Source organism: Rissa tridactyla, chromosome 3 (genome assembly GCF_028500815.1).
Source record: "Rissa tridactyla isolate bRisTri1 chromosome 3, bRisTri1.patW.cur.20221130, whole genome shotgun sequence".
Classification (NCBI taxonomy): Eukaryota; Metazoa; Chordata; class Aves; order Charadriiformes; family Laridae; genus Rissa; species Rissa tridactyla.
Window position 1 is genome coordinate 47,486,134 of NC_071468.1, and position 118,797 is coordinate 47,604,930.

Here is a 118,797-nt window from a genome sequence, read left to right on the forward strand (position 1 = left end):
AGATTTAGATTAGACATTAGGAAGACATTTTTCACTGTGAGGGTGGTGAGGCACTGGAACAGGTTGCCCAGAGAAGTTGTGGCTGCCTCATCCCTGGAAGTGTTCAAGGCCAGGCTGGATGGGGCTTTGAGCAGCCTGGTCTAGTGGGAGGTGTCCCTGCCCATGGCAGGGGGGTTGGAACTAGATGGTCTTTTAGGTCCCTTCCAACCGAAACCATTCCATGATTCTATGATTCTATAATTGAACACCGTGCATTTATAACGAGGCAGCGAGACTCTTCACCTTACACTGCCACACAAGCTGCTGGCGGTAGGTGTCTTCTCTGCTCTTGCGAACTCCCTCTCTGTCCTTTTTGCAATGGAATAAGCACCTGTGGAGATAAGATCCCTTTTGTCTCCGTTACCCTTCAAACCACAGGATGTGTGCTTGGAGCAATGCCCATTAGCAGAAGCAATGCTGGAATACTGGAATCAGAAAGTTCCCACATGGGGAAACAGCAGTGGTTAAACAAGAAAACTGAAGAAGAAGTGATCTTGGTGGACAGTTACTGAAGGAAAAAAAAAGAGAAAAAATACAGGGAAAACTAATTGGAAAGGGTTAATGTGCAAGGGCAATATAAAATATAAAAGGGTGCAAGAAAGGAATGGGAAAACAACCAAAAAAAGGAAAAACAAACAGAAGGAGAAGGCATAAGCAGTAAAACAAGAGAGGTAAGAGCGGTAAAAAGATGAATCAAATCTCTCGCCTTACTGAGGGGTTGTACTGCAACCTGCCTTATCTTTTTTTTTAATGTAAATTTATAAATAAACTTCATTAGCTTTTTTCCTGTCGGGGGGATATAAAAGATGCTAATAAGTTCTTACGGAGGGTAAATAGTTTAAGGGGATGATACTAGTGATACTGAAGTACTAAAATAAAGATCAAAGCCAGGACTGCGAGGATAGGGTTTCTAGGTTATCCATATACCATACAGCTCTCACAGATTAAAGACTCATTTGAACATAAAAAGAGGAAAAATCATAGGGATCATCTCCGTTATAAAAATGGCTTGATTACAAAACCTAGTAAAGGCCCGATTCTATCAGGCTCAGACCGAACAGTGCTTTATGAACGGCTCCATTAAAATCAGTGGGATTGATTTGGTGTGATCTGTTCCTTGGCAAGAATAAGGGTGTCCAAAATCAGTGGGGGGGGTTTATAGGGATTGCTTGAGCTCAGTGGCATTTTTCAATGCTTAGATCAGTTTCTGTTATGGCTTCTGGAGCAGTAAGGATGACAGCGGTGTTTTGACTCCATCATCAGTAGCACACTTACAGTTATATACATAAATATTTGTCATAAGGAGGAAAATCTGTGCTCTGCAACCTAAACCCACCAGAGCATTGAGTATCGTTACCGTAGATGCTAGTTCCATCAGCAGTCTCTGCTGCCATGGGGGATGAAGGTTTCTGCATTCAAACTCTGCAATTCCTTGGAAACAAGAGGTGTTCTGGGATCAGTAGGATAGGTAAAAGGGTGAAACAGCCCATGCAGCTCTCCCTTCTCTCAAAGCCATAGCTTCTAAAAGTACAAACTTTTAAAGTAGGTGGAATGAAGTACAAGTCACACCACAGTACACAGAAGACCAGATCACTTTTTTATCTCCATTTCAAATGTCGTCTGTTATGGAAATATGCTCTGAGGCCAGATCAGGTTTGTGGAGAGGAGAAGAAAAGTTCAGTTTGAAAGAGAGTGGTTGTACTTCTGAGGTGGTTTCTTTCTTGCCATTTCCCTCTGGAGTCGAGCACAAATAATCCTAGGATTTCACATAAACTCTAGAGTAATGGTCAAAATGGAAACATGAAATTCACTGTATTAGAACTGTGGAAGTTGTAAGCCCCAGCTAAAAAGCAACTATAAAGGGGAGCTGGTCAGGTTTGATGTTCAAACCTTTTCATTTCTACCACTTCTTGTCTGGTATGTCCAGTTTGGCTTAGATGTCTCAGACCCAATACTACCATTACACACATTATGAACACCGTGACCTTACACAAAGCACAGGTCAAGAAAGCAAGCAGAAGTCCAGGAAAAAAGGCTATTGTGCCTTCCTAATTACCTTTAGAATTATGGTTTCCAATGTAGACTTGAAATTTGGTCCTTGGATTCACCTATAGATCTACAAGAAATCCTTAGCATACATCCACTCCTGCTGCTGACAGATGGTAGAGCAGAGAACAGAGACTATGAAGATAACTGCATTTCACCCACAGCTTTTTCTTGCGATATAGTAGCATAAGGTAGCTGTGAAATCAGTGGTGTTTCAGAACATTCCCTGCACTGCTGAGGTCTCTGGCTGGAGGTACCCCAAACACACAGTCGGTCTATAAACTCCCAAACTCAGCACAGAGGTCACGTGAAAGAAAAAAGACACCTAGCCAGAAGACAGGCAGGTTTACGTGGGTCAGAGCTGTTTCTTTTATGTGTCAGAGGACAAACCTGCCCCATTCCTAGAACATAGGAAGTTCCGTTCAAATACACGGAAAAACTTCTTTACGGTGAGGGTGACAGAGCACTGGAACAGGCTGCCCAAGGAGGTTGTGGAGTCCCCTTCTCTGGAGATTTTCAAGACCCGCCTGGATGCAGCCCTGAGGGATGTGCTTTAGGCAACCCTGCTCTAGCAGGGGAGTTGGACTAGATGATCTCTAGAGGTCCCTTCCAACTCTGAAGATTCTGTGATTCCGTGATTCCGTGATTCCACCTTGAACTGGGGAACTCCAAAGCTTTAAACCCCTGGGGGCTTTCTTCCCCCTCAGCTTGACATGAGAATGGCTAGGCAAGACACAAGAAGGAAAACGGCAGAGAAAAGCCTGAAAAAAATGGAACCTTTAATATATTCCTGCTCTCTGTCCCCACTCCTCCTTTTCTACTCATCAACAGTTTTAATAACCTGTAAAAAGCAATAGCTGAAACTAGAAAATCCTTTCCTACACAGTGTCACAAAATGCTCACCGTGTCCTAAGAAACATTATGATGAGAGGGGATGCATTTACTATGTTCTCTCTTTTCTTTTTTTCACTTGACACCAGTTAGTTCTGCATTTTTTACATAGCTGCTCTGAAACAACCAGCTCGCATTTTAAAACAAACAAAAAATTAGAATGTGCTTATGAAACTGAAGTTAATGCAGAAGTGTCTTTTAAGCAAGACAGATGAATAATAGTAGAGGAAAAAAAAAAAGCAGTGAAATCACTCTTATGTATAATCTCTTCGTTATGAAAATAAAACACTGCTACATCCACGCTAAGCATGTGCAGCGTAAACAAAACAGATGGGGGATTTCCCACTGCTGGTTTCTTTCTTCTAAGGATGGTTATTTTCAGTTCATAAACTCTTAGCTGTCATCCCTGATTTATCTTCGCAGCGAATTTCTGTTGGGGTTACAGGGTAGGAGCTCGGGCGATGCGGCACGTCCCCCTGCTCGCTACACTCTTCCCTCCCAGCCACAGCATTCGTAGCTGGGGTTCGCGCTTCTCTCTTAACCCCTTTCTCATTCTTCCCTCTGACAGCGCCTGACATTTTGTGCACCTCGGTTGTGCCCCAGCACGGCGAGATCTGCACGAAGGAGAAGGACACTCTTAGTTTGTTGGCAAGCGTCCTCCTCTCTCCTTTCTTTGGGGAGGGGAGCAAGGGCTACCAGGGATAACGAAACCCCGCCTGCCTTCAGTCCGCTACCCAAACAATGGCTTTATTTAAACATATAAAGACATCGCCGTGTAGAGATCCTTTAAAAAAAAATGTTCTCGCCGTCCCCAGCCGTGGAGAGAGCGACCACTTATTTGCTGGAAAGTGCTCCTCCCGCCCCTTCCTACTCCTGCCCTCCCTCCTCCCCCCGCCTCCCTTCCCCATATATTATTACTCTTATGCCACCAACCTTAAAACGAGCCCCACCGCGCTCCGTGCCCGCGCCACGGCCGGCGGGAGGGAGCCTTTCCCCCGCACCGGGGCAGCCGCCCGCCGCCGACCGGATCCTCCGACACCGCCGCCGGCCCCGGCCCGGCCCTGCCGCCCGGAGCTGTCCTTCCCCGGCTGGGTGCTGAACCGGGTGCCGGTGCCCGCCGGGCCTCGCCCCGCCGCCCGGAGGGGAGGTAGGCGGCGAAGGGGGCCGGGGGGGATGGGGACAGCCGGCGGCCGCCCCGCGCCGCCCGCCTGAGCCCCGCACACAAAAGCCGAGCCGCGGCCATGGAAGAGGAGCTGAAGTGCCCGGTGTGCGGCTCGCTCTTCCGGGAGCCCATCATCCTGCCCTGCTCGCACAATGTCTGCCTGCCCTGCGCCCGCACCATCGCCGTGCAGACCCCGGAGACCGAGCAGCACCTGCCGCCCCTGCTCCACCCGCGGGGCCCCGCACCGACTGCCGCCGCCGCGCCGGGGCCGGGAGCGGCCGCGGGCTCTTCCGCCTGCCTGGACTCGGAGTGCGCGGCGGGCGGCGGCGGCGGCGGCGGGGACCATGCGGACAAGCTGAGCCTGCACAGCGAGACCGACAGCGGCTACGGCTCCTACACCCCCAGCCTCAAGTCCCCCAACGGCGTGCGGGTGCTGCCGCTGGTGCCGGCACCCCCGGGAGCGGCGGCGGCGGCGGCTCCGCGGGGCGCCGGCCCCGCCAGCTCCTCCCTCACCTGCCCGCAGTGCCACCGGAGCGCCTCCCTGGACCAGCGCGGCCTCCGCGGCTTCCAGCGCAACCGGCTGCTGGAGGCCATCGTCCAGCGCTACCAGCAGGGCCGCGCCGCCGCCGCCGCCGCCGCCAAGTGCCAGCTCTGCGACCGCAACCCGCCCGAGCCGGCCGCCGTGCTGTGCGAGCAGTGCGAGGTGCTATACTGCGCCGCTTGCCAGCTCCGCTGCCACCCGGCCCGCGGGCCCTTCGCCAAGCACCGCCTGGCCCCGCCGCCCGGACAGCCGGGCGCCCCCGGCGGCGGCGGCGGCGACGGCGGCGGCGGCAGCGGCAGCGGCGGCGGCGGGAAGGGGGCGGGCGGCGGCCGCAAGCTGCCGACCTGCGCCGAGCACGACCTGGAGAACTACAGCATGTACTGCGTGAGCTGCCGCAGCCCCGTCTGCTACCAGTGCCTGGAGGAAGGCAAGCACGGCAAGCACGACGTGAAGGCGCTGGGCGCCATGTGGAAGCAGCACAAGGTGAGTCCCCTCGGCCGGCTGGGAAGTGCTCGGCACTGGGACTTGTTGGTCCCAGTGCCCTGGCATCGAGTTGGAGTTTGCAGCACATGAGGCTGCTTCATATCCATCATCCACCCAGACTTCTTTTTCTTTTGGGATGGTGTCCTCTTAGGTCTCCTGTCCTTGCTGACTGCTCAGTGACCCCGCAGCCTCTGCACAGGGTTGGAGAACCCACGGACTCCCTCGCATATTGGCCTCTCCTTAGCCAGCAAATCTCAGAATCAGCCAGGCCCTGAGGCAGACACCTGGGATTAGCAAATCCGTCTCACTAACTTGCTTGCCTTCCACAGGGTCATTGGCTATCCCATCCTCTCACAGGTAGCAGCAGCTGCCAGTGAGGAGATGGGATGGTTATTCCTTCCTTTCACCACATCCCTTTCACCCGAGACTCAGTGCAAGCTGACACAACCATTTCTGACCACATGTCAATGAGGGAGAGTGGTGCAGAGTCACCCGAATCTTTTAGATAGGAAAGCATGATAAGGAGGATCATGGGACATCATGTTGTCTCCTGGGCCTCAGAATGGTCTCCCATCCCATTCAGTTCCGAAAGAGGCCAGGAGGAATGGCTGGAGGGACCTTCACGACAAAAAGATGAGTAAAGAATCGTAGGATGGATGGGGTCTGGGGACAAGTACAGTTTTTTCTGATTCACCTGATGTCATGGTCTGATTCATGCTTCCCCATGAGCAATGCTCCTTAGGCCTCCCTGGAACTCTCTGGGGAGACATCAGAGCCAGCCGCTTTGCCACACAGGAGGTTTGCCGAGGTCTAGTAGAGCTGCTGGGTCACTGGGCCACTCTCTCCTTGTTAAAAATAAGACTTCACAACCCTTGAATAAAGAGCAAGACATGATCTTAGAAGCTGAAAGAGTGTGTGAAGTTACCTCTTTCTCGCTAAGACCAGTGGACCTTGGAAAAATGATTAGTTAATACATATGAATGTACAGCGGGGACTTCAATACCTGAGTGTTGAGAGCACTCCTTTGGAACTTCCCGCTGTACTGGAGGGAAAGTACTTTTCCCACAGCTGTGCAAAGAGCACTTGGTCAGCTCTGCTGGCCGCAACATTCCCTTCTTCTCCCTCTCTGCTGCAGTTACCAGTAAAGGAAGCACAGACAGACCCTTTCAGATGCCGCAGGAGAGGACAAAATCAAGACTGGTCTCATCATCCCTCAGCCGTGGAGTGGCTGAGCACAAGCTAGGCTCAAACATTTGGCATGGCAAAAAATTGACTTTTGATTTTAAGATTCAAAAAAGATGCTTTTTGGGGTGATCTGCACAGTTTGTCCATCTGACAAAGATATACTTTTCCAGTACGTGTTTCAGTTTAAATGCTCTGCCAAGGGCTCAGCCATCTCCTCCCTAACACGGCGGGTATTTGTGCAGAGAAGTTCTGTTGGCCCAGAAGGAGCAGATGACAAATTCACAGCTATTGCTGCTTATGCCAATGGCAGAATCCACCTGAAAATAATTATTTCAGTGAGCAGGTACTGAGTTCACTGTTCAAATGTGGCTGATGTTTTGGAGAGTGTGAGAGACCAGCTTGTGCTGTATTATGGTCTACCTTGAGTTAAAACTATTTGATGCCTTTTTGAACAATGTGATAAACTCCGGTGTAATCATAGTCAGTCATTTTCTGACTTTCCTCCTGTCAAATATTGTCAAAAGAATGAACAATACCCTGGTGGTTTGTATTTTTACTGCATTTTTTTCTGGGACTAAGGTATCACAGAATGTGAATTTTCTCTTGATTTACAGACTCAATCAATGTGAAAATTATATAGAAAAAAATATTCAAAATTAACTAATTTGGGGACTCTAAAATTGTGCTCTTGTGAATATTATTTTTCCCAGAACAATGTGCCTGGCAGAAAATAAATATAATGGAACCATACAGCCAGACAGCCTAAATCATCAGCTCCCGTTCATTCGGATAAATTGTTTTGGAATTAGAGACTTCTGCTTAGAAATAGTTCTCAGATACAGCAATTTCTACAAGTTTATTACCTGTAGTTACTTTGTCCAAACCATAAATTACTTACATTGAGTGGAATGCCAAACGTAATTCAAGTTTTATGTGTTCTCTCCAGATGCTCCAGGCATGGCTGGTAAAGGCACTGTCCGTAAGCTTCCTTAGCCCAGTAAATTTGACAGATTGACGGTTGTTCACCGTCAGCTGAGAAGTACCTGCTTATCTCCTTCTGAGGACAGTGGCTGGTATTCTTCACCTAAGAAGGGCTGCCAGAGCCATTTCCCCACCTCTCAGGACACAGTTTCATCCCACAACAGCAAACTTCAAACATTTTTTCTACTGACTGTACAACTGCTTTTCCAGATGCCCTGCCCACCTTCAGCTTCAGGATCCATTTCCATTTCGCTTCTGTATTAGCCTTTTGCTCAAACTGATTTCTTCTTTGTCTGCAGTGATCTATATATAGTGATCTAGTGGCAAATCACAGAGTGTATAACCTTGTCCGTACAGTCCTGCAGACCATGCAATGAAATGTGTATTTAGCCTGCTGGCATGAAAGCTGTGTGAGATTGGTTGGCCCCTGTTAATGGTGCAGGTTCCCCATTACCCTACTGTATGTAACTTCTCCTACAGAGAAATTAAAAATGGTATGAAAACAGGCCTCCAATCACATAAATCTGTGAAAAACCACTGACTTAGCTGGACTTTATTATATCCGTTTGCATGAAAAGTGCACCTGGACCAGCAGTTTAAGGTTATGAAGTGAAACCATGTAAGTCTTCTGCCAAAGTTCCGCCCTTTTATGTTTTCGTAGCAAAACCAGCGACATAGTTGTCAGATTTAAGTTGGCAAGCCTTTTGACCTACCAATACAAGGAATGATTCTGGACACATTTCACGTCTGCCCATCCTAAATGGTTATATACATAAATATATGTATATACATATATATACACCAAAATGCTGAAAAAAAGCCACAGCTGTGAAAGGCAGGCCAGCAGGTGGTTGAAGGCAAGTGTTGGAGTCCAAATGCCTGCTTTTATTCACTGGCCTAAAGAGTTGTGTTCTCAAAAATGGGTGGGCTGCTTCAGAATTCAGTGCCAGGGCAAGCTTATCTAATCAACAGTTAATCTGCTGCTAAAGAGAGATGGAGGGAAAATGTGTTAAACGAGCATGAACTGTTCGGCTGAAAAAGGACATGGGCATTATCTGGTTCATTTTCTAAAATCAAAGGAAGCACCGGTCTTCCATGCCCATCTGTGTTTAATTACTCACCCTTGTTATCTCTCTGTTCCTGTGTTTGATAGAAGTAGAAACTTGGTATCCATCTCCAGCACCCACATTACTGGTTGCAAGACCAGGTATTAAAGATAAGACCAGGTAGAATACTGTTTGTCAGGAGTTATTAATTGTCACAGTCAATGGAGCTTGTAACATTTCAGTTTGGCTTCCAGTAAATATTCCTGCAGCACGAAAGATTGCTCTGAGTGTACACGGCATTTTTTATGGCTTGGTTGGTTTACTGAGGGCTTAGTCATGTAGCTCCATTTGATTTTAATGGGAAGTGGATGACTAAATTCCACTGCTTTGTAAGGTATCTTTTACAAATGGTTGGAAAAACAAGGCTATTATCTCTAAGTGGGTTTCACAAATGGAGATCTGGTCTTCTCCTCAGCTTCACGCTGCAGTCACGTTAATGCAGTCACAGGTTTTAATGAACACAGCAATTTGCTTACGAGCCCTTTGAACAATGAAGCTGAGACTCTGTTGCAGCTCTTTGCGATGGGAGCCGGGCGTGACTGTGCTAATTGCCATCGGTGCATACGCTGATTACAATTTGCCTGAGGTGATACAGTTTTCTATGGCTGTTGTGATGCCCACATATAGCTTTCGGCTCTTCTTATATGGTGAAATGCACTTTGAGATGATTTGAGAGCTAGGGCAGATGTTGGAAAAGTGGAAGTCTTACTTTTGCCGGGACCAGCCATTGGTTTTGATTCGAAAGAAAGGAGCCCTTGCCTCCCTGGCACAATATGGTTGGGACAGTCAATGGCAGAGCATACCACACTTTTGCAACCTATTTCTTTCTTGCTTCCTCCCCAGCCACTTGGTCATACGCCGCTTCCACCTCATCCTGCATCAGTTTGACAAACCAAAGGCTCAGATGTGCGTTGTGGATGGAGCAGAAAGTGCGATCAAAAAGGGTGGGCTTTAAAATCTGGCAACCATGATCAGCCCATGGAGAGCTGATGTGAAGTCCTGATTGTCTGATCTGGCGGAAAATAGGGACCCTTTCAAGGACCTGGCATTTTCTTCTGTGACCTTAAGTAGTGTTCATATTAAACATCATTGCTTTAGATTTTTGTGCAGAGACAGGAGTTTGCATAAGAGAATACTAAATTTTCAACTATTGAGAAACATACACAGTAATGTGCCTTCCCATTACATTTGTTACAAATGACTTGTAGTAAAGCATATTTTATTTTCAAATTTAGCACTAACGTAACGCCTACAACTGGGCTAAAAGGAAAAAGTTAGTGTGAATATGAGGAAAAAAAAACTAGGATGGCTTCTTTCTCTATAACTCAGTCCCAGCTCCCTGTCAGGGTTTGTACCCGCTTCCCGCAGAGCTGTGCGGGGTCAGGCAGTGCCTCTGCCTGCCTCGGAGATGGGCTGGGAAGTGCCCAGAAGGAGCTGCCAGGGTCTGCTTTTTGCTGTCCCGCGTGAATGAGCGAGCGCAAGGGGAGGATGAGTAGGAGACACTCAGGTGGGAGGTAAGCTCAAAACTTTGGTAGCCTGAAGAAGTGAGCTGTGCCCTTTTCAGGAATGGAGTCATTTACTTCCCTCCAGGAGCAAGAGGGAAGCAGAGAATGAGTGGTGATTTACTGAATTTTGATTAGGTCTCCTATTAGAGGCTCATAACCTTTGTACCTTCCTACATACCAAGGCACTGTCTCAAGGCACGCTCTAGTCCTAAGGAAACAAGAGACAGCAACCTTCTGAAAGCCTGATGTTAGCAAAGGTACTTCATCTTCCGTTTCCTGATGTCAGTTGTTGAATCCGTTTGGTGAGGATAATTAACTGGGCATTGGCAATCTGGTAGTTGCCAAGTCCGCCTGAGGGGTAGACCTACGAAGAGAGCGTCTAACCTGCAGGAGATTCATGATGGGACCTATCTGGTCACGCTGCATTATGTCTGCATGGAAAAGTAGTGCTGGATCCAGGCTTGCTATGGGGCGACAAGCAGAGCAATACAGTTTCTGTAATCCCAGACAGGCTTCCAGGGAATGTGCCAGGGCTGCTCTGGTCAGACCATGGCAGTGGTGGGTCTGCCAGGTGTAGAACCACCATTTCCTTCCTGTCCTGGAAGTCCATCAAGAAGCCTCAGCTTTGGTTTAGAGGTCTCAAGTGCCAGCTGAGGAAAGGAGAGGTTAGGTCTTCAGTGTGGACTTACAAAAGACGTATTCCATATGTCTCACCAGTCAAAAGTTAGAGGGAGAGTTTTTTCCAGCTTTTCCAGAAATATTCACCCTTTTGTTGGGCTAGAGCATGGGAAACTGGAGGCCCAAAGGGACGTTACTTTGAAGTCTGAAAATGCAGAGTTGTTTTTGAAGTCCTAGTGTATCTCAGGCTTGGTAGGATCTACCACATTTATAAAGAATTTGGGCTTTGATTAAAAATAAAAGTGCCAGTTTGGAAAGCATTTGGGGATTTTTCAGCATGACAGATGCTACTGTGTAAGTGTAAGACTATTATCTCCTTATATATGTGGGTAGCTGTCTTGTAAAAAGGTATTTTGACTTACCAATAAAGTGGAATGTGCAGACACAATACTTGACTGCCCCCACATTCATATTTCACCTTTATTAAATCTTATTACAATTAAAATCTTAACTACTCTTTTCTAGCACAAACACTATGTGCGCGTAAGAATACATGCGACAGCAAGTAAGCCTTTTAGCACACTATTAATCGTCAAAACTAAGGATTAATAAGAAACACATTTGCATTTTATCTCTAATTTTTCCTTTTCTTTTTTCCTCCTTTTTTTCCCTTGCAGGCACAGCTGTCTCAGGCTTTAAATGGTGTTTCAGATAAAGCAAAGGAAGCTAAAGAATTTTTGGTTCAGCTGAAAAATCTATTGCAGCAGATCCAGGTAACTGTAGAGCATTAGCTGTTTTGATAATACAGTAATCAATAGAACTGTGTGAATAATTTATTTGATGACTTTGTTTCCTGTGCTATTCTTGTCTTTCCTGGAATCGTCTAACCTTTCTTGAATGGATTTGCTAGGCAAAATTATTCATCAAATGATGCCTGCAAGCCCCTCTTAGCCTCTAGATTGTTTGCTGTTTATTGCAAGAAGCTGATATTCAGTACTGGACATCTGAGCTGTGTTGATTAGTATTTGATTGAATCCATCGGTCATGCTTCTGGGCTCCTTCCTGACTACAATTGCTTCAACTGGGCATGTAGGATAAGTTCTTATTTTAACACGTTCAAAATCTACTACTTGTTTTTCATCTTACATTTTCTAAAAATGCGCTCGTTTCTGGAATAGATGCAGTCAACCTGTTTATTAGAGTATTTGTAGGAAGTCAAAAAAAGAAGAAAGCAATGCTGCTAAATCAATGTGGTTTATTGAAGCAGAAGATATTTTCATGCCTGTAATTGCCCAGCTTTAATAGTCAGAAAAGGGCTCATGGTGAGTGCAGTAATTGAGGGCACAAACCCAAAACGTAACAAGACCCGTTTTCAACTAAATTTAGACTCATCGGTGCTGGAGGTCAGATGATCCTCAAGGTCCTTCTCACCCTGCAGAGTGTGGCTGGAAATGTGCTGCCATAGTTTGAGCTGCACAGTGCCCGGGAGGGGACACTTGTTATCGGTGCTTTGCGGCAGTGCATTTTCTGTAGGATATACATCATCTGCTTTACGATACATCCGCTCTGCTGCTTGCTCACCTTCCATCCACAAACAAGTCCTGTTCCTGTTACTAACCGAAAGCCATAGCAGGAGTTCAAAAACCTGTATTGGGTTTAGAATGTAATCACTGAAAATTCCACTTAGCACTCCAGATGATGAATTTGTACCCCAAGTGCTGCCCAGGCTCTCAGGTTGCCACGGGGCAGCATAGCTACCCACCCTCACAGTCTCCTGCGGCCACGTGGGGAAGGGAACAAAACAAGACTGGGAAAGTGGTAAAAAAAAGCACATGTAACTGGAAAAAAACAGTGCAGAGCCACTGACTGGCACCTGTCACATGCCATGTTTTAGACACAGCGTGAGGTTTCTCTCGGCTGACTTTACCTATTTAAAAGTTACGTAACTCGTCCAGCCTAGTCATTTGGGCTTCTTTCATTGTCCAAGGAGAAGGACAGGCACCTCTAGAGAGCAGTTCTTCCTGTAGGTGTGAAAAGCTACTTTAGGATGGAATAACTCATCCAAAACTGTAGTCTATCACCAATCTTTTCTTGAGTCACCTAGCTCCATTAAAAATGTATTTTTCCCTCCTGAAACCTAAAGGTGGCCTATTATGGCTATGCTGTAAAATCCTTTAATGTGTTTCAATAAAATCACTGCCAAATTGCTCTGCATAAGGGAGCTGCAACAATTAGATCAAAAAGACCAAACCATTTCTTCGATGCTGCTCATTGCTTAAAATGCTAGAGGAGAACTCAGAAGAGGAAACTGGATCCAGCAATCACCCTCCAACACTTAGGCATGTCCGGGCACAAAGCTGAACCTGACCCTCACGTGTTGAGCCAGTCTCCAGCATGACTCTGAGTGAGGACACCAAATTTCAGAGAACCAAAACAGCACGACTAATGAGCTGCACATGTATTCCTAAGTAAAACAAGGCCAGGGCGCAGCTCTGAGACCATCACCCACACCCTTTAACCCTTAACGAGCTCCCTGGCATGGTTTTTTCCTCCGTGACAAATTGCAGTCTTCCCAGGTGATGCTCAAGCAGCATTTGATGGTAGCACATACCAGGGAATACTCCTGTAGGCAGATTCAGTACAGCTGTGCTATTTGAGGGGAAAGGGCTCAGATCGATCATGGGCTGATGTGTGCCTTTTGGCATCCAGACCAAAGAAACAGTTCTTGGACTGTTATTTGGGGCGGAATAGATGTAGCCTTTGTGCATAGATTTATAGCCAAAACCATGCATCTCAGAGCAGGTTATTTCTAGTAGAAGTCTTATGATGGCTGCCACACACACATACAGACATTTACCCCTCGGCAAAAATGTCTTTAAAATGTATGTTTACACAAAGGAGGGAGCAATATGTACATTTTATTATCCTGTTTCAATGCACAGCAGACCAGACAGCCATCTGCACTCTTTCTGTCCCCTCTGAGCTTGCCAGAGCTACCAGGAGCTGTGCTTTTATCTTTCCTGGAGCACTCTGCAAATTCATAATCTGCTTTTCTTGCAGATCTCATTTCCCCCCCTCTTTTTTTCCTTCCCTTCTCCTTTCAGGGGTCACTTCTAAATCTCTTGGTCTCTTCTTTTCAGGAACTGCCTGTTCCTCATTGCCCCCGTTGCTTCCTTGCTCCTCCTTGTTGCTGTCATTATCTGATTTTCACATTTTCCCATCTGCTGTAACAATTTCATCCTTTCTCACACTGAAAGAGGCATATCGCCAAACACCCCATGTGATGCGTGAACAGAGAATGAAGCGAGAAACGATGCGGTACAGCCATCGCCTGATCCGGGCTCTGTACACAAACTAGCGCTTCAAGAGTAGCTGGATGGAAATAGGCTTAAAGGGGGAGTCGGGTGTGATATAAGCCGAGGAGGGAGAGATGCAAACAGGAAGAGTCTGAGTCAAACCTGCGAACAGTAACTGAGCTGTCTGGTGTCTCTCCGCCCACCCGTCTTGCTGGCAGGTCTAGGACTGCGGCAGGGGCCTCTCAGGGAAGAGTTACCCTGCGTCCCTCAGCTGGAGAACGGATGCATGGGTCACAGTGGGAGAAGGAAATACAGTGCTGAAAATTTTGCTCTCAAAAGAATGAAGACAAAGCAATGAACAGAAGAGAAAAGCATAGCCAGAAGAGCTAAGAGGTAGTAATGAGTTAGAGGGATGCAATGGCTTGCCACAAAAATTCTTCTCCTTCAGCACATAGAATCATAGAATGGTTTAGGTTGGAAGGGACCTTAAAGATCATCTAGTTCCAACCCCCCCTGCCACGGGCAGGGACACCTCCCACTAGACCAGGCTGCTCAAAGCCCCATCCAGCCTGGCCCTGAACACTTCCAGGGATGGGGCAGCCACAGCTTCTCTGGGCAACCTCTTCCAGTGCCTCACCACCCTCACAGTAAGGAATTTCATCCTAATATCTGATCTAAATCTCCTCTCTTTCATTTTAAAACCATTACCCCTCATCCTATCACTCCACTCCTTCATAAAGTCCCTCCCCATCTTTCCTGTAGGCCCCCTTTAAGTACTGGAAGGCCACGATAAAGTCTCCTTGGAGCCTTCTCTTCTCCAGGCTGAACAACCCCAACTCTCTCAGCCTGTCCTCATTGCATAGGTGCTGCAGCCTTCTGATCATCTTCTCACATTTAATGCTGCTGCTTTTCTTTTTTTTTTTAATTTGGATACTTGGGAGGAAAGCTGCTAGGACAACGGAACATCTCCTGAAAAGAGGAAGTTGAATGCTTTCTCCTTCTTCTAGTCTCATGAGCAGAGAAAGCGAGGGAGAGCCTCCCTTTGAATGGGTGCTACAGCATCAGTTCCACCGCCAGAGAAGGCCATCCCCAGGAGAAGGGGCAGCTCAGGACCTTGTAGAACCATCTACTCAGATTTCTATGACTGCAGTGGGATTCTGTGGTAGCAGGGTTTGTTCCCCATTGATAGGACAGGGGTTCATCATACCCAGGCCCAGTGCAAGGCTCAGTGGGGACAAGTGTCATATACCTCAGATGCTGACCTCTGCCTAGCAGAGACTTCTACCACAATGTGAATAAAAACCTGCCATGTATTTATTTTTTTTTAAACCTAATCAAATACATGCCTCCACTGTAAAGTGCTAGCTATTTTTAAAAACTATTTGAAGCAATGCACAAAATCTCAGGGCTTTGTACCTGATTAATTTCCTTCTAATAAGCCTGGAGACTAGTTTCTGGTCCATAATTCTCTTCTAATTGTCATGGTGTAGAGCCAGTGATTTCAAAGTTGTTACGGTGGGATAATTAAAAGAGGGGGAGCAGAACTATCTTACATATATCTATGCCCTGTGTATATTAGGTTTAGATTTTACTTTATGTTGAACTACATATTTTGTCTGTAAAGCGCCAGTATATCAGGGTTTTAAATAAGACCATTTTGTGGCACAGCATCTTGCTGTTTCGTTTTATAGCACGCAGCTATTACTGGTACAGCTATAATGAAATCAGAAAGGCAACAGAGATGCTGAAGTCTTGAAAGGAAATCTTTTCTGAATGGAAAACCAGGTAAGAATGAACAATAGCTTAAGGTGTAAAATATGCTTTCTTTGATGAGTATGACTCTCGCCTTCTTTTAGGAAAATGGGTTGGATTATGAAGCCTGTCTTGTCGCTCAGTGTGATGCCTTGGTTGATGCGTTAACGCGACAAAAGGCAAAACTGCTCACGAAGGTGACCAAAGAACGTGAGCACAAGCTGAAGGTGAGCACAACCCTCATCAGCTGAGCACGGCTGTCCGTACCTCACGTTACTGTGCATTTTGTTAAGTCCCCAGCCCTTTGCAGCGTGAAAATTCCTAACAACCAAATCCTAAAGTCCTTCAGCAGATTCCAGTTCAGCAGTTTGGTGGAACTGTGCTTATACACTTAAAATTAGGCATATACTTCAGCAGTTCATTGAATCCAGACATCAGTCTTCATTTATCTGACTGTTTTGGGCTGTCTTTGGAGGTGCTTGTCAGTGAAACCTGTGTGGTTTGGATTCTGGGACCTTCCAAATCCAAGAAAGCCCTTCTGCCCAAGTAAAATATTGGGATTTTGTTGTCTCTTCAAACCTTTGAAATTCAGGCAAGCCACACCCAGGAATCCATGTGCTTACTCAAAAAGATATTAAAGAAATGCAGTAAAGGGGTGTGGGAGAAGAAAGCTATAAATGGCTGAAAAAAGTGGCAGTCAAGAAATGTTTAAATAGACACATTTCTTGAAATGTTGAACTGCATATGTGATTTTGAGGTATTATAGTGCCAGTAACATTAATAGTATCTAAGATAGAAGGAGAAATTGAAGTGAAAAATCTAACATGACAAACAATGAATAAAATCTACCTGAGATCAGCAATTTAAAAAGACTCGTGCTTAACAAGAACCAACACTTAGAACATACTACTAACAGCACGGCTAATTCTGTAGTTTATTCCTGTTAGGGTGTTGCACCTCAGGAGTTGTGCTATCGAACACAGTACTGTTAGGCCTAATCTACAGCCATGTGGCAGCAGAATCAAGTCGAAAATCTGGAAAAATGAGATGCTTTTTTTTTTTCTTTCTTAATCCCAGCAATGTCCTCTTAAGCAGAACAGGACCAATGGTGAATTGCAAAGGGAACAGTAGAGTACAATCTGCAAGAAAACACTCCTGCAGTTATCCTCTATAATATCTGCCTTTTAAGTGAAGGATTCTTTAAAAGCTCAAATTTTAGTGAAAGTGTGATTGTAAATGTGAATACTGCAAATGCAGAAATATGTTCTGTGCTGTTTCTGCCATGAGCAAGCCTGATCTTTGAGCAATTAATCTGGTCTGAAAATTGAGATTCCCTGTGTACAACATTTTGCCAAGCTAATTATTGGTATTTACAATACAGAGCAAGCGAGTGTAGCTGATGGAGATATGGCAATGGCCATATGGCAGCTAAATTAAGCATAGCTTTAACACATTCTTCCATTTGTTGTCTCTTCTGAAATAATCGTATACAATAAGATTACATATTCACTGTAAGCTGAGGCAGTCATCAGAAATGTACTGATGCTTGTTTTCCAGGTTGTTTGGGACCAGATAAATCATTGTACCCTGAAGCTTCGCCAGTCAACGGGGCTTATGGAGTACTGCCTAGAAGTTATCAAAGAAAATGATCCCTCTGGGTTTTTACAGGTATTTTTCTCTCCAATGTTCTGGGGGCGGGGAAAGAAAAGACGTTAAAGTTAAATCTAAAAATGGGCAGCTTTGCTAATTAGCCTCTTTCACCTCTGAGGCAGGTTCACCTGAACTCCTGTTAGTACTGTCAAAAAGCTCAGAGAGCCTGATGACTGCATGAACGTCCCAGAGAAGGGATGGCTTTGAACAGCTGCACTCTGGCCAAGGTGTGGAGTTAGTGGTCACACCACTTAGGGAAGACTGCTGATGTCTTTCCTCTTGCCAGCCCTTCCTTCTGAGCTGAAAGAGAGGTGCTATGCAGTTAACGATAACTTTCTCCAGAATATTATTTTATTCTCTCCTGAGGAACCCAGCACAGGGCCTCACAGAGCTCTGTGATCAATTTGGAAAGGTCTATGACTCAGCAGAGTAGTAATTCTCCCCTTTTTGCTTCTCCCCTTTGCTTTACTCTTCCCAAGAGTCCTTTCAACATCTCCCCTGTGAGGAAATCCAGACTTAAGGGCTCGCATGTAGCTTTGCTTCACTGGGGTTGTTGCACCTCATAGGGCTACGAGACCTGTCTTGCAGCTGGAGGATCCAGGTAACCCCTCTTTCCAAAACGTGGCCTAGACAAACATTGCCTTGATTTGCAGGATATTGTTTCTTAAGTCCAAGCAGTGAAAGTGTCTATTGATGAGATAAACTGTAACAGGTTTATTATCCAATTAATTATTTTGCTCAATTAATTCTGTTAATTTGTTAATTATTTTATTTTGCCCTGTTAGTTTTGTTGCCTTATTAATCGCCTAAGAAGAAAGGCACATCAAACAAAATGATCTGCACATGGCTGTCAGCTGAACAGGGCACACAGCACACAGAACTGTATGGGTGTCAGGGGTCTGTCACTAAAAAACAGGATGAGAATTAGCCAACATAAACCTATTAGCACTCCAGATTGATTGTTATTGTCACGTCTGGTCTCAAGCAAGAGTTGGGAGTGTGTGGTGTATATTAATCTCAAGACTACACGGATTTTAGCAGGCTGCCGGTTGAAAACTGCAGGACAAATGAAACCTTTACGTCTTATCTACATGCTAGCTAGATACAAGCTTCGTTTTCATTTCAGCTTACTTTTCCTGTAACCTTTGTGGCTTCATTCTTTGCAGTCACCTTTTAGTAAAATATACTTTCGTTTTTAATTTTTCTCGGTTTATGTAATGATGCTTTCAAGGCAACCAGCAAACTCTGAGGCACCGCATTACTTAGAGCAACTGCTCCTGCAGCCTTGACATTGAAACCCAGCCAAGGGATTCACCATCCCAGTAAGTGACTCCGAGGTTGCAGGAAGGCTATGAGATGCTCCTCCACTTACTGTACAGACTGATTAGGAGCTGTTGAGGCAGGGGCTCAGAGAGGAGTGTCTTCCAGCGACAGTTATGAGGAAAGGTATCTGAACTCCTGCAATATAGAAAAACTCTCTCTGACCCATCCAGAAGAAAATTCTGCTCCCTGTGTCTTACAGGAAGCTCACTGGGAGGGACTCCAGGTATCCAAATGGCAGCTTCACTGAACTCAAGGACAGTTGAGTTCGTTGATTTCCACAGAGCCAGGATTTCACTTCCAGAAGAGTCTGTTGGGATCATCTCAGTCTGACTTTTGGCCTAATTGTCTGTGGGCTGAGCTAGAGCAAAGCTTTAAAAACGAAATTCAGTTTTGACATAATGATAGAAAATCCATCATATTCTTTGAAAATCTGTCTGACAACTTAGCACCCTCACTGTGAGAAATATACATCTTCCTTCTCATTTGATTTTTTTTATTCCTTTCAGCTTTGATCCACTGAATCATCTCTGCTGAATGGAGACACCTTCTAATATTTAAGCCTCTCTTTGTGCAACTGCTTTTTAAACAGGAGAGCAAAACTAGACTGTGCAGATCAGAGAACAGAGCGCAGAAGTGTACGTGGCATTCAGAGGCATGATACGTAACATAATCTGAACAGGATTTATAAATGTGATTTTTATTTTGCTAAGCCCTAAGATGAGCTTTGTTTTGAAAAGGCGACACGAAAGGATGCAGCATAAATGGACCTCACCCCAAACCGACCAGATCCCGTCTCAGCTGTTGTGCTGTCGTATTCCTGCTTCCCTTTTGCTGTATCTCACAGGTGTTTTGTCACTTTTAATGTGTGCATCTGCCATTTAATTGCAAGCCTGATACTCTCTTTCAGATTTCGGATGCTTTAATCAAGCGTGTTCAGGTATCTCAGGAACAGTGGGTCAAAGGAGCCTTGGAGCCAAAAGTGTCTGCTGAGTTTGACTTGACTCTGGATAGCGAACCTTTACTGCAGTCGATTCACCAGCTGGATTTTATTCAGATGAAATGTAGGGGTGAGCTTTTATGTTTTTCTTTTTTCCATTTTTCATGCATGTGTTGAAACAGGGCTGGGAGGGATGGGGGCACGGAGGAAGGAAAGAGGAATGACTTGAAATTGCTGGATAGTTTTAAAAGGTTTTCAGGCAAATTCAGATCACTAGGCATTTCCTAGAAGGATGTGCTGACTTCACATTCAGTGACCTGAACAAGCTCAGACAGACACACCGGGTGCAGTTAAAGATTTGAAAGGATAAATTCTTCAGAGTAGGGCCATCCATCAGCTTTGAAGATTAAAAAGACATTAGCTGCATGAAACTTTATGCCATTTTACAGCCTTCCTAGATTTAACACGGTTATTTCAAAATACCAGTTACCCTTATCTTGTCAGGAACAGCTGAAGTAGTAAATAAACATTCACACACATACGCACGTATATGCTTGAGTAGGGAAAAAAACCCCACCTTTGTCTTATATCTGGACTGTGCTGTGAACAGTGCCCAGATTAACAAAAAATACCATGAGGCAGAGATTCATAAGGGGAAAATACCTCCATGGCTATACCCTTCTTTGGTTCTAAGTATCTGAATGATTCTGAGCAACACACTACAGGGAAAAAAAAAATTAAATTAAAAAATTTTTTAAAAAAATATTTTAAAGCAGAAGCTGATGAACAGTAGATGCCATTGGCAAAAAAAGAAATTAACATCACGTGCTTGTAAAGAGCTTGGTTTGTACAGAGCTGGATGAGAACTGCATCAGAATTAGATAGATCCATAGACCGGCTAGATTTGAAGGCCATTGTGGTCCCTGGGAATGATGCCATTAGCTTCCCTCAGTGGTGATTCAAGCCTTAATTATCCATGTGGGTGACGGGGTAGAGGCTGCCAGAAGTCAATGAATGAGTTAAGGATAATTGTGTCGTGATGCCGGATGTGCTTTTTTCTGACTCCAAGCAAGCATAAAGATTTCTGTTCAGTTTGTCTGTCCTCTCTGGGCCTAATTCTGAACCTGAGAGACCCAAGATGAAGTAATTAGGGTGGATAATTTGGCAGATAAACGTGGAGAAAAAATGGATAAACAGCTAGAGGCCAAAGTCTGCTCACCAAGAATGGTTTGCATCTTGGCATAAACGGGCTGTGTTAAAGTTACTCAAAAAATACCTGTGAACTGCTCCTTTGAAATGTTAGCAGCCAGGAAAATGGGGTCAAGAAAGAGTATCACATATAAAACTTCTCCAAATACTGTCTGCACTTGTCTTTTTAAATCAGTTTATATTTAATGTTGGCCATATTTATTGTTAAATATATTTAAAACTAATCTTCTGCCACTCTCCTTCCCAAACATAAATTTAGTTAAACTATCCACTTAGATTGCTAATTAACCACGGGTCACTTGAGGTGAGAGCAGCTTAGGTATTTGGCTTTTGGACATTTGTCTGGCTTTAAGCTTGAAGACTTAGAGACTTTAATTGAGCCAGATTCGCTGGAGCTTTATGAAAGATAGCACGGTCTGTTGGTGCTCTCATTTACCGTATGATCGCAGTGAAGCTCTGGTGCTGAGCTAGACGTGGTCTGAGGAGCAGAGAAGAGGACAGGACTGCTTCTGCCCAAACCTGCGCAGGGCTTACCAACACCCTTGGGCTTTGCTCCCCAGGTGTGTCTTAACAGTTAGACCTCAGGAAGGGCTATTCCTTGAGCTGTCTTGGCCTTGACCAGGGAGTACCTGCTGCATGTCCCATCAGGTTGGTCAGCACAACTGGCGTGACCATATACGTGCCATGCAAAATAAGGTGGAAACGCCATTTATCCTGGCCACCATTCCTTCATAAGGGACTGCATTATTCCTCCTCACACCTCTGTGTGCCCAAGCAGTACAAACCACTGACCCAAGCTAACGTTCATAGGTATTGAGCACTGTTTGGTATACAGAGGTATATTTATGTTTTTCAGTTTATGACTGCAAATCTATTTGCATTTGAACTGCTCAGTCTGACGCTTTGGCATTTTTTTCTTGAAATTTACCTCCATGACCTCAACCAGCTCTGCATTATCTTCTCGTGCACAGTGGTTTTGCACCTAGAAATACAGGTACCACAGAGTAAGCAACTCAGCATTTCAGCAGTGAGCACCCAGACTTACTGGGAACATCACTTTGCTGACTGTGAGGAGAAGCTGGAGTTGCAGGGCAATGTTTTGCTATTTATTGCCATCAGGACTTGTAAATTTCTGAGCCTTCAATTTCACAGAGAAAAATCTATGTGTGTCTTCACATCTGCTCCTTTTTTTCCAATCCTACCTACCCCAGTGCACCAAGAAGTCATCAATCTTCGCCAAATGTTGGTGTTGGGGGGAGTGTTATTAGGCCAGTATACTGGTTGATCTGACACAAGTAGGGGCATTAAAGACATCAGAGATGATCTGTAAAGGGAGTTTGGGGAAACCTAGGAGAATAAGGCCAGCGTAGCTTTTCCAACGGCAGGTTGTTTTGCTCCAAAAGCTTTGCAATGTAAGGTCTGTACTATTGTTATCAATGCTTAGTGCATGACTGAATTTCTATTTGTTTTTTCAAACTCTGGCCTCATTCAACCTCAGTGAGCTTGCAAGGGTCATTTAGAGTGAAAGCATGCTTGTAAGTAAACATCGATTCACTATGTTAGACAAAGAATGAAAATGAGAACAAATCACATTACATTTGCTTTGATGACTTGTTCATGCACCTTACTGGTGGACTGTCTATAAGCCCATATTTAAAACTAATCTCAATAAAGGTCAGGGGGTGTTTTTTTTCTTTTTACAGAAAGAAAAAGCAATTTGGTAACAAATTAAATGTGCAGAAATGTGGTGGGTGCAGAAGTAATGCTTAAGCAGTCATGTTGACCAAAGGCTCTCACTGATGGCCCTTTGGCAAGAGTCCGACACTCCCGAGGCTAGCTGAACTGCTGCGGCACACGCACAGCTCTAGTAATTGCTGGCATTTTGAGCTTTTCCGGATCACTTTCTTCTGACCATGTTTTCTTCACTTTTTCTGAGTGCCTCAGCACAAAATTCCTGTCCTCTTTGATGACTGGCTGAATGTGTACATCACATTTCCTCAGTTCAAGCTATGGACACAGGCAAATATGTGTTCCAGGTTTGTTTTGTTCAATCAGCTGGAACTGTCATACAATCGTGGTTTGTTGTAAAACAGAGACTAGGTACAGAATAGGAAAAAATACGGCTGCCGTCTACTTTTCTGCACCACCTCTGAATACTCACTCATATGCCCCTTCTCCTTGTCATGAGTGACTCCTTCCCTCTTCTGCAAAGCAATCCATGAAGATTCCCCAGACACACCTCCTGCCACAAATCTCTGCTTCTCCAGCCATGAGCTGCTCCACAGCCCTGATAATGAAAGAGTAACTGTTTCATCATAGGCTTTATCCCTGGTTCCGTCTGCTCTGTCTCACGGACCCAGGTCTTTGCCTGGGGTCGTTCCTTCTCTCTCAATAACACTCTTTGTAGGGCACTTGCTACAGCAGTGACTCAGGCTATTACAGGGCCATAGTGCCCGATTTTGGACAAGGTCAATTTTTTCATGTTTCTGAGGGTCCTGTTCTTTCACTGCATTTAGTTCTTTAAAAACTAATCTGGGAAGGCGGAGGGCATCACTGCACAACTTGCTTGTCAAGAGGACAAATAACAGACAACATCTCAGAGCAGCCCTACTCTGCCCTGAGAGGAGATCAGCTGTACGATGCATTGAGCAATGCGGTTTTGAAACTGCTGAGTTGACATGAGGCTTCAGTATCACATTTTTTAGCTAAGTGTGGCCCACATGAAGCACTTTTAAAATAGCAGGACATCATTCAGACTCATTAATAGGTCTTGCTGTGCCAGGGCAGTATCATTTCTCTCTTTATATTTTTACTCTTTTCTTTCAAAAACTCTCTAGAGGACTTTAAGTTGAACAAGAAGTGGGACAGCACTGTAATTTAACATCTGAGTCTTCTTTTTTTCTGACGGTTAGCCTATATTTTTCTTTTCTTAGTCCTGTCCCATTGCTCTTCACTATGAAGTATATCTCAGTGTCCCGATTATTCAACTTGCTTCGCGCTTTCCTATGACTTTTACAAGTGTTCACCTTTTCTTCTCTCACAGGGAATCTGCGATCAAGCCAAATCTCTGCCCATCCACACCCAGGGGAGGAGGCAGGCGGGCAGGCGCAGCGAGTGTCATCCAGCAAAGCTGCACGGCTGCTTGGTGGGAGCGTCTTACCCCTCCTTCAGCTACTGTAGGTTGTGCAGCTCAGGCCACAGGCTGGCCTAAAGGGAATAGGAGGCTGATAAGGATTGCTCACAGAAACTTAAATGTCCAGTGAGACAGTAAAGAAGCCCAGCACTTCCCCATACTACATGTGACTCTCACACATAGAGCCAAAATTCACACCGCCCCTGGGAAGTAGGAACAACAGCGCTTTACCATATGAAGACATTCTAATCCTAGACAGCATTCCTGTTTCCATAATTAAAAGGGACCTGTAAAACATTTACCCTCCCTCCAAAACTGTGCTCTTTTTTTTTCAGTGTTGTGCATTACGTGAACAGTCCCTGAAATCCTCCCCTCAGTGTTCCTGGCAGATTTTTGCAGAGGGTTGGGGAGGTTAGTGGTTTATTCAGAGGTGAGGGGCTGTTGTGTATTTTGCACTTTATAAACTTCAGGAATTAGGTTTTCATCCAGTTTTGCCAGGGGGAGTCTCAGAAGTGGGGAGGACCCAGCGAGTGCCTCCGGAGGGGGTTAGCTGGTTAGCTAAAGTGGCAGGTGTGGATGGCTGATACAGCCCTATCTTCTCCCAAGCTCATAAATCACTGGAAACACACAGACTAACAAACACAAACCAACCCCCAGACTTAAAATGGTTCATTTAAAAAATCCCATTACCTCTGAATTCCTCGTTGTCAGGTTTTGGACTCTTGTAATGTCACATTTGTGTTACTTCTTCAGACACAGTGTCTCCTAGAGAAAAGTCTGAACTTTCCATGTGAAAAAAAAGCAGGTTTTTATTTATGACATTCTCTGAATCATCCTTAAATATCAAGGAATAGGAACAAGGCTTTTTTTTTTCTCTTTTCACAGAAAAACCTTCAAGAGCTAATTTATAAAGCTCTTTTGTCTCAGACCACAGTCATTATTCTGGGCTACCAACCATCCGCGTTCACTGTGGTGATGGATAGTGCCAGCGGAAAGCCACGGTAGCTTCTGCACTGTTTATCACAAGTGTGATGTTGGCTTTCGTGTCACTTCCAAAGCCAGGGGTGAAGCCTTAGCCCCGTCACACAGTAGCATCCACTTTCCCACAGACTGCTTGGTACACAAAATGCGAACAGCCCTCTTTTATCCAGAGAGGTAAAATTGGACGAAAGGAACAGCTCAAGGGCTTAGCTCTCACGCAGACAGAGGCAGGAAAATAAACTAGAGGCTCAAAGCAGAGTAGATAAAAGAAGAGCAAACTGACATCGTTAAGAGCTAAGTCAATGAATGCTCAGAGCACTCAGCTCCTTGTACGACATGGTTGAGCTCTGCAGAAATGATCCTGATCGGCGAAATTCAGCCTTGGGCAGAAGACCAGGCAAGGTCTATGCATCGCTTACATCCCACTTAACCTGTGCGATTTCAACGGTGCGTAAGGCACATGCCACATCTCTCCAGAAGACCGAATTTTCACTTTATAATTCCATGCAAAGTGAACAGTGAGAGTGAGAGTTTAGTTGTGTTTAGCAGAGAAGGTGTGTTGGAGGCCTTCTTTCCACAGAGACATGGCTGAATGTTTTTATAGAATCATAGAATGGTTTGGGTTGGAAGGGACCTTAAAGATCATCTAGTTCCAACAACCCTGCCATGGGCAGGGACACGAATACTCTCTTTATTTTTATTTTTAAGATGCTGGTCTGGTCAACAGTCTCTTGGTGTGTCTTTTGAGCAAGTCACTAAAAAGGCATGTTGGCAGATAACTTTGCATCTGTAATTTCCAAGAGGAGAGAACCATAAGCAGTCTCCTGTGGTGCAGAAGTTCCTGTGGCTACCTGGACCAAGGGATTTAGATAAAATTTGCAAATGGGACAATTGTCTTCAACAAGTTGGGGGTTTTTTGAGTCTGGCTGCCATAAAGATAACATATCCAAGGTAGTTTTGATGAAAAACTGGAGGTGGGTGGTGTTAGATTAGATTTTAAAAAAATACCCAAACAAATTATTGTGAAGAATCGTTCTCCTGCTGTTGGTGTTCAGGCTCTATCTTGCTGCCATGCTGGGAGGAGTGGCTGCTCTGCTGGTTAATAACACAATTCTTCCTTAATGAGCGGGGCTGCCTGGCAGCAGTGCGTCGCCCGTGTTGCCTCATGATCCGAGACACCTCCCGTCACCGCTGCTCCCTCCCTCCTTTTTGGGAAAAGTGCGGGCAAAGTCCTCTAGTGTGAGAAAAAACTCTTCCAGCCAGTGATCGCGGGGAAGGAAACCAGACGTGAGATCCCCAGATTGTAATTCTTATGAGGCACCAGACGCGTGTCCAGATATATTTCTGTTTACATGTTTCAGCCAAATGATTTGTCTAACTGGGTATTGACATTTTGTTGTATCATTCGTACTGCCTTTTGTTCCGAGGAAGGGAACGGACCCTCTTCCTAACGAATATTGACTCCCCTGCGAGGGGAGGGAGGTGACCGGTCGCCACGCTGCCCGCGGCACAGGCTAATGGGGTAGGGCAGAGTTACACTAATCTGTACCCAGTTCCTGTTACAGTGCCACCCGTGCCATTACTGCAGCTGGAGAAGTGTTGCACCAGAAACAACAGTGTGACATTGGCCTGGAGGATGCCACCTTTGAGCCACAACCCGGTGGAGGGTTATATCTTGGAACTTGATGATGGAGATGGTGGCCAATTCCGAGTGAGAATTTCATTCAGCATTTATTTATGTTTCTTTGTATATGAGTTTCCTCAGGATATGGATTTGTGTCTGTCTGAGGGTGGGGAGAGGGGGTAGGGAAGATACGGGCTGTCAAAACATCCCTGCTTCCGTTATGTGGATGTAGAAAGCCCCAGCTGCAAATCCTGCTCATTAGAAGGACCCCCAGCTTGGGTAGGAAGTTTGATTGAGGTTATTGCTGGGGGTTTGGCAAAGAGGGCCTTGCTGAGGTGGAAGATGGAATTTCAAGTCACTACTACATCTACTGTGTGGTCCCCCTGGAGAGTACCACAGCAGAAAATCCCATACAGGCCCAGAGGAGCTGAAAGTGGTTCATTCCACAAATCAGAGATTTCTTTGAAGCCCCCGCTCTCATCTGTTTGTAGCACCCTGTTTTGGGAGCTGAGATTTCTTGCACCAGAAATACAACACAATTTTTTCTGGTTTTCTGAGTAAAAATGGCATCCTGCGTAAAAATACAGGATTTCTAAATCTTTTCTCTGGGAGTGGGTAGACCGGGCTGATGGAAGCTTTCCGCAGACACTCTGCCATGGGGTTGGTAAGTACAGGCAGGCACCTGAGTGCCGTCCTTCCAGACCTTCAGGGTGATGCCACAACTGCTTGCTCCTGACTGCTGGTGCAGGGTACTTCTAGGCTCCCTTCCCCTTCAAATAAACAAACTACAGAATTAATTCAATCAGCATCCTGCCAGCCACATTCTGGTGGAAGCTGTGGCCTTTCCTCCTCAGGCAGGCTTCATGCTCCTGTTGCTCCAGGACCAGGCTGGCCCCAGTGCATTGCCTAAGGGCTAGTGCCTCAAAAGCATCTGGAGACCATTGTGGAGTACAGCTGCTCTCTTCACAAATGGGAAATTTTGCCAAAAACACGTGATGGCATTTCTTTGGGAGCTGCAAACTGGCTTCCCACTGGAAACCTAAGGGTTTCTCAAGCTGCAAATGGACTGGCACGGGTCCACCTAAGGAGCTGCCTCCTGTGCCAAACTACTACACCCACAGCCAGCAAAGGCACCTGATTTGGATGCCCCTAATTAGAAGAGACAGCAATATTGGCAGGGCATTTTGAAGAGGGCACTGCGTTTCTGGAAGGTCTCATCAGTTCCTCAGTCCAAGTGTCATTTCACATGGGTTTGAAGAGGCTGGTCTGCACTACTGAAAGTGTGAAAAGGTACCTTTGTGGACAGCTGCTGGCAGCTGCTGCCATAGTTCATATTAGTAGGTAAGAGTGTTATTAGTGCATGATGAATGAAGAGTTAGGAACAAGGTGTTATGAATTCCAATGTCTTGGATAAACCTTGTCAAGTGCTATTCACATCTAAATAAGTACTTGTGAATAAACAAGATTTCAGGCTGGTATATAGCCAAGCCCATTTGTATGGGGAGGTTTGTAACTGGCAAAGGTTTTAGAATTGCCAGTGCTGTCATGTCAAGATTTTGGATTGAAAAGGATACAAAACCATCTCAGTCCTTAAAAATCTAGGATGACAACTTCTCAGGGGAACACTTTACTTGCTGTGTTAGAAACACCCTCAATTTTACCCATTGAAAGATAAACTGCAGGCTTTTCAGCAATGCTATTTCAATGAGAGTTTGCTGACCCTTTTCATGACGGATTATATATCTGAAAGCAGTGACACTGACTGCACTTTATCAGTATTCAATGGGTGGATTAAAGGAATGTTTTTTGTCTCCCATCATAGCAGAGAGCATCAATCTGAATAAACACAAGCAGTGAACAGTGGTAAAAATATGAAATGGATTAGAAAATGTGAGAGTTGTTCTATAAATACAACTTTTTGCACAGACAGCCTATGTTATAACATGGAGATAAATTAAGCTACTCTATTAGAACTCTTCTTTCTCTCCATGAAAGATCATCAGCTAACTCAGGACCCAAGAGATTTTGTTATTTGTAGCAGCCACTACGGTTGTCCAAAGTGGACAAACATGTGACCCGCTGTAAGCTTCAGTAATCCCTTTCTTATTCATCACATACTTAATTCACTTTAGGTTCATATCAAGGATCCTTAATGAACAGGACTACTCTTGAGCATATACTTAAGTCTTAACTGAACTGGGGCCTGAGTGGTGTGCTTAGTCACTGCCTTAAGCGCTTTAGGCCCCTTGCTACCATAAACCTATGGATTTCACAGAATCAGAGAAATCAGAGGTGGAAAGGAACCATGGCTTTCAATCCGGTGCTAAGACAGGATTTTTTCCTTTCATGTCATTTTCTGTTGCTTTGTTCAGTTTTCCATCAGACATGAGGTTTCTAGGTTTCTTTCAATTCATCATAGACTCTGTAATCTGACTGATCCTCTTCATTAGTCTGCCTAGATGTTCCTCCTCCTGAAATATTTCTCATTACACAAGTGCTTGCTGTTTAATAAATCTTTGCAGACTTTTATGATGTCTCTGTTGTCTAGTTGACATTTCATCATGTGATGCATGTGATCCTAATCTTTAGGAGATCAGTTTCTTCTGTCTCTGTGTTTGCAGGTTTCAAAATTATATTTTAACACAGGCATGGGACAACCTTTCCAACAGAATAAAACAATGCTTACTTGTTTTTTTTATTCTTCCATGCCCCCCGTTTTTGGTCCTACATAAATATAAGGATGGTCACGGTGGGTCAGACACTAGGACTACTATCCAAAATAGTGTTTTGGGGTAGATGTTTAGGAAAAGAGGATAAAAATTAAGATCTTTCTGTCTTGCCCTTTATTGCTGTACCCTTCCAGCTTCATCTTCACCTTAGTGTCTCCACTGCTAACCATCCTTGATGTCTCCTCTGCTGTGGCTGTCCGTGTTATAACAGCATAACTTCTACATCCTGGGGAGCAATGAGAAGCTGTTCACTTGTGGCTTATATTTAGAAGCCTTAACATGTGATCACAAGGCACAGAGAAACAGTTAAACTGTGTGCCTCTTTCTCTTTTTTTTTTTGAATGTTTAGGAAGTATATGTTGGCAAGGAGACTCTCTGCACCATCGATGGCCTTCATTTCAACAGTACCTATAATGCAAGAGTCAAAGCGTTCAACTCATCGGGAGTTGGTCCTTACAGCAAGACAGTTATTTTACAGACGTCGGATGGTGAGTTGGGTTTTTGCCAGTTTCTAAGTGAAAAGCTGCAGGTCTCAGTGGCAGGACACTTGCATCTCTTTATACCCACTAACACCTTTGGCACTTACTGGCATGGAGATTTTGGATCATCTGAGCAGAGAGACCCGGAATTGGGCACGCACAGGGACTGAGCTCTCCTCCTGGCACTTTTGGGAATTTTCCATTATCAGTAACACTTTAGGTTTCAAATCATGCAATTTTATTTGGCTGTAGAAGTCTGGGGTCTAAGTAAGACTCGTATTTGCTTTAGCATACAGAAGAAGTTATGTAACACATGGGATATTTTTGTGCCACTCTTGTCTCCACTTCTCCATATTTCTTTGGAATTTGACTTTTTCTTCACTACTGCTTCAATTTCACAGCAAGGTTTGTTAATACAGAGATGGGAATTCATGCTTGTTCCTCTGTAATTATACTTGACATCCATATGGGCATTACAAGAAGTTCATCTTCATTAATGATATTGTAATGAATCAAGAAGTGCATGCTATTATCACTTCCACTTTTATGCTGCGTTGCCAAAATAGGCCAGTATAAAATATTTATACTTTAAGAGCTTTTTATGAGGTTCCCCACCCCCCCCTTTTTTTTTTCCCTTTGATAAACTAGTGAAGTCAGTCCTAACCAGCACGGACACAGTGGAACTCCATTTCCATTAAAGGCAATCCCGAACCAATTCACCTATGTGAGCAGTTTCCATGTCATGGAGAAGCCTTTGTCTCCTCAATGACTTTCTTGTTACTGTGTGAGAACAGAAAGTCACTGCCCTTAGCAGCTTACGTTCAGAGGAACAAGCACAGATAATAATATGAGGCACTTCTGAGCTGAAAAACAGCAGGGTACCGGCGCAAAGCAGTCTTGTGTAGCTGCCTACGGTAATGAGGAAAGGCTGACTTTATTACCTGAAAGTGCAGTGGGTCTTTAGGAAGGCAGAGTCTCATTCTCCTAATTGAAGTGAAGCAGACGACACTTGAACGCAGGCCGTTCTGCCATAATCCTGCCTTTCCTTTTCCCCTTCCACAGTGGCGTGGTTCACCTTCGACCCCTCCTCAGCTCACAGAGACATAGTGCTGTCGAACGACAACCAGACTGCCACCTGCAACAGCTACGATGACCGGGTTGTTCTTGGCACAGCAGCCTTCTCCAAGGGCGTGCATTACTGGGAACTGCATGTGGACCGGTATGACAACCATCCGGATCCAGCCTTTGGCATTGCCAGGATTAACGTCGTCAAGGACATGATGCTCGGCAAGGACGACAAGGCGTGGGCCATGTACGTTGACAACAACCGCAGCTGGTTCATGCATTGCAATTCTCACACCAATCGGTAAGCGCCTCCTGCATGCTTTTCTCATTACGGATCATTTTTTTCTGCTTTGCATCAGAGGAAGGGGTCTCAGCAAGCCATCTAGCCCACCTCCCAGCTAGATGTAGTTCTTTTATTCCTTCTTAAAAATCATCAGTGGCAGTGACTGCACCTTTGCAATCTGTATTGGTGTTTGTTATCCTCACCGTTGGCATTTTTTTCTAGCCTAAGTCTCCTCTGCTGTGAGTTAAGCCTGTCGTTGCACGGCCCACCCGTGGCATCAGCAGACAGGAATGCAGTGCCCTGGGATGCAGGATTTCTCTCTCATTGCTGGAGGAGGGCAGGGAGAAAGGTGGTTGATTCTCTTCCTTAGGAGGAGTCTTGGCTGCAGGGTTGCACAATAATGAGGCAAAGCGCTGGTGGTGGCTTGTTCAAAATGCAGGTGTTTATTTCCAGTCCTGAAAGCTGATGAAAGGTAATGCTGTAGGTCACACCTATCGAGATCTGGACACAAGGGGCTGTTTGGCAGCGAGGGCTGAGTGACAGCTTCCATCCGACCGAGCCATTATACTGAAGAGCTTTGAACAGTGTCTCAACAAGTACAACCAATTTACACAAAGGAGGATTTCGGAATGCCCCTGAGCCATCCTTACCAAACCCCTCTTTCTCCCACCACTTAGAGGCTCTGTGTGCTCTAACTAAAGCTACCTCCAGGGTGGAACGACACAGAGACAAGGTGTATCAGCACAGCGCCAGCGTTGTGTTGACGCGACTGCATGGCTTTCAACCCTCATGATAGCTGCCTCTGCCTAATGCTGGCTGTGTTTTCCTCGACATGATTCAGGGGAGCTATGCAAGGTCAGCTTTGCTTGAAGGTCCCTGGGGTACCACCAGAGCAGAACTGCACTGCTCTCTCTCCGTGTCCCATGAGAGGCTCAGGCCCTAGCTGAAGGTCAGCTGAGTGCTATGGGAACTGAGACCTTTGAGAATATCTCAGCTGAAGAGTGTGATTCAGGATCCTAAGTCCCTTGCTTATTTTGGAAAATGGTATATTTGTATTCATACTCTAACTCACAGTGGGGGAATGATGTACAAATAAAGTGACTGACCAAGGATACACAGCACGTCTGTGGCAGGGCGGGAATCGATTTCCATTTAGTTTTCTGACTGTTCCAGCAGGTCTTCCCCACTCACTAGCTCAGCTGTTGTTTCTGTTATACCAAATGATTAAAAGAAAGGCTTGCAGTGATTTTTAAAATGTTCAAATGCTAATATTATCTCCTTAAAGAGATAATTTCATGCCAACATTCATTGTATCTGAAAGTTGGTTGTAATGTCTCCAGTTGAACAGTTATTTATACTCTAAAGCATACTTGTATTTTAAGTAAGTATAGTGCAATTGCTGGGATTTTTTGTTTGAAGCATGGTTTGATTTTGCAGTTCATTACAGACAGGTGGAAGAACCTTGTAGCCGGATCCAAAGCTGTCTGAAGTCAATTGGAACGTTTTCATTGGCTCCCAAGGCCTTTAATGATGTCCTAAGTCAATGTAGAGTAAAATAACATCAGTATAATAAATATATCAAAAAGTTATCTGTTCCTTTAATAGCTCGATTCGATTTAGGGCGGAAGTAATGTTAAGCTGTATTAATGTTAATGCTGTGTGAAACAGCTTATGTTTTCTGGAAAAAAGCTGGCAACCCATTCCGTGTGCTACTGTCCCAGAAACCTATTTTATGGATTGGGTCCTCGGCATGCTCCTCCCGGCAAGCAACAGACGAGCGAAGCAAAACCTTTCTTTCTGGGAAGCACAATGGAAAACACATCGGATTTCCAATCATCCTTCTTCAATAGGAGAACAAAGTGCTTTCTGTTGATGATAGTTTCCCAGTTTTTACTAGATAAAGCACAAAGGCTTTGCAGGCACATCCAAGGCACAGATAGACCCGTGGAACAGCCGTTCGAGTAAAGTATGCTCGTGAAGGGCATGTAGTCTTATGAAATCACATGCGCTTCAATGAAATTAGGTCTAGGCATTATATTTTTAACCATGAGAGTCAAGTAGGTCAGTTTTTTAACTCATTAGCTGTAATAGTCTTGTGGAAACAGTTATTGCTGCCTAGCTGTTTTTCCCCACTGGAGACATGGGCATGATAGCACAGTGTCTCAGTCCAAAGGAAATTTGTTGACAGCTTTTAGCCTCTCAGATGTTATTGTGATGGAGGCTATGTATTAGTAATCATTTCATTCCTTCCTAATCTTCATGAGAAGAAATTAGGGTAATAAATAAATTACTAACTTCAGGGATAAGCTGAGGTGAAGCTTGAAAGACCTGTTCATGGGACCTGTCAGGTTTAGAGTACTTCCCTGTTCTTTTCACTTGCAACATGCAAAATTGGACCTGTCTACGTCCTTAAAAACTAGCATGACTTCTGTAATGCTGGAATAAGAGGCATGAAGAGAAGACTCTCATACTATCAAAAACAGAGGGGACCTTTGACAATAGGTTGAACAAACATTGGTCAAGAAGACACTTTAGGGTAGGGATGTAGCTTTGGGAGATACCTTTCAGCTCATTGTTCCTGGAAATAATCAGTTCACAGGAGAGATGTTACACGCTCATTGCTAAGAGGCATTCATTGCAATAGATCTGTTCCTTGGCAAAGTTTCCAAGAGGAGGAGTACCTGGTGCTATAGGCGATACTCTAGCATCCACATGGTTATGTAAAGAAAGAGACAGAAATCGCACTGAAATATTTTGTACTGAAAGATAGCGGGAAGTCAAAATCTAGAGAATTTGCAGTGTAGACTTAAAGCCCCCTGCAATCAGGAGAGTCTCTTCACTAACCCCAGAGATCTCAAGACCAGGTTTTCATCGCACAAAAATGTTATAATTGTCTGTAAAATACTGTCCTTGACAATAGACATGGTAAAGTTGTTAACTTACTGTAAACCCCATGATTTAAATACTGTTAAGAGAGTTAAACTAATTGTTCAGTTTATCAAAGTGGTCATAAATTGTCAAGCTTTATTTTTCAATAATAGTGAAACTTGCTGCTCTTCTTAATTCCTCAAGCCAATCCATGCAGTCCTATTCTGCACATCGTCCAAGCTGCTGCTGAAAGCATCTTAGAATAACAGCCTCCGCTGCCACAAGCAATGGCATTTTTCATGGTAGCCAAATTCTCCTATCTGTACTCTGATCTTCCGGGCCTCTGCACAGCAATTCCACACTCGGGAATTATGAGTGCACCCAGAAAATTAAAATGTTCAGGACTGTGAGAAAAGAGGTGTGAAGACTGGGATTTACTTGAAATAGTGAGAGAGTGGTGCATATCTTCAAAAATGGATTATCATTTAGTGAATGCTAAGTATACACTGAAAAAGTATTGTAAAAAACAGTTGTATTTTCCTTTTACGTGGCCTGCAGATTATTACAGGCCTTTGGTATAACTGTCATTAAGTAGTTTAGGAAACGCATTACAGTAAAGCAACAGCTCTTTTACAAGCTGCTGCAGAAGCGTAGCAGGAGAAAGGAAAATCAGTTTGAGTCTCTTGAGCTATCTGGCTTTTTTTATTGCAACTAAAGCTTTTATTAGAAAAATTATCCTGTAATACTGTCTAAATGATGTACAGAAGAGTGAGGAAATACCTTGCATAAGTTTGCTCATGAAACTTTGACTCTCCCACCTCTCCTCCTAAAGGAAGTGACCATGACAGTAGCCCAAAAAGCACTGGATTCCTCAAAGTACGGTTCCCAAGGAAATCATGGGATGCTTGGGAAGAGCAGGTGCTCAGACTCAGAAGAAGCCCAACCTCCCTGGCAGCAGCACGCTAAATTGTCCGCTGCTTGCCTTTGCCCTGGCTTCATCCTGCCAGAGCTGGTTGCCCACTGTGGGGAGGTGGTAGCCAAGGAATGGGGCAATTTACCTGCTGAAGTCTCGCAAGATGTGGGGCAGCGAGGAAGGGAGAGGGTCCCCATCCCTCTGCTCTGGAGAGGCCACAGCTGGGTCCTGCACTCGCCTCCGCTGGGCTCTGCAAGCAGCATCCGTCTCCGCTTCGGCTGGGCTGTCCCCAGGGGCTGCAGAGGAGTCACTCAATGTCACTGTGCAGCACACAGCTAATTAGCCCACAAGAAGCAAATTAGCTTATCATATAGGAAAGAGCAGAATAATCTCAAAAAGGCAAAGTTGCTGTTTCTGTTTTCCTAAGAGAATCAATGTCATTTCAAAGGACATCATAAAATCTATTTTAAAACACTGCAGGATATAAACCATGGTGCCCTACAATTAAAGCTGTTCCTAAACAGAGAAAACAAATAATGTAATCTATTTGTAAATACCTCTAGATCATAGTACTGTTGCTTCCTACAATCACATCATGAGTTTTATGATTGAGTGCTTTTAATAAAAACAGTCTAGTTTCTGAGATAGTGCGGCTAGGTAAGCATCTTAACTTTTCTTAGAAAATAAATTACTTTATGGTTTTGGGCAAGACCTCAAAGAGAAGCCTATTAATGCCTATAGGAGCAGAAGGCAAATAGAAAGAACCCGAGAACTGTATGAAACTCTTAGTTTGAAATCTAACACATCTGAGAGGTCAGTTCATGATTCTCAGCTATACTGTTATTGTTTGAAGAGCTTTAAATGAAGAAGTCAGAATAGTATTCTATACTATTAAGCCACAGATAAAACTCTCTTTACCTTCAGAGGAAATGCCATGTGCCACATTTAGTCCAAAGGAAACCAGTTTATGACATCTAGTGGACAAAATGAAAATTTCTTACCCTGCACTATGTTCTTCCTAATCGTATTTTGATCCTCCCACCCCCCGCTTTTTTTCTGATGTTTTGCCTACCTATTGTGATAAATTTTATGTTAAAATTGCATTAATCTTGTGAATGTTATGTGCCTGAGGGGAGTGCGTGGGACAAAAGACAGCTGCTTCCTTTCCTACTGCAAATTATTTGAAATCTGATTTACCCTGAACAAATTGTGTCAGGCTGGAAATCCATCGCAGAGCCCCCATGATCTTAGCAGAGTAGCAGCGCCTGTGGCCAATCTGCATATCTAGTAGATTTTTTTGCTCAGTGCTCTTTAAAGCAGTACTGGGTTTGACTAACCCTCAAATCAAAGTGCATTAATGTCAAATCGCTCAAGCGTGTAATGGCTGGCTGACTCTGTCCTGGCAAGCTCTGATAACCGTGGTAGCTCTCAGCAGCTGCTCCTGACACAACCAATTATCACTGGTATTGATAACCATGTCTGCACACTTGAAAAAGCTCCCAGTCCTAGAGCTGAGCACCTTGTTGCTCAGGGAGCTACGCTTATCCCTAACCAATCCCACCTTCCCTTCCTCCCCAAAACCAGTACCTGTTTTACCTCTGCTGGCTCTCTGATCTCTGGAAAGCTGGGTCCCCTTAGGGGATGCCAAGGTGACTACTCGAACTGGTAGTCTGAGTCTTGAGCTGTTAGCAGGCCTAATGGTTAGAAATGAACACCTAGGAAACCAGCTTTCTGCTTTTTCATTCCCTGCTGTGCATCACTCCACTATAGCAGGGATGCTCCGAGGAGCCGTGTTTCCAGGACTCCTGTCCCACACGCTCAGTACTGACCTGACCTGCTCACCTCCCCATCCCTCATCAGCCGAGGGGACCTGTTAGCCCTGGACCCCATTTTCAACTCTTAGATTGCAGTTGGAGGAACCTCATTTCTCTTTAGGATCCCCCGCATTGAGCTCCCATGAATGTGGTACATAGGCTTCAGATAAAGGTGTGGATCCGTCATTGCCAGATGCCACGGGGATAATCATTTCACCGTGCTGCTCCACTCTCCCTTTGCTCAGTAAGACTGCTTTGTGCCAGAGGGAGCAGCAGCAGTGTAGTGCTCTTGCCTTCACCAACAGTGTAGTCCCTTTGTACCTTAGGACTGAAGGAGGAGTTTCTAAAGGTGCCACCGTTGGTGTTCTCCTGGATCTGAACAAGCACAACCTGACCTTTTACATAAACGGGCAGCAGCAAGGGCCTCCAGCGTTTGAAAACGTCGAGGGTGTCTTCATGCCTGCATTGAGCCTCAATCGAAACGTCCAGGTAAGTCTTCTGCAGTTCAGTCCCACTTACCCTTCTCATCTAGAGGAGAATGTACGTTACCGGCCATTGCTGCTGGGGCTGGTAACGTTATCTGTAGGTAGGCAGTATGGATAAGGGCTCTTTCCTTCTCAGATTGACACCTAGGCTACTAACACTATTTTTTTGAAAACTTCATTTGACCTTCTGCCTTGCCTCACAGATGTGAGGAGTAATGCTGTGAAAATAAGTACAAGTACCTCCACACACTAATTCCTACACTTATTTTGCTGCAACGCTCCACTTGGAAAGCAGCGCTGGTAAGCAGCTTCCTCTGCCAGTTTGACTAAAAAGCTCGAGTATCCTAATTCCTCTTAGATCTTATGTTTGGAGATTATTAATATTGGCAAGAGGCAGAAATGTGAGGAGCACAGTGGCGAAGAGAGCAAAGACAACGTAGGTCAGAGAATTAGTGCAACAGAGAAGACCCAGTCAGAACATCATTCCTGCTGTTTCTGAATTTTGGAGATTGCTCTCTGTTCTCAAGAGGATCTCCTCTTGGAGGAACCCTCTTTAAATATAAAGCATTTTTACTTCAGGACTACTGCATATGGCTAGAAACAGGACATAGTGTAAGGGAGAACCTATGGAAACATGCATAAGCCTGAGGACTGAAGGAGGTCAGCTTAGGTCAGGCAGGACCAATGCAGCCAGGGTGGAACATTCACCATTTGAAACACCCAGACTGAAACCAGAAACCTTGTATGGCTTTATTAGTACATGAACGTTTAGTATTTGTTACTGGTGGCATCCAAATCTTCCAAGAAGGTTTCATAGCTTCATTGCGTTTGATGCACCAACACGGAAGACACGGGCACTTCTCTGGGCACCTCACCGCTATATTCAACACAGATTTTTACTCACAACCTACCTTCCGTTTTAGGTGCCTGCACCCTTTAAGGACCTGGCTTACATTTCTTACTACAACTGAGTTAAGACAGAGCGTGGCCAACAAGGGGGCAGGGGGAAACTCTGAGACTAAGCTTGGGTTTGCTGTTGAATGGTGCTCTGGTACGTCTGTGTGGGAACCTTGACCTCGTAGAGATGTCAGGTTATACAAACACCACTGAAATGTCCTGTGCTGTCTCTTGCCAGGACAGCAAAGATAAAAGGATTTTCTTACATTTAGTACGTGGGCTCCACTGCATGATGCCTGTCCTGAAGTACTCAGGGGCCCTCACTCAAAGACACCATCCACCTTGTGTCTAGCAAGCAGCGCTGCTGGAGACCTACAAGTGGTGGCTGTATTTGGGAAGAGATATGGACACCTGGCTTCTAGATCCCAAGGTGTTCAGGAGGGAAGGAGACTTGTTTATTTCAGGGGCTGAATGTAATCTCCATTAATGTACGTGATGACTGAAACCTGGACCTGATAGTCCCACAGCCCTTCCCCTGTCGTTTACTTGCTCTTCGTCTTCACAAATGCTTTCTGCTGAGGATGTCCCAGTTTTGAATCTACATGTTATTTCTTCTTTGTGCAGGTGACCTTGCACACGGGACTGGAGGTGCCACAATGTGTAAAACAGCCCAAGTTGCCCAACAACTGATGAAGCCCCTGCTCGATGCTGTGCTGGATTCTGTAAGCTTTCTCAGTGTGATTTGGCACTTTTCAGTAAGTCAGCGAAAAAGCATTCTCTTCCCTGACTTAAAACATTGTACAGCATGTTGCTCACCGAATAATCTGCTGGTTCCAGCTAGCCCACTCCATTTTTAATTTAACAGCCATAGCAAGCACACCCATGGAACTGGCACTCGATTGCAGATGGGCACCTGAACATATCCACACGGCATTAAATACATATGTACTCACATATGCACACACACACACAAACACATTTATAAAGCAAAAGGTTAAATGAGTGTATTTTCTCTCTCATGGCTAGATTTGTGCTTAAAAGATATTAGGGATGCTGGAAAAAATGGGTAAGACTAAGACTGAGGGACAACGGCTGTTGGAGTAACTTACCAGTAGGTGAATTGGATTCCCTTGCCACCTGAAGTCCTTAAATCAAGAGAGCATATGTTTCGACAGCTGAAGCGGAGGCTGTGTGCTCGAGAATTCCTGGTTGCCCGTTACATACAGCGGCTCAAATGGCCATTGTAATTGTTCCTTCTGGCTCTATACTGCAGTAAGCTATGGGATCACGTTCCCCTAGGATTCAGTGGCAGAACTTATCTCATTATCTTCAAAGAGAATAAGATCGGTTTCCAAACACTGCCATGTAATAGTTGCGCTCATTTTAGCTAACACCATCATACATGCAGAATTCAGATAAGAAAAGTTGAGAGAAAAATATCCTCGATACATTTTAGTGTGTTATTTTGGTGTGATTGTGGAGACTACCATACAGAAGATCTGATTGTGGTTATCAGCACAAGTCTTGGAAAACGGTGCAGGGGAGATCCCTTTGAATTGAACTGATAAGAGATTTATTTAAATATGGCACATGCAAAGTATCCCATGTAGAGAAATGCTGCTTTCCAACCTTGATCCTGATAAGCCCTGGGCAGCTGTAGTTCCAATATAGCTTTGAGATCAGAGCCTTAATTGTCCATTAGATTAGTGTGAGCTAATTAATGTCTTGATCCTAATGAAGCACTTGAGCCAGAGACATTCATGGCATTAATGTGAAATACATCTCTAAGACTTTTTCTGGATTGGGACATAAAACTGGAATAGGGTAGGTTTAGATTAGATATCAAGAAGAAATTTTTCACTGTGAGGGTGGTGAGGCACTGGAAGAGGTTGCCCAGGGAAGCTGTGGGTGCCCCGTCCCTGGAAGTGTTCAGGGCCAGGCTGGATGGGGCTTTGAGCAGCCTGGTCTAGTGGGAGGTGTCCCTGCCCAGGGCAGGGGGTTGGAACTAGATGATCTTTAAGGTTCCTTCCAACCCAAACCATTCTATGATTCTATAAGTCTTTTGCAAGAATTACCTGTGTCTGGCATCTCCCATGAAAACAAGCAGCCGTTTCAGGTGCTGCCCACGACAACTGGAGTCTGACTGACATGGAACTTTTCCCAAAGCCGTGGCACTGTCATCTGTGTGCTGTTGTTAGAAAACACATTGATTTGTGTGTGTGCATTTCATTTCCTCTGAATGCAGTTGACATATGCAAGTGTGTGTGTGTCTGTGTGCGTGTGCGTGCGTGTTTGTGTGTGTGTGTGTGTAGCGGCGATGTGTAAGGACAAGATGCTGCAGACTGTGTGAGCCCATGACATCTCAGACTCTGTCTACCTAAGCGTGGTGCTATCAAATAAGAAAAGCATAAACTCTTAAATCCCATCTATGTACCATTTCCTGTTTTTAAATCCTGCTGCTTATACAAATTCTCCTCTCCAAGTGTGCGTATATGCACACACACATTGTTATCAATCAATCAGACATGTAATTATAAAACCTGAAAACAGATATTCTGACCAAAATCCAGCTTACTGCCTTGTGTTGAACCACAGCCACAGGACAAAGAGCCCAGGCCTGCCTTCGGGCAGCCTGCCGGCCCCCAAGCATCCTGCTACAGGTCCGCTTCTGCTCTCTGGCCAGAGCTACATCACCCAGGTAGTGCTGAGCGGCGGCAGGGGTTCCCTGCGGCCGAGCGGCCAGGATCCTCCCTGGGGTCATCCCGCCTGGCAGCCACTGTTGGGGAAGGGGAGGCAGCCCAGAACAACACAGTCCTGGGCTATTGCACAGACGAAAAGCAGTCCGCCGTCACGCCGCCTGTAACCAACCAAGCACCCTGTAGCCCACCTCTCCCGCAGAACAGCCGCGCACCTTCAGCGATGTCAAAACTGAAACAGGAAACAAAACCAACAATGGGAAAAAAATAACGTAAGCGTTTAAGTGGGAAAACAACAGTACTTTCTTCAAAGTCTGGAATGGATTGTATTAGTAAACTTGTAGACATTGCAATAACCATGCTACGCTGATTTTGATTTCTTAAAGAATAGCAGAGACCAACTGTGTTATAATTTTTTTTGTTTCATTTAATACCATATGAACTTGTGCAGGATTTTCTAATTAGTGGGTCTGTTTTAACCTACCTCAGCTAGAATGCTACCAGACCCCAAATTTCCTCTTGAGTGTGCTCATTGTAAAGTTGTCTTCTACGAACCTGACAGTTGTAATCATAGCATTGGCTTCGAGTATTGCCGGTCAGAGCAGTGTATGGGAATACTGTACATAAGTTGCACATAGTTTTTTATAATGGGAAACATCCCGTGATAATTTTAATAGAGAAGGCACTCCACTTTCACTTTTCCTATTGAAAACAAAAGGACGTTGTTTGTTTTGGGACTGAACCTTTGTCTTTACTCCCAACTTCTGTGAAGGAAACTCAAATGAATTTACATCTTTCCAATCTTCAACCATTGCCAGATGTTTAAAATTAATTCTGAATGGGTTTTGGTTTTCATAGTTGCTTTGGTATCTGTTCCTGGTGTGTTATACCTTGGGGAGAAGGCAGTGAGTGATACAGGTTACTAATTTCTAATGGAAATATGGACAGTAGGTAGCGACATGCTTCAGAGCTGTAGAGAAGCTCATTTGTTATCCTCTACACATTCTAACATTCATAGAAGTAGGGTACAGAGTAGCTACCATTACATTCTCCTTTTAACTCTGCGGAAATGCAAATAAAATAAAAGGAATACAGTTAGAAGTAGGTATCTTACGTTAGACTAATTTAGCCTAGGTCTGAACCTAAACAAAGTGGGTGTATGTGTTAGTTGTGTACACGTTCAACGACTTGGACTTGGTGTGGCCCATAGCAATAAACCAAGTTACCCCAACAGATTGTCTCATGGCTTCAGCTGCATACAGTTTGGTAGTTTGGTTAACAGAAATAATGCTGAAGTAGTTAGAATTATGCTAGGAAACTACTGACTCCACATGTGAGTGTTTATGCAGAGTATCTAGATGGCAGTAGCCATCTGAACATAGGCAGAGCACAATTTTCGCTTTGGAGAACAGCATCGGGTGGGGAGAAGTGGGGCACTTCCACCCCCCTGCTTGGGGTGGAGGTAGTTTGTTTCTCTGCAGGTAACTCCGCCGAAGTCTGTCTCGTTATAAACCCAGCAGTTCACATGTTCTTCACCTACAGCATCTCTTATGCTGTTTTTTGTTTCCTCCAAATCCCTTTTTTAGGAGGGAGACAGCCTTTAGTTGTTTGGTCCTTGCAGAAACTGTGTTGCTGACTGCCCAGGGAGCCGAAGAGTAGCATGGATACCAAAGGGGACCACTTCAGATGTCTCTTGCTTCCTTTTGATTCCTTGGTGTACTGGTGCAGCTCTCTGGTACTCCAAGCTCCCCTGGTACCTGGACCTGCACAGAGCTGCCTTTCATGGGACTTTTCTGCTCCTAGCGGCCAGGCTGTTCCTTCGAAGTAGGAGAGCAAAGCCTTTTGCACTGGGATTAATCTCATCCCCTATGGCGCAGAGTCCACACAAGGTAGCTATAAATTGACTTAATGTTTAAAAAAACCCCAGTCTATCCTCTAATAAACATAAGGAAGCTTCACTTCTGCATACACCAATTTGAAACATCTGCACAGCTGCTAAATAAATACAGCAGGCAAACTTTGCCCTGCAGAGCAACAAGGGACTCTTGACCCCCCAACCTTATCCTTTGTGAACCTTCTTCCTGGCTCTTTCCTCCATAAATTTCCCGGTTAAGCTTAGTGGGAGCAAACAGAAGTGTGCCATCAGGAGCACTGTCAGACTTCCCAAGGCATTCAATGCTACACAATTTCCACTCCCTTTTTCCCCCCTCAACTCAAAAAGAACTCACAAGACCTCTTACTAAGACTTAACATCAATATGAGCACAGGCCTGGTTGCCAATCCCTTACTACTTCTGCTGTGGAAAGGTACGCACTGTGAAATAAGTGTCAGTGAGGACAGTGGCATAATGTGATGTACCATGAATTTGGAATGCAATTTGGCTTCTGACCACATAGAAAAGACAGGCAAACAGCATTGTAACCTCCCATACTTGCCTATACAGTTAAGATACGTAGAGAAACATATATTGGACTGAACAAAATAAATAAAACAAAAAAAGCATGAGCTTACATATACCAGAGTTTAAGAGGAAAAGTATTAAATGTAATTTATTATATGCATAATGTTCCATCATGTTGTAAATAATGCCATGATAGTGTATTGCTGTAGTTTGTTCTTGGCTGGTTTTAGAGCTCTGTCTTAGTGCTGTGTAAGGGGTTTTTTTTGTTTGTTTTTTGTTTTTTTTTTCCCAAAGCGTAGTTAGTAAAGATGGCAGAGAGCACGCAATACTCTAGTTTCCAAGTTGTAATAGAGCAAGAAGAAATGTGAGATGCAGATTTTTTTTCTCTTTTTTCTAACATCATTATATGTCTTAAAGAAGGTAAGGGAGAGAGATGAGATCAAGGCTAAACTGCCACTACCACCATATAAAAAACCCTGTGTTTGCGACTGCCAACAAGAGGTGGTGCATTTTTTGGACCACAATTCAGATTGCCCATTCCTGTGAGAAAGGATGCGAAGTACCAACTTTCTGGTGCCACCTAGTACATCCTTTGCTCACAAACAGAAAGATGAGGAAAGAGAGTTGTTTGACCCAGTCTCAGGCCTTCCCAGTTTTGCGGCATTCTGCTTAAACAGCAAAGTCAAGAATTCAACTTCGAACCAGGAAAGATAATATGAAAACCCCGAGCATCTTGGCTAGATCAACTAGTCCTTCAGGAGAGAGTCCCCATCAGGGAAGTCCTTCAACAGGTTATGGTGACAAATCAAACACATCGCAAATGTAAAGGGCACTTGTCACTGAAAATTACCAAACAAAGATGGAGAGTCTCTTTTTTTTTTTTTTTTTTTTTTTTTAAAGTGAGCTGAGTTTTTACTGACAACATTTTTGGCGATTCCTCTGCCCAGCACTAGTGAGTGCTGCACACACACGCAACCGGCTGGAGCGGCAGCCTGAAGCACAAACCCATCGCAAATAAGACGCACTTGGTCTTCTTAGGTGCAGCAGCCCATATGCAGCCACAGAGACGAGATGTGCGGGGCTCCTGCAGCTTTGCACAATACGGGAGACAGACGTGCGTTTTACTGACAGAAGCACTCAGCAGCCTTTTCCCCTTCTGTTAAGCGACCCTTTGTTACATTTGTTATTGCAAACGGATCCAAGCAGAATTAATTCATTTATTTATTTTTTTATACGAATTAGGAGGATTTCTAACATTTTCTTGTGGAGCAGTAGATAGAAACGTTCCTGGATCATGATTGCATTCCTTCATCCTCCACCTCCCTTAAATGTTGTCAATAAAAACACGAACCTTTCTAGGTGGCATGGTGAGAAGACATTATGTGATGAGTATTAAAAATAAATGCATGAGGTAAACCTGCTGTTATTTCTGATTGTTATATGAAGCATGAATAACACTAACTTAAATGTTGGCAACCAAAAAAGCGCAAAGGAATAAGATAACAGTGTTCACTTCCGGTTAAATGAAAGACGAGAAGTTGTTTTTGTGTTTTCTTCTTAACCTCGACATTTTTTTCTTTATCGTCATTTCCCATAGCTTATATAAATTTGGAGCTGGTGAAATATACATCTCTGCTGTATGTGTCTATCACCAGATCAAGAGGAAAATAGAAACTTTTTATAATTTTGTACCTGTAGCAAACGTTTGTATTTTTTGAATTGGAAACAAACTGCATTTTGTCTTTTGGTCTGACTAAAACTTTGTGTATTATTATTATTACCCTTTTGGAAAACCTCACATATGAGTTTATGCTGTTTTACAGTTTCTAAATAAATTCTTAAAACATTGCCAACAAATTCAGCATCAGTATCCTATTTATTATTGAAAATATTATGTCATAACGTAGATGAGGCGCTCGCGCAGGATGCACACCTAACTCTAACTGCTGATACCTGCTTTGTTACCACAGTCAAGAACAATCCGGTAGCTGGAGAAAGCCGAGTCCTCCCTCAGAGCAACCACCCATGCCTCAACTTCAGGCATACCCTGGATTCGGCGGCATGAAACACCCCTCTTTCTCAGCACCACTCCGTTAGCTCTGGCTCATGTTGGTTATAGAGGACCTGGGCATGTGTCATTTAGCTCCAAGTCACCTTAGGCACGTTTGGTGATTTCCCAGTCTCCAGAAATTTTTGACACTGGAGAAAGCAGAGCCCAGAAACAACTGTGACACCAGTAGGGTCATTGGAGAGGCCTTCAAGTAAGCGTAAAAGTCAGACCGGGCAGGCGGAAAGCTTGTCTGGGCAGGAAACACAAAACTATGTAAGATGGTGTCCTGGTTTGAGGATGCCCAAACCACGACAGATGGTTTGAAATGACATAACATCTTGGAGCCGCACACCTCTATCAAGCAGATGTCTCGTGAGGGACCGAGCAATGCTACAGGGGCAGCACTCAGCCCCCGCAAAAAGGCACTCATCGAAGCTATGCGACCTTCCTAAGCATCTGTTAAGAAAGCAGAATAAAGCATGACGACACACTAACAGCGGTGCCGGGGTAAGAAACAGAAACCCGGCCAAAACAATCAGGAGTAAGTACAGACAAAAGCATGGAGACACCATCCATCATGGCCTTTTTTATTTTTTTTTCCCCTGCCAGAGACAACAACTTGGTGTCAACTCCTTCACTGCAATGGGTTTGACTGGGAGGAAGGATAATCACAACGGGTTTAGCATATGAGGAAAGGGGAGTAAAGCTAACTGTCACGGGAAAAGGCACGCGAAAGAGAGCAGACGAGAAAGCCTTGCATTCTTCCCTTATCCCTCATTCCTCTATTCGACTGCAGGTTGGAGGGCAAAATAAGACGGTCCCTGCTCTCCCTTGCCCATCGCCAATCAGTTACTCAGTCAACACTGGCTTTCCTGTATCAGCACACGCTCCAAAAGCAACACAGCTTGCTGCTGAACATACACCTACATACTCTGGTAATTAGTAACATGTGCCAGCCCAGAGAAACACTAGGTGTGTAGCAGGTTCTCAACAGTTTTCTTTGCCAAATGTTGGTTGTTACCATTTTTGTTAGTGCGTCTAGTAACAAATACAGGACTGAAGGTACCATGTTTAACTGAGAAGAGCACCGCACAAGGATGTAGCATGGCCAGCTCAAAGCAGCTCAGGGATTTGATACAAAAAGGCAACCTCTCACCATATAACAGAAACCATTCATAATGCATACGCACCAATGTTAAATGAGTGAGAAAACGCAAAATTCTGAATAAGCTTTTATTTTTTTTTTTTTCCCCAAGCTTTCATGTTCCACTGTCAGCTTGGCATTTCAGTTTTCAACTTTTTAAGAACCAAATTTTTTTCAACTCTTCTTTAACAGAGCTTACAAGCTTGAGACCAGGACTGAAAAAATTAGATACTCCATTCTGACCAAGTTTCACTCCTAAACAGCTTTTGGGAGCTGCGGAGGTGGGAAGTGAACCCTTTAAATTACCAAAGTGGATGGAGGACACATTATACCCAAAGCCAGCTGAACAAAACTTTATCTAGAAGTGAGCACTGAAAAACTGAGCTCAAGGATTAACCAGGAATTAAAAAATACAGGTTATCCCACAACATCCAAAGCCCATCTGTTGCCTCAACAAGTCTTGATGCTCTGTACTCAATCCTGCTTAGCGATTACACCTTCACATGCAATCGTGATTTGACGTTTCTCTAAGTCTACGTCTTCAGTAACCAGATCGGATTAATACCGGTTTGAATCTGCAACCAACACTGAATGAGAAGAAATCGAATTACGCAATGATGAAATGCGATAACAGCATTTAGCAACTCAGCTCTGCACACCTCTCTTCTGCCCACATGGCTCCAGAAACACTCCCTTCCGCTTCGTTACCCAGCTCTCCTTCCCTCGGGGCTCCCTCCCTCCTCTTCGCTCTCTCCGAGCTGGCAGGGCACTTCTCCGGGACCTGAAAGTAAGGTGGAAGGTACAGGGGAAGGAGAGTGTGAGAAAACGTCCCTTTCTGTGGTGTGGCTTTCCTTAAATAATAGTATTTTCGGATCCCAAGAAGGGGGCAGCCTCCGATGTTGCTGTGTGGGGAGAGGACAGTGCTGCCGTTCTTGCGCTGGCTGCAAGCTGGCTCGGACCTCGCCGCTTGCTCAGGGTTAGAGCTCACCTTGTTCAGGCTCCCAGGCATCAGGCAGGAAGCGCGCGGCCCCAGCCCGCGGGGGTGCGCTGAATTTCACCGACAGACCTAGAAGAAGTTTCTCCAGTAAGGGCTGCTTTCCTTTGCGTATCCACCTGCCTCACTGCCAGAGCTGTTCAAACAAGCTCCACGTAGCCTTACGTATAAACAACACAGTGTAAACTGTCATTTAACAGTTAACCTTATTTTTGCCTCTCCCTGAAATATTCAAGTCCCTTTAGCTTGAGGTAGAGCAGAGACAGCATTTGGGAATGTTGCTTACCATTGGCATTTCTAATGGAAACACAAACTTCATAAAAAACCCACAAGCCACTACCGAGGACAAGACCATTCTTTCAGAAACACCAAATTCTTGAAATCCAAATAGCACTAAAACTTCGGTTTCGACAAAGATTTCATAGAAAAGCCTTACGAGGCATGGGAACACTGATCAAAACAAACACGAGTTAACCATGAACAACCAGTAGCTACTGGGTGTCATGCCTCATCTGGCTCAGGTCTCAAGTCTTACATGTTTTTGGTTTTGTTGTTGTTCTTTTTTTTTTTAAAAAACCAAACCAACCCACCCACCATTTGAAATGGTGCTTATTTGGAGATCTCTGCAGAGATACACAAGTTATATCTTACCTGGGACAAAACTTCAGAAAATCTCACGTTCATTACAAACTGGATAATTTTGAAACCTTACGAGGTTTTGCTGGACAGGAAAACCATTTGTTGTACAGTTCCACTATCCGCTAACAATTCTTGCAGATACAGGAACAGATGGATACTTGGTAAGTGTTTGAGAATACCTACTTCATGTTCACAGCAAGTAAGGTATTGCTTTTTCCATATTCCTTCCAGACGAAAGCAGTGCACTATATATATATTAATTAATGGATTAAATTACTATTTTACTCCTAGACAATAAGCTGATTCTAGAAAGTGAAATGCTTTCTTCAGCACACATTGACTAATAAAAAATAGCCTGTGTAACCTTCTTAATAAAAAGTCTTATTTTTATTTATAAAATGGTAAATTCTCATATTTTTCCCAAGGAAGAATGGAAATCCTGCAACAACAAATAAGGTAAAAAAAAAAAAAACAAAACAGGACATGGTGGTATGGAGAGAGGCTCCGTAAGTCTGTGTTAGTGGCAATGTGAATTCTGTCTTATGCATATTGTCCATTTAACTCTGTATCAGAAGTTCATTTGATAACTTTAGATGATTTAATTTTCTTTATGTCATAGCTTTGCAGAATCAAGGTCCCATCTCTGAATTTTCCAACTTGTCCTGCAGGCCAAATGCTAGGTACCGATTTCTTCCTTTTGCCCTTCCTGAAATAGGAATGGATAAAAAGAAAGGATTAAGAGAAACAGCAGAAACTCGTGCAAATGATCAATATGGTGAAAAATGTTGCCTATTTATGCAATCAGTATTTGGTATCATGGAATATCAAATGATAGCAGGTAACGATCCCAGAACATCTGTGATCTGCATCGTCATTCAAAATTTGCAACACATTCATTACATACACACATATATATATATATAAAAAGTTTAAAAAGACTTTCAGATAGAGAAAGAAGATACATTTCAGTGAACCTGCCACAGCATAATTAAGAATGCCGCTTCACCTTACAAGCCTCTGGAAACCATAGCTTGTGTTTTGCAGAAATTACTTCTCAGGGCTATGAGCGAGTAGCATATCCTGGGTCCACACACTCCAGCTGCAATCTTAGACATGTCGGGACAGAACTGGCACATTTTCAGTTAAGCTGTGTAACTAAGGACTCTGAAACTGCTAGACACCGAGCAACGTCACCATTTTGTAACTATGAGTTCTTCTACAGCTGGAGAAGTTCCTTCCGCTGTGATCTGCATGATTTCTGGTACAAGACTGGGCATAGTTGCACAGGTGAAAAACACTGGGGAGGCTATAAAAAAGCAAGTTAATTTTAACCACGTTAAAACCGGCTCACCTCTCCTTCTGCTCTTTCTTCTTCTTCTTAAGAGAATCACCTTTATGTTCCTGTTTTTAAAGATACATATTTTAATGGAAAAGGAACAGAGCATCTTGGCTAAACAGCCATCTGCATGCAAAACACGTGGTAGCCTTTGCTTCACGGAGCAGCAGGCATTTAAAGCAGGTTGTGAGACCTTCTGACAGGCCAAGTGATGCAACGCATTGTGGAGGCACGGCTAGGAGTGCCCAGAGCCCTTCCTGTCAAACTACGGAAGGCACAGCCCTCTCGTGATCAACAGGCTGCCCCTGCCACGTGAGGAGGCACAAATCCAGCCAGGCGAGGAGAGAGGCTTGTCTCCTGGGCATGTGACAGACCCTTGGGTCCAAAGATGGACTTACTACCAGGCAGGTGTGCCTGGTCGCCTGACCCAGTGTGCCTGTCAAATGACAGGGTTCGCCCGCGTCTGGTCTTGCAGTGGATGTACTTTGAGCTATGTGTCGGAGGAGGAGAAGTAGATCCCCTGGGAAAGGGGGCGGCAGGAAACAGGCTGACAGCGCAATTACCCGCCCCGCAGCCAGCTCCCACCTACACGCGAAAGCTCCGCGGGGAAGCAGGGAACAGGCTCGGAGCCGGATGGGCCGTGCTAGAGGACGGATGCAACAGAAACCCCACCCTTGCTTTAAATAGTGAGCAAGATCCTAGATGGAATTGTGCTGATACAAAACCAGCTGAAGATCCGGCTCTCTGTGGTTAGACAACATACAACAAACTTTAATTGGAGGCCATTTTCCCCCCCCCCTTAAGAAGCAAGGGAAAAAACAACTGCTGATTTTGTGTCATCAGTCTACTGGCCTCCAAGGATGAGGCAGTGAAATCCACCACAACACAAGCCTAACTCTGTGCCCTTCACACTGCACACAACCAGCTTTTGCTGACGAGATTAGTCCTGCTGGAGCCAGGAACCCACTCCATGGGGAGCAGCGGGTGTCAAGCTCAGGCACTCCTCCTGCGCCCGAGGCATTATCTGTCAGGCTCTTGGGCTAGCTCTTACATGCTGTCTTTCTATAAAGAAAATTTCACACAAACCTTCTCCTTAACATCATCCTTCGCTGCTTTTTTCTCTTTCATTTTCTCCTGGTAAGTCTTGTAGTTTATGTGTTCCTTTTTGGGGGGCTGCAATAAAGATTGGGAGGGATACCACTGATTAAATTTGCAAATAGGTTCGAAAAATATTCACACACTTGCAGGCGGTGGTGGGGAAACACTAGAAATGGTTCATTTCTTTTTGGGAGAGGAAGGGATGCAAGGGATGTAAGGCAGACACATAGAAACAGTGTCTTTCTTGGTGGAGACAGGAAAGAGGGATGTTCGTGCTCTATATCAGTCCTACAAGGTTTCCACATACCCACTACGCTAGAAAGAAAAACCTCCCCAGCCCCCAAAAAAGGGCCTAGAAAATTATTTTTTTCTTTTACACTCCTGATGATAAATAAAACTGCAGAGTTTTCTCCATCTTTAATCCACTGGGAGAAGGAAGCTTTAAAAAGCAAGCCCCTCCCTCTAACAATGTAGCTTTGAATAGCCTAATTAAAAATTAATAAATGTTTACTACCCCAATCAGTTGTGTATCATCTAAACAACATCTGATAACACAACCATACTGATTTTCCAGACGTCTACAGAAAATAGACAAGACAGAATAGAAAATGTAAAAGTAAGGATGAAGTGGGAGAAGAATCAGGGCGAGGGATCTTGTGTCTTAAAGAAGTGGTGGCAAAGACCCCCCCGTGTTTTCTACCGCTTTCCTGCACTGTAACAGCTGGGTGACCGCCCCGCACAAACCAAGCGACAACTACCTTGGCTCCCAGCATGATAGCACGCTCCTGTTCCCATATGCGTTGCTCCTGCTTCTTGTAGCCAGTGATTCCAAACTTGTGCACTTCCAGACGAGCCTAAAACGTGACAGAAAATTGCAAACACGTCATAATTTCCCCAACCTGTTGTAAAATAACGCTTGACAGACCACAGCAAAGTCATACTCCCAAAGAAACGCTGGCTAATACCTGAAATCAGCATGCTATAAAATCGAAGTAACTGAGTTTGGAGCTATATGGCAGAACAGTTAACCACTGTCCATCTCATCTCTGGATGGTGAGGACTGTCACAGGGACAATTTTCAACCCTCTTAATTTCACATAAAACACCACATGTAATGGATCTCCTCTATATAAAACTAGTGAGAATAAAAAGACAAATGGAAAACAGTAATCTGCTGTTTTAAAAACAGGTGCCAATGTGCTTTTTTTCCCCCCTCTCACATAATATCAGAAATCCAAAATGAACACCATGGGCCTGAAAGACCTATGCTATACGTCATGGTTAGCTTCACACAGCTAACGTACTGTGATCCTCCTCAAATTCTCACTGAAACATCAGAAAGGAAGGCCACAGAGTTGTAACGCACCTCTCTTTACACAGAGCAGTTGACAGCAGCCAGCGTGCTCCTCCTTTAGCAACGCACAAAGCCAAAATTACCTATTAGGAAATCCCCACCTCCAAGAGATAACCCTTCCTATAAGTGTTTCCTCATTGCTCCCACCGTAACTTTCCCAAGCATAAAAATACACACACCTGCACACTAAAATACTGAGATTTGCTAGGTCCCACTGACTCACTTTTTCGAAGTTAAATTCTTGTTCGTTTGCGTTTTTCTCTTCATCCACTATTTTGGTCTATAAACAAAATAAAACATTTTGAATGAATATAACAAGTAACACCAATTCAAATGTTGATTGTGATAGCTTTGTGGAAAGTAGTGAAATATGAAATGAGTTGTAGCGAAGAGTATACAGCTTTCCAGCAGTATCTTTTTCTAGCTTTATTACCTAGATTTATTAAAAGAGACCGTCTCAATGGCATTTTTAATATGTAGATATTATAGGGTCTTAGTGGAACAATCTTGCACAATTTATAGGGTATCATTATAGCACAGTGCATAGAGCTTTGTCCTGCATTTTCTTGCCTGGATCATCTGCTAACACTTACAAAGAGTTGCATAATTCAGAAAAGTATTGATAGCTGCAATTAATTTGTATACCTTCAAGTATAAAACAAGTTTTATAAAATAAAACCTGCCATATGTGAGCTACATATCCCGTGTATTTCCATTTCCAAATGCATACCAAACTGCTAATGCAGGATAGGACATCAACTTTTAAGTCATTTTGTTCGAGACAGTGTGCAGCAGTAACAGGGCATGTACCCATTGCTGGTGGCAACACGCAGAACAAGCTTAATTCACAACTGCACGGACAGATATTAGTGCACGTATCCCGCTTAACTAACGCAAGAGGAAGGAAGCAAAGGAAGCACTGTCAGCAAACAGCAGACCCCACTTCACGCTGTTTAAAGAAACTACTTGCTCAAAAAGAGATCAGTGAAAACTACGCCTTTTCTGCTCCGTGATTTACATGAAGACCTACCATCAGCAGTTCTCAGTTTGGAAGGGAACTTTCCAAGGGGGACAGACCTTATCCTAGGGAGAAAAAGCACAAAACCCTCAGGGAGAGCTTCCCGCCTGCTTGCTATGGGAATGTCTCACACGGGACACTTCAGAGCAGTAACAAATCTCCCAGGGTTATTTTAGACTGTGTCTGACTCCTGATTTCAGGGAGGTTGTGCTGAACCACCTCTCTGAGCGGATGCTCTGCCAGCTCCCAAGCGTGCTGATGCAGGCAGGCGGCACGGGCAGGGAAACTGCGATCTGCTCAAGAGCAGCATCTGGTCGTCTGTCCCTGTTTGCTCCCAAGGGCACTATCCCCTTGGAGGAAGCAGCAGTACTACATATGTATTAAAACTGAACCCGAATGCTTTTACTGCATTTACTTTTCACTCTCAAAATATTAAGCCGTGCTGAGTCACAGGTTCAGGTCCCAGGGTTACAAGAGGGCTTCCCTCTGCACTCACCAGAGCCAAACCCAAACTTTTCTCAACTCTGCAAAAGCTTCTATATAAAATTGTCCATTTAAACCACAAAAAAACCCAAACTGATTATTTTCAGAGCAATTTACTAACTAGCTTAACACCAGTCTTTTCAGACAGAAAAATTTAAGTTGTAAAAAGCACGAGAAAATAAACACCTAGGGCAATATTTAGAGAAAAACATACTGGAAAAAGCACAAAAGTTTATGGATTTAACCAACTGCTTTGGTTGGCCTCTTGAACTTCTCAATTCCAAGCAATCAAACCCCAGATATTTGTAAGTGTCCCTGAATTCAAGACAGAGCTTATTTTAGAATTGGGCTTCTGATGTTATGGCCATAAAGACAACTCAAAGAAAAGAAGCAGAGAAGCTATAGAATCTGGAGACCAACGAGTGAGCAAGCAAAGGGACCCTCTGCCCGGCATGAAAGGCAGCTCTGCTTCCAGGCAAGCCTACCCAGGCCTCTCTGTTGAAGCAACTCAGCTACAGTTTTTGGTAGAACAAGGGAATTTAGCACCCACAAACCAAACCAGAGGACTGAGATTTAATGTGGTTACACCTTCCCTCATTGACCACCCAACACTGGTCCTGCGAGATGCACGTCGCTCATGAACAGCCAAGTGCTGCCATGATGCCAGAGAAGAGAAGGAAGCTTTGGCACCTCACATCCACACCTATTCACAAGAACAGAGCAGCACACAAAATGCTCGGGCAGAGAAGCAGCCAAGAGGCTTTGCTCTCTGTTTCATTCACTTCTTGCCGTATCAGCAGGCCCATCTGCAGATCAAACTATTTTGCTGGGATACACCTATTTCAAGTACACGATATTTATCCAGAGATCTTCTGAAATTAGAAAAAAAAAAAAAAAACAAAACCAAAGAGTCTTCAGGTCCGGATCCAAATCCCTGCTTCATCCTGCCTCTGCCAGCAGCCGTCGGGAATCAGCAGCGCTGGATGCCATCAAGTTGAGGACACAGATGGCCGAAGGATTGTGGAATAACAGGCAGCTGAATTAGCAAGAGGGAGGCAACTAGTCACAGTAGGCGGGTAATTACGGAAGGTGTCTCACAATTTATGGTGGTGGACTGTGGAGATAGCAAAAACCCCCTCAAACGTGCAGAGGGCTTTGCTTGGTTTTAACTGCCACCAGAAAGGGGCACTTCCAGTCCAGTACCAGCTCCATGTCAGGTCACAAGGCTTTAAAAATAATAGTTGTGCTGTGAAGAGCTGAGCTATGTTCAACGGTGCCGTGCCCAGGGAGCGTGTCCCGTTAACAGAAGGCCAGGGGCCTGCAGCACCCACGGCTGCGGGAGGTAGCGGTCAGGGGCAGAGGGGACACCCGGGAGCCCACCCGCCCGCCCGGGCCTACCTGGGCACCGCCGGCGGGCGCTGCCGCGGGGCTGGGCCGCCCCTTCCTCTTCCTCCCGTGGAACACCACCACCTCCACGGCCGGCGGCGCGGCGGGGGGCGGCGGGGCGGCGGCAGCGGAGCCCAGCTCGGCCCGCAGTTCCCCGAAGAAGTCGCGAGCTCCGCGCCGCCCGCCTGCCGCCCCGCCGGCACTGCCCGCCGTCGCCTGCGCTCCCCGGCTCTCTGCCGCCCCTGCGCTCGCCTCGCTGTCCTCCGCGGCGCGACGCGCAACGGGCTCCTCACCTGCGCGCCGGAACACATGCCCCGGGTCAGCTCTGCGCGGTCGCCGTCGTTCCGCTTCAGAGTGAACACGCCCGCGCGCCCCCCCCCTCCCCCCCCGGGGAAGGCCACGGTGCCCTGAGCCCAGGTGCAGCGCCCAGCCCAGCCGCACTCCCCACCGCCAGCAACCCACGGAGAGGCAAGGCGCGGTCCCGCTCACCCACCCAGATCGTAGAGAGCGCCGAGCACCGCCTCCAGCCGGCGGCCTGGCTCCCGCGACCCCATGGCTGCCGCGGAGCGGCGGGCGGAAGGACGTTTGATCCCCAGCGGCTCCCGTCGCCCCCAAGATGGCGCCGCCCATCGCGCCGTCCCCCCGCCCTCCCCCGCTCCCGCTGCAGCGCGCCGGGCAGCCGAGCCGGGGCGGCCCGGGGCCATGGGTGCCGCGGGAGGCGGCGGTGGCGGCGGTAGCGGGCGTGAGGCCACCGCGACGGGGTAGAGCGGGCGAGCGGGGTGCGGGGCGGCGCGGCGGAGCTCGCAGGACCATGGCGGCGGCGGCGGCAGCGGCGGCGGCGGCTCCCGGGCGGGCGCGGCGAGGAGCGCCCATGTACTCGGTAGGTGGCGGTGAGGGGAGGACAGGGACACGACGCGACAACGGGGCGCGGTGCCGCGGGGGAAGGGGGCTGCCGGCAAAGGCGGCGCGACGGTGCTGTTCACTCTGAAGCGGAGTGACGGCGCTTGGTGCAGCTCTCGCGTCCCTCCCGGTTTGGGGTCCGGGGGAAGCGGGGGCCGCGATCTGCGGGGCTCGGGAGGGGGCGAGGCCTCGCCCCTCCCCGAGCCCCCACCGTTGCAAGTCAGTGGAGCAGCTACAGCAGGTTTTCCCGTGTTACATGCTGGAAACGATTTCATTGACCTTGGTTTTTTGCCCCTGCAGCTCCTATGCTAGCCTCAGACAAGGAGATTTGGGTGTGAGGTGCTGAACACCACCCCCCCATCCCCCTCCCCCCCCATCACCACCAGCCCCCTTGCTTGCATTTGGAGGAGGAGACTGGGGAGAGAGGGGAAACCCAGCTCCTGGTTTTGGCAAAGATTCCCAAACTTCTGCGTCTCCTTTGGCAGTGCGCGGGAATCCCAAGCACATCATGAGCACCCTCGTTTTATTGCTTTCAAAGGTTATATGGAAGCAGAGGAGTTCCAGGCTCCTGCGTGTTTCACTTCTGTACTTCACCAGTGTCACAGTCATGGCACACGTAACTGAATTTTTTGATGTCAGGGTTTCCAACAGCATATTTTCTAAACGTGCTCTCTCCCCACCAGTCGACAATTGAAGCTGGAACAGCAGCGTGGCTGTAATCTGTAAAAGCAGCATTATTCTTCCTTAGTGGTCGGTAAAGTGTGTGTTTTGGCTCCCTCAGCGCTACTTCAGGACAGGGCGTGAAAATGCCTATTGCCATGGAGAGGAATCAGTGGCACATCAAGCCTTCTCAGTTGGCCGTGGCCTTTGCAAAACTCTGGCTGTAGCAGCACAGTGACTGCTGATGCGGCTGATGATACCCAAGCTGAGCGCTGCGTTTCTTTGTCTGGGTTTCATGTAGTTGCCGGATTTAAACTTTGGTAGTTGACATAAATGTTGCTTAGATTTTCTGAGCAATGATTTGTCACATAGTGATCTAAGTAGGTGTATACTTAGAGGCAACGAATATTTTCTGATGCTATTCTAAGCTGTCCTTTTGCCATTAAAGAGCCTGAGGGATTTTTTTTTTCTGTTTTATTTTTTAATCAAGGGGATCGATACAAGGTGTCGGTGGCAGCAGATGGCTAATACAAACTGTTTCTAGTCTTCTTAGCAGTTCTTGGCTTACTTGCCTCTTGCAAAACATCAACTTATTTGGAAACCATGGAAGAAGAAAGATTGAAAACTTTATTGCTAAAACATGCAGGAGGAAGAAAACCCTAAAAGTTTTAAATTAATATGGGCCTAGGTTTAATACCTTGTATTGGGTTGTTTTTAAAGTGCCTGGAGAGTTAATTCTGCAGTTACTGTGGAACAATTCTCTGAACTACAGTAGTGTAAAGAAAAGTCAGACGATCTACCAAGTGCTACTGTAGCAGAAGGATGGTATCCAAATTTGACCCTACTCTGTGGAGAAAAGAATGTGAGAAGGTCAAACTTTATAGTAGGATTTGTGTTCTTTGATAATATGAAATTGGCTTTTGATACAGTTGAGGCTTTGAAGGATTTTTTGTGGTTCTTAAGTGGAGATATTCCTGATTTGAGGTTCTTTGTTTTATTTTGCCAGATTATCTTGCCTTGATGAATGGACAGGAACTAAATGTTTGCTCTCTACTTACTTTAAAGGTCAGCTGCGTTGATAGTGTTGCTGATGTGGCTGTTGGTCAGCTGGCAGTGAAACCTGACTCCCTCTCCCGGGGTTGAAAACCCAGCTGCCACTGCTGGGCATTTTGCTTATCTGTTCCTGGTGTTCTCCCGTGTGTTTGCTGGCCAGGCTTTCCTCTCACCACCAGAAAAGGTCACTGCAAGAGCCCGTGAAACAACATGTTTTATCCTTCATTAGCAGACTGGTTCTGCACAGGTTGTGTATAGGGAGAGGAGGCAAAATGAATGAAAGGGGTGTCTGTGCTACCCTTCAAGTGGTCCAGTAGAGGAAGACACACACATTTTTATTTTTCGTATCATCTTCTAATAAATATGCTTGATCATAACCAATACTTCTATATTTGTGTTTCACAGAGGCTTGTTCCAGTTTTCTTGCTTGTCTGGTGACTTTTGAAGTTTAGAGAAACACAATTTCAGTTTTGGAAAGACTGAGGAGTCATTCATACGAACTGTGGTGTTATAGGAGATAATAGGAGACATCTCTCTCCAGTGCAGGGGGTGCCTACGGACTCATGGGGAAGAGTTTTGTCATTGAGATTTCTGCAGCAGGACGGATCCACAATTAGTTCTTGATGTACCATTTGTTTTCCTGCTTAGTGGTGGTGTTGGTTACTCAGAGGCTGTGCTCTTTTTTTACCTACTTGTGAACCATATTGCGTTTTGATCTTCACGTGGCTGATAATGGGGTTTTTTTTGGTTTGTTCCTGCCCTGGCTGTGTTTTATGTACCTTATGCCCAAGCTTGGTGAAAGCCAGCACAAATCACTGAGGTCCCAGATGCAAATTAAAGTAGCAGGGATTATTTTTTTTTGTGTTTATGGTTGTGTTTTTATAATGCCATTCATGTCATTGTCTTCATGAAGCTGTGAGAGTTGGAATCAAAGGTGTTTTAGTTAATACCTATTAATCATGGAAAGGCTGGAGGCAAGACACTTCAGGTTTAGAAGGCCAGGTGTTCTCTCAACTTCCTCCTGTTGGGCAGAATTAAGTAATATGTGGCATAGGGTGATTTGGGAATCTTTGCAGTTGGAAGGTAGTTTTGTTTTGTTTTGTTTTGTTTTTTTCCCTGTTTCTTTTTAGTTTCTTTCTGCAACGTTGTTCCAAGTAGGTAATATTTTTCATGCCTTCAGAGTGTGGAGTGCAGACCCTATAGAAAGCTAAAAAGAAACCCCAAACATTGCGAAAGTATTGCATGCCATTATTTTGGTACTGTAGCCAAGCAGACCACTGAATGGCTGGAGACAGTGTCTCATTCTTTATTTATATGTTCCCAGCAGAAAGAGCTCACGTCCAAGAAAAGAGATGAGTTTGAAGATATCTTGGAGGAAAGACGATTGTCCAGCGACTTGAGATACGCGATGAAATGTTATACTCCTGTGATCTACAAGGGGCTTTCACCTTGCAAGCCAAATGCTATTAAAAGCGCTGTTCTCCAGTCAGAGCAAGTTCAATATGTTATCAAGCAGGTGAGTCTGGACACTGAACTGTAAGACAAGGTAGACTGAACACAGCCAAGCTTTGTGTGGCAGCAGGGAAAAAAAGATTATTGCTGACCTTGTCAAACGCGATAGCAGTAATTTGAAAGTCAGTCTGATAAATCAGTAACTTGAGAGCCGTACTCTTTTGGCAGGAAAAACAAATACTGATTTACCATGGAGTTGCCACTAAAGCTGTTAGATAGCTTGTTCATGAAATAGTGTTTTGATTTTGCATATATGACACTTTACCATCTAACTTATCCAATGTGCTTGGCCTTTTTATTTTTTTTCCTCCTCCTCCTCCACTGTCCTCGCCACAGAGCAGCATTGTGAAAGACATAAGCGCTCTCCTTCTTAGTAGACATTTTTGTTCTTTGAAGATGTCTTGTAGGAATTTTATCGGCTAGTGATGTATTTGTGAGTCAGTCATAAATGCTTTCCCTAAAATGAGAGTTAAATTTCACAGAGAATTCTTTGAATTAGAAACACTGTCTAAGATATAACCATATTTTTTGTATTAAGATGAAGAGCAGCTACTACTTTGTAATGAATAAAATATTTTATAGTCAAAATGGCTTATATTTTACATTGTGTTGAAATGAGTGAAATAAGACTGTGTGTTAGTTAGCACAGTAACTATTTTCAGTATTCATGAAAAATAATTCCAGGCCAGTAGAAGTACATAAGATGTTTTGGTTAGACCCAAGTGAGTGGCTACCATAAAATTTTTCTATTTATTTTTTTTAGTGGTCAATGTTACCTATGATATATCAAAACCTGTTACGATGTGCCAAACTAAACCATGTCCTACAAAGTAGTCCTGTTGCCATCATGAATTGCGAAGTAGTATGAAATAAAATAAATAAAAAAAAGAATCTTTTAACTTTAGAAACACTAAAACATTTACTGAAAGAAAATATTTTACAGCGAATTTGACAGAAAGACACTTGTGTGGTGTTTTTTTCTGAAATGTTGCTTTTTTGATGGAAAATGATCTTGATGGATATTTTCCCGGCTAGTGTCAAGGTTAACAGACCTGCCATTGCAACCTGGCTTTGAACTAGAGACTACTGCAAGTATCGACCTGAGACTACCTTGGGCAATCTGCCCAACTGTCTACAATTAGTGTGCCTCCTGTTTGGGCAGAGTTTACTCAGCTTTACACAGAATTTGTTCTTGTGACAAATTGCTGAGGTTACTAATATTCAGTATGTGAAATGAAGTGCATTTGTTTGGTTTAGCTTGCTATATGGGATATGTCTAGTTTTTTGATTCCTGATTTTGGGGAGTAAGTGCTTAGCTCTTTAGTGGATGTGTACTGAATTCACACAGGATCAACCAAAACTCACGTTTACTGGTGAGTGAGAACAGTATCTCTTCTCATAGTGAATAACAAGAATATTTTTTTGGCTTCCTACGAGAGGTTGATTTTTCTCAGGCTCAAATGGAAGCAGTTTTTGGCTTCTTTAAGTTGTTAAAATAATCAGTTATATCTACCTGTGGAAATATGCACGATGAAGAATAACGCATTTATTAAAACACAATTGAACCGGTAGATATGATAGTAAGGTGTTATATGGAGGTAGACTGTAGGAGATGGATTTTCTCATATGTCACAAAACAGAAATAATAGGTAAGCAGTGCTGGCCTCTAAACGGAGCTGTGCTGTTTTGAAGGCTTTTTCTTCTGCCATTCCTCCTCTTTCCTCCCCCACGTTCCATAAAAGTCACGCTCCTCTTTCCATTACAGTAAAAGACTAACTTTTCAATTAAATATTCCTGGATTCAAAGTATCAAATAGGAGGGATGACCGTTATTTAAGTCTGTTTTAAGAGCCTTCTAAAGGGAATGTGCATAGCAACAGAAAAAAGATCATTGATATGCAAAGTTGGTAGAGACGGTGCTTTGTATGCATTTCAGCTAGCCACTGCCAAAGTAATACATTACAAAGAAATTCAAGCATGATAGGGCTGAGGTTCTTCAGCCAAGTCTTAAAATCTAACCCAAATACACTTCAAAGACTTATGTCGTGAATACCTCTGCAAACATAGGTTTCGTTTTACTAGTCAAAGAAAATTTCACACAGCCTTCTTCAGACCAATAATACAGGAAATATTCTTCAAACTTAAATCTCCTCTGGAGATGCTACAGGTTAAAACATTCAGATAGTGTGTTTGGGGGTGGGAAATTGTTGCACATCCTCCCCTCCGCCTTTGACATCTAAGCTCATTCTTGATTTTGAACAGCTTTAACTTGGATTTCTTTTGTTGGCTGACCTGAACGGATTCTGTATGATTACATGCATGCCTGTCACATAAAATAAAATCTTGCTGACTATTGCAGTAGTTCTGCCATAATTGTTATGGCACATAGGATGGTGTGCATGGGGAGGGAGAGGGGAACAATATCTGACTGCTGTTTTGTTTTGTTTCTCTTTAGTTGGCAAAAGAGATGGGAGAATCGCCTGATATTATTCAAGAAGAAGCCATGGAAATCCTGGATGAGATGGGCCACAGTATGCAATTAGGAGCTGTCAGATTTTTTGCCTTTACTCTGAGCAAAATATTTAAACGTCTTTTCCAGAGAGTTTGTGTGAATGAAGAAGGAATGCAGAGAGTGAGTACTGGTTGGGGGAGAAAAAAAAGAAAAGGTATAATAGGGTATAACTCTTCACCGAAAGGGTTGTCAAGCATTGGAACAGGCTGCCTGGGGAAATGTGTCCCTGGAGGTATATGAAAGACCTGTAGATGTGGTGCTTAGGGACATGGTTTAGTGGTGGACATAGCAGTGCTAGGTTAACAGTTGGACTCGATGATATTAAAGGTCTTTTCCAACCAAAACGATTCTATGATTCTATGTTTTCATACCAGTCACTTGGACAAAGACTCTAATCTTTGCTTCAAGTAACAAATACAAAAAATATCCTGTGGAAAAAAAGACTGCACTTGTGCATTTCTCAATAAGGCTGTGAAAAGACAGGTGATATGTAAGTATTTTAGACGCAGTCTGCAGGACTTTTTGTACGTTTTTCAAATGCTTCCTATGGTAAGAAATACTTGCAGTCATATGTCACCGATTCTTTTAGATCGGCCACTGAGGGAGTTTTTCTATCTGATCTTATAAATTTAATAATGCGTTTAGCTGAATTGGGGTTGAAAACCTAATGTTATGTGACTGAGTGGGTTGGCTGTTCTGCAAAACCTTCATACAGCGAAAAGTGGTGAAACACTGTGCACCGCTCAGGCAGGAGATGCTTTAGGTTTGCCCCAGTTCCCTGGGGAGCTGTTGTCCCCCTGTTTCATTGCAGGATGCCACTGTTCCAGGGAATGCACTGCACCCTCCAGAAGACAGCAGTGTCAGCCCTTACAGCCCCTATTGGGTTTTCCATCCCCATCAAAAGGGACTTGAATTAGACTATTGCATAATGAGGTGGCCCTGGCCTTTGAGTCCTGTGATGCTTGTGAACCATAGGTGGTTGTCTGAAAACTACTGCTCCAAATTTCCTATGGTTCCATGCTGAAAAAGATAACAGAGTGTGCGGACAGAGAAACCACCCTCAAACAGATCAGCTTCTGTTTGCCTTATGCCCTGTGAAGGGCTGTATTTGCAAATTTCAACAGTCAGTCTGTAAATATTGGAACAATATTGTTTGTGCTGTTTTTCTTTCAGTTGCAACATGCCATTCAGGAGCATCCAGTTGTACTGCTGCCCAGTCACCGAAGCTACGTAGACTTTTTGATGCTGTCTTATTTGCTATATACGTATGACTTGGCTTTGCCTGTCATTGCTGCAGGAATAGGCAAGTATGTTCTTTTAAGAATTTTTTCAGGATTCAGAGAATCAGTAGCCAGGGGTCTGGTAGCTGCTACTATAAGTAGTCGTGTTTAACTTCTGTTCCAAATATGTCTTGTTAAAACCTCCTTGGCTGAGATGCACACAGCATCTGAAAGCTTCTCATCGGTGCTGAGTCCAATCAGAGGTGAATTTTTTCATAGCAAGTTCGCCCAGAAGTACTCCATCTGTAGATCCAAGGCTGGGGCAAAGACAGGTGTTGTGAAGAAGATTTCTATATTGGTTTTTTTGGCCTGGGATCAGGCAAAAACTTGCCCAAGGGCTACTGTTTACGTAGAACTTTTTGTGGTACTTTGTACAGTTTTAAATGCAGTCACAGTAGCCAGCTATGAAGTGCCAGCCACCTCGTGCTTGTTGCTGATGCAACTGATTGCCTTGAAGCATTGGCAGAACTCTGTTACGTGAAGTACTGAGAGCAGAGCTGGCTGGGAAACGAAATTTCCCATCAGAGGTCACAGTTTTGGATGTACTTAATTCTAAAGCAGATGAAGCCAATATATTTGCGGGAAACAATTCTTGAAGACTTTAACAGTAAATATCATCTGAGTTAATGGGCTTTTTGAAAATCTGGACTCTGATAGCACTTAACTGAGAAACCTGATCTTGGAAGTCTTGGATATCAACCAGGTCTTCTAAGCAGGCAGACAATAACCTCAGGTCTGGTGCAGTGCTGTAATGCACACAGGCTAGCCACCAAAGGTCTGGGAACATACTACCCTACTGTAGTCTGTGTTTCCAGTCAAGAGGTTAGGAAGATGAGTACCAAATCAGCAGAAGTTGGGAGAATGTACTTGCTAGGGAGGATGAGATTCTGCTGATTTCTGAGTTTATGGTAACTTGCATATACGGTAGCTGGGTGATGTAGGTTAGATTCTGGTGAATTCAGAAATTGACGCCTTGCATCTGCCTTGGTCAAGGTGATGCAGCTGTTTACCTGTCACGTATTGTTCAGAATCTGCTCACATGCTGTTATGGGTATTGGTGTAATCCTTTGTTTACTTTTGGATTAGAGCCTTTTTGAGTTTTGGGCCTCAAAATAGTATCTTAAGATACCGTTAGTTTAGCTTAGAGGGATTTTTTTTTAGTGATTAACATTTTTTAAAGTGTTTTGGGGTCAAAGTTCCTCAGAATTAGGGGCTTGCAGCTTGATTATACTGCTGCATGTGTGTGTTGTTTTAAATGCCTCTAGAGAAAACACAGTTCTCTATGGCTGTAGTTGTATTTACTGCATATTGTGTTAGACGTTTACAAGATGCAGTTTACAAACTCACTCTTAAAGTGGTACTTGTGCTGAGTGGAGAGGCGCTCTCCTCTCGTAGGTGGTGAGAGCCTCTGCTTTGTTAGTTAGCACTTGGCTTCAAGTACGATATGGATAAATCATGGAATCATAGAATAGTTTAGGTTGTAAGGGAACTTTAAAGGTCATCTAGTCCAACCCCCTCTGCAGTGAGCAGGGACATCTTCAACTGGATCAGGTTGCTCTGAGCCCCGTCTAACCTGACTTTGAATGTTTCCAGGGATGGGGCATCTGCCACCTCTCTGGGCAACCTGTGCCAGTGTTTCACCACCCACGTCATAAAAATATTTTTTCCTTATATCTAGTCTAAATCTACTCTCTTTTAGTTTAAAGCCATTACCCCTTGTCCTATCGCAACAGGGCCTACTAAAAAGTTTGTCCCCATCTTTCCTGTAGGCCCCCTTTAAGTACTGGAAGGCTGCTATAAGGTTACCCGAGAGCCTTTTCTTCTCCGGGCTGAACAACCCCAACTCTCTCAGCCTGTCCTCGTAGGAAAGGTGCTCCAGCCCTCTAATCATTTTTGTGTCCCTCCTCTGGACCCACTCCAACAGGTCCATGTCCTTCTTGTGCTGAGGGCTCCAGACCTGGACACAGTACTCCAGGTGGGATCATACCAGAATGGAGTAGAGAGAAAGATCTATGAGGATTAGCTAAGGGAAGGTAAACAGTTGCCAGTAACACCAGAATACATGTTCATCCAGTACATTAGCAGGAATCTAGCTGGTGCTGGGATTGTGTTCCTGTCTCAGGCCTTGGGAGAAAGTCAGATTAGAGGCACAGAGCTGGCAGGGTGGTGTGGGCTTGGCGGGGTGGTGTGGGCTTGAGGTATGTGAAAGGATATGTTTCAGTTCCAGTTTGTGGGGTGGCAGTGTGTGGTGGGGAGAGGCATTGGGCATGTAGCCAGATCCTGGTTGGGAGGTTGAGTATGGGGCAGGAGGGTGGAAGTAAGGAAGGGGATAGAGTCTGTGTTGTGGTGGGAGAGGGAGGACAGTAGGAGAGTAAGGGGAAAAGATGGACCTCTGCATATGGGAAGCTCTGACAGCTGCTATTGCTGCCCAGGGTCCTGTAGACAATCCCTTTTTTATCTATTTTTATCTATATAGAGATACAGATATCTCACATATATGTGTGTGTGTGACGTCTTCAAGGCAGTCAGTGTTGCAGGTGGAACTACGAATTTATTTTACTGAGTGAATATCTGTTGTCAAACGTTGCATGGATTGAGGTGGCAAGGAGGTTGAAGCAGCACGTGGCCAGCTGCTGTGTAGACTCATTTTAAATGCTTCCCTAAGAAATTTGTTAAGTGTTTCCTGGTTTTGCAAGTAAAGTGTTGACCATCATTGCTTAAAAATAGAAAACTATAAAAAATTGTAGCTGTTTTGGTGTACACCTCCCAAAGTGATGAGTCAGGATCATAAAGGGTATAATATAGTATAATTGGTCAGTTAATTTCTGTGTCTTCTAGGATGCATTCAGTGGTAACTGATCTTTCTGAAGATTAATAAGACAGCGTACTTCAAAAACTTAGTCTTTATTATGGTTGAAATCTGGCCATCTAAATTATGAAAATAAATTGCTATAAGTGAATGCTGCTTGCAAAACAAAAAAAAAGAGAGCATATTATAATATGCCATTCATGTCTACATAAGTCTTGCTAGACAGTCTGAAAGCAAATAAAGCTATTTGCAACAACAGAATCCTTGAAAGAGATCTTCTTTATTCTGGCAATTGAGTCAGTGTGTTAGAGAAAGTGGTTGATTCTGCTGGCTGATATTAACCAATAAGTTTTGTGTGTGTGGTTTTGGTTTTTGTTTGATTGTTTTTCAGATTTCCTAGGAATGAAAATAGTTGGTGAGCTGCTACGAAGGGCAGGTGCCTTTTTTATGCGACGTTCCTTCGGTGGGAACAGGCTCTACTGGGCAGTGTTTGCTGAATATGTAAAAACGATGTTAAGGGTAAATAAATCACTGAACTGTCAAAATGTATGCTTAAGAAGTACTCTGTTGGAACGATTCCTGTGAAATATGAACAATGTTACAGCTATGTGATTGAAAGTCTTCACTGTGATCTGATTAAATGCGTTTTACCTCGGAATTGCTGTAGGTGAAGAGCACGCATGGGCTCTGTTGTTATTATAGTTCAGCAGTGGGTGGTAAACAAATCGTTGCTCATCAGTTGCTTTGGGTTGTGCCCTTTTTGTTAATTTAACTATACAGTGTGGCAAATACAATGGATGAATTGAATATAGGCTTAGAGGTGACTGAAGTTAGACATCCATGGGTTCCGTTAAAAAAAAAAAACCTACTTACATTTTAAGTGCTTAAAACTATTTGTGGGCAGTAAAGAACAAACGTTTTTATTTTTCTGACTGGCTTTTTTGTTGTTTTACTTTTGAAGAGTGGCTATGCCCCCATTGAATTTTTTCTCGAAGGGACTAGAAGCCGCACCGCCAAGACTCTGACTCCAAAGTTTGGTAGGTTTGTTGAAAACTTGGAATTTTTATGATTATCAGTGTTTTCATTAGTGGCTGTGTGCTTCGTAAGTTCTTCAGACAGGAAGGGATGTTAAAGTGGTGGGAAACTGGCGAGGTCTGTCGGCGTAGTGGAAGACACTATGGTTGGAGTTCCAAGGCAATACAAAGAACAGCAATACATGTCTCTTGCACTCTTCTGCTTTCTCTCCCTTTGCCCCATTGTGTACTTAATTGCATAACTCTTCACCCTTGTCTTCCTAGAAAATAGGCATCCCCTGACCAGCAGGGAAATACTGTAAGCTAACTGTAAAAGTAATGGGGACTCTTTAGAAGGAAGATGGTGCGTGAGCGCGGAGTGGGGCTGCTGAAAAGAGCAGAGATCGCTGTCCAAATGCATTGCTTACGTTCATCTTCTGTTTTAAAGCTTGGGCAATATCTTGTGCTTCTGCTGGCTTGAAGAGAGAACAGGCATAGTGTACACCTATTAGCAGTTTCTAAATTTTGAAGATATCTTTTCAAAGTTAGATTGCAGTTGCTTTTCCCTCCTTGAAAAAGACAAGTGATTCACTTTTTCTTTTTTTTCCAATTTGCAGGTCTTCTCAGCATTGTGATGGAACCATTTTTTAAACGAGAAGTCTTTGACACATACCTCGTCCCCATCAGCATCAGCTATGAGAGGATATTAGAAGAATCTCTCTATGCATATGAACTCCTAGGAGTCCCAAAACCCAAAGAATCTACATCTGTATGTAAATTCCTTAAGAACAGAACATAGGCGGATGTATAAACACCCTGTATCACCAAAATTAGAATTTTGCTCTTCCCGTCTTCCTAGGGGTTGTTAAAAGCCAGAAGAATCCTCAGTGACAATTTTGGTACCATACATATCTACGTTGGCCAGCCGGTATCACTTAGAACCTTGGCATCTGGGAGAATCAATCGGTGCCCATACAACTTAGTTCCCAGGTACCACATCTTTACATGGTGTCTGCACAGGAAAAGCCTTTGTTTAGTCCTCACCTATATAAAATAATTAAGATGTTCTCTTGTGCTTTGTTTTCAACTTCTCTCACTTCCTCTCCCATCTGACTGTTTAGACCACTGAACCTGTTTTGTCTGAGCAGAGCCTTATCATGCTGGTGATTGGGTGTTTCTGAAACAGGTTGTTACTTGCGTAGCTTTGTACTGTGTCAGGAAGATGCCATTTTATGGCATAAATTGACATAAGATGCCAATTTAATGATGATGAATAAGCCAGGCAAAGCTCTGTTTTCTGAGAATTTGGAGGTTTTGCCACTTAAAATTTCTACCTTTCTCTCCCTCCTTGCTTTGTTACTGCAGACTGTTACGTGAGCATGTGCCAGGGAGCTGTAGCTATGACTGGACTGGGTGGCTTCTGCAATTTGTTATGTAAAACAATGCTTTTGAATTATTTTTTTTAAGATAGTGAGTGTACAGCATCAATGCAGAGATCTGTTTCTAATATTGTCATGAAGCTACTGGTGTTTTGCTCTGTACTTCTGTTCTACATATCACATAGATAGCATCACCCTCCAGATGTTAGGTGCTGTAAAGTAGTTATGGGTCTGGGAGCAATGCAGAAGAAATAAGGAAGGGTGTGATTTATATCCCAGTTTTTGGAGCTCTTTACCTTGAACTGCATTGTTCTTTTCAGGCACCTTCCCCAAAAGCCATCTGAGGATATCCAAGAATTTGTCAGTGATGTAGCTTATAAAATGGAACTCCTGCAAATAGAAAACATGGTTTTGAGCCCATGGGTGCTGGTTGCTGCTGTGCTGCTCCAGAATTTGCCAGCCGTGGATTTTGAACTTCTAATAGAAAAGACTCTGTGGCTTAAAGGCTTAACACAGACTTTTGGAGGATTCATTGAATGGCCTGGTATGCAAAGAAAGCGTTATTTCTATTCCTTTTGTTGCTTATGAAGGATAAATTATATTTCTGTGGAAGCACTGTAAGGTGACAACTTTACAAAATGTTTTTCTTGGAGTTGTAAATGGATTTTAGGATAGGCTAAAAATGATGCTAAAACCTGACAGGTTTTGACTTAGCCTGTAGAAGATAATACTTTGAAAAACAGTTAGGTGGAAGCAGAATAGATATTTTACTGTTATATCCTGAAGTGTGGAATGAGGGGGGAAATTATAAGGTACTTGTATTAGAGTACTGAGGTTTGCCTAGTGTCTGTCTTTCTGAACCCTATGTTAAGTCACAGGCGATTACCTGATCTGCAGCAGTTAGCTTGGTGTAACGCAGTGTTTATTGCTTGATACTGACTCTAGTATAAGTTGTTACTGTCGTAAAGAACTAGTGGGAAAAAATGGGTGAGAGAAAATCAAAACTAAAGTGGTCTAGGTCTGCGGAGGAGGCTTCTTGGGTGGTTTTATTTATATATTTACACACACACACTCTTTTTAAAGAATGTATAATATATATATGTGTATTGGCTGCTGAAAGGTTGAATCTCCTTCCAAACTTTCTGAACAATTGTTTTAAACTTCTCTCTGCGAGCCAAGGTGATGCAGGTAATTAATTTTAGAGCCTCAGGACATAAGTGTTAAAGCTAGCAAAGAAAAATAGTTTAATGCAAGTACATTTACCTTTTCACTGTGGGTAGATTTAAACCATGGATCTTTGCTTTTGTAGTCATGTGTATAATCAAGGATCCCTCTCAGTACTGCAATAAAGGAATAGGAGCAGGCTGCAGTTATAACAGAGCTTGGTCATCTCTGGAAGAAAACCACTTCTCCTTTCAGGGACCTGCACTGCAGTGGACGCAGACAAGGTCTGCTCCTGCCAGGCTGGTTTTTACCAGAATTTCATGGCAATATGGGAGAATTTCGTGGCAATATTTAAACATTTAAAATCTTACTGCACAGTAAACTGAAAAACATACCACATTTGGGTTTGCTTGCTTATTTTGTTTATTTTCCTAGCAACAATGAATAAACTTTTGCTTTAGTAGTGTTGTGGTGTAGTCAGGGAACATGGTAATGGAATAGAGGAATGACAACAACTGAGCAGACTGTTGGAGTGTGCTGTCCCCGCTCTAAGCATGTCGCCTAGAAACAGGATGTGTTGCTTTGTTTTGGGTTGTCATAATTTGAAAGAATAAATATATTTTAAAGGCTAATTTGGAGACATCACCAAGTCAGCACCTATATGTACCCTGTCCATTCTTCTGTCTCCAAACAGCTAGTTGTTTCTGCCTTTGTCATGCTGGTTAGTTGTTACAGGCAGAACATTTGCTTGGCTGTTAGAAATTTTATATTAAAAACAGGAACTGCAAAATGGCTTGCTCAGAGTTCTGCTTCTGCATTGAGGAATTTGGGAGCTTTAGCAAAGCTGGAACAAAGTAGTCTGAAAGAGCAAATAAAATGCAAGGACATTCTACGTGAAATCTATTAAGAGGAAAGAATATGATATTTTTTTTTTCCTGTTAGAGGCTATATTGATTTGATATGCTTGTGGTGCTGTGAACATGTAAAGCGTATATTAGTGTTGAGTAAGTTTTTATTGCTTCTTTCCTTGCTTGCTAAAGAGTTCACATTTGATGCAGGGAATGCTTTGGTAGTGTTTAAAATGTAAGATGTTCTAAAAAGGTGAGTGTGTTTTCAAGACTTGAGATGCTGCTCTCTATCTGAATAAAGTTCGCAGTGGGTCACACTGACAAAAAAAAGCTTGACCAAAGCCCACAGATTTCTGAAACCCATGGCTGCCTTCAAAGAACTTCATTGTTTGCAAAAAAAAAGCCAACCCAAAACCACACACTTCCTTGCTTTAGGCATTTTAAAAGATTGTCTTATGAAACAAGAAGAGATTTGGATTTAAGTACAGTCTGATTTCTCTTTGAGCAGGTATATTATGTGACGATACTTACGTTAGGATTTCTTTAAACTTAATTTGGGATGAAGACTTCCTTGTATATGAGAATTGAGGAAAAACATTATAAAGACTTGTGCATCTGATTCAAAACTTGAAGTGTCAGAAATGCCTAATCAAAAATATGGTCTCCATTTCCTTACTGATGAATGTATCCATCAAACAGATCTATCCTCTTGTATTTGGAGGCTCAGAATACTTGTTCCAGAGACAAAGGAAGTATTTGTCATTGTTAGCAAGTGGAAGCATTTAAAGTGCTTTAATTAGAGAAATGTCTGAAATTTGTTTTCTCCATTTCGTACTATGCCTAGGCTGCCAATTCCTGGTATGGATTATTTTAGAATATCTCTCTAGCTGAATGTTTTGGTGTAATAATTGGTCTTCAGTGATAAAACTTAAATACTGGTGCATTTTAGGTTGTTTCGGTAGAGTTGTGTTCCCTTCTGCATCTTCCTGAGTGTTGCGTTTTCCTGCTAGATAACCTGTGTGCCAAAAAAGCAGTCATGTCTGGCCTCACCCTGCATTCCAACATTGCTCACCTTGTTGATGGGCACGTGGTCCTAAATGACAAAGGAGTGGAAGATGGAGCCGTAGGGGAAATCGTCTTTAAGCGTGCTCTGGCCATCCTCATGTGTGCCACCTACAGAAACCAACTGCTGAATGTGTTTGTGCGTCCATCTCTGGTGGCTGTTGCCTTGCAGATGACACGCAGCTTCAGAAAAGGTATGTTTGGGTAGCTCTGAGAGTCCGCTGGCTTTGCTCCGTGCGCAGTCAGCTGTGAGAGGAGCACAAGACTCCCACCTGCGACTGCTAGTGGGGGCGATCTGTTATACTCTGGATAAGGTCCCGTGGCATAAGGTGGATGTCTTGGGAGGGGACGGGGGTATTTTTCTTGCCTTTTTTGGTTTGTTTATCCTTTGATACTTTTGAAAGCAGGTATGTTCTGCTGAGAGGGCAGGGCTAAGGTGAGCTGATCCCAGTTCTTAAGTGTCTTATTTTGTTGGCGCTTAGCAAACCAGCTTTTTAAGTTACAAATTACAGACAGCTCACACTTGTGTACCGTGCAACCAGTTCTCTGTCTTTCTTCTCTTCCCACTTCTGTTTCTGAAGTATTTCAGTGTTATCCGATACTTGGCTTGTAAAGAAACTTTTCAGAATACATGCCTTAGTTTGTGCATCATCTGATTATGTGGTATTTAGTGCATGTTCGGAGAAGCTACAACCCTTTTAGTAACAGTTGAATCGAGTGCTTTGAGTACTTGCTGTTCTGTTGTGGTGGTTTCTGCTGTGTATGTATGGTGTTAACCCCAAGTACAAATTTTATTTGAAGCAGGTACTCTCTCTAAAATAAGCAGTAAATGGCTCTTCACTTGTGTGTTTTAAATTACATTTTTAAACAATAATACTTTACAATATTTTTTTCAGAGGAAATCTATAGCTGCTTCAGCTTCTTGAGAGATGTTTTTTCTGATGAGTTCATCTTCTTTCCTGGCGTTTCATTGAAGGTAAAAACATCCTTTATACAAAAATACTGTACAAAGTACAAAACTGTACAAAAATACGCAGCCAACTAAAATAGCATCTGATTTCAGGGCTCTGCCAAACAAGTGCTTTATGATAAACATGTACAGCAATATCAACTTGATCTGTAAGTGGGAGGGAGAAATTAAAAGGGGGTCAGAGTAGAGGTAGTCATTTGGTTAGTTGCAAAATGTTGTCTGAATCCACGAGGTTGCATGTGCAATCTTTTTTTTTTTTCCCTCCAGTAAAAAAAAACCTTCCCAATTCTGAACCATTAAAATGAACTGTAGTAGAAGTTTGGCTTTTTTGCATAAAGCTACCAGTCTTCCAGCACGGATATAAAAATATGTGTAAAGCTGTCTTTTAAGTGAAGTGTAAATACAGTCCTCCTCCAGTTATGTAAGAGACTTTAGGCTGTGAAGAAAAAAGTGTTAATGTAGATTTAATTGAATCCTGTCACAGAGTGGGTGTGTTCTAGCAGCACAGAAACAAAACAGGAATTCTCATTGAGGCTACACCAGAATATTTTTTCCTAAAAGCTCTTGCAGGCTGTGTAGCAGAGGGCCACTGCTGCTCTTTCAGAAAGTTAAGCTATAAGTATTATACCAATTAATGATCAACCGTTGTATGCCCTTGTTATCTTTGACAAATAGAGTAGGCAATTCTAAATTTAGGTGCCTATTGTCCTCTGGTTGGTTGTACTCCTCCTAGTGCAGCTGTGATCGGTCGCTTTGTGTAGCTCCATGTGTGTGGTCTCTGATGGCAGGGCTACCAGAGGACTCTGCCAACACCCAGCGTGGGCCTCTGTACCCACCTCTCCTTGAGTGCAGAGCGTGGCGGTGTCTACTCTGTAGTGCTTATACAACAGCTAATGTTTGTCTTATACCTTGAACTCTGAAGGTTTTGATGTTCCTGTGCATAAGTAAACACTTTTTTTAATATTTTGATGGTTCATGGTTGAGCCCTTTTAGGTTTTTATTACTAGCATTTATCTTGTGTAGGTTCAGATTTGCAAGCACTATGAGGGAAGTGCTTATAGTAAAGCTTGTTTTAAAACTTCTGCAGCCAAAATTTTGATAAAAATCGGAGTTGAGGCTATGCAGCCTGGGAAGGTTTTTGAAGTGTGAACTTTCCTAATGGCATAACAGCGTCCCTCGCAGAGTCTTAGGGAAGCTTTACTTGCATCCTATTTGCTTGAGAAGAGTTTCCCCTCATTTCACCCCCTGCCCGGTATAGCCATTACTCAGACAAAGCCAGTATTGTTCCCGCATACTGCCTTATTGCAGGGCTCAGTGTGTCTTCATCCTCTCCTAACACAGCTGGACACAGGCAAGCTGTGAAAACTGCAGGCAGCACTTTGCTCTCTGCAGGACTTGCTGTGTCAGTTTGTACATGTCCTGCTGGGTCGGAGCTGGCTTTAGTCCAGCGAGCTTGAAATGCAGGTGAGCGCAAGTTTATTAGTAAAAAAAAAAAAAAAAAAAGGTTTAATGCCATACCCTATATAAACTGGTAAGTCCACAGTTTTTATTTGGATTTAAAACTGATTAAATGTGATTTTTATCAGTGCTAAGGCCAAATTATCTGATGGTGATATTTGTGATCTTTCCTGCATTTAAAAAAATAGAAAAGTATAATTTTCATAAGGATATTCAAGACTTGTGACTGCATTAAAATCTCATAGATTTTTATATAGAAGAGAATTGTGCCTTTTTTTAAAGGCTGATGGGCACCATTATGTTTAGTTTTCATTGTTAGCAATTGTTGTCTCTTGCAACTTTTTTTCAAGTACCAAAACCAAGCAGGGAACAGGAAGGTGGCTGGCTATGACTGACTTTACTGAAGTCAAATGAAAGAGTTGCTATAATGTTAAGGGATCTCTTAGCAACCCACCCCTCTAGTCGTCCACGTGTCTGTCATGTCTGTGTCCTATCCCCATGTGTCCTGTGTGTCATCTCCCCCTGCACCCATATTGGCAGTAAAATGGTTTTGTCATTGACATTTCCATAATTTGTAACTTTTGGCCATTGTGCTGTCTCTTTTGTAGAGGGCAGGTCAGTGAACTATGTTGTCATTTATTGCAAACAGTGGACATGAGATAAAAGCAAACCCTGACTTAAAATAAGTAAATAAATAAATGCCACCTACAGAAAAAACCCTCGGCTGTTACAATAGCAGCCACAGCCGCTTTCTTTGCTCTTAGGTCTCTTGTGCATCCGGGTACTGCTGTGTTTAAGAACCCGTTCCCGCTGCCTTTTTGTAAGGGTATTTCTGGTATATAGGAAAACTTTGGTTTGAGTCTCTTGAGAACTGAGTTCAGAAATGGAAGTGGTGTGCTGTTGTATGGGTTTTGTTGCTGATTTTGTGGGGCAAGGTAGCTGCACTTAGTGTAGACATTAAAATTTCAGTTCTGCTTCTCTTTCCCCCAGGATTTTGAGGAAGGATGCTTTCTACTCACAAAATGTGATGCCATTCAAGCAACTCAGCAGGAAATCTACCCTACTGACAAAGGAAGTGTTATAGTATCTTTCTTGTCTGCTATGTTCCGACCTTTTGTAGAAGGTTATCAGGTATGTTGTTGTTTGGAAAATTATCTCTTTTCTCCCATGTTTTATAGGGAAACTAGGAGAGCTGAGATACTTCTGCAGTATAAGTAGTGACTGTTTTCATGGCTGGGGAGTGGAAGAGTTGAGAAATAGCAGTAACAAATATCTTAAACATCACCCTCCCGCCAGGATCCTGATTTCAGCTTTTGGCTTAGACTTTGCCAATTGACTAAAGCAGTACCTACCATGTAATGTGATGGCCCATCGTAGATTTATAAGCTTCATGGGGAGTGTGCTGCTACCAGGTTGATTGCTCTTTCTTATGAGGAGCTCTTGCTTAATTCATTTCATGTGGGCTGTCCTGACAGGTGCAGAAATGATTTTGCATCTCATATATGATATCTTTTTTTTTTTTTTTTTTGGAGTCATTAATTCCATTTGGATCTCTTTAAATTATTTGGTTTTCCAAGGTTTTAATAAGACCAAACACTTACGCTCCTGTAGTAAGCGATGTATACAAAAATAGGAGGCTAAAATCTCTGGTGTGTCAGCATAACATTGGTGGGAATGTGAACGCTTGAACCTAGTGGAATCTCTTACTGATCTGCTGTATGACTTGGGCTGAACTGTACTGATTCAGTTTTTCCCACCTGTAAAACAGATATTGCTTTAATATTAATTTAATATGGCTTAAATTATACTGTTTTTGATTGTGAGAACAGGAATATTAAATTGATGTCTAAGGTAACTATTATAGTAATTCTGAACCTTTAATGTTAGGGTTCTCATGCCTGTTGAACAGTAATAAAAATTTCAGATGCTCTATATAATGATACCTTTTGAGTTCCTCTCCTACACTTTTCAAAATGCAACAATGTTGCTTTCTTATGAGGGCATCTTTGTTTGTAATTAATAGCAAATTGACAATCAAAAGGAAATAAGTGCTAATTGGTTTTTTAAATGTTAGTTAATTTTCAGATACCTCTCAAAGGAAACAAAAGAAGCCTTTACTGAGAAGCAGTTCATACCTGGAGTCCGCAACTTTGTTTTTCAACTTCTTGAGAAGGGTGTGTATGGCTGTTATGCAATATGATTTTACAACTGTAGCCTGTCAATGGATAGTGATAAAACGTTTAATTGTGTTTCTGCTTTCTCTGTAGGGAATACGCAGTGTTACGAAGCGCTGTCTTCTGACATGCAGAAAAATGCCTTAGCAGCTCTTGTGCAACTAGGTGCAGTGAAGAAGAAGAAAATGTAAGTAGCATTGGCTTATTGGCTTTTTGGTGTGTGGAAGTCAGTGTGTGGTCTCACTGGCAGTTCTTAATGACTGAGCTATTAGTATCAAGCAAACAGCGGAACCTCGACTGTCTGACCACCAGTCAACTGAAGGCTGATTGGATTTACCCGAGTCGTGGTGAAGACGCGGGTAGTTCCTTTCTGCATGCGTTGTAGAAGCAGAATGGCACACCCTCATAGTGAAAACACTTCTGTGGGACCCAGCATCAAAATTCATTAACTCACTAGTAGGCTGCTTTTACCTTTTGGTTTTCAAAGTTTCTCCCAAGGCTTTGATAAGAAAATAGAACAGTCCTGCTTATTTTTAATAGAAGGGCTACTCTGTGTGTTACAATAAGCCTCATCAGGCAACGTAAGCAATAATCAGGAATACTGCTAATTTTGGGGGGCGTTCAGCACTGACATCTCAAAGCAATTTAACTGAAAGCTTACTCATTAAAGTCTCTTAACACAGTTCATATAGGCCTAAGGTTAAAAAAACAGCTATTGCTGTACAAAAAATAGTGACATGCATTTCCTGTTATCAAATTAACTTGTGTTGTGGTGCTTCTTACTGTATTTAAAAGTATAACCATGGAAGCCCCCAATACAAGAGGTCCCCACATTGTCTTGAGTGTTTCACAGAACACCATTGGGAGCTGATGACCCTGAGCTATTTTCTTATGCCTCTGTTCAGGAAATGAATTGGTTGAGGTTTGTAGTGTTCTTGGAAAGTGCACCCAGTACTCGTGGTGTTACATCCCCTGACACGTCACTGAGCTAAATAGATGTCTATAGCTATATTTCCCTTTTGTGTAAAAGGAATAAATCAATCGAGTGCAACGGAATTTGACATCAGCTGAAGATAGGGTTCAGTTTCAGAGAGCTAGTCTTGAAAATTACATGGTTGAAAACAAACAAATGTTCTCTCCTGCCATTCTCCGTAATAAAATTCAGGGTAAGAGAGAAGCATGGGGACTGTGAACAAGAGGAAGGATAAAGTAAGTGTAACTGTCCGTGAGTACAATCTGCTTAGAAGTCTGCTGTGTCCTTAATATGTATGCTGGTAGGATGAAAAATATGACGTAATTATGAAAATGTTTAATTCAGATTATTTGTATAGAAATGACTGGAATAAGAAATATTCATCGAAGAAACACTATTTTTTTCGTTTGACTGTAGGTCCAGTGGATTCACTTACAATGTAAATGAAGAGGCTGTTAATAAAATCCTGGACGTGTTTGGTAAGTGTTTTCTTAATTAATTTGAAGAGAGCTTCACAAGTTATAAATTACTTCAGACAATGCACATATGTTAGATGTAGTGGTTTTTCCCCCTACTAGTTCCTCAGATTTATCTGTACAAAAATCCTGATGATACTTTTTTATAGTGCTTTTTCTGGTGTCACTGACTGCAGCTTTGAATCTCCCTTCTTTATTTGAAATACCGTGCCACCCGACGACCAAGGAAGACGGAACAAAATAGTAGCGGAGTGGTATTTACAGCGTTTGCACAAGAAATGTTTACCTTTTGGCTTTGTCTTTTTAGATGCCAGGATACCTGTACAAAAGCCCGTGGCTGCGCGACTCTAAGTGGTTCCTGATGCTGTGACTGGAAGCGACAGGCCCAGAGGTGTTCTTCAGCTCTCCATTACCACTTACAAACTGTGTTTCTATCCTGTGGTTTTTGTTGGTTTTTTTTTTTTTTTTTTAAAAAAAAAACAGATTACACATGGTCTTTTTTTTTTTTTTTTTTGATATTTAAAAGAAGGGGGGAGCGCACAGTAACGGCTACTTAAATACCTTTTTTTTTTTTTTCCCCCCTAGACTTGTAACAAAGATTGTGATCGTTTGCAAATATTTCATGGCTGTGAAAATGTAACGGGGGAATTAAAGGACTTGCTATTAAAATTAATATTTAGAAAAAGGCGTTGCTGTCTGGGTAAAAGCCGGGGGGGGCGGGAAACAGCGCGGGGCGGGCCCTCGCCTCGCGCCGCAACCGACCGCCCCCAACGGCCGCCATGAGGCGGCCGTTGGGGGCGGTCGGTTGCGGCGCGAGGCCACGGCCCGCCTTTTCCGGCGACAACATGGCGGCCGGCGTGGAGCTGGGCTTCGCAGCGGCGGTGGGGCCGGGCGGCGCCTGGCGGCTGCGCAGCTCATACTTCCCCAGCAAGATCGGGGGTCGACCGGCCTGGTTGGGGGAGGTCGGGTTACCGGGCCCGGCCGCTCTGCGCTGCGGCCGCTGTCATCAGCCCCGCGCCTTCCTGCTCCAGCTGTACGCGCCGCTGCCCGAGCGCCCCGACGCTTTCCACCGCACCCTCTTCGTCTTCGCCTGCCGCGGAGCCGCCTGCTATCGCCTGCCCGGCCCGCGGGGGCCTCTCTGTGGTGAGGCGGGGGGTGAAGTGTGAGGAGGGGTTAGGGGGCGATGGCCGCCTCCCCGCTGACCGCCGCTTCTCGCCCGCAGTGTTCCGCAACCAGCTGCCGCGACGGAACGACACCTACTCCGAAGAGCCGCCCCCCGAAGAGCCGCCGCCGGATCCCCCCTCGTCGCCCCCCAGCCGGCTCCGCGATGGGGCCGCTCTCTGCCGTGTCTGCGGTTGCCTGGGGCCCCGCGTCTGCGGGCGCTGCCGCCGCGCCGCCTACTGCGGCCCCGAGCACCAGGCCCTGGACTGGCGGCGGGGGCACCGGCGGTCCTGCGGGCAGCACGCCGCCGGAGGTGGGTCTGGGGGCGGTCTGCAGGGTTGCCTGCCCTTGGCTCCGTCGCCGCTGAGCTGCGGGTGGCACAAGGTCGGTGCTCGTCGAGAGGCGTTGCCGTTGCCAAGGCGGCAGTCCTTTCAGCGTGCCCAACGTGCTTGTTAGTGGGGTAAGGGCCTGCTCTGGAGAGAAAATAGGAGCTCGTGTCTTTTGCGTTGTCCTATGATTTTGGAAGGAAACCGTCAGTAATTCTTTCAGGTGCTTTTTTTTTTTCTATTAGATGTTTACTTCATGTGACATAAGAATGTGGGATCTTTGTTGTTCCTGGAAGGCTAATGAATTCAAGGAGTACCTTTGGTCTCTTTCAAAGACCTCTTTCTGTCCCCCTTAATGTTGTAAAAAGCTGAAAGGACATAGACCTATTTTTTCCCTTTGTAGGCCACTTCTAAGATGGCTTATTCATAAATTGTAAAATGATGAGGCCTTCACAGGATATTGTGATGGTCAGTAGATGACAAGAGTACTTTGGTGAGCGTGCTATTTTAGAGACCCTTTTCCTCAGCCATTCCCTCTCCTGCTCTCGTCTCATTCAAATGCTTGCTTGTTTGCTGGTTGTTACAGGGACAAATACAGAGTATTTAAAGAATTTTCTTAGTCATCAAAAGTATCACATTAATAATGGTGTGATGAAACTTGGTATGTATGATGTATCTCCTGTTGTACATTGTGGGATGCTAGTCCTAAAAACTTCGATTACAGGTAGTGGAAATAAGCAGAACATTAAAAGTCGATTTGTGCAAATCGAGTTATGGGTCAGACATTTGAAACATTCAATTGAAACAGTGAAAAGCCAAAACCTACTAGCACGTAGTTTAATAATGTCATTACAGAACCGATTTGGAAACTTTGCCTACTCACAATATGCAAAGAAAAACTAAGAAAAAATGGTATGGCTTCGTGGCACCTGATGCACAGTTGACTTGTGTGCATATGCAAGTCAGAATGAGATACGCACAGAGCTGTCAAACTGCAGGTTTTGGTTTTTAAAATGTAGCTGCTAACACTATTTAGTCTGTTTTCTGTGTCTCTTGTATTTACAAAGATTCAAAGCAACACATCACCTTTTGTAGTTTTCTCCTGTCCTTAATATAAATCTTTCTTAAATCAGGTTTAGCAGCAAGGTAAATCACTCTTGCTTGTGCAGTGCTTGTATTTTTGCGATGTAGTTTGCTGTGTAGCTTTTGGGGAGATGGACATGTAATATGAGATGGTGTTGTGAAATGGTATCCGTTTTCTGTTTTGTAGGTGACTCGGCAGATGCAATTCCAGAGCATAACGAATTCCTTTTTCCAGAATATGAAATTTTGATAGAACCTGAGGAACCAGAATTTCCTGCTGACAGCAGCATAGATCCTGAGGATGAACAAGGCGCTGTAGATACATCAAAGGACACGAAAGAACAAGAGGAACTCAGAGCTACAGGCAGTGCAGGTAAGAAATAAGATGCTGTCTGTAATTCTTTCTAACGAAGCCTGTGTTACAACTTTGAAATATAAAACGCTGTGATTTTTAAGTGTCCACTGTTAACTACTGGTAACAAAAGGCTAAATCTACAGTCATTTGTGCTGCAAGTTTTTTGTAGACATCCTGAAATATAAATTGCTTTCAGGGGAGAGAACTTACTAAGTGCCAACCCCAGGAGCTGTGGAGGCGCCTGTTGCTGCAGTGAGGTTGCAGGTAGCTGGGGGTTACACTGTGTCAGTGTGTGCTCCCCGCAGATAAGGAACAACTCCAGTCAGAAAAACAGCGTCCTGCTGCTGGACGCTGCTGGCATCGGGAGATTGAGTTAAATGGTCTTGGCTTGTCTTGGTTCAATTTGTCTTAATTTATGGAAAATATGTAACAAATCTCCTTGGCTGTGCTAGGAAAAAACTGTTCTGAGGCTATTTTAATTGACTTTGAATTAAGCAGTTGAAGTGCAGCCCCCGCTCCCCCAAATTCACAAGGTGTCTGTAGATCACCACGCTGGCTTTGCACACGCCCAGGGTGGAGAGCTTGTGATGTGACAGGGGAAGGTTGCTGGCTTCACAGCTGTCCCTTGCTGTGATCTAAAGCCATCTCGAGACTGCTCAGTGCCGCATGTTGATGTGAACATGGGAGTGCAACAGATGCACTCTTCAGTGCTAGAAACTGAAGTCTGGCACATGCACGGCACGGGTGGCCTTTTTCAGATGTCATGTTCTGAAGGCTCAGCGATCCCTGCTGGGAACCATATGGGAACCATAAATTTTGGTAGATTAACTCCTTCCCTTTCCACTACTGACAACTGTGTTTAAAATGCAACTAAAACTAGTAAATGGATCTCCGCACTTACAGGTGCAATATTGGTTTTAATTTTTGGCTGTCTTGCATTAGCTTGTAACCGTGGGGTTGTTTTTTCCTTGCTTAGGTGAAGCATTTCAATCCTTAGATGAAGAGACATTGGAAGCAATGGCAAAACATGAGACTAAAGAAGACAAGATCTTCCAAATATTTAAAGAGCGAGTAGCTGCTGAACCAGAGCAGGTCAGAAGATAGGGCAGCCTTAGAACTTACAGATTGTGGCACAGCATCCTGCTGCACCTGCAAAATGCTTCACTGCCTTTTGTACCTACGGTTAGAAATGGCGATGGGGATGCCTCCTCATCCTCCACACACCTTAACCAACATACCCTAATCTTCCTTACGTGCAGAGCTTGATTCAGGCTGAAGTAAGAATTTAACAGCTGCTCATGTATCATGTGTGCAGAAATGGGTCAGGGTGAGAAGGCACAGGGGCGCTGAAGCTGAAGGGGGAGGACCTGCCATCCTGTGAAGTGGTTCTAACCAAAGGAGGTGGTGAACCATCGCTCTCTTCCCCAGCCTCTGCAGAACCAAGACTGCAGAGAGGACCTCTGTCACTGTCACCAGCTGTGTGTGTGTGGGGGGTTGGTTTGGCTTTTGTTTAACGCTGAAGAAATTACTGATGATTTCAAAATTTCAACTGTTTAAAACATAAATCTCCCCCCGTGCTATTTCTTGCTGACACAAGAGGCTGAAAAATGCCACATGGTCAAACAAAACCATGGTTCCTGGTTCCATTCAGGGGAAACGCAGGCCTAAATCCATAAAACTGGTGGAGGAAGAAGTTCTCTCCATGTTTCACATGGAAGCTGAGGGGTTAAGATGCACACCCAGAAAGTAGGAGGCTTTGAGTCTGTTCCCTCCTCTGCTTGGGGTAGGTTTGTCACCTCCCTCTCTGACCTCCCCATACTGACTGCTCTGCCTTAGCGTCCTCTTGTTGATAATGCCCGATTTGCTATATAAATATTTAGATAGTAACAGAACAACAAAGGATGTGAATATCTGAAAATACCTCCTTCTGGGACATGAGGAGAGTCCCCTTGCATTTAGATGCAGAACTGCAAACAGAAGAGCTGGATTGCATTCCCAAGTTTCCCGTACACTTCTATGTGCTAATTATCAATCCAAGCTCTTCTTCCATCTCAAGACTGTAAAATACATGACCTAGCATTTCTGGGTCCCTTAATTAGAGAAATGCAAATCATTGCCATTTATCCCTGGATCATTGAAAAAAATGCTGTATGAATACTTGCATGATTCAAATGGTTAAGAAAACTTAAATAAAGAACCTGTCTTATTTAGAATACTGCATTTGCAACCGATGACTTTGCCATGAGTATTACTTAAAGGAACTGACCTTTTTCTGCACTGTCTTACAGCTTTGTCTGTCAGTAAATATATGAAGAGACAGTCTTGAGAACTTAAACTTCCGCTCTATTACAGATTATTAGATACTGCAGAGGAGGAGAAGGCCCGATCTGGGTATCAGGTGAAAATATTCCTGAAGAAAAAGATATCCCAGATTGTTCATGTGGTGCCAAAAGGATTTTTGAATTCCAGGTATGTACATTCACTTAATGCTATTATAGGTTAATATAGTTCAGACTTAACAGGATCTAATTGTATAGGTGTTGGCTTGTCATTAGAACAAGGTAGCTGAAGTCGCTACAAACTAACTATGCTAAATTGTAGGGAGTCCTTACTATTGTAACTGATCTTTCTTATAAGACTTCCACATACAGAAGGTGGGTTTCTATCTGATAACTTGCACCATCCATAAAATGGCGCAGTTGTGAATATGGAACCACCTCATAAGTAATAGGCATCTGGTATTGTATATTTTTTAAAAAAAGCCTTCACAATGTGAAGGATGTGTCTAGCTGAAAGTACTCAGCTGTAGAATTTTATATGCCAGAAGCATGTGTACAGTGAATGCACTTAATGTCATGCAAAGGCAAAACACAGTTATGAAGGTAATTTCAAATGGAAGGAGGCTTACAAATCAGGCAAAGGTTTTAGTCAATAAAACTTCTGTACCTAAAATAACTAGGGCTGTGCCTTTCATTCCCTGTGCATCTACTACATTGTTTTGGGAATTCCAAATTTATTGTATTTGAGCTGCTGTGTTAGTAGCTGTGATTGGGATTTTGGTGTAAGAGAACATAAATGAAGGCAGGACCTTTCTTTGGGGAGAGATGCAGGGAGAGGGTGGAGAGTTGTGGCCTGCCTCTAAACTGTTTTTTTTTTTCTTGAAGATTATGCCACAGCTCCTGAACCACCTTCAGGTCGACAGCCTTGGAGAAAGCATTGACTGGGGAACGCTGGTGGTGTACACTTGTGCTGACAACTGCGGTGAGGGAAATGAATACCCGGAAGAGTTCATATGGAAACAAGACTTCTCCGCAGGCTCTATTTAGCTTCCATCAAGTTACTAAGTTGAGTCATCTAAATAGAATACTTGCCTTGTTTCAGTGCATCGCTGCACTTTAGAGACAGCTAATTGAACTGATGTCACCCATAACTCTGTATCTTTTAACAGTGATAGGACAACTAAAAGTAGACTTTGACAGCCTCTCTCTTGTGCTTCACAGAAGCTTTTACTTCAACCTGGTAATGAAGCCCAGATGCATCTGTTCAGTGAATTTCACTTCAAATCTCAATTCTGAATGTTTAAATAAAGATTAAATATTTTTGGATTGGTGACAGTATCTTTTGTGGGTGACAGCTTTGAAAACTTCTCTTGTTGTCTGTCAGGATTTTCTTCGTGCTACTCAAAAATTAATATTACTTCCCAGAGAAAAGCAGCCTACTGTAAGATCACTTGCATGCTTATGTTCAGGAGGTGTACAGAAGTCATAGCTAAGACAAAGCTGTGTAGCCTTTCACTATGGAACTTAAATCTGCTTCTCTCTCAAAAGGTACACTGCGTCTAACTTGGCAGTTGCTGGGTGTCCTGACTGAGTGATTATTCAAGATCAAATGCACAAAAATTAAGTCCTTTTTCCAACTTAAACTAAGTCAGTTAATAGTTTTATTTCTGCATGGGTCTGTCAGTGCAGAAGCAGTATATACACAAAGCCAGCCAGACTAGAACGGGTTTGTCTTGTTACCTACTGCCTGTAGCAGATTTTCAAGCCGAATTGTACCTTAAGTCTGCCATCTTTGGTGAGGTTTAAAAACAACTGTCCTCGCAGAGATTCTTCTGCTATTTGACTGCCATATAGCTGATGCAAGAAAAAAGTGAAACTATAATGCTGAATTTAATGTGGTAGTTGCTTAACTTCTTCAAATGTAACTATAGCCACAGGAGTAAAGATGAGGGTTCTTCTCTGTGTGTCGCAGTATAGAATTTACTTGTTACATATTCCCTTATCCTGCTCAAATCATTCAAGTCTGTTTACCAGTGGTTCTGAAGGTGGCTTTATGAGCCCTAGGCCCACTGTTGGTTTTTTTTGTATTAATTTAGATGTTGGAAATACTCAAAGGAGCAGGCAGGGAACGCTTAATGTATAAGCTGTTTGGTCATCACAGAACTTAATTTCTAAAAGGGCAGGTTTTAAGCCTTAGTACGTGTCACGGAACAGCAAACAGTATCTTAAGTCACTATAGTACAGCTTGGCTGATTTTATTGAAAACCATTCCACAATTACTTAAGGCTCTAGATTTTCCTGCAGAGTTTTGCGGGTAAGTTGGTAATAGTTCAGCATCCTGCAAAAACCTGGCCAGTCACACAGTTATGTTCACGAGCACTGAGCAACGTTCACTAGCTCACAGCAGTTGTGTGGCACTGAAGGCAAGGCAGTCTTTGGGCATCTTGACCTTACCCTGGAAGAGCTACACTACTAAACAGCAGCTCCCTCATAAAATCCATTAAACCAATTATTAAAACACCTGGAGAAACAGCAGTGTACGCCACTATGGGGGGAGTAGGGAAGACTAAGGATTAAGGTCACTCAAGATTTGCAAACGGAGTGGTAGAAAAGCCAGCCAAAACCAACTTAGTAAATAAAGAGACCGTGGTTACATTTGGGTTAGTTTTAGATAAAAGCTGTTTGAAAGAACGTGCAAGTCACAGAAAGGATGTTACTATGACTGGAAGTTTTCTGGAGGAAAAAAAAAAGTTTATTTTTAGTTCTCAGCCCGTTAAGCTTCAAACACAGTTCAGATGGAAGATTATGTACATACTGACTCTAGTCAGAAGGGGTTTGATATTTTACAGGAACACTACTACAGTGAGACTGTCATAGTTGGCAAAATACAAAAAGTAGTAGTTTAAAGAAATTCTAGAAGCTAAGCAGGGATCTTTTGTTCCAACTCAGTCAAGTGTAGCTATTTAAGACTTGCATAAATCCCATCTGTTGAACATAAGGCAACACATACTTGAAGACAAACTTTCTTAACCAGTCGTCTCTTTCGCTTTAACATACTAGAAATAGTCAAGCCAGATGTTGCCAAGGACATAACTGCTGGTAAGCAAACCAGAGCATTGTTAAGATTCTCCCCAAATGACACGTCACTTAGAGCAGTGCATGTGTTATTGAAAAATCCAGATTAAATTTAAAAAAAAAATACCAAACTTTTCAATGTATTTCACTCTACCAGCTGGGTAATTTTAAAATTCATTAAGACAGTTCCCATAATAGTATAAACAGGATTTATTGTACATGTGGAGCTGAAGGAAGAAAGAGAAGGAAGGTATATATTATATATATATATGTACAGTGAGCCATTTTCAGTAATAAATTTATTCTGTCTTGCTTAATACTGGAAAGAGGGAATGTGTCTGGCACCAAAGAAATTTAAAATTGAAAAAATTTAAAAGCTTATGTTTTGAAAATTATAAAAACCGTGGTCTTACGGAAGGAAGTTAAAACATATATACATGGCAATTTAAGTGGTTTATACACTGAGTGACACAGTTGCATTTGTCTTTTAAACCAATTTATGGATTTTCTATTAATAGAACTGGCATTAAAACTATTTAAAAGCTAGAATATAAATAAAACTTGGAGGGACTGCTCCAGGAACAGCCCAGTAAAGCAACTCACAGTAACTCAGTAGACATAATCAAGAATACAGTTCCCCTTGAGCATCAGGGAACGTAGGCACTAACTGGGAAATAGTCCAAGTCCTGGTGTTGCAGTTTCACTGAAGTCCATCTCCTTACTGCTGTGCCATACGCGATACCTTTTAAAATATACCCCTGATTTCTCTGAAAGATTTAGACACTGTTACGTTGTCTTTCTGAATCCCTTTAAAATAGGATAGATGTTTTCAAATGCTTCATAGATTTCTGCTCGTACTTTAGCACCTAGAAAAAGGGAGGAAATCGATTTAGTTTGTACCTTTCGCCAAATACTTGATTTTAGCTTTTAGAATGGTTATTGGAATGTGACTCTATATAAAACCTATGCATGTCCATAAATCCCTATTTTTACTATCTTTTTTTTAATACACCTTTCATATAGAGCATACGTTACCAACCTTCTCACTGTTTATTCTGATAACTACTAAAACTTTCATTAGCATCCCCATGCTTATGCTCTACTTGCAAATAGATTTTTTTATACATAATTTCTGCAGGAGACCCGACTGCAAAGCACAGCCCTACAGGATGTTTCCGCAGAGAGGCCTAACTGGTGGAGCTTCTTCTAAGAGCGAGAATATCTGGGGAGCAAGGTCTGGCCATGGAGAGCGCTGCAGGGGCCCACCACTTGCCATACTGCAGGAACATGCTCCTCCTATTTTTTCTCCATAGTAAGACTGGGCACCAGGGGAAAAGGAAAGGGTGTAGGTGGAGCATCTGAGGTGGAGCAGGTCCCAGAGCTCAGGTATCTCCCCTTTTTTGGCTGCTGTATCAAAGGAGAATGGCAGCAGCCTCCAGCCAAGCTGTCAAAGAACAGTTAGCTCAGTCACACCTACCCAGCACAAAAAACCAGACTTTCAGACTTTGCCAGAAACATTACCCGTGCTCTTACAGCTTTTTGGGCACCTGCATACTTGGTTGGGATTCATGATCATTGTTTATATGGATTTTGCCAAACGTGTGGTTTGCTTTATGTGTTCTCATCCGCAGAACTGTCTGTTCTTTCTCAGTACTGCCTTCTCTAAAGCAAAGTGTCTAGCAGCTGACGCGCCTCTGGTATCGTTGTGTGTTCTGTCACACAGTCTAAGTCTAACCCACTGGAATAAGATACTCTCTTCACTCACCAGTTAAAACCACTTTTCCAGAAACAAAAATAAGCAGAACAATTCTTGGCTTGATCATTCTGTAGATTAAACCAGGAAACAATTCTGGCTCGTAGCTGCAAGAGAAGAGAGTGACGGTGTTTAAACAGGCTTGCAGATGCGTGTTCCAGTCCTTCATCTGCCGCACTGCAGGAACGGGCAGAGCAGATGTAGGCTGCACTGAAGCCTGGAGAGAGCAGCAGGGAAGGTCACTTGGATGGGTTCACATTGGGCATCCTCAGATGCACCCGAGGCAGAGCAGCGATGGCAACAAAGATGCAGGTTTCCCTCTGGTGCAAGGGAATAATCTAAACAAATGTCACTCTCTAACCTAGTCGATATGCAGCAAGAACGAAACGTAAGCAAGCCTTTTTTTACCTGCTGAACTGCTGGTGTGTGAGTACCAATCCTTCTAATCTGATGGGAAATTTCACGTCACAGCTGCCTACCATGTTCTGAATTTTAAAATCCAAAAATTTTGCAGGAAAACCCAGTTTCTGAACAACTCTTGCATACTTCCTTGCTGCCAGTCTGGATTGCTCCTCACTGAAGTGAGAAAAGGATATCCATATTATTTCCTCAGTTAAGTATTACTTGAAGCAAATAGCATTAAACCACAAATATTTATCAGGGGAAAAAAAAAAAGTCTGTGTTGAGGGGGAGGGGAAGGTCACATGCAAAATTTTTACATCCAAAATTAACAACTAGCACTGGTTTTCATGCTATTTTTCATACTAGGATCCCGAACACCATTGATGTTGCACTCACTGTTCATGAGGTAGAAAATAGTAAATTATAACTCCACATATTTCATACTCTTAAAATATCGACCCGAGTCCCTCTAAGAGCCATGTAAACTATTTCTTAAGTTTCGAGTGTAGAACTACTACTGCTAGAAAACACGTATTTCTATGAAAATCCGTAAACTGCCCAAATCCTCTGCTTGATTCACCCCAGGCATTCACACCTGGGTTTAAACACAACTGCACGGCCTTTCACGCTGTTGCAGAACTCAGTTTGCTTCGGTTCTGTAAACAGATGAGGATCCAGTTGCTCCTAACACAGAGTACGACAACTTGAACTTCAAGCGTCACCAAGCAGAGAAAGTGCTTCCTGTTCAGCTCTGTTCATTGATCTCTGCTCGTTAGCTTATTCCTTCTGGATTCCTACAGGCTCCTCCAGAGCAGAATTTCTCTCCTGCCCACTGGAGTTAAGCTTATGTTTAGTTTTCAATTTTTATGCTTCAATGATGATATTAAGAACAGATCAGACTACAGGGACCAGAGACATGGAGCTCCTGGCCTGTGATGAATGAAATTATTCAAATTATAAAATTACTCTTCCTCTGCCCCTACAGTTTAAGCAGTTCCAGTGCATAGTCACTGAAATTTTTTAATTATTAGAAAAAAATAGATAACTGCAAAGTCAAAAAAGCAAATATAACAACCTCTGCAAACCAGTTTATCAGACTGTATGAAAGAGCTTCAGAAACAGAACTACCATTTCCCCTTTTGTAGGGAAGTGCTTTCAGTCATGAAAAGACATTTTATGTACAAGCGTATATTAGTCTATTTGAAGTAACCGGGAAGCAGGCTTAGTTGTACCAGTACAACTTTGTTGTATATATACAAATACTGTATACAAATAATATTACTTCTAAAGCATCATGGTACAAGAGAAAAGACAGCCTGGATTAGTTTGCTTGTAATGCCTAAACCTACCTTTTTGCTCCTGTGCACACCATTTTCCCAGAGCTGAATATAAGTGCAGTAGTACGTGGTTCTCTTATTCTCATAATAACAGCAGCAAAACGCTGAAATGTGAGTATCGAGACTGTTAGTGATATATTGCTGTAATCATTACATTTAAACCAAATTTGCCTAATCTCAGTCGCAATTTACACTGTATTGCAAAGAAATACTAAGTTCAAACATACCCATGGATCACTCAAAATTTACTTGAAATGCTTAACTCATAAGAAGCTTCAAACATACATGCCCTGAGAGGTACAGCCAGACAGGAAGGATATTTACCATTGCATTCCTATTTTACTAAGCTCATCTCTCATTACTGTATATGCAACATATAAATAATGCTAACGCTTGCAACAGAGCAATAGAGACAATCTTAAAAATAAATGAAAAAAATTCCTTCACATCTTTGATCTGTTATAAGCAGGATGGAAGATTATCTGTCTGCAGATATTTTATGATCTGTTTTGTTCCTGTGTCTTAAAAAATTGGAGAGTGGTAGAATAGCAGCAAATAGAAGAGCTGGAGGTCACAGTTCTGTGTCAACAGAAGTCACCTCAACTACCACAGCAGAAGAGAGCAGCCCATTTAGCTCTAACCTTTTATTCTAACTACTGTAACATCTCTGCCTGCGTTTCCAAATGTTCGTAAACTCTTTGAAACTGATGTGAAACTCTTGGAAACAGATGTGGGCACGCACACACAAACCCCTGTTTGCCTCTTATATTTAACTTGGACCAGCTCACTGTGCGGTCCCATAAACTGCTGACATAACCAAGGTGGTAGCGTGGGTTACCTAACAGCACGTTTCTTGAACTATGGCTTAAATAATACAGCCAAGCAACATCTCTCTGATAGCTGGATGTACTGACTAAAACTCAGGAGTGCGTTACATAACCCTTCTTGCTCCCCGCTGTGGAAAATAGCATTTTGTATTGATTTTTCTAGCCTACAAGTTTTACACAGCCACCTACCCCTACCTTAAGTGTTTACCATGGCATGCTCAAATTTTTGCTGCACTAATATCTTACTCATGTGCAATTATGCAACAGCATCACCGATATTAACTTACAGTCACAGTTATTTATCACATATGCCTGCATGTGTGCTTTAATCTTTGAGAGCTGCTAGGTAAACTGCAGCAAAATCCCAAATACTAAAACAAACAAAAAAAATCCTACGCGCCAGGAAAACTGAAGTCTTCCCAAGGCGAGTCGATTCAACTACACAACATCTAAACTTTTATTAGAAATAGTGTCCAACTACTGTGGTTGCAAAGATAACATTTCCAAGAGGAGCCACCCAAAAGAAAAATGAAGCGACATAATTTTCTTGATTCAGCGCTCCAAGTCCTCTGCTGTTTTTCAAAGTTTCCCGAGCTAAAAAAAATCCCATGGTTTAACAGACTGATATTTAGAAGCAGCACGCAATTTAGAAGTCGACATGCAAAAACAAAAATAAAAATCAATTTCATCTTGCTGCTCCACCAAAGCTAGCCACCGGGAGCAAGGAGATGGCAGGAGTACTGAGGGACAATATGAAGGAATAGAGCTCAGCGGGGAAGGAAGACTGTAAAAAATGAATGACTGCACTGCGACCACAAGAATCCCAGGGGAGCAGCCAGGTGGGGGAAGCCATACTGTATACAGAACAACCGTGGCTCTGGCAGGAGCCCAGAAGTTGAATTGCTCCTTCCTTTCTCCTTGTGGAGAGACAGGGAACAAGACTTCATCATCAGACATTTCGCAGTAACACAAAAAAGGAATTTTCTGAGCACTACGAACAAACATGCCCATATAAACAGTAGCAGATCAGCTCTACAACAGAAAAACTTGGCCAGTGTATTACACCGTTGGTTAGGTTCTTCCTAAACATGCTGTGTTCTTTCTAAATCTACCAGATTACAACCTGGTGTAAAACACCTACATCAGTATAAAAATGCTTTTTACTAATTTGACAGAATGTTCTAAGTTTATTAGAGATTTATTTTTTAACTATAGTATAAAAAAAAACCTACACCCACCACCTGTGCCTTCGACATATCTGTTATGGGATGGACTCTAATACATTTCTCTTACCTTGGGATTATATTCAGCATTTCGGGCACGAAGCGCAATAGTTTTTAGGTCAAGTTTGCAACCAAGATTCACCGTGGACACAATATTCCTGAAGACAGTTCAGGGAAATACATTAAAAAGACAATAAAGAATTCATGTGTCTTCCTCATTTTTAACCAACCTTGATTAATTTTATTTATTTTTTTAAAAACTTGTTTCTCCAAGTGAGTTTGAATGACATCTTTCCTCCTGACAGAAGCACTGAGCAGCGTTTTGGCTCAGGAACCTCCTTTTGTAGAACAGTAGCTCCTAAAGCCTGATTGCTAATTCCTCCTTATCTGCCAGCTATTACAAAAAGTGTCTCATGAGAAGAAAGTCTATTTCAGTTTGCCAGGAAAAACTCTCAATGCTGAGAGCCCCCACACCTCAATCAGGGAAGCTGCTGGAAACAGGAGAAAATGAGGTAGCAACAGTACCATCTACAACTTTCCTTGGTATGCCCTTCAGCAGGAAGAAGAGGTGCAGGACTAAGCGGGAATCGTAGAATCGCCTAGGTTGGAAGCGACCTTTAAGATCATCAAATGCAACCACCAACCTAACACTGACGAAAACCCATCACTAAACTGTGTCACTAAGCACCACGTCTAGCCATCTTTTATATGCCTCCAGGGATGAGGTAAACCCACTGCCAGGAGACAGGACAGCAGGTCTCTAGAAAGTTTAAGAAAAGTTCCTAGATGCAAAATTTCCTTGGAAACTTGTTTTCTGCAAAAACCCTGAAAACTAAAGGTCCTCAATGGGGAAAAAAAAAAAATACAAGGAACTACTCTTTCAGTGCAATATTTACGTTATCAACCATTTCCCTTTGGGCCTTCTGTAAATTGCTGTAAAAGTCTTTTTAAAACTAAAGTTCAATGAAAATACTTTCATATCTAAACCTAAACAGGTTCTAGGTTTTTTCGCCACCTTATTGCAAACTCAGCTGTAGCTATGAACTAGAAATGGGAACACGGAATATAAAGTACAACTCAGCTCTAGTTCCTGGACTAGCAACTAGTTTTTTCCCCTCTACCCATCTAATTCCCTTTCAGCTGTGACAGTTCCTGTATTCTGCTTTAATACCTCACGAACAAAGTTCTACTCACAGTTAAGTGGAGCTATTCGCTTTTCTGTGAACAGGTCACAAGCATCCAGTAAGTTACAAATGAGGATACGTTTCCAGGTATATGTATTTTGAAATGCCAGATTATCAACCCAAACTACTTTATAGCTAAAGCATGATGAACTCCTAAAGTGCACAGAGTTAAAAGCTACAGTGATGCTAAATGAAGACACATGTAACATCCTCCATTGCTATGCTTAGAAGATGTGTGGTTGACAAATCACTAAGAAACTGTTTATATTACTAAGTGGTTTTGTAACGAAGCTAAGCTAAAAATAAAAGCAAGAATTACTCATATTGCTAGAGAAGACCCATAAATTCTCAGGGCGTCCCTTCCCACCAAAACCCAGTACCCAATTCCTGATGTGGCTTTGGTCCTAAGTCTTTAAAGGGCTATCTGAGAAAGGACACGCTGCACTAATACATGGGACACTCACTGTAGCTGCGGCACTATCCCAGAGCTCTCAGATGCCGGTGTTGCAGGAGTTATTGGAGTCATCGGGGTCATTGGAGAGGGGTACAGTGGTGTGGTTCCCGGCAAAGGGGCTGTGGTAAGAGTCTGTGAGTGGAACAGCTGGGGAGTTTGACCAGATGTTCCCTGTGTCGCTTGCTGTGATGTAGATTGTTGTGCTGCTTGTTGCTGCTGTTGCTGCCGCTGCTGTTCCTCTAGGATGGAGAGACTGTTGGTGCTCTGGACAGGCTGTGGTGTCAGTCCTGTGCCGTATGGCATCATTGGGCTAAAAATTGGAATTCCTGGAGTCATTGCACCCTACAGAAGAAAGCATGAATCAGAAACCACAGATCCTGTTGACTGCATTTTGGTTTTAAGAGAAAAAGCTTTCAAGAGAAGTTTGAAAATAAGTCAACATAAGCAGATAATATCAAACCTGGGTCAGACAGTAGTAACTCACTAAAAGCATAAAGCCCTTGGAAATGCAGTTCTTCTGTAGAATGAAATATAACCTCTAGGAATATGTCAGTTCTAGCATTGCTCACCTCCAGCCAGTGATGCTGACACGTTTCTCGCGCTACCTTGCAAGCATGTCTCAACTTTGGCCCACAATTTAACTTGCAATTGTTTGAACAAAGACTGTGCCCATCCTCCCAAATGCATTCATAGCACAGCGACAGTCTGTGATGTATGTTGGGGCAAAGGGCAACCACCAAAATAAAATTAATATTTCCAGCTTGTCAGTCATGTTTCAACTTAAAGGAACCCCATATACCAGCATGGTTCTTATACCTCTGGATATACGAACTGATAGTTTTAAAATTCTGCTTTATACTAGTATTATTTTACACCTAGCAGAATTTTTCAGATCTGCAAACAAAAAACCTGAAGTTACGTGCAAGAAACAGAAAACATTTTCACAAAGAAATTCAGATCACGTTTGCATATTAAATCATTTGTTTTTACCTGAGGAGAGGCTAAGCCTTGAGCGTAGGGTGGCAAGCTGTTGTTCTGATCCATGATTCCAGTTATTTCTTTGGTGAGGCCAGAAGTATTTCCTTCAATTAATTTAAATTAACTTCAAATCCTAGAGGGTTTTTAACCGTTTAAAACATCCCAGCAAAGTAGCTTTTTAAGCCAAGCTGAAAGTGTTAGGAAAACATCAGCTCCAGAGAAATGCGTGTTGTGAGTCTAAAATACTAATCAAAGCCTGAAAAGAGAAAAAGTAGTATCTTGAGAATAATATCTAAACATAAAACCAAAAACAAACCTACCAGCTGCTGAGTTAGATAAGAGACACCCATGTACAAATACATATAACATTCACACGCACGTGCATACACAATCCATAAAAATAACCTTTTTCAGGCACACTCTACAGACCCTTTAAGGCGTGCTTCTGCTGAAGCCCCTGGCAAGTCATCTGACTCACAGGAGCAGGCCTCTGTCTAACCAAACCCTCCTGCACGTAGAACTCAGGCTGTTAATACTCAGTCTACTCCAAGCTTTACTTTAGCTGTAAAAGCACTGATTTTTTTTAGAATTGAATTCCACTGACTACTAGCCCACAAGCTTACCAACACATTGCTTGGAAGTCTTTTCCTGGCAATTTTAAGGCTTTGGGCTTCCACAAATACCTTTTCTTCTATGGGAAAAACATAGCTGGTCAAATCAGAACTAAGAAAACCTCTTCTACCGACTTCCCTAAAATAAAGCACTAACACATTTCAAACAATGACATGCGCTTTATAAGGAAAAAAGAAATACATGAAAGCCAATTTCAGGTGCGCAAGTGAAATGTATGCATGATGTTTGATGATTATTTTTTTTTTGTAACTATACCTCTTTTGCTGTGTTATAGAAATAAAAACATAAGTGGAGAATTTAAATGTTACATCTTGATATCAATATTTTTCCATTAAATTATAGTTTTCTTAACTAGACACCTATTGCCCGGAAACACTCAAGGTCATTTTTAGGCCTGAGGTAGACCACCTCAAAATTTGAAGAAAGCCTGTTCAGCCTTTTTTTAAGGTATGAGAACTCAGAATTACATTAATATTTATACTGCAGCTGAAAAGGCATGTTTTTCCCCTGTGACTGTAAGATAATACGATGTCTACCCTCACCGAAGATATCAAACAGAATACAACAGATTTTATAACCTGGAGACGGGGGTAAATTAGATGCCTAAACATTGCCCCAGAAGAAACAAATTCAACTCCTCGAGAGCTCAGCTGTTTAGTAATTAGTCTAGATACCAGGCATGCCAGAACGCGCAGTTCGGCCACCACCTACGCAGAGGTCCATCTTGTAACCGCCTAACCGCGGCTCGCTCCTATCTCCACTACAAACCCTGGGGAACGTTTTTGTCGAGGGAAGAGAGTCCAGGGACAAGGGACACCCCGGAGAAGGCCCCGGCCCACCCCCGACCCCCCTTTCAGGCTCTGCCCTAACACGCAGCAGCCCTCGGAAGGCGCCAGTTTCGGCATGATTCGACCCTTCCCGCCTCTCCGCGCCCTGCAGGCACCCCACCCGTCCGAAGGCCGGCTCCAGCCACCGCCGCGCCCCCATCCCTCTCGCCCGTCCTCACACGGGGAAAGCAGCAGTCGCGCCGCTGCCGCGGCCATCCCGCCCCCCGGCACCGGCAGCCGCCGCTCCCCACCAAGACTAGCCGGAGCCCCACAGAGAAGCAGAAGTGGGGGGGTGTGGGGTGGCCACCGCCTCCCCCGCAGCTGAGGCCGACCCGGCGGGGAGGCGCGGAGCGGCCCCGCGCACCGCCCCCGCCCTCCAGGCCCGGCCCGGCCCACTCCATCGCGGCCCCACCGGCACCCATCGTTCCCCCGCAACCCCCCGGGGCATCGGGGTTTGCGGCGGCCCCGGGGAGGAGCGGTTGGGGGGGAGGGAGGAGGCGGGTGCGGCGCGGACGCTACCTGCCGCTCCCGGCGCCGCCCGCCGCCGCACAGTGCCCGCTGGAGCCGAGCTGAGCCCCGCGCCCGCGCCACCGGCGCGTACCGAGTGCGTCACTTCCGCCGCGCGCCTCCACCGCCCTCCCCGCCGCCATCTTGAGTGAGGGCGTGGGGGAGGCCGCAAGCCATCTAGCCCGAGGAGTGGCGGAGCAGGGACCGTTGTTCCGCAGCAGCGTCCCCACTCAGCTCCCACGGACACCTCCGCAGCAGCAGTTCTTCCCCTAGAGCATCCCCTGCGCCCCGGGCACCTCTACCCCAGCCCTTCCTACTTGTCTCATAGGTGCCCCAACCCTGGAAGTGTTCAAGGCCAGGCTGGATGAAGCTTTAAGCAGCCTGGTCTAGTGGGAGGTGTCCCTGCCCACGGCAGGGGGGCTGGAACGAGGTGATCTTTAATGTCCCTTCCAACCCAAACCATTCTATGATTCTATGCCCCTACTTGTGCCGCGGTGCTCAGCGCTGTGCCCTAGGGGGTTGGACTAGATGATCTCCAGAGGTCCCTTCCAACCCTATGGTTCTACGTCCCCCTAAACACAAAGGCGTCTCTCATGACCTCACCGCAGCTGCTATCGACCTGCTTGCTCCCACGCCTCAGAAGACGGGGCTGACAGCGTTTGGCCCGGGCAAGAACCAGTGCCCGGTGCTGCGCCCCGTGTCTTGGGTAGGGGGACCCCGTCGCGCCCAGGCTGAGGAAGGCCCAGCGGGCCCAGACACAGGCAGAGCCGTCAGCCCGCCCGCCACCGGCGGGGGGAGGCGATGGCAGCCCGGGAGCGGGACGGTGGCAGCCAGGAACCAGCGGGCGCCGCTCCCAACGGCCGCGGGCACCCTCCCGCCCTACCCCCGGCCTCCGCCTCTCGGCGTCCTCTAGAGCAGACGAGAGGAACGCACCGTTGCCCTCCTAGAGCGGCGGATCGCCACTTCCGGCTCCGGTGCCGCCATTTTGCCGTGAGACAGCAGCGAGCAGGGCTGCCGGGATGTTGTCTGCTGCTGGTTACGCGGAGTCCAGGCCCGAGATGGGCTACGAGCTCGGTGCGCCCGTGCAGTGCCGTTTCTCGCCCTACACCTTCAACGGAGGGTGAGGAGTCGCGGGCAGGGGCTGGGGCGGGCTGAGGCACCCTCTTCCCGGAGGAGGGGGCCCGGAGGGAACTGGCGGTAGGGCTGGGGCCTTCTCGTCGTTCTCTTGCCTCCCCCCCGCAGCGTACTCTGAGGGTTTGTCCCCCGTTGCGAGCGCCTCTTTGTAGAGAAAGGCTGCAGCTCGGCCTTGCCCTGGGCTGAGCGTCCAGCGGGTTCTTGCAGCTCTTCGGGGTGTTCTTGCTTGTCCGTGGGGCTTTTGGCATACTCGGGCTCCCTCCCCCGTACTCGGGTCAAAATAAGCACCTTCCGTTCCCTGCAGAGCTGTGTATGTGTAATGGCTCAGGAAACTCATGTAATGGTTATGTTACCAGCTTCTAAACCTGTAACTGTGTTGAAAGCTCTCTTGTCATAACTGTTAAAGATAGGTGATATTTTACAGACACTTGCTCTGACAGGGTCTGGCCAGGATAGTGTTATTTAGATTATTTTTTTTTTATAGTGCCTAGCTGCTTTTTAAAGGACATCTGTTTGTTACTTAATGGTAGCACACCTGTGACAATCACAAAGCTAGTTATTTGGAAGTAAATAACATAGGATAACATCAAATTTTAAAAGTGATGATAATCTAAGTATAATGATACCGATGTGTAGTAGTTGGCTGGAGTGTTTTTGCTCAGAGAGCCAAACTCTTTTAGAAGGGTGTTCTTCCGGGCAGACATTAGCTGATTGGCAGGTAACTAAAATTGCTAGTCCATTGAGTCTGGTTCTTGCATTGTATACAAACTCTGTTTTACCAAGTTTCCATACAGCTTTTAGTCCACGTAGAGAATCACGTATATATATATTTTTCAGTGTGTCTAGTATCTTCTTGCTCATCTTGAGTCAGGTGTAGGGATGTGCATAGTGGGAAACATAGCAAGGAATATAAGATGCTTGACAAAACGCAAGCCTGGATATAGGACTACTATCTAGTCTGTTACTTTGTTGTCTAAGAAAATATTTGTGCTAAAAGTCATGATTATGTGAATACTCTTCTTTGAGGACTGTGTTGGCGATTGCCGGAGAAGACTTTTCTATCATTGCCTCTGACACACGACTGAGTGAAGGTTATGCAATTTACTGCCGAGACAGTCCAAAATGCTACAAACTGTAAGTCCACATCTTGTAAGAATTGATACAGATGAAAGATCTTTTGTAGTGATGAGCATGTCACCTGCCTGGAATGATCTGTCACTTTCTTTAAGCAGAATTCTCAGAAAAAAAGGATAGTAACAAAACTGATTTTGGAGTCATGGTGACTCTTGCTGTAATGCAGGATGTGATGTAATGTTGTAAATACAGCCAGATTTCATGTTACGTGCTCTTGAAGTTAGCTGATAACAGAATGTTTTTAGCATTATACAAGGCTTCATATAAGCTAGGTGGTTTTTTTGGCTGCATAATCAGAACAACTTTTGGCTTAACTGTGGCAAAATCTAATCCTGTGGTGACTAGTTCTGCTTCGTCAGGACATGTGGTGTTGATACACAAGTGCGCCCACTGCTACCCGTTGTACCATGTCTTTCTAGATGTCTTTCCATCACTTTCCAGCACTTCAAAGAGGTGTTTGTTTTAAGAGATGTAAACTCGTCAGTAGTTCCATTATTGAACTTCTTATGCTGATTTTATACTTATCTTGATGCACCTAAATTGTATCCCCTTGGTTTAAAAATTGTTTACATTCTTTTGACTGTAGCAGGTGTTTACCTCATAGGCTGCCATCAGCTATGTAAACAATATTTTTCTTTATATTTTCTGGGATTTTTTTTTAAATTTTTATTGATGACACAAGATCATATCGGCTTATGTTTCTCCTGACTAAGTTCTTACTATACCTTTGACTCTCTAATACTGTCCAAATGGAAGTTACTGTGGTACATTCTGCATACCGCACGTAATGGCTTTGTGTAATTCTAGTGTCAGGCTGAGAGAAGGTTTCAACTTAAATTCTTTTCTGAGTGACTGCTTTGTGTTAATCTGTAAGTAAGTGCGAAAGTTTGTAGACTCTCACCAATTTACTAGAATTTAAATTTCAAACCTGCGTTCCTGTAGTGTTGATGAAACATTTTGAAACTGAGCAAAGAGATAACTTTCTGCAGTGCGTCCGCAGCCAGGCAGTTTCTGTTGTGCTGATACAGGAAACCACCTACAGCATGAATGTTACGTAGCCATCGTACAATCTTAATGCAATCCTCTGCCCAGATGGAGTAAAACTGGCTGAGTGATATGTAGCAGGCTCCCCATCTCAGAACAGATCCTCTAGCAAGACTGAATGGTAATAGCTAGAGTTAGAGGCGCATGAAGAAATTAAGAATTTATTTTTGTCAGTCTTGCTGTGGAAGTCAATGGATTAAAGACAGACTATATGCGTGGTCCTGCGCTTAATAAGTCCCCTCCAAGATGTAGGTAGCAGTTACCTTTTATACACAAAATATCTGTTACTACATTTTAGATGACTGTTTCTGGTAGCGTTAGAGAAACTGAAAATGCGTTTGGTGTTTTCATAATAATCTGCTGTCTAAGAAAGTGGTACAGTTTATGCTAAATCTAAAACCACAACAAAATTTTATGTTTTACAGGACAGAACAAACAGTCATTGGATGCAGTGGTTTCCATGGTGACTGCCTTACCCTTACTAAAATTATTGAAGCAAGATTAAAGGTAGCTGACTATCTTATTGTATTTAGAAACTTATATTCTTAGTATCATGTTTAAGACCAATAATATGATAAGTTTTAAGTATAATTCTTGCTGATTTTCTTCAAGTGTTTGTATTGTAACTGTATTGCTAGTGAAAGGTCAGGCAGGGGAAATTGATGCTGTGTTCTTACTAAGTGTAACATCACAAATTTAAAGAATGGAAGAGCTGGAGAGGATAATGTTAATGAGGCAACATCTATTCTTTGCGAAACTTTAGAGAAATGTTAAATATTGGCTTGAAGAAGGCTTTACTTTTAGACCAGTGTGTTTTCAGTAATCATGCTAGTTAATAATCTTGCTTAGCATCAGATTTTTTTCTGTGGTGAGGTTACCGAAAATGTGATTGTGATGGAGTGTAAAACTTAGTGTTTGACTTTCTTCTTGGACGTGTGGTGCCACTTGCAGATGTACAAGCATTCCAATAACAAGACCATGACTACTGGGGCTATTGCAGCAATGCTGTCTACAATTCTGTATTCTCGACGTTTCTTTCCTTACTACGTTTACAACATAATTGGTGGACTGGATGAAGAAGGTAAGACTTTAAACAAAAAAGAAGAAAAGAGAGGCTAAATTTCTGTAGGAGAATAGCTGTTCTTTAAGTCTAAGGTATACTGATGGAATAACAAAGTTTGTGTTCCTATTCCGAAAACCTACCTTTAGGCATTGCGGTGCTTACGCAGGTCAGCTGCATATTATGCATCTGACTTGTTTCCTAGTTTCCGCTGCTAACTTGATCTTCCATTTCTGAAGGTATGAAAGTCTAAAAACTATATTATAATTATTTGATTACAGGTGAAATCTGCTAATGTTGCTTAGCTCTCAGACTTTACTCTAGACTGGAACACTTTGTAACAGCTTTGCTGGAATTCTTAATTGTGTCTCTAAAGGAGATGTTAGTGGTAAAATTGTATATTTTACTCCAGCCTGTCAGTGTGGTAGAGGTTATTAAATATGAAGGTTTACTTGAGAGACAGGTTTCTGCAAAGAGATTTTTAAATGTTAACTAATCTCTAATGAAAATCATGACTTCTACAGGGACGCTGTAGTTTAATGTACAGCCTTCTCAGGACTTCCTGGGCTCTTGTCCTATGATTTCATTGGTTTGCTAAAATACTGTGTTCTCTGGCTTTGAGCAGGAGCTCAGAGGTGGTCTTATTTGGATAATTTCAACCATTCGCCACAGTTTGTTGTTACCGTTAAGTTATACTGCTTTCTGGGTCTTGCGAAGACATGTCTACGATATGTAGAGTCTGGAAAGGGATTAGTCTGCCCTGCATAATGGTAAATCTCGGATTATGAGGGGGCTGTACCAATTGATAAGACTAAGAGTGCAGGTCTGCATGCATGGGCTTAATTTGGTTGCAGCAGGATTGATTTGTTCTGATTTAGTGTTACTATCCAGATCTCTGCTAGCTTTCTCAGGGCTGCTCAGCTACTTGTGCTGTGCTGCCAAGTGCACTGGTGTTAGGGTTTGAAGAACCCCCAACAATTTATTGTCATTTAGACAATTGTCCTGTTACCTGATGACCCCTCCCCACCCGGGAAGGGAAATCGGGGGGGAAAAAACAAGGAAACACAAGGGTTGAAATATAAATAGGTTTAATAGAATAAGACTAAATAATTAACATTAATAATACTAAAGAACCAATATTGATCCCAATATCAATATAAAATATACAAGATTATACTCAACCAGTTCTATCAGCAGGAAGCTGTGCACTCCTGGCTGTGGGCAGCAAATATTGGACACTGCAAGCTCTACAGCTTTGGGAGGAAGGGAAGGGCTCAGGGCTCTGGCACTGGGGCAAGAAGTTCTCTGGATCACAGCCATCAAAAAAAACTCCTCAGCAAACTTTCTAATTTATATTGAATGTGATGTTCATGGTATGAAATAGTCCTGTTGGCCAGCTTGGGGCAAGTGCGTGGGTCTCGCTTCTCCTCGTCCTGCACCTGGCGAGCTTGAAAACAGTGAGACCTTGAAAGCCGCATACCATAGCTGGCTATAAAGTAAATATTTTCGCCAACTCAGACACTAGAGTCTTCTAGAAATGTAGTTTTCCCAAGCATTAAAAGAGACCTTACTGAAAAGTAAAATTATTGAAAGAGAAATTAATCCTGTGTCACTCAAACCAGGACAACTGGCCAGTTTATTAAATCAGGTGCAGCCTGTCTGAATAGAAAGGATGAGCATGGCCAGGTGCCGCGTTTTGACTAGTACATCCTCATCAAATGCTGGTGCTTCAGAGGTACAGCGTGTCTGCATCTCTGATGTTGGTGCAAGGTAATGCACAACATGGCCTGACTCCAGAGGGAAGTGCAAAAGAGGCCAGAGCATCATCCCTGGATCCGGGAAGGCATTGCAGAGGGGTCCAAGCAGGCTCTCTGGAGGTAGTTTAAGAACTGTATTGTTCAAGAACGATGGCTAAACGGCCTCTTCGTGCTAGCTTTGGAACTAGCGGAACTCTTTGTGCAGCACTGCGCTCTAGCATGTGCTAGCTTTGATTATTCTGCATCAGCACTTTGTCTGTGGCGAGTACTATAGAAAACATCTGTTAGAGCATAGTTACAGCTTAAATATTGAAGACAACCTTGCATGTAGTATCAGGCCACAACTGTAGTGAGCCTACTGTACAAAGCATTGTCTGAACATACTGTGGTATTATTTGGTAAAAGTTTGCTGGGATCTGTGGTACTTCAGAGACTGCTTATAGAGAGAGTTAGTTTCTGATGTAAATGCTTGTCAGTATTGAGATCTTTCTGGATTGTGATTACATCCTTTTTTTTCTTTTTTTTTTTTTTTTTTTTTTTTCTTTGTCCTCGCCCCCACCAGGGAAGGGAGCAGTATATAGCTTTGATCCAGTGGGCTCGTACCAGAGAGATTCTTTCAAAGCAGGTGGATCAGCAAGTGCCATGCTGCAGCCCTTGCTTGATAACCAGGTAAAATGGTTCTCTTTTTTTTTTTTTTTTTTTTTTTGTTAAGGATCTCGGTAAACATCTGTAACTCTCAAATAAACAAAGCTTTACTTTTGGGGAATATTACTTTTGAGAGAAGTTTTAAATGTATTACAGGTAGGACTGTTAATCCATAAAAGTATAAATTGTGTGGCTTTACCTTCTTGGGATAAATTGGAAAGTTTTGCTTTAGAATCTGTTTGGATTTTAATATGCTATAAACAGTGGACTGCCTGTTTAAAATACAGGTAAGTGTTTTAATTGGGGAATTATATTTCCCAAGGAAGCTGATTGCCCTCCCCTCCCCAGCTGATAACATAAACATGCCTGTTACTTAGCATAAAATAATATTAAATTAAGATAGAATTAGTAGGTGTATATAATACATTTTATCACTTAATGTGCACTTGTTTAAAAGTTTTAAGTTTTGTACAACTCGGACACGATTTTCTAAGAATGTTCTTACATAAAACTGCTGGAAACTTATTCAATTAAATTTTTCTAAAAATACTTGAAGAATATTTTCATATTTAATTGAAGCTGTTAATTGTTGAATGAGAGAAATACCAAAGCATGTTTTACTTATTTTATTCTCAGATATTGGTGTTGGTATTGTTTAGTCAGTTGAGCCTGATTTCAACACAACTTTGTGCTTAAAGAGCAATAAACACTCTTCTTATCAGCTGAGAAAGGAATAGAATCGTTCATTTTTTTTTTTCAACAGCTCCAGTTTCTCAGCTTTGACTTAGCTTTGAACTTCATTAACTGCAGAAAATAAAATATCTTCTGCAGAAACAAAGTTGTGATAAGTTACTTTTTATTGCTTCTGAGTTTGAGGTATACTGAGTGACTCTTCCCATTCCTTTTTGAGTTCTGATTCTTAAGTGGACACCTGAGTTTATCAGCTAAAATATGCTGTTTAATAGGACTGGTTATGCTCCAATATAGACCATTATTTTTGAATTCTAGGTACGTTTAGGAATATTTGCTTTTAAAACATGTTCCTAACTACAAAATGACTAGAGAAAAGGCTTACATGCAGTACTGATAACCCAGTGAAGTTTCTGAAAAATTAGATCAGTTCAGATCTGAATGTTCATTGGGATCTTGTATGTACTGAATGGGTAGGAGTAGCTACGCTTGCTTTAACTGGATCTGCTTCTAGTTACTTTTGTAAGAGGATCAGCATTGGCAAAGCTCTGATCGTGCAGCTGTAAACTGTGTGGAGGAATACCTTTGCCAGCTTTGGGTTTCTAAGCCAAACCGACTATTTCTTCTTTTTAACTTGTCTAAATCTGCTCGTTCTAGTGCAGAGACTGAAATGGCTTTCATGCTAGATGGAACATACTTCCTTTAAAATGCATTTCCATCTTTCCTTAGATTGGCTTCAAGAACATGCAAAATGTGGAACATGTTCCTCTGACCCTGGAAAAGGCTTTGCAGCTGGTTAAAGATGTCTTTATTTCTGCTGCCGAGAGAGATGTGTACACTGGGGATGCACTTAAGATTCACATTGTCACAAAAGACGGAATTAAAGAGGAAACTGTCCAATTACGACAAGACTAATTCAGTTCACTCATAAACATGTAATCTATGATGTACAATTTACCTGTGTTAAGAAGACACTTGTCTTATTAAATTTTTTCAGTAAGTTTGACTACTGTAGTGCTGAATGTTTCCTGTCTTTGTTGGAAGTGATAGTGCTTCTTGGAAAACTCTATACCAGAGCACTTCATGGTAAGGATGAAGCTAGGCGTTAAAAGTCAGTTTGGCTTGTCTCATCTTAATCCATTGATCAATCTAATTCCAATGTCTGTTTAATCCCCTTCTTGCAATCCCTTATGCTACAACATCGAGGAGTGTAAACTTATTAAAATGGAGGTTCACAGACTTTTCTGATAATACTTTCAGTTCGGCATTGGTTTAGTGAGAAAAGCATTGGTTGGGTTTGTGCTGCCTTCTCTGCGCTTCGTATCTTGCTTTTCTTCTTTAGCTTTCTAACATGCTGTCTTGGCATTTCACCTCCCTGTACTTATTTACAGAGAGACTATATAAATATGAGTCATCTGAAACCAATTTCTCTGTGTAAGAGGGAAGAATGTTAAATGGCATCTTCCAGCGTTTAGTCCTGGACTTTGCATTTGGGCTTGCCTCTGCCTGTTTCTGTTTAGTTAATGTCCACAACCTGAAAGATCTTTTTCTGGCTACTGATGGAAAATAACTTAGCATGGAGATTCCTGGATGCTTTTTAATGTCTGAGGGGGGTTTGTTAGCCCTACAGCTGCATTTCATTGTTGGGAAACAGCATCAAGTGTAGGTTGTTTGTCTGATGTGTTCTGTTGTGCTCCTTGAAGTTGACTAGGACCTCCAGAAAACAGAGCTGCATCATCAAGGGCAAAATAATGTTCTCTTATCCAGGAATCCTTTCACAGTCTGTAGCTCTTTAGACAGGGACGTGTAGAATCATAGAATCATTTAGGTTGGAAAAGACCTTTAGGATCCTCGAGTCCACCTGTTAACCTAGCACTGCCAAGTCCACCACTAAACCATGTCCCTAAGCACCACATCTACAGGTCTCTTAAATACCTCTAGGGATGGTGACTCAACCGCTTCCCTGTGCAGCCTCTTCCAATGCTTGACAGCCCTTTTGGTGAAGAATTTTTTCCTAATATCCAATCTAAACCTCCCCTGCTGCCACGTGAGGCTGTTTCCTCTTCTCCTATTGCTTGTTATTTGCAAAGAGACTGACCCCCACCTCGCTACAACCTCCTTTCAGGTAGTTGTAAAGAGTGATAAGGTCTCCCCTCAGCCTCCTTTTCTCCAGGCCAAACAACCCCAGTTCCCTCAGCTGCTTCTCTTAAGGCTTGTGCTCTAGACCCCTCACCAGCTTCGTTGTTCTTATAGAATCATACAATGGTTAGAGTTGGAAGGGACCTTAAAGATCATCTAGTTCCAAGCCCCCTGCCATGGGCAGGGACACAGCACCTCAGTAATATAAATGATATAAAATACCTTGTTGCTTGAGGTGACATACCTGGTTATAAGAACAATTTGTTCTGATGGGTTGTCAAACATTTAACCTTGTCCCCTGTGGTGGGGTGACTGACTGCCTTCTGGGCAGCATTTCAGGTGCCGTGCATTTTTCCTAGCTCTGGCTAGTCTTCCCCAGCGCTGGTAGTCTCGGGCTTTCTAGACAGTTTAAATAACGGGTAACTTTTTGAACCTCAGTAGTCGAACAGCTAGTGCATTTAAACTGACTCTAGCTGTGTTTATGAAATCCAGTGGGATTCCTAAGTTCCAGTGACAATTTAACAGTAGCCGTTTCCCAAAGTGTTCGTGAAGACGGTTGACCGCTGGGTGCCACTGTTGGGCAGCGTTAAGGAGGGAACAGCTCATCCCCGGGGCCTTAGGCAGTAAGGAGCACGATATCCCAATCTGACAACAGCGGGGATGATGTGATTTGGTCACACAAGTCAGAACTTCGAGGCTCGTTAGGTAATTTAACGGGATGTTTACCGTTATTTGCAAAAGTCATCTTAAATGGACAAGGTTAGTTGTATGAATGACTGTGTAGCTGTATGCTGTTCTGTACTGAGCAAACCGAACATGGTGCAATAATGCTAAGAACAGAAAGCTTGTGTCGATTTAAAGTACAAATCAGCAATACCAAATTAAATACATGCTCTGTTACTCTGTAAAATTCAATTAAAGTACTTTAAGCTTGGTGTGTGAGTAGAAAAATGTTCACAGGCTGCTCAGCTAGAAGTTGCTTGCTTGTTAGTATTAAAATACATTGGAAAATCACCGATGTCAGATATGTCTTGCAGATAAAAGGCACCAAGAGCGTGGGGTTTTTTTAATCCACTGAGTTATTTAGCTTTGTTTGCGAAGACCATCATCACCTAGGGCTGGAAGGCAGGAATGCCCTGACTGTCTGCAGCTCTCCTTAGTTCTGTGCCTGTACCTCTGATGTATAAATCAGGTCAGTAGTCATCTCGCACCGTGTCTACAATGTAAATTAATAGTTTATGAAGTGCTTTGAGCACTATCTGGTTACAGAACTGTCTTGTCAGGTAGGCTGCAGAGGTACAGCTAGGCAAAACAAATACAGCAATAGTATTTATAGCTGCTAGAAGCAGAGGTCTGGGTTTGGCAGATCTACTTGGCCAGGGATTAGGTATCTTTAATACAATTTTATGTAAGAGAAAGGAGGGAGAGGGAAAATCTTGCAATATTTTTTTCTTAATATTGAACAAGTTACGTGTGTTTTTCAAAAGAGAGCTGGACTGCAGGATTTGACTAACCTTGGAGCAAGTGCTGCTAACCACCTTGTTCAAGAACTTGTAAGCGATGGGGCGTATTAACGAGGGTAGTGCACAGTAGCAGCAACAGCTAGCTCGACTTCATCTGCAGCAGTGCTAAGGGCCACCTTAAGATGGCAATAGTTAGTTGCTGTCACTGGCTTCAACACAATTACACACGGTGTGGGTAAAAATAGTCATGCTTTACCAGTTTCCCACTATAATGTGCTTTGCGGTACTGTTTAGTGAGGAGATGGGAGGCTTTGTTTTGATCTCAGCCAAATGGCAGCGTATTGTTGCTTGTATAGAGGGACTGTACAAGGTCAGAATTGGCCTTAAAAACTAGGTTTGTAATACAGTAGACGTTGCTTTATTTTTGGACATGTTTTCAGCAATATTGTTTATGTGTCAAACCCATTTTGTGTACAGAGAAGGGGGCTTGTAACTATGGAAAGTGAAAGTGCTTGACAGGACATATACATATATATTGCACATATGCTTCTAAAAGTTTAGTTCACTCTATCATTCACTACATCAGTCAAAGACAAGTTTAATTCTCCTTTAACTCAAACCAAGACTTTCCTAAAGCTGAATAATAAAATGTTGGTTTATAAATCAAATACTGAGCTTTCTCACACTAGGGTGATATTTTTCCTTTTACAGTAGAGATATGTCTGTAACGCTATATATGCCTCCGTGTGCTGGGAGTCCGGAGCGGGCTGCTTCTGTTTTATTGCCATTTCCTAGAGAAAACCATTTAAATGGAAATTATAAAACACTATTTGAAGTCCAGCAGTTTGAAGTGGTCCTACTGCAACTTACTCCTTTACATTATTTATTTACTTAGGGGACAAAGTTGACATTTCCCACACTTGAAAAACTTTTTTTTGATACCCCAGAATCATCTGTCCTGGAAAGCAAGAGAAAGCTGCCTGGGTGACTGATCTCAATTTAGCGATTCAGGATTTTACAAACCTAAGCTTGGGGAGAAGTGGCAGGAGCAAGCGGGGAATGATTAAAAGCAGCATTCATGTGAATCTGAGCAAAATAAAATGGTCCTGTTTCTCCCCAGTCTAGTAAAAGGTAGTTTTAGGAACGTAAAGGAATTGCTGTCTTGTTCAGGGTTTCTGATGCAGAGTCAGGAACCAACTTTGGAGTAGAAGGGATTTGGAAGTGACAGCTTTCCAATTCCTCTTTCTTTCAGACATTGCTTTTGTTTAGTGTGAATGTCCTTTGCTTTTAGGCCATTTGGGGCAGTCATAAACCAGACAATATGGCACATGGGCCTGAAGCTAACTAAGATTTGTCTCCAGATCTGCCTTCTCAAGCCAATTTCTTTTTGAGAAGGGGTTTTGTCTATATGAGTGCAACAGAGTGAGACCAGCCTTATATTCTTTCAACCCTAGTATGTAGTTAGTTTAATTGTATGGACCATTTTATGTGCACTTCCTTTTCTAAGCAATTTCAACAAAGTATTCATAATTACAAAAACATGGCTTAGCAGAAAAACAAACAAAAAAATCCTCAGTATCTTTCCTGTTAGGCTGTTCTTGGCCCTTTTCCTAACAGTTGCTGGCAAAGTTCAACTTCACTGTTCATTTCAGAGGCTCAAGTTGGGGTAGGGATGGACTTGACTGTAGCCTACAATAATTAATATTCCTTGGCACAAGACACAGGTTAAAGGGGTACTGGCAAGAGGGTAAGTCACGGTACCAAAAATTCAACCAGTCCTCTGCACTTTAGATCAAAGAACCATAGAAGGAAAGTTAAAAAACAGGATTCCCATTTTTTGCTGAGGAAGAAGAACAAGATGTGGAAGACTGCAAGTTGTACTGCAGCGTTAAAGATACTTCACGGTTGGTGTAGAGTGTTTCTGGCTTACACAAGACCTCACTTCTCTGAAATTTAGATATTTCCATTGCTTGGCTTTCTCCAGCATGCAAGTTTGGCGATGTCCTTGGCAATTCTACAAGAAGTCACTCTACCTAGGTGCCCACCCGGGTACAGGTACGTGACATCTGCAGTACCTGGCCCATGAAGGTGGCTTAGCTGAACAGGATTACAACCCCGCTGGACCAATGCTCCGTTTAACCAGGCTTTGTGAAAACCAGCTGTAATCAGCTTGGCAGTTGGGTCTGGTGGGTGATCAAACTGTTTATTGGTCTCCCAATGCTATGCTCTCATACTGGAGACCTTGTGTGGCTCAGCTGAGGGCCTCTTCTCTTCTTCTCCACAACCAGCCTGGGCTGCTGATGGTGCTGTACCCACCTGGGAGGTGAGAGATGCTGTAGGGTGCCTCGGGAGTCCGTCCCCTACTGGGAGCCCATCCTTAAGCACGCCAGTAGAAAGCATATTTCTGATTGTAGCTTGCTTATGCGGCCTTCACAAAGAACCTCATGCATGGAGAGAGCAGGAAGTTAAGAGGCCTGGGGGGTAAGACAGGTGGGGAAGGGAAGGGGGAGGCTTTTTCTTAGGTTTTATATAAGTGACCGTTTTGGAGAAAGCTGCATTCCAGTGTCACTGCCTTGTGCTTGATCTGAACTTTTCTTGACATGTACCCTTGAATGCAGAACGGCTAACAGAATCTCCATTAAGTCCCATGGCAAACAAACATTTTGGTGCGGCTGGTATTTGTTTGCTAGTTGCAGACAAGTCGATCTCATTAGAACTGCATTTACAACTTTTGCCAAGCGTTTTGAAACTGGTTGACACGCGCAACAGCTGCCTGAGCCGGAATGGCATTCCATTCCCCGCCTCCATCTTATTAGCACAGGGGATGGCTTGATTAATGACAATTAGATGGGATTTTTAAAAATGAAAGATAATTTGTCTTTGGAAGAGCCGTGCAGTGTGTTTTCATTTTCTGATTGAAAATAAGCCACAAAGTCTGGGGTTTTATGGCTTCTCACAAAAGCCAAGAGAAATGCTCACCCTAAGCTAACCCACAAAATTTGCAGTAAAAACTTCTTAAAGGTTGATGCCAAGTGTTTTCAGCTGGTACTTATCGAGACCTTTACATTAAACTGCTCTTCAAAAAACACAACCAAATGAGAAGATTTCAGTGGTGACACTTAGATTTTTCTCATACGATACCAACATGGGGATCACCATGCGAGATAAGCGAAGGAAAACTTTGCTGTCCACACCCCATTGCATGTGAAGTGATGCTGAATTCACACAAGCTCATGCAAAGACCAGTGTGACACGTGGCTCAGCCTGGGCTGAGATGCTCAGGCTGATGCATACAAAGTTTATTAATGCTCCTTAACTCTCTAAGGATGTCACCTGGGTGGCCAGTGACTCTTGGCCAGCTGTCCTGTTTCAGCCAGAGCACGCGCTTGGTGCCAGCCAGAAGCATTTCCTCAAGAACGCAATTCCCCCTCATTTCTCCAGGCCTTTAGTACAGAGCTTACAGCCTTGAACAGGCAGGCTCTTGACTCAGTGCAGGCTACTACATCTAAAGCATCAAATGTATTTTGTTTGGCTCCACAGCCTTTAAAGACAGGATCTGCCATGTCCTTCACCTCTGTTAAGATGCTTCTCTATCAAAGGGGTACTCTCCATCAAATTCAGTGAAGCACCAAACAGCCAAGATGCTCTTCTCCAAGCATCTGGGGAGTCACAGTGGCCAAAGCAGCATTTATACACAGGTGTTCACATGCCTAATTTAACTCATAAAATTCCTGCACAAACATTTAAGAGTGGTTTCTGGCAGTTTAGTTTAAACCCCATGTTTAATTTAAGCCTGGTGTTGGCAGGAGAGCTGCCCTCATCCCTCATTTTCACTCTGTGCCCAGATCTGGAGCTCCTGAGCCCCAATTCATGCTTCCAGTTAAATTCAACTATGATGCTGTTAAAATAAAAAAAGAACAGTGAATTAGGCTCCTGAAATAAGTGAGGTCCTTCTGCTTAGTTGGCTCAGATTTGGAAAAAAGAAAAAAAGACCTGTCGTTACAGTGGTTTAACGAATATTTTGACCTGCACAGGTAGAGGGTTTTTTCATAAATCGTTTCCATTCAAAGCCAAAATGCATTTTGGAGCTACTCCAAGAATTTCATTTCTATTAGAGACTACACAAATCTGCTCTCTTCTTGCACCATTTCCTCCTCATACTCCCACTAAAAAGAAACATCAAGGCCAAACTGTCCAGCAGAGACTAGCGGATGGTCCTCGAGTGTCCAGTTTGAGATCCCAAAAAGCAGGCTTGACTCTGAACTGGAGACTAAAAGCCACCTATTTGTTGATTTTAACCAATTTGCTCCAGTTAGTCTCATTGCAGAGAAGGTGAAGTCAGAGGTGGTCTAATACATTCAAGCTTCATCTTAGAAGATGTGGGGTGAGGTCACAGAGACGCAGGTTCCCCTCGACCTCTGCATCTGCATCCCAACCCACATGCAGGCGCTCGGTCGGCCGGTGTGGCTCGAGCTACAGTGTTGGCCTGCAGGATTGCTGCCTTGTAAACGCTGATTGCAAGTTTTAATGAGACAACCCAATTAGCTGCCTTGACAGACCATCACAACAGTGACGCAACCGCGCTCAAGCCCCATTACAGAAGCAGCAGAATTTCAAAGAACTGCTTTAAAAGAAAAGTCACAGAATAGCTCGCACACAGCCCTGCAAACAACAACATCACCCACAGGCTGTGCAGAGCAAGGGGAAGGGCTGTGAGAGTGAAGGCAGAAACAAGACAAGTCAAAGGAATTAATCCGAATACTGATTTTCCCTTTCTAACAGTCAGCTTGGGCACAGCTTGGGTTTCAGGTCCCACCTGTGGAATATAACAACTGCTTTACATAAATCCCACCGTATTGGTTTAACGCTGCCTACAGAGGGTTATAACACGACCTTTACAAAAATATGCATGTACCAAATCACTTGTGGCAGGCGGTGCGTTATGTTGTCCTGCAGGTACTGTCTGACGCGCAGGGCTGTATTCACTGATCCTCCCACACCCACGAGGCATTTCCTACCCAAAAGCCAGAGGAAGTTTCTATCACCCCCACCCCCTGACTTCAGAGGATCAATAGATACGGATTTTGGAATTTTTTCTCCCCCTCATCCTCCAGTCAGGAATCGTTCATGTATCACCCACAGTCCTGCCTGGCTTGAACTGGGAGGTTGAGCATCCCCACAACCTGCTACAGGCAAGCTCTGTGAATGCCTAGCCCCAAACCACTTGTTTTTAGCAGGTTGAGCCAAACATCTTAAATGTCACTGAGCCACAAGCCAGCTAACAGAGTGCTGGGGTGACACTCCCAGGACAAAATTCCCTTTGTATTGAGCGATTCTCAGCAGTTACAGTCCTCTTCTGTTGACCGAAAGAGAGGCCAAGTACAAAGTCCAGCAGCCTCAGCAAGGCCCCACTTGTAAAACCAGAGAGCATTTTACAAAGTTCTCCTTTCCAAATGACCTCCTTTTCCTCATTTTTACATATGTGTCAAGGAAGATCCAAGACTAACAAAGAAGGTAATGACAGTCGCTGTCTACTGATACTGCTGTGGCTTGTCAGTGTTATTTTCCCTAAATGAAAGACCCATATGCACACCCTGCTTGAACTGCATGATGGGTGCATCAGAGAAGGAAACCTCAAGACCCGAGCTGATGCTGAGAGGAGCAGTTATTTGTCTTACCTATGAGAGTGAAAGCAATCCTTTCGGTTATCCTTACTGAGAGAGATGCAGGCAGCGGCTGCACGGAGCATCTGCTCTGCCCTACAGATGCTGTCCAAGCCTCTCCTCCCAGCCTACTGCTCGACGCTATTCAAAGAAGTATTACACAGAGACACCTCCTTTGCCTTCAGCTCTGTCTGAGCACTGTCCCAGTAAGCTATCGATGGGAAGCATCCACTGAGGACTGGGAGACACCATACTGTGGTTTCAGTCTCAGATCCAGTAACCGTAACACAGCTGGAGCTGCAACGCAGGCCACCACAGGCTGCAAACACAGTTTCCCTCCCTGCCTGCTTTTCATGTTAGCATAAATCACTTGACACCACGTGAAGTAGTGCTGCCAACTCTGACAGCCTCTCAGGAAGATCCAACTGACTACTTCATGTCAGTGTGAGTTTTGCCTTAACAAGTCCAAACCAAGCTACCCCAACCCTTGCAAGCAAAGAGCAACATTTCGGGAGGAGAACAGATGAACTCTGTAGCACTACCAACGTGTCCGTATTTGTTTCTGCGCGGTAAAATATTCTGTCAAGCAACAGGTCATTAACACATAGCTAGCTAAGTTTTCAATAAGCTGGTGCCCAACTACTGTGGTATTAAATGACAGCCCAGTACCTAATAGCATCAGTGAAATCAAAGGCTGTCGCTCTCCTAGCCACCGCGCAGTCAGAGCTCTGGAGGCTCTGACATGCACAGCGATACGTGATACGCTTTACGGAGCGGGGAGGTAAGGCAGGGCAATGCGACACAGAGCAGAGAAGCTGGTCTGCAGGCACAGCAAGGCACGTAAGGGGCTGGCAGGGCAGGAGATGCGCACCCCAGAGCTGCCCTTATAGCCCTTATCCCGGACCCAGAAAAAGGGATGCACCTAGAGAGTGCACCTGCTCCACATTGTGCGTTACAGACACTGGTGAAGAGCCACCGTCGCAGAGACGTGGTGAGCAGCGTGCACAGTGACTGCTTTCCAGGTGGATGGGCTGATGGAGAGGAGACAGCTGGCTGCAGTGAAACAAACACCTCATTTTCCATGCTCCGTCCAGAGCACTGGAGCCAGTGGCGGGTCAGACCTCTGCAGACACATGTCAGGGGACCAAAAAAAAAAAAGAGCCAAAGTGAGCCTGCAACTATGCTGAAATGTGGATGCAGGTCTGCAGCCTGCTTCCCTCACTGAGCACCCTGACACCTTTCTGCTTACAATCTGTGTGCTGCTATCACAGAATCATCATAGAATGGTTTGGGTTGGAAGGGACTTCAAAGATCATCTAGTTCCAACCCCCCTGCCATGGGCAGGGACACCTCCCACTAGACCAGGCTGCTCAAAGCCCCATCCAGCCTGGCCTTGAACACTTCCAGGGATGGGGCATCCACAGCTTCTCTGGCAACCTCTTCCAGTATCTCACCACACTCACAGTAAAGAATTTCTTCTTAATATCTAATCTAAATCTACCCTCTTTCAGTTTAAAACTGTTACCCCTTGTCCTATCACTACACTCCCTAATAAAGAGTCCCTCCCCATCTCTCCTGTAGGCCCCCTTTAGGTACTGTAAGGCCGCTACAAGGTCTCCCTGGAGCTTTCTCTTCTCCAGGCTGAACAACCCCAACTCTCTCAGCCTGTCCTCATAGGAGTGATGCTCCAGCCCTCTGATCTTTGTGGCCCTCCTCTGGACCTGCTACAACAGGTCTGTGTCTTTCCTGTGCTGAGGACTGGCCGCCATTGGGTACCACTGGACACCGTACTCCAGGTCGGGTCTCACCAGAGCGGAGCAGAGGGGCAGAATCACCTCCCTCGACCTGCTGGCCATGCTGCTTTTGATACAGCCCAGGATACAGTTGGCTTTCTGGGCCATGAATGCACATTGCTGGGTCATTTTGGGCTTCTCATCAACCAACACCCCCAAGTCCTTTCCCTCAGGGCAGCTCCCAATCCATACTCCACCCAGGCTGGTTTTGTGCTTGGAATTGCCTCGACTCGTGCAGGGGGCAGAAAATCAAGCCAAAACTAAAAAAGCAAGATGAAAGAAAAGCATTACAAGTGGCTTACAAGCCCATTAACTGCAAAATGAAAGTCTCCTCGGATGGAGTGCCTGCGTGGCTAGGCCTGTCAGGGAAACTCAGAGCAGCGGGCCGCAATGCCATGGAGGAGGAGCACGGCAATAGCAAGTACTGCGTTTTGCAGGGCTTTCCCTGGCAACAGCTTTGATCCCGACATCCATCAGTCAAGGGACTGAAATACAAACTCAAGATAACACACAGGCACAGGGCAAGGCTCCGAGGCCTTTCTGCCCGCGGCTTCCTCCTTCCCCTTTACTCCGGCAACCCGCGCGATAGTTCTGACATGGCAACATCGTGGTTCGGTGCTGGACATGCATCTCCCCTCTGCTCCCCTCTCAAACAAATATTTGTCACAAGGGCTCAAGAGGGAGCGAGGCCGGCTCTCCTCCGCCGCCGCCAGCCCCCTCACAATAGAGGATGGCCCTATTTGTGTGCAAAGGAGAGGGGCTGCCGCCCGGGCCGCAGCCCTCCTCGCATCTGTAAGGGCTGGAGACAAGGCGCACAGATAGGCAGAAATCAATAAGCTGGCGGATCAGAGGGCCCGGCGGAGGAGCCGCTCCCTGCACACGCACAGGGGCCGAACATCTGTCAGGCAAACAAAAAGCAACCCAAGCGGAACAAAAGAGAGGATTATTTTCACTCAAGTTCTTCTTCAGTCTCAGCAGGCAACGTTCAAGCCGTCCCTGTATTCAGACACCGAGGCCTTATGGAGTACGGGCTGTCCGGGAAATGCCAAACACTGTTACGAGAAGACAAAAGAGGGGGGAAAAGAAAAAAAAAAAAAAAGTAGATATGGAAAATTCAGAGTGTCTTGTTGAGTGCGATCGAGCAGGGGGAAGGTGGAGGGGGCACCGATAAGGGGGTGGAGGGCAGGGAGGGGAGCAGGACAGCGCGACGACAAAGTTGATGACAAATCTCCACAGCAGAGCTTGAAAAATAAAGCTGGTCATATCAGACGTGCCACAGAAGCACGAAATACGGGTGCCCAGCTTTGGATTCACAAGCACTGAGGCTGTGCCCTGGCTCCCTGGCTGGCCTGGAAGGGCAGGGTGGACACAGACCTTTCGCTCCCACAGACAAGCTCCAGGGAGTCGGCAGAACTGGCCTCCTTCCCAATGCCCTCCTCACCTGGGGGGAGCCCAGCTTTGCCCGTGAGCCCCCAGCACTTCTAGGGGAGTGAAAGATTTGGGATAAGCTCAGAAACAAGCTGCCATGCCTCTCCCTTGTGCTCGCTGTTAGCGGACACGGTTACTTTGCAGCTCGGTTTCTCCAGCACAGCTGTCTCTACTAATCAGGATGCCATACACACCCTAGAAATAGGTGCAAAAAAAGTGAATTCGTGATGAAACAGATTAAGTAAAATCAGATTTAGGCTTAAAATGTCAGAAACCTTCATCCTTTCTGAAAGAGAAGACTTTTCTCTTCTCCAAATCCTCCTCCAAATCATTTCACAGTTCAGAATTCCCTGTGTTGCATTCACATGCTGCTTCTCTATGCCCTTATGCTGCTGTTGACTTGGTGCATTTTCAAACAAGTTTTACTAGGGGAAAAAAACCCTGTAGGTTTTGGGTTTTCTACAACAGTTTCACTGTAAGTTGCCTTCATCGCTGATAGCAGGAGCTGTTGTGGATAAAGGTGAACATACTGACTTGAAGACTCACACCCTGATCTTGCAGCTCTGTGCCCGTGGATGCACCCACCTGTCAAATACTAGCCCCCAGCATCCCACAAGAGAGATACGTCTCAGCCTTGAAAGTGACTTGCCATAGAAGACATGGGGTCTCAGTGGCATTTTAGAGGGTATTACACAGGTATTTTGAACCAGCTTCATTTTACTACATTGTGTTTGGGGTGGGGGAGGAATGTGAATTAGAAGAGGGTTTGACTTAGAGAAAACAGGCACCTGTGTTAAAAAAAAATCCCGAAGTAATGACTGAAAAAAAAGCACCCCAAAACAAAAATACATACTTAGCCGCTGCCTTATCTTAGAAGCTCACAACTTTCCTTTGCCTAATTTGAAGCGCCAGACACAACTGGGTTGGCTGCCCAGTAAGAGCTCCAGAAGGACCCTTAAAAAGCGTAAACCCTGTTTTTTGTTTTGCTTAACAGAGTGAAGGAGAGGGAAGGACTGCCTTTCCCATCCCTGGGAAGGGTCTGGGCTCTCAGTCCCAGCTGGCCGTAGGCAGCTTCCTGGACCTCTTGAACTCAGCCTCTATACATCAGGGAGCAATAAGTAAGGTTTCAAGGGACTTATGCCGCCTGTGTATTATTCTTACATGTACCACCCACCTGAGAGGAATCAGAGGCAGCAGACGAGGAGCTCTGTCAACCGCTGGGGACAGGCACAGCAGCCTGGTGCCAGTAGCGTGTTCTTCTGTCACCGGCAAATGAGGGCATCTGCCATAGACACAACACCTCTTTTTCCCAGGAGTTCTGCTCATGCAGCCTGCGAGCATCTCATAGCTTGTAGGCAGGACTAACTGTCCTCCATCAGCCACTGTAGATGCTGCAGATCCAGGTGTCTTTGCCACACATGCCCCTGGAAACTCCCCAGCATTTGCAGAGAAGAAAAACAGAGGTTCAAGCAGCAACAGACATAGCCTGCATGCTACATAGCAGGTCTGTGTATGGAGAGCATATCCAGCCCCCTGCATGTGTCCTACACAGGTCATGCTCACATGCCCAGACTGTCTCTCCAAATTCCAAAAGGGCTCATGAGGCCAGAAAGCTCAAACTCTCTTCCTAAAACAAAGGAACTCATAACACCAGCCTTTGGCATCTCCTTACCCAAGCTTCACTGATCCTCAGTTGTCACCTCTTCTGCAGGGCTACAGGGAGTCTAGCCCAGCTTTCCCCTGGGAAGAGACCCAAACCCAGGAGCGGAGTCTGCTTCCCACTGCTGCTCTTGACCCACCTGGGTCATTGTTGACGTTCCTTGGTCAGCATTTACTCAGCTCACCTGCAGCCTTTTCTGGATGCCTCCACCCTGCCTGGGCTGCAGTGTTTCCTAGGAAGTATTTCTAACTGACTGCTTGGTCATGTCTCAGGAATTTCAGGGGTCCCCTATTTACCTTTTACAAGCTGCTCTCATATAGATCCTCAATAGCAAATCAATACCTTCTTATCTCACGGTTAGGATATTACTAATATTTGTCCATAGTCAATGTTTTTCCTTAAAGCCAAAGCACTTGAGTTTCTCTTGCTCTTTTTGGTTATTTTTTGCAAGCCTTGAACCACATGCAAGTGCTATCCTAAGCCATACAAGCAAATACTTCTATAAAGCTGGGCTTTAAGGGGAGGGTGTTAAAATAAGGGGTTGGATGTTATGCTGATAAATTATTATTGTTTATTATTAAAAAATAATACAAAGCTGATCATTTACAGGAGAGAAAACTGTTTCATACAAGGAACAATATCCTCATAAAAAGTTTTATGGTAAGGGAAGAGTATAGTATATACTGTGAAATAAAGAAGGGAAGATGTTGTCCTTTACTTCCTACCACAGAAACCTGCTCTTGATTCTCCCGGCACAATGGCTCCTCCAGAAGCTGGATAAGGACCAAAGGAAAAGACAAGAAAGGAAGGTAGTAAAAGTAGTAAAAGTAATGCGTATATGTGTACCTTTTGTGCAATGTTTTTCAACTTTATCTTTGGAAACTAAGCATGTTTGATGTGTTTAACTTTGTCCTTGTCTACCAGCAATGAAAGAGAAGCCATCTCATCAGTAGGATCTTTTTTGAGGGGCCTGGTTCTGAGTCAATCTGGTTATGAGAGGCTCTTGGATTAGGAATCTTTGGAGGGGTCTTCTTTGCGCACAAAGTCTGACATGCCTGGTTTCTTAGAGAAACAGATTTTGGGGTTGCTTTGATGACTGTGAGATTTTTCCACAGGCAAAGGGTGGATCTGGAAGACACAAGCCAGGGACAGGGAGCCTGACCAGCAGAAGGCACTGGTCACCTGGGAGTGGAGACTGGCAGAGATGCGCTCTGAGAGCAAACCTCACCTGTCAGTTTGATGATCCCCGTTTCCCTGGTGTTTCCTGCAGCCTGTCACAATCCTTCTCAAAGCACTTTTAACTGAAACATTAGAGAGACGGTGCCAATGTGCAATGTTCGTAGGGCTTTGCAGACTACTTGACATGGTCCATTAGACTGCAGCTTGGAAACTCCTGTTCCAAGTGCCTAAAAGAGAGACAGGACTAACCAGCGACTCTCAGACAAGCAGCTGTGACACGTGCCATCACAGTAAATGGTGGACGCAGTTTTGACAGTTTAAGTCAAAACAGAACTGAACAATCAGAGCAAGTTTTTGTCTTGTGGCTGCAATGAATTCCCTAGTGGCTGCATGCGGCCACTATTATTGTCTTTGAGAGTCACTTGCCCTAAGAGATGAGTTCTTTAACAAGTGAACAAGTAACTCAATTAGAAATTAAAACAGTACATTCCTGAGAGGAGCTCAGCAGCCTCTTCTCCCATTAGCAACAGTGGGAGTTGCCATGCTCTGCACCTCGCCGAGCGATAGCTATTTTCCCTCCCTTCAGCAGATGACTCTGCTGTAATCGATTGCTTCCCAATGTCATACCAGTTTGCCTCTTTGGGGTACCATTTGCTGATATGTGGGAATGCACTGATTTTTGGTTAAGTTTCAGCCTAGAAAAAAAATCCAATTACGCAAAACAAAACAGAAAGGGCGGAGGAGAAGAGACCAGATTTATGAGTTGAT

The 118,797-nt window shown here is 43.9% G+C and overlaps 6 protein-coding genes across 21 annotated transcripts; 4 read left to right on the plus strand and 2 right to left on the minus strand.

Annotated features, from left to right (window-relative positions):
* The first annotated feature begins 4,195 nt into the window (after positions 1-4,195).
* Positions 4,196-38,883, plus strand: TRIM67 (tripartite motif containing 67). Of its 10 annotated transcripts, XM_054195544.1 has the most exons (13): positions 4,196-4,368; positions 4,450-4,918; positions 4,973-5,162; positions 11,235-11,330; positions 15,710-15,832; positions 17,163-17,273; positions 19,486-19,639; positions 26,392-26,549; positions 29,541-29,683; positions 30,670-30,689; positions 30,733-31,036; positions 36,940-37,102; positions 38,620-38,883. In XM_054195544.1, exons 1-13 carry the CDS (start codon positions 4,218-4,220, stop codon positions 38,683-38,685), a joined length of 2,148 nt encoding a protein of 715 aa, XP_054051519.1. In that variant the 5' UTR covers positions 4,196-4,217; the 3' UTR covers positions 38,686-38,883. The 10 variants fall into 10 exon arrangements, with proteins under 10 accessions (XP_054051519.1, XP_054051516.1, XP_054051520.1 ...); XM_054195541.1 differs by lacking the exon at positions 30,670-30,689 and having other exon boundaries at positions 29,541-29,679; XM_054195545.1 differs by lacking the exon at positions 30,670-30,689 and having other exon boundaries at positions 29,541-29,679; positions 30,733-30,982.
* Positions 38,884-48,284: 9,401 nt separating this feature from the next.
* On the minus strand, positions 48,285-55,239 carry C3H1orf131 (chromosome 3 C1orf131 homolog). Its single transcript, XM_054195103.1, is given in 8 exon segments — positions 48,285-48,625; positions 49,271-49,320; positions 50,342-50,428; positions 51,112-51,207; positions 51,931-51,987; positions 54,607-54,887; positions 55,088-55,157; positions 55,159-55,239. Coding segments are annotated over 8 exon segments (837 nt in total). The 5' UTR covers positions 55,225-55,239; the 3' UTR covers positions 48,285-48,495.
* GNPAT (glyceronephosphate O-acyltransferase) lies at positions 55,211-77,302 on the plus strand. 2 transcript variants are annotated; one of them, XM_054195089.1, is made up of 16 exons: positions 55,211-55,474; positions 58,532-58,723; positions 61,174-61,350; positions 62,404-62,533; positions 65,711-65,838; positions 66,281-66,356; positions 66,950-67,101; positions 67,192-67,322; positions 68,032-68,255; positions 70,734-70,979; positions 71,682-71,761; positions 74,204-74,344; positions 75,288-75,387; positions 75,481-75,574; positions 76,778-76,839; positions 77,144-77,302. In XM_054195089.1, exons 1-16 carry the CDS (start codon positions 55,211-55,213, stop codon positions 77,185-77,187), a joined length of 2,241 nt encoding a protein of 746 aa, XP_054051064.1. In that variant the 3' UTR covers positions 77,188-77,302. The 2 variants fall into 2 exon arrangements, with proteins under 2 accessions (XP_054051064.1, XP_054051065.1); XM_054195090.1 differs by having other exon boundaries at positions 58,535-58,723.
* A 320-nt stretch (positions 77,303-77,622) lies between these two features.
* PDCD2 (programmed cell death 2) lies at positions 77,623-83,366 on the plus strand. 2 transcript variants are annotated; one of them, XM_054195096.1, is made up of 7 exons: positions 77,623-77,979; positions 78,059-78,310; positions 79,179-79,235; positions 79,594-79,779; positions 80,738-80,853; positions 82,114-82,230; positions 82,926-83,366. In XM_054195096.1, the coding sequence occupies exons 1-7, from the start codon at positions 77,682-77,684 to the stop codon at positions 83,085-83,087; spliced, it is 1,188 nt and encodes a 395-aa protein (XP_054051071.1). In that variant the 5' UTR covers positions 77,623-77,681; the 3' UTR covers positions 83,088-83,366. The 2 variants fall into 2 exon arrangements, with proteins under 2 accessions (XP_054051071.1, XP_054051072.1); XM_054195097.1 differs by lacking the exon at positions 79,179-79,235 and having other exon boundaries at positions 77,625-77,979.
* Positions 83,367-85,307: 1,941 nt separating this feature from the next.
* Positions 85,308-95,984, minus strand: TBP (TATA-box binding protein). 5 transcript variants are annotated; one of them, XM_054195100.1, is made up of 8 exons: positions 95,839-95,984; positions 93,286-93,529; positions 92,306-92,637; positions 90,728-90,815; positions 88,620-88,711; positions 87,277-87,444; positions 86,881-86,975; positions 85,308-85,981 (listed from the first exon to the last, which is right to left on the minus strand). In XM_054195100.1, exons 2-8 carry the CDS (start codon positions 93,337-93,339, stop codon positions 85,902-85,904), a joined length of 909 nt encoding a protein of 302 aa, XP_054051075.1. In that variant the 5' UTR covers positions 93,340-93,529; positions 95,839-95,984; the 3' UTR covers positions 85,308-85,901. The 5 variants fall into 5 exon arrangements, with proteins under 5 accessions (XP_054051075.1, XP_054051073.1, XP_054051076.1 ...); XM_054195098.1 differs by lacking the exon at positions 95,839-95,984 and adding an exon at positions 95,253-95,716; XM_054195101.1 differs by lacking the exon at positions 95,839-95,984 and adding an exon at positions 94,913-95,234.
* A 140-nt stretch (positions 95,985-96,124) lies between these two features.
* On the plus strand, positions 96,125-103,710 carry PSMB1 (proteasome 20S subunit beta 1). Its single transcript, XM_054195104.1, has 6 exons — positions 96,125-96,360; positions 97,401-97,508; positions 98,978-99,059; positions 99,504-99,633; positions 101,932-102,038; positions 103,434-103,710. The coding sequence occupies exons 1-6, from the start codon at positions 96,260-96,262 to the stop codon at positions 103,617-103,619; spliced, it is 714 nt and encodes a 237-aa protein (XP_054051079.1). The 5' UTR covers positions 96,125-96,259; the 3' UTR covers positions 103,620-103,710.
* The last annotated feature ends 15,087 nt before the right edge of the window (positions 103,711-118,797 follow it).

Bases quoted from the DNA above. Each gene is read 5' to 3' on its own strand.
- TRIM67 (XM_054195539.1), top strand. From the start codon at position 4,218: ATGGAAGAGGAGCTGAAGTGCCCGGTGTGCGGCTCGCTCTTCCGGGAG. The intron at 15,833-17,162 runs GTGAGCACAACC...CTTGTTTTCCAG, and splicing joins AACGTGAGCACAAGCTGAAG to GTTGTTTGGGACCAGATAAA. The intron at 19,646-26,403 runs GTGAGCTTTTAT...TTCCTGTTACAG, and splicing joins TATTCAGATGAAATGTAGGG to TGCCACCCGTGCCATTACTG.
- GNPAT (XM_054195089.1), top strand. From the start codon at position 55,211: ATGGCGCCGCCCATCGCGCCGTCCCCCCGCCCTCCCCCGCTCCCGCTG. The intron at 55,475-58,531 runs GTAGGTGGCGGT...ATATGTTCCCAG, and splicing joins GAGGAGCGCCCATGTACTCG to CAGAAAGAGCTCACGTCCAA. The intron at 65,839-66,280 runs GTAAATAAATCA...TTACTTTTGAAG, and splicing joins ATGTAAAAACGATGTTAAGG to AGTGGCTATGCCCCCATTGA.
- PDCD2 (XM_054195096.1), top strand. From the start codon at position 77,682: ATGGCGGCCGGCGTGGAGCTGGGCTTCGCAGCGGCGGTGGGGCCGGGC. The intron at 79,236-79,593 runs GTATGGCTTCGT...TCTGTTTTGTAG, and splicing joins AGAAAAACTAAGAAAAAATG to GTGACTCGGCAGATGCAATT. The intron at 82,231-82,925 runs GTATGTACATTC...TTTTTCTTGAAG, and splicing joins AAAGGATTTTTGAATTCCAG to ATTATGCCACAGCTCCTGAA.
- TBP (XM_054195100.1), bottom strand. From the start codon at position 93,339: ATGGATCAGAACAACAGCTTGCCACCCTACGCTCAAGGCTTAGCCTCT. The intron at 92,638-93,285 runs GTAAAAACAAAT...TTTCTTCTGTAG, and splicing joins AAGGCTTAGCCTCTCCTCAG to GGTGCAATGACTCCAGGAAT. The intron at 88,712-90,727 runs GTAAGAGAAATG...CTCACATTTCAG, and splicing joins ATGCTGAATATAATCCCAAG to CGTTTTGCTGCTGTTATTAT.
- PSMB1 (XM_054195104.1), top strand. From the start codon at position 96,260: ATGTTGTCTGCTGCTGGTTACGCGGAGTCCAGGCCCGAGATGGGCTAC. The intron at 96,361-97,400 runs GTGAGGAGTCGC...CTCTTCTTTGAG, and splicing joins CCCTACACCTTCAACGGAGG to GACTGTGTTGGCGATTGCCG. The intron at 97,509-98,977 runs GTAAGTCCACAT...TATGTTTTACAG, and splicing joins AGTCCAAAATGCTACAAACT to GACAGAACAAACAGTCATTG.